Consider the following 119,648-nt stretch of genomic DNA (forward strand, 5'->3'; position numbering starts at 1 on the left):
TTGCCCTTTTTAGTGCTGTATTTTGTAAACGTACAATAGTTAGTAAGAAGTTACACAAAATTTCCATATCCAGTAAAACCGGGCTCTCCAACCCTGTTCCTGGAGAGCAACCGTCCTGTAGGTTTTCACTCCAACCATAATGAAGCGCACCTGATTCTAATAATTAGCTGGTTGATAAGCTGAATCAGGTTAGTTACAACTGGGGTTGGCGCGAACCTACAGGAGGGTAGCTTTCCAGGAACAGGGTTGGAGAGCCCTGCAGTAAAATGAGCGAGGGGCTTTCATTTAAAAAAAACTAACAAAAAAAATCTCTCTGTCTCTCTCTCTCTCTCTCTCTCTCTCTCTCTCTCTCTCTCTCTCTCTCTCTCTCTCTCTCTCTCTCTCTCTCTCTCTCTCTCTCTCTCTCTCTCTCTCTCTCTCTCTCTCTCTCTCTCTCTCTCTCTCTCTCTCTCTCTCTCTCTCTCTCTCTCTCTCTCTCTCTCTCTCTCTCTCTCTCTCTCTCTCACACACACACTCTCACACTCTCTCACACTCTCTCTCACACACACAGACTCAAGCACGTCATCACCAGCTTCGAGGAGGCCAAGGGCCTGAAAAAGTGAACTAGCAATAACTTTCCGTAGTTCGACAAGGAGGAGGAGGGTGGTATAACGCCCCACCCTGGTCGCCACAGGCTGCCACTACCACCCACCACCAGCCACGGTGGAGAGTGCCCCTTCATTGGATGTTGCTGCTGCTGCAGCTGTCCTTGGCGCCCGTGCCATTGGTCTCTGAGGACAGAGCCTTGTTGAGGGAGTTGAGACTGGCGTCGGAGGGGAGGCCGTCCCGCCTTGGGGGCATCCGCTCGTTGATGCGGTCCAGGCCCTTGGCCTCCGCAAAGCTGGTGATTTTGTGCTGGGGCGAGAAGCCCTTGATGGCTGGAGGATGGAGGGATGGAGAGGGGAATGAGGGGAAAATGGAGGGAACAGGTGATTTAGAGGAGAGAAGTAGAGAAGACATGTACAATAATTAATAAGGTTACGTATTTCTGGTTCAGAAGAACAAACACACATCAGTGTGTTTGGGTTGTCTTTGGTTTTGTTCAGAGTCAATAATTAATCGTGACAGGAATCAAGTCATGTGATGTCAAAATAATGAATTCCATACAACGAATAAAAATCAAATTTTCTGAAATGGTTGACTATATAAACCATTGCACTGAATGGAAAAATCATTTGATGATTGTTAGCAGAGCAGAGGCTTAGTAGGCCAGCCCACAGAAAACCACAGCATCTACAGTGGGGAAAAAAAGTATTTAGTCAGCCACCAATTGTGCAAGTTCTCCCACTTAAAAAGATGAGAGAGGCCTGTAATTTTCATCATAGGTACACGTCAACTATGACAGACAAATTGAGAAAAAAATATCCAGAAAATCACATTGTAGGATTTTTAATGAATTTATTTGCAAATTATGGTGGAAAATAAGTATTTGGTCACCTACAAACAAGCAAGATTTCTGGCTCTCACAGACCTGTAACTTCTTCTTTAAGAGGCTCCTCTGTCCTCCACTCGTTACCTGTATTAATGGCACCTGTTTGAACTTGTTATCAGTATAAAAGACACCTGTCCACAACCTCAAACAGTCACACTCCAAACTCCACTATGGCCAAGACCAAAGAGCTGTCAAAGGACACCAGAAACAAAATTGTAGACCTGCACCAGGCTGGGAAGACTGAATCTGCAATAGGTAAGCAGCTTGGTTTGAAGAAATCAACTGTGGGAGCAATTATTAGGAAATGGAAGATATACAAGACCACTGATAATCTCCCTCGATCTGGGGCTCCACGCAAGATCTCACCCCTTGGGGTCAAAATGATCACAAGAACGGTGAGCAAAAATCCCAGAACCACACGGGGGGACCTAGTGAATGACCTGCAGAGAGCTGGGACCAAAGTAACAAAGCCTACCATCAGTAACACACTACGCCGCCAGGGGACTCAAATCCTGCAGTGCCAGACGTGTCCCCCTGCTTAAGCCAGTACATGTCCAGGCCCGTCTGAAGTTTGCTAGAGTGCATTTGGATGATCCAGAAGAGGATTGGGAGAATGTCATATGGTCAGATGAAACCAAAATATAACTTTTTGGTAAAAACTCAACTCGTCGTGTTTGGAGGACAAAGAATGCCGAGTTGCATCCAAAGAACACCATACCTACTGTGAAGCATGGGGGTGGAAACATCATGCTTTGGGACTGTTTTTCTGCAAAGGGACCAGGACGACTGATCCGTGTAAAGGAAATAATGAATGGGGCCATGTATCGTGAGATTTTGAGTGAAAACCTCCTTCCATCAGCAAGGGCATTGAAGATGAAACGTGGCTGGGTCTTTCAGCATGACAATGATCCCAAACACACCGCCCGGGCAACAAAGGAGTGACTTCGTAAGAAGCATTTCAAGGTCCTGGAGTGGCCTAGCCAGTCTCCAGATCTCAACCCCATAGAAAATCTTTGGAGGGAGTTGAAAGTCTGTGTTGCCCAGCGACAGCCCCCAAAACATCACTGCTCTAGAGGAGATCTGCATGGAGGAATGGGCCAAAATACCAGCAACAGTGTGTGAAAACCTTGTGAAGACTTACAGAAAACGTTTGACCTGTGTCATTGCCAACAAAGGGTATATAACAAAGTTTTGAGAAACTTTTGTTATTGACCAAATACTTATTTTCCACCATAATTTGCAAATAAATTCATTAAAAATCCTACAATGTGATTTTCTGGAGAAAAAAAATCTCATTTTGTCTGTCATAGTTGACGTGTACCTATGATGAAAATTACAGGCCTCTCTCATCTTTTTAAGTGGGAGAACTTGCACAATTGGTGGCTGACTAAATACTTTTTTTCCCCCACTGTACATTTTAACAATATAGTTATTTGTGAGAAACATAAATTTCTATACTATGCTTCTCTCAATAGCATTACACCAATGTGCATTTCATTTGCTTAGTGTTTTCATAGAAACAACTACAGTATGAATGCAAGCTGGGTGTGTGTTTATAAGTACACGTAAATTATAAGTTCTATATATTTGTATTCTCATCTTGGAATATCATAGGTATAAACCATCCCATGTAGTGTTCATTCTGCCTTTCGAAGACTGAAGAGAACTATAATACAATCAATATGAACAATTAATCAGAGTAAATGACAACACAATACCAACCTAATTACCATATTATCATAATTATATAACCCGATTGACAAATGGATTACATAATCCTACTGAACATAATCCTACTGAAGAGGGTATGTCTGGTGCTGGAGGTAAATAGGTTCTCATTGTACCAGGACATATTTACAAAAGTAAAAAAAAAACACTGCTGATATGTCACATAATTAACTCACAAGCAGAAAAGTATGTAAGTAAATTATGAGATGAAATTAAGGATTTTGACAATGGGGAAAAGAAATGAGCAAATTATTCAGTGTGAAAGTGAATGCGGAAGTAAATAGTGTAAAAAAAACAAAGAAACTGTAAAAACAACATTTTGCAACTGATGCTCTATCAAAAAATGTACCTGAAGATATTTGCCTGCATACTACATAAAGGCACAATTGAAAACACCTGAGGACCCCCAGGACCAAACCTCCCCACTACGTACTACACAAACAAAACAAAAGGACCAAGGAAATGGAAAAAATAAATGGAAAATAGAGAGTGGGGCCCACATACACCAAAACATACAGTATACCACAGAAAAAGTACTACAACAGTGAGACTACGCTCACATACATAGACACTACTACAAAGGTACTTGTTGCTAACCACTTGTTATGCCTGCTCAGAACATGCAGCACATTATTAAGGGACAAGGGGGCTATAGTGGATGTCAGCAGCTACATTTTCAGGAGATCCTCTTTCTGGATCGGGGGGCACCATTTTGGAGGAATTAGCTATATTATTGAATTATGGTTGTGGAGAGAGGGGGCTTATGGGTCTTGTAGTTGTGTTGCTGCATAGTACAGGTCAGACACAGGTTATTAGCAGCTCAACAAAGAGAACACGACACAGCAAGGCCACAGAGGAACCACATGGAAAAATAAGCTAAAAGAGTCTCGACACTGATGCACGGCATCGGCATCCTCTAGGGGGCACTCAAGAGGAGTCGCTGAACAATTCCAACGTAAATAGCAGCTAGCAAATCGCTATTTAGTGCGTAGTTGAGCTTGTTCTTTGTAGCGTGGCTTTGTTTGCCCATTTGCTTTTGGAGTTGGAGTCCAATTTGTCTTTCAAAGCCTGTGTTGGAAAAGCAAATATTGTTCTGATTTGTTTCTAACTAACATATATTAGTGCAAAGACAAAGCACAACTGTATCAGTTGTTTCAAAGGGGGGAAATCAGATCGGTCTTTCATAGCAAGACTGAGTGGGTGGATGAGTTGGTGTAGGGGCATGGGGTGTTGTATGAAGACACAGGTGTGACATAATATCCTGCTGAGTGCTGTTGTTTTTCAGAGAAATGTATGAGTGGACACTACTTAGCGAAGGGGATACGGCAAAATAATGTACATACAGTCTAAGCTGAAAACCTTGTAGGTGGGAGGGAGGGGAGGGGGGCTTTATCCTAGCAGGTGAAAAGAAAAGTAATGCACTTACTGCTCTCTGCCTGGTATGATCTTTGTTCAACAGTGATATGATCTTTGTTCCCCTTTGAAACAAACGTGGCTTTTATGTACTTTTCCCCCCCTTTTTGGTTTGGTTTGGTTAATTATTATACCACAATTTGTTAGCTCAAACACCCAACACACACTGTAAAAAGCTACGGCAAGATGGATGAAAACGCAGCGGGTGGGGGCCCTGTCTATTGCGGTAAGAAGCAACAGAGAGGGCCGCCGGCCTAGTTACCTTCGTCTGCCTCAATAGCCTCAATAGTAGCTGAAGAGAAGAAGGGGGTTGCAAAACGAATGAGAAGAAGGGTGACCAGCGAGGAATTCATTAGGTTTTTCCCAGGAACCGTTCAATGAGCAGCAAAAAGAGAGAGCCAATGCAAAGACAACAACGTTAAAAAAACTCTCCATGTTTTTTGGACAGAGGACACTCATGGATGTTAGCGAAAAGAGGGGAGGAGGACCAGGGATCAAGCGGGTGTGTTAAGACAGACAAAGAAGGAATGGGGCAGTTAACCAAAAAGGTGACAAACGGAATGGAGCCAGTCAAATACCCATTGTAGACAAATGTGTGGTGCACTGGTATTTTGAGCTTTGTAAAAACGGCATCCGTGTTTGACAAAGGGACAAGAAGCGGTGCTGGACGGCTATAGAAAATGGACATCGGGAAGGGGGATACCGTGACAAGTAGGACTGGAGAGGGTTTACGATAGTGATTATCAAAAGGGAACAGTGGATGTCTGTCTGATGTATCCTCACTCAACAAACTACACACTGGAGCAGGGGTGGGGGGTGATATATGAGAGGTGTTTAACAGGAGTTAGGGCACAATACATGTAGACGTGTGAGTGAAAACAGAAACAACTCTGCCAAAGTCATGAATGTGGCTGCAACTGAACAACCGAGACCAAAAAATCAAGAACTCAAAATGTTCTGGGAAACATAGCTACTAGCTATCTGGAACTGTAGCGCAGCCGGCGAAAGAGCAGATGCACCTTTAAAAAACATATCATGGGAATATTTTTGATGCACTTACCACTTACCGTACAAATCCTTCTGTTTCATAGCAATAGTTATCATCAAACACTTATGACCAGAAATACGGAAATTACTCTGTAATGCACACAGAGACAAATAAATGGGTACGGGTGGGACTGCAAATAAACAAATACTTAGCGGCTACAGCTCTACACTTGAACAGGTCTATGTGGCTATGGAGGTACGATACATAATGCACAAGAGCGACGTACACACACAGGAAAGCTATAAGGTGGTCCAAAATAAACCAAGTGGTTGATGGATTACACAACATTGCGGTAGAAGCACATTGGAGACTGTCTGAACAATAGGAGCCTATGGCGAGCTGTGATTCTACCAATGCTGCGACAGAAAATCTCTTGAACGTCACTCTGCCTCCCAACATGGCTCCTCCTCGCTACTGCATCTCCATTGGATGGCTTTGGCCCATCGTTGCATCACTGGGAACTACTGTACATGGTTGCCCCTATGCAGTCAGAATCAACAATGTGTGGTGTGTGTGGTGTGTGTGTGTGAGTATATGCGTGTGTGTGTTTGAGATAGAGATATAGACTACTGTTTATAGGGCAAACATGTCGAATTTCTGTGGTAGACTTTGGGAAAAGTGAACCCAGGAGAGCTGTAGAGGATAGAAACCATGACTTAAATTCACTGTAGGCCTACATACTAAAATAACTGATAGAGGAGATTTAAACTGACTATGAGAACCAAAGAGAGGAGAATGAAGTTGTTTGGATTTCTGCCTTGTTTGTGGATGACATGTATCCCCTTTTATACACGGTTGTTTATGTCAATTCCAATTCATCCTTTTCATCTTACTTGATTCCTAGCCTTCCCTGACATCTTAAAAATCACTTTTGTAAAATTTGTAAAATCACTGGACATGTTTTTGTTCTATTTAAAATCAATTCAAAATTCTAAATTGGCTGTTGTAGCCTGATTCCGTCGGTAGATTATTCAATTGCACTTGTCATCTTTGGAAGAAATGTCTTCCCTGTGGAAAAGCATATTTTAATGCTAGTCTGTCACGTAAAGGAGATCGATCGATCGTCTGACTGGTTTTGGGAGTGTTTGGAATTCAACATGGGAGGGTGAATTCTACAATATTCTCACATAACACTGCTGACAGAATACTTGCGCAACATATTATACCTGTGGTTTCTAGGGAGAGAGGAGAAAGAAGAACACAGAGACAATATTTGAGATATAAGCAGTAGATTTCAGAGAGAAAGGTGGAGGGGGGGGGGGGGTAAGGAAAGCAAGACAGCATTAAAAGAGAAAATGGCGAAAAAGAAAGTCAACTTTAACATTTTAAGACGGAATTATCGAAAACCAACATTGGAGAAAGGGGCAACACTTTGCAGTACTTCGGTATTAGCTTATTCTAGGGCAATTTTGCTGCAATAACATTTGTATTGAATACAGATAGTTCAATTGTATTTCCCACTGCTGCAACTGTGTTCTAAGACATAAAAGCCATAAAAAATATACAGTTTTTAAGAGAAAATGTCCTGAGAGAAAAAAAAAAGCGAAATAAGTATCAGGTAACTGCTCGTCTTTGAGGTAGATGCGTTGCTAAGAAAATATTATATATAAGTGTGTGTTGAGGGGGGAGGAACACAGTGGCCTGGGGAGTGTGAGGGGTGTTGTGGGCTGGGCATGGAGGTCCAGGGTGTGTGTTGTGGGGCTTACCATTCTGGAGCTTCTCCTTGCCTCCGGACAGCACTCCACTGGGCAGCATGCCGGTGGGGGTCAGCCCCTTTAGTGTCAACACACTCTCACTCTCCTCCCTGCAGGGACAACAAAGAAAGAAATGGAACTGGATTCAACTAACCATCAAGCTGTTGATTAGCTCAATGTTTATGAAAGTTATTGCTCCTATTGCTTCAGCTGTATGAAATGACAATCAAGCCATGAACTTTCTCAACGTTCAGTCTCTTGACCACTATGATTAATGATGTTGTTTTTAAATTGCTTGTTTTTTGCTGTTGTTGTTGCTTTACATCGCTTTAAGATGTATTTATTTAATGAATAGTGCTATAAAAGTTGAATAAATTGTTATTATTATCTATTGGGAGTTGAACCAGGAAGTGAGAGGTTAAACAGACAAAGGAGCACTGAACAGGAAGAGTTGAGACACATGAAGAGCTATTCACTATTTAAAGTAACTGTCCAGTGTTTCCAGATTTCTATGAAATATGACCTATAATTAATAAATATTTGAGTGAAATAGTTTTCCTTACCAAAAATTGTAATTAAGTATGTAAAAAAGCAGATTTCCTGTGTTTGAATGTTGTAGGCATGCCCCAACAACAGAATGGTGTGGGCGTATACCAGTCATTAAAAATATTCATACGAGTAGACCACTGATTGGCCAGCTCAGCCAATGAGCCAACATGACATCATGTTCTATGAGGAAATAGCAAGCATTTTCTGAAACAGTGTTTGAGATACAAGTTTGAGGTGTTTTTTGAAAATAGTTTTTTCTCCAATTTAGGCTTTGACCACAAATACGTGTATAGGATGAGTCAACAACAGAATATAAACTTTTAAAAGTGAGAATTTCACTGGACAGTTAGTTTAAGAGATATGTTAGTGACGAGGTTGGTCGACGCCCCATGCCCCAAAAAAATATTTAATCAAATATAGTATACGTTAACTAGTAATACATAAGATATGTAGGCCTATGGTAAAAGGTTTTCATTGAAGCCTAATTCTAGTTGTGAGTTTGTTATTAAGACACGTGATTTTGAACGTTCAAATACCTATCCTGTAAAGTACAATGTGCTAACTTCTGCCAATGATCATGTAACTGGGCACATATTATAAAATACATAAACATACAGTGCATTCGGAAAGTATTCAGACCCCTTGACTTTTTCCACATTTTGTTACGTTACAGCCTTATTCTAAAATGGATTAAATTGTTTTTTTGCCTCATCAAGCTACACACAATACACCATTATGAAAAAGCAAAAACAGGTTTTTAGACATTTTGGCAAATGTATTTATTTTTAAACCCGGAAATATCACATTTATGTAAGTATTCAGACGTTTACTCAGTACTTTGTTGCGATTACAACCTTGAGTCTTCTTGGGTATGACACTACAAGCTTGGCACACCTGTTTTTGGGGAGTTTCTCCCATTCTTCTCTGCGGATCCTCTCAAGCTCTGTCAGGTTGGATGGGGAGTGTTGCTGCACAGCTATTTTCAGGTCTCTCCAGAGATGTTAGATCGGGCACAAATCCGGGCACTGGCTGGGCCACTCAAGGACATTCAGAGACTTGTCCTGAAGCCACTCCTGCGTTGTCTTGGCTGTGCGCTTAGGGTCATGTCACGTTGGAAGGTGAACCTTTGCCCCTAGTCTGATGTCCTGAGCGCTCTGGAGCAGGTTTTCATGAAGGATCTCTCTGTACTTTGCTCCGTTCATCTTTCCCTCGATCCTGACTAGTCTCTCAGTCCCTGCCGCTGAAAAACATCCCCACAGCATGATGCTGCCCCACCATACATCACCGTAGGGATGGTGCCAGGTTTCCTCCAAACGTGATGCTTGGCATTCAGGCCAAAGTGTTCAATCTTGTTTTTATCAGACCAGAGAATCTTGTTTCTCATGGTCTGAGAGTCTTTCAGGCCTTTTGGCAAACTCCAAGCAGGCTGTCATGTGCCTTTTACTGAGGAGTGGCTTCCCTCTGGCCACTCTACCATAAAGGCCTGATTGGTGGAGTGCTGCAGAGATGGTTGTCCTTCTGGAAGATTCTCCCATCTCCACAGAGGAACTCTGGAGCTCTGTCAGAGTGACCATCTGATTCTTGGTCACCTCCCTGACCAAGGCCATTCTCCATCGATTGTTCAGTTCTGCCGGGCGGCCAGATCTAGGAAGAGTCTTGGTGGTTCCAAACTTCTTCCATTTAAGAATGATGGAGGTCACTGTGTTCTTGGGGACCTTCAATGCTGCAGAAATGTTTTGGTACCCTTCCCTAGATCTGTGCCTCGACACAATCCTGTCTCGGGGCTCTACGGACAATTCCTTCGACCTCATGGCTTGGTTTTTGCTCTGACATGCACGGTCAACTGTGGGACCTTATATAGACAGGTGTGTGCTTTTCCAAATCATGTCCAATCAATTGAATTGAATCATGTTGTAGAAACATCTCAAGGATGATCAATGGAAACAGGATGCACCTGAGCTCAATTTCGAGTCTCATAGCAAAGGGTCTGAATACTTACGTAAATTAGGTTTTCTGTGTTTTATTTGTAATGCATTTGCAAAAATGTCTAAAAACCAGTTTTCGCTTTGTCATAATGGAGTATTGAGTGTAGATTGATGAGGAACATTTTTAATTTAATCCATTTTAGAATAAGGCTGTAACGTAACAACATGTGGAAAAAGTCAAGGGGTCTGAATACTTTCAGAATGCACTGTAGGTAGACAGGAACTGCACACCTAGACATGCATAGATGATTCCCAATAAATACCTGAGGACAGAGAAAACCCTGGCCATCTTGCCAATGGCACGGATCTTGTTGCGGATGACCTCCTTGCGTGCAGAGGCTGTTGCACCTAAAAGACACAAACACACGCACACACAGACATGCGCCCATGCACATGCACACACACAAACACGCACACACAAAGTTGTCAGGGTCAGACAGTCAGGCCGTTTCCAACCATCACTGCTTATCTGGGTGAAGCATTTTCTTTAAGGTGTCTTCATTACCATACATGAGCTGGTAAAACCTAACACTAAGTTGTGTTTTGTGTCTACGCACAGCACCAGTCAAAGGTTTGGACACACCTACTCATTCAAGGGTTTTTCTTTATTTGTACTATTTTCTACATTGTAGAATAATGGTGAAGACATCAAAACTATGAAATAACACATATGGAATCAAAAAGGTGTTAAACAAATCCAAATATATTTTATATTTGAGATTCTTCAAATAGCCACCCTTTGCCTTGATGACAGTTTTGCACACTCTTGGCATTCTCTCAACCAACTTCATGAGGTAGTCACCTGGAATGCATTTCAATTAACAGGTGTGACTTCTTAAAAGTTAATTTGTGGAATTTATTTCCTTCTTAATGCGTTTGAGCCAATCAGTTGTGTTGTGACAAGGTAGGGGTGGTATACAGAAGATAGGCCTATTTGGTAAAATACCAAGTCCATATTATGGCAAGAACAGCTCAAATAAGCAAAGAGAAACAACAGTCAATCATTACTTTAAGACATGAATGTCAGTCAATCCAGAACATTTCAAGAACTTTGAACGTTTCTTCAAGTGCAGTCACAAAAACCATCAACCACTATGATGAAACTGGCTCTCATGAGGACCACCACAGGAAAGGAAGACCCAGAGTTACCTCTGCTGCAGAGGATAAGTTCATTAGAGTTACCAGCCTCAGAAATTGCAGCCCAAATAAATGCTTCACAGAGTTCAAGTAACAGACACATCTCAACATCAACTGTTCAGAGGAGACTGCGTGAATCAGGCCTTCATGGTCGAATTGCAACAAAGAAACCACTACTAAAGGACACCAATAAGAAGAAAAGACTTGCTTGGGCCAAGAAACACGAGCAATGGACATTAGACCGGTGGAAATCCAAATTGGAGATTTTTGTTTCCAACTGCCGTGTCTTTGTGAGACGCAGAGTAGGTGAACGGATGCTCTCCGCATGTGTGGTTCCCACCATGAAGCATGGAGGAGGAGGTGTGATGGTGTGGGGGTGCTTTGCTGGTGACACTGTCAGGGATTTATTTAGAATTCAAGGCACACTTAACCAGCATGGCAACCACATCATTCTGCAGCGATACACCATCCTATTTGGTTTGCGCTTTGTGGGACTATCATTTGTTTTTCAACAGGACAATGACCCAACACACCTCCAGGCTGTGTAAGGGCTATTTGACCAAGAAGGAGAGTCATGGAGTGCTGCATCAGATGACCTGGCCTCCACAATCCCCCGACCTCAACCCAATTGAGATGGTTTGGGATGAGTTGGACCGCAGAGTGAAGGAAAAGCAGCCAACAAGTGCTCAGCATATGTGGGAACTCCTTCAAGACTGTTTGAAAAGCATTCCAGGTGAAGCTGGTTGAGAGAATGCCAAGAGTGTGCAAAGCTGTCATCAAGGCAAAGGGTGGCTACTTTGAAGAATCTCAAATCTCAAATATATTTTGATTTGATTAACACTTTTTTTGGTTACTACATGATTCCATATGTGTTATTTCATTGTTTTGATGTCTTCACTATTATTTTACAATGTAGAAAATAGTAAAAATAAAAGAAAAACCCTTGAATGAGTAGGTGTGTCCAAACTTTTGACTGGTACTGTATGTGTGTGAGTGACTACTATTGATATAATGGAATCCTATCCTAAAAATGTTTATTTAACATTTATTTGACACGAGTCATTGAGCAGATGTTTTTAGCACAGGATTCACTTATAGTAAATGTGTGCCTCACAACAAAATCATACCACATAACAAAATCATACCACATCAAAATACAGGTGGCGTGTGAGAGATGGAAATTAATGCGAGCGCTTGCAAATATATGGAGAGAAAGAGAGCGAGAGCAGTGATAGACTCTAGTGGAGTGTGTTCCTTTGAACAGACCACTAGGGGGAGTATTGAGTATCCCAGCGCATGGGTGATGTCTTCTCTTGTAAAGATATACACTGAACAAAAATATAAAATGCAACATGCAACAATTTCAAAGATTTTACTGAGTTACAGTTCATTGCAGGAAATCATAAAAAATAAATTGATTAGGCCCTAATCTGGATTTCAAATGACTGAGAATACAGATGACTAAAATGTAAAAAATGTAAAATATGCATCTGTTGGTCACAGATACCTTTAACAAAAAGGTAGGGGTGTGGATCAGAAAACCAGTCAGTATCTGGTGTGACCACCATTTACCTCATGTAGAGCGACATATCTCCTTCACATAGAGTTGATCAGGCTGTTGATTGTGGCCTGTGGAATGTTGTCCCACTCCTCTTCAATGGCTGTGCGAAGTTGCTGGATATTGGCGGGAACTGCAACACGTTGTCGTACACGTCGATCCAGAACATCCCAAACATGCTCAATGGGTGACATGTCTGGTGAGTATGCAGGCCATGGAAGAACTGGGACGTTTCAGCTTCCAGGAATTGTGTACAGATCCTTGCGACATGGGGCCGTTCATTATCATGCTGAAACATGGGGATGGTGGCAGATGAATGGCACGACAATGGCCTCAGGATCTCGACACGGTATCTCTGTGCATTCAAATTGCCATCGATAAAATGCAATTTTGTTCGTTGTCTGTAGCTTATGCCTGCCCATACCATAACTCCACCATGGGGCACTCTGTTCACAACGCTGACATCAGCAAACCGCTCGCCCACACAACGTCATACACGCTGTCTGCCATCTGCCCGTTACAGTTGAAACCGGGATTCATCCGTGAAGAGCACACTTCTCCAGCGTGCCAGTAGCCATCGAAGGTGAGCATTTGCCCACTGAAGAAGTCTGTTACGACGCCGAACTGCAGTCAGGTCAACACCCTGGTGAGGACAACAAGCACGCAGATGAGCTTCCCTGAGACGGTTTCTGACAGTTTGTACAGAAATTATTTGGTTGCGCAAACCCATAGTTTCATCAGCTGTCTGGGTGGCTGGTCTCAGACGATGCCGTAGGTGAAGAAGCCGGATGTGGAGGTCCTGAGCTGGCATGGTTACACGTGGTCTGCTGTTGTGAGGCCGGTTGGACGTACTGCCAAATTCTCTAAAATTATGTTGGAGGCGGCTTATGGTAGAGAAATGTAATTAAATGATCTGGCAACAGCTCTGGTGGACATTTCTGCAGTCAGTATACCAATTGCACATTCCCTCAAAACTTGAGACATCTGTGGCATTGTGTTGTGTGAATAAAACTGCACATTTTAGAGTGGCCTTTTATTGTCCCCAGCACAAGGTGCACCTGTGTAATGATCATGCTGTTTAATCAGCTTCTTGATATGCCACAGCTGTCAGGTGGATGGATAATCTTTGCAAACGAAAAATGCTCACTAACAGAGATGTAAACAAATTTGTGTACACAATTTTAGAGAAATACGTTTTTTAATGCGTACGGAACATTTCTGGGATCTTTTATTTCAGCTCATAAAACATTGGTCCAACACTTTACATGTTGCGTTTATATTCTTGTTCAGTATAGCTAGCTAGACGTTTGGGCACAAAGAATGAACTATATCCGTGGTCACCAACCTTTTCTGAGTCAAGATCACTTTCTGAGTCAAAATGCAAGCCGAGATCTACCACTCAGATTTTTTTAAATTTTTTTAACATGACTTAAAAAACATAAGCCTATGCATCATTAACCAATTAAAAACAGGTATGTAGCAATCAGGTTTGTGCAGTAGGCTATAGGCCCAATTCATTATCGTTGCATATTGGCTACGCTTGAATTGCCCTGCCAATGTTGTACTTCTCAGACCATTTTGAAATTATATTTCAAAATGTTAGGTATATGATCACACTGGTAATACATAATTTGTTGTATTACTTGTGAGGCATAGCTGAATGAGCATAATAATTAGCTTTTTTTTACTGGACTGATGTCCTACATCTGATAGTCAGTCTGAGCGGAGGGAGGGAGCAGCGGTGAGGCTGCCTCTCACCCGACTCACCGTCTCTCCTCTCTCCCGCCCTCCACTGAGAAAAGGGGACCCAGTCTTCCAGCTGATGGCGAAACTTAAGTCGCACTGCATTACTTCTGCCTCATGCACCAATTAATGCTGTTACTCCTATGATCAGAGAAAGTTAAATATTCCTTGATATTAAAAAATACACAAGTCGCAAATAATAACAATGCAAGCTTATCGAAATGCGCATTTTATGGCTTATAAAACTGTTGAACAAAGTGTTGACAGTGCTGAATAACAACTTAAACATGAACTTACTCATAAAAACAGCAGCTCTTTGGTGTATTCGTTGAGTCTCTCTCTCTAGTCATGGTTTAAAAGGTTTTGAAATCTCACATGTTCAACTTTGCAGTGCGTTCAGGGCTTCTTTTTACAGTCTATGGCGCAAGGAAACTGTGCACACAGTGATCTGAGCTATCTGATTGGCCAGCGGTAGGCCTATAGGTGCATTTGATTTGCTCTCTGGGCCTGCTGGGTAGGCAGAGTTCTACATTTTACATTTACATTTTAGTCATTTAGCAGACGCTCTTATCCAGAGCGACTTACAGTTAGTGAATACATATTTTTTTATACTGGCCCCCCGTGGGAATCGAACCCACAACCCTGGCGTTGCAAACGCCATGCTCTATCAACTGAGCTACATCCCTGCCGGCCATTCCCTCCCCTACCCTGGACGACGCTGGGCCAATTGTGCGCCGCCCATGAGTCTCCCGGTCGCGGCCGGCTGCGACAGAGCCTGGATTCGAACCAGGATCTCTAGTGGCACAGCTAGCACTGCTATGCAGTGCCTTAGACCACTGCGCCACTCAGGAGACTACCTTCAGACACATGAAATGGTTCAAAATGAGAACACTTTGCCTTCCCAGCGCTAGGGCTGCTAAATCAAGTGCACCTACCGTCAAAAGTGCGATTTAAAAAAAATAAATAAATAGGAACGCAAGGCTTTATTGTTGGGTTTTTTACAGAAATGTTTGGTGATCGACTAGGAATGGCTTGGAGATCGACCAGTCGATCATGATCGACCGGTTGGTGACCACTGGTCTATATGGTGTGTTAGGACTGACAACACTACACTGTTTCTATTGAAGCTATAGGCTAGCTTTAATTCAATCAAGTGCAGATAACATAGCTTTCCTGCAATATGGTTTAAGTTAACCGTATTAAAACCAACACACCATGCAAGCTGTTTAACACGCAAACTATACCTCTCCATTAAAAAACGGTATAGTGTCAACATTCTGAGTGAACCTACAGCGCAGTTCACCTTTATCTGCGATTGATTGAATTGGGGTGTATGTCTATATTTTTTTAGATCAATATATTTTACATTTTTAGTAACCAAACTGAGCATAAATGTTACAACACATTTATGTATTGTGTTAGTCAGTTGGTTCCCAAAGTGCATGTGCCTGAGCAAGCACCACCAGAAAAGGTATATTGGCACACAACAGTAGAGCTAAGGGTTGTACCTTTCTTGGGGGCATATATTAGATGTCCTTCTCAAGAACACCCCCAGAAGAGAAAAGAAAAGATGAGAGATCAGTGGATGGATGGCTGAAGAATGACAGAAAATGCAAATTAGAAGGAAAACGAGGAGGAAGAGGTGGAGAGGAAAGAGAAAAGAGGCAAACCCAAGGAGCATAAAGAAAAGCAATGGATTATTCAAACAAAACTCTGAAAAACAGAAACGAAGAAAGACACATTAGATGAGGTTACCAAAGGTGTGAAATAATCACAGCATCGGAGAGAAAGAGAGAGCGAGAGAGAGAAATGAAAGAGAGAGACAGATGAAGAGAAGATGGATAAATGAGAGAGTGAGAGAATATGAACATCGACACAATGGATATTAAACGATTGAAGAAAGTCAGTGAAGAAAATAAAATGAGGAAATGATGAGATGTTAGCGACTAAGTCTCCAAGGTTGTCAGTGACTAAGGAGTGTCTGTCAACTACCAACATTAGGGTCAAGGGTTAGAATCCATTTTCTATACCATACCACTTCCTGACATACAGGAACAGGATATGACCTAAGCATTCCGTCCCTCTCACTATAGAGTTATGGTGACGTATGTGACTTGGTAAATAAGAGGCACGATGGAGTATCTAAAAGGCTTTTCTGGGAATGGGTGTTCCAAACCATCTCTACCATTTCTACCTAGAGAATGAGTCTGGCCATTATGTTGACAATGGAACCTACTAATGTTAAACGGAACCCAATTGAATGAGCTGTAAGATTAGGAATGAAAGGAATGAGAAATCAGGAGGCATTGAATACCAGGAACGCAGTGTGTTCCACCCATAGATATGCAACCTGAATAGAATTGTGGAAAGTGTTGACTTTCGTAACAAACTGTGATACATATTAGCTAATAGCTATCCTCCAGCATAGGATAAAAACATGGAATAGAGGTAGTGGCCAGATAAGGCAAGTTAATGGACAAAGACATCCTGGTGAGTAATGGTGTGTGTGTGTATGTTTGGTGTGTGTGAATCCATGCGGGCATCTTGCCATGTCATGTTCTATTGTGGATCCAAAGAAAGTAAATGTAAAATGTATGCGTGTTCAGCTGATGAACGTTCCATCCCGCTCAGCCCAGTCAAAACTGTTCGCTGCTCTGGCACCCCAATGGTGGAACAAGCTCCCTCACGACGCCAGGACAGCGGAGTCACTCACCACCTTCCGGAGACATTTGAAACCCCACCTCTTTAAGGAATACCTGGGATAGGATAAAGTAATCCCCACCCCCCCCCCTTTACTCCAAAACACCCCCCCACCACCAAAAAAAAACCAAAAAAACATTGTAAAGTGGTTATCCCACTGGCTATAAGGTGAATGCACCTATTTGTAAGTCGCTCTGGATAAGAGCGTCTGCTAAATGACGTAAATGTAAATGTAAATGTAGAGCCTGCCATCTAGTGGAAGTCTAGTCAAACACAGAGAGAATCAACCTCAATCTTAGTCCTTCCTTGCCCAATTCCCCATTTTCCGTTTCCATACAGTTTCTCCTTCCACTCATTTACTTCCACCATCCCAAGTGTCATTCCAATACTCATATAGGGTGGAGTTAGCAATGTCATGTCATTTTGCATTTTAGTTTTTGCTTACATCACATTTACATAGTTGTCACTGGTTTAGAGTGAAGCTGAGAAAGTGGGTGTGTCTAACTTGTCGTGGCAACGAGAGGAAGTAGTACCAATCGACGGCACACCACCCTGTGAACACAGACTTACCATCGATCTCTTCGTCAGTCGTCAGCTCATCATTGGAGCAGATGCTTAACACGTTGACCAGCATCTCAGTGACTGCAGAGAGAGAGAGAGAGAGTTCTCAGCATACAATATACATTTACATTTTAGTCATTTAGCAGACGCTCTTATCCAGAGTGACTTACAGTTAGTGAGTGCATACATTTTCATACTGGCCCCCCGTGGGAAACGAACCCACAACCCTGGCGTTGCAACCCTGGCGTTGTACTTTGCTCTGTTCATCTTTCCGTTGATGCTGACTAGTCTCCCAGTCCCTGCCGCTGAAAAACATCCCCACAGCATGATACTGCCACCACCATGCTTCACCGTAGGGATTGTGCCAGGTTTCCTCCAGACCTGACGCTTGGCAATCAGGCCAAAGAGTTCAATCTTGGGTTTCATCAGACCAGATAATCTTGTTTCTCATGGTCTGAGAGTCCTTTAGGTGCCTTTTGGCAAACTCCAAGCGGGCTGCCATGTGTATTTTACAGAGGAGTGGCTTCCGTCTGGCCACTCTACCATAAAGGCCTGATTGGTGGAGTGCTGCAGAGATGGTTGTCCTTCTGGAAAGTTCTCCCATCTCCACAGAGGAAATCTAGAGCTCTGTCAGAGTGACCATTGGGTTCTTGGTCACCTCCCTGACCAATACCCTTCTCCCTCGATTGCTCAGTTCTGCCGGGAGGCCAGCTCTAGGAAGAGTCTTGGTGGTTCCAAACTTCTTCCATTTAAGAATGATGGAGGCCACTGTGGTCTTGGGGACCTTCAATGCTGCAGAAATGTTTTGGTACCCTTCCCCAGATCTGTGCCTCATCACAATCCTGTCTCGGAGCTCTACGGACAATTCCTTCAACCTCATGGCTTGGATTTTGCTCTGACATGCACTGTCAACTGTGGAACCTTATATAGACAGGTGTGTGCCTTTCCAAATGATGTCCAATCAATTCAATTTACCACAGGTGGACTCCAATAAAGTTGTAGAAACATCGCAAGGATGATCATTGGAAACAGGATGCACCTGAGCTCAATTTCAAGTCTCATAGCAAAGGGTCTGAATACTTATGTAAATAAGGTATCTGTTTTTTTTATTTTTAATACATTTGCTATAATGTCTAAAAACCTGTTTTCGCTTGTCATTGTGGGGTATTGTGTGTAGACTGATGAAAAAAATAATATTGAATCAATTTTAGAATAAGGCTGTAACGTAACAAAATGTGGAAAAAGTCAAGGGGTCTGAATGCTTTCCGAATGCACTGTATGCCTTCTTTTTTTGCTGTGGTATCGTTTTGGTATCGTTTCGGTATCGAGTATTGTGATATTAAACCTGGTATCAGTATTGAAGTCAAAATTCTGGTATCGTCACAACACTGACACTGAGTAACTAAATCTGTACCAATAAGCAGTAACGCTTGCTATTATTATTAATATTGTTATTATTGTTGTTATTATTGCAGTGATTATTATTCCAAATGGTAGTGGTAGGGGTAGTAGGGGCAATGGTAGTAGTTTAATGGTGGTAGTGGTGGTAGTAGTTGTAGTAATGATGATGGTAGTGGTAGTAGTAATATAGCGGTGATGATAATAGTAGTAATAGTCTTAGTAGGTAGTAGGTAGAAATATTGGTGGTAGTAATGATAGATAGTAGTGGTAATAGTAGGGATAGTTGTGGTATTAGTGTAAATAACAGTGGTGGTGGTAGCATTCATTTTAGTAGTAATAGGGAAAGGGGATACCTAGTCAGTTGCACAACTGAATGCATCCAACCGAAATGTGTCTTCCGCATTTAACCCAACCCCTCTGAATCAGAGAGTTGCGGGGGGGCTGCCTTAATCGACTTCATCGGCGCCCGAGGAGCAGTTGATGTTGGGTGTTAACTGCCTTGCTCAAAGGCATAATGGCAGGTTTTTCCACCTTGCCAGCTTGGGGATTCGAACCAGCGACCTTTCGGTTACTGGCCCAACGCTCTTAACCGCTAGGCTATCTGCCGATATTGTTCATGTTTAGCCTATTATAGTCCTCATTATTTATCCTATTATTTGTATTACTATCCACTGTTGTCATTATATTGTTGTTATTTCTATTATTTTGTTATTATTACTATCTTATTTTATTATTATTTACAATTGTATTTCTTTTTCATTAAAATGTATATTGTATACATTGACGCTTTGACAATATTTATGCAATGTTTCTTATGCCAATAAAGCAATTAGAATTAGAATTTGAGAGATAGAGAGAGAGGGGAGGGGGAGGGACGGATGGGGAGAGAGAGAGAGAAGATGGAAGGGAGGGAGGAAGGGAAGGAGAGCGAGAGGGGGAGGGAGGGATGGAGAGAGGAAGGGAGGGAGAGGGAGGGAGAAAGAAAGAAACAAAGAGAGACAACCCTGCTGCGTTCTGCTGAATGACATTTGATGTGATTATTGGGTCCCGCTTTATTTGAAGTGTATCTTATGAAGGCTTCATAAAGCATTCATATAGGCTTCATAAGCACAACATAGATGCTTCACAAATCATCTATAACCGTATATCATGCAATATAAAGATTCATAATGTGGCATAACTGTGTGACATAACCATCAATTTAGTTGTTCACATTTATTCATCTTTTATAGAGCATGAAATACGGTTATAGATGATTTGTGACCCATTTATGCAGTGCTTATGAAGCCTATATGAATGCTTTATGAAGCCTTCATAAGATACACTTCAAATAAAGCGGGACCGGTTATTGTTATGGACACGTCTCATTTGATATTTTGGTTGATACTGTAGGCATGACTACAGCCACATAGACCACTGGGTGTGATAATTGGTCATCGCAATTGCTATTTCTGGTTGTTGTATTGTTAGGCATGACTATATCCACATAATGCATGTGACTGCATTTAAGTACTAATAACAGCCAGAACAACAGTTCCCTAAATGTATTCTGCCGTCATATGAATGAATTAAATGAACTTGAACTGGAGGCATTGTGTGTGTGTCCCGTTCACCTTTCTCCCCAACAAAGGGCAGGGACCAGGTGAAGACGTCCATGAAGTTGGGCAGCCAGTAGGGGTGAGGGGAGCAGTTGAACTGCCTGATGTTCATCACATTGTTCTCATACTTCAGCACTGCAGCTGTAGGGAACAGACAAAACACAAGTTAGATTCACTTGAATAAATATGCACTGATTACTTCAGCCATTTAAGTATCATTACTCAAAAAAAGATATTTTTTGTAAGTACGTATTCAGAGATATGAAACGCTCTGTATGTTGCAGACAGAAATAGAAGGAATAGAGCTGATATGATTCCCTGTTCTATCTGTCAGACAATCATTTATGTTCTACATTACACATTTCTTTCTGTAAAGTTACATCCTCCTTAATCTCGGTTAACCCAGAACTAAAATCTCTTTGGTCCGATGCTCGATTCAGTTCTGGGGCAGGACGTGTTAGAAGAGATGCTAGAACGAGGAGCGGAACTGGAACGAGGAACTCCACCCTCTCTCTTTGCAATTTACGGGCAAGTCTATGGGCCAAATGTCCCCTCCCCTTCCGAAAGATGCTAAAACCTGCAAAATCGTGATTTGTCCAAATGACCCGTGATAAAATCTGCACACCGGAACAAAATTACTCGTTAGTCTTTGGATCCCACAGTCTGTTGACAGATGCTACGGTACCGTTTATGTTTACGTAGTCTGTCCACGAGAGATGACATCCTCCTGAACAGCCCCATGGAGAGAGGGGGTGTGTTTATGAGACATCTGACAATCAAACGCATCCAGGTATAATGCATTATAACTTACTTTAAGCATGTATGAGCCTTTATAATGTTTTATGACAAGGCTTATAGTATGTTATGTCTCTCTATGCATCGTTTCCAAGGGTCTCAAACTTACTGTTATTTTTGTCCGGATCATTATGAGATTATTCCAAGACATTATAATGGGGTAATACTGTACATGTTCATGACAAGTCTGACAATGCATTATAACTGCATCATAATGAATTATACCTGGATGCGTTAAGTAAAGTGTTACCCCAATATCTACTGTAACACATTGATCAAATCACCGTTGTTCAAAGTACTATGAATGCATTTAGAGTGCCTTCTATTCTAAAACATCCATAGTGTGCATTATAAAACTGTCCATAAAACCGAAAATCCAGCTCATAAAACCCCCCAACACCTGTACGTTTTACACCATGAGGGACGTTCTACCTAGCAATTAAAACAGCTGTATTAAGTGAAAATATCAAGAGTCTGCACCATGCGCCTGTTCTACACAGCTGGCCTTTTAAACCCATCCTCTGCGCTTCCAGAATGTTCTTTCACATTGATTCCAAGCCCCCACCACTACAGTCCCAGCATCATTTACAGGGATTTAAACAGCATATGGGCTTGATGGACTGATCGCCTCCATTCCTTAGTGAGAAAACATACATTTCTGGTGAGGGATGGATGGAGAGGGTGAAATTGAGAGTGAGATAAAGAGACAGGGAGAGAGGCGATTGGAGAGAGAAGAGGGAGACAGAGACAGATTGGAGATCCATATTGGCATGTTGATAGGAAAAGTTGGGGCAGAAAAATTTGGCGAAACACAGCAAATCTACTTTTAAGTTCCACATTAGATAAAACAAAGGGAAATAGTTTATTGGGGAACCAGTAGGAGTGGTTTGGTTGACCACATTATCCACAGTATACAATACCGCTCCAGAGGTCCATAAGAACGTGCATACATAAAGCTTTTTCTGTGCCAACACGCATGACATATTTGAATCAGTGGAAAATGCTGAATTCTCTGGGAGGCAATTGCAACGTACCAGAGATGGAGTCAGAAACTGAGGCTGTATCAAGAACAAGTTGAAACCTTAGACTGTGTATGTGAGAACAACATACAGTATAATCACGGACCAGCAAATCCAATCGTTTTTTGTATCATGAAAAATCTATAGATTCTGATGGACGTTTTAGAATGATGATGAAAAACCATTTCCAAATACATTATGGTATGTATGACTTAACAAACTATATGACACTTTGCTATATTGGCTCACATGGCGGTTCCACTAGGATCTGACCCTGAGCCAATGACCTAGTCCAGGGATCATCAACTAGATTCAGCCACAGGCTTTTTCTCTTGAGCGGATGGTCGGGAGGCCGGAACATAATTAAAAATAATTTGAAGACTGCAAATTGACGGTAACAAGCCCAAACGGAAAGTATTCATTTCCAAAATTTGTTACATTACATCCTTATTCTAAAATTGATTTTTTTTTTTTTATCCTCATCAATCTACACACAATACCTCATAATGACAAAGCTGAAACAGGTTTCGAGAAATGTTTGCAAATTTATAAAAAATTAAAAACAGAAATACCTTATTTACATAAGTATTCAGACCCTTTGTTATGAGACTCAAAATTGAGCTTAGGTGCATCCTGTTTCCATTGATCAACCTTGAGATGTTTCTACAATTTAATTGAAGTCCACCTGTGGTAAATTCAATTGATTGGACATGATTTGGAAAGGCACACACCTGTCTATATAAGGTCCCACAGTTGACAGTGCATGTCAGAGCAAAAACCAAGCCATGAGGTTGAAGGAATTGTCTGTAGAGCTCCGAGACAGGATTGTATCGAGGCACAGACCTGGGGAAGGGTACCAAAACATTTCTGCAGCATTGAAGGTCCCCAAGAACACAGTGGCCTCCATCCTTCTTAAATGGAAGAAGTTTGGAACCACCAAGACTCTTCCTAGAGCCGGCTGCCCGGCCAAACTGAGCAATCGGGGGAGAAGGGCCTTGGTCAGGGAGGTGACCAAGAACCCAAAAGTCACTCTGACAGAGCTCCAGAGTTCCTCTGTGGAGATGGGAGAACCTTCCAGAAGGACAACCATCTCTGTAGCACTCCACCAATTAGGCCTTTATGGTAGAGTGGCCAGACGGAAACCACTCCTCAGAAAAAGGCACATGACAGCCCGCTTGGAGTTTGCCAAAAGGCACCTAAAGACTCTCAGACCATGAGAAACAAGATTCTCTGGTCTGATGAAACCAAGATTGAATTCTTTGGCCTGAATGCCAAGTGTCAGGTCTGGAGGAAACTTGGCATCATCCCTACGGTGAAGCATGGTGGTGGCAGTATCATGCTGTGGGGATGTTTTTCAGCGGCAGGGACTGGGAGACCAGTCAGGATCGAGGGAAAGATTAACGGAGCAAAGTACAGAGAGATCATTGATGAAAACCTGCTCCAGAGCGCTCAGGACCTCAGACTGGGGGCGAAGGTTCACCTTCCAACAGGACAACGACCCTAATCACACAGCCAAGACAACGCAGGAGTGGCTTTGGGACAAGTCTCTGAATGTCCTTGAGTGGCCCAGCCAGAGCCCGGACTTGAACCCGATCGAACATCTCTGGAGAGACCTGAAAATAGCTGTGCAGCGATGCTACCCAAGAGTGTGCAAAGCTGTCATCAAGGCAAAGGGTGGCTCCTTTGAAGAATCTCAAATATAAAATATATTTTGATTTGTTTAACGCTTTTTTGGTTACTACATGATTCCGAAAAGCAGCCAACAAGTGCTCAGCATATGTGGGGAACTCCTTCAAGACTGTTGGAAAAGCATTCCAGGTGAAGCTGTTTGAGAGAATGCCAAGAGTGTGCAAAGCTGTCATCAAGGCAAAGGGTGGCTATTTTAGATCTCAAATATAAAATATATTTGTTTAACACTTTTTTGGTTACTACATGATTCCATATGTGTTATTTCATAGTTTTGATGTCTTCACTATTATTCTACAATGTAGAAAATAGTACAAATATAGAAAAACCCTGGAATGAGTAGGTGTGTCCAAACTTTTGACTGGTACTGTCTATTATTATTTCTTTGCTCTGAAAACTTGGGGGACCAAATAAAACCACCCGCGGGCCACCAGTTGGGGAACCGGGACCTAGTCTGTCTAAATAAGACAAAGTATGTTATCACATTGCAACAGGCCAGGGAACCACACAGACAGACACTGTTGCCTCATCCCCTTTATACAGCCCTCTGCTCTCCCTCCCACCTCCACCCCCAACACCCAGCCAATGTGGCCCTGATTCGGAGGGGGGAAAGCTGACACCGAGGTTGGGTCCCGGTGGGGGACTTTCCTGCCTCAGTGCGTCTCCTGGTTTGAGAATAGCAAGTCATCAAACGCAGCATGCCAGTTATGAGTCTGTACAGCTACAGCCAGACGGAGACTAACATTCACTGGGCTTGATGAGGGGTTGCGTGGTAGTGGTGAGACAAGCGGGCGGGTGGGGGAGCAAGCAAGCGGTGCAGCCTTCAGTATCAACAATTATTGTTATGAGCTACTGTGCCTTCTCTTAGATACACACACAAACTCTGAAAGCACAAATCCACTTGCATTGTAGTACACTACATGACCAAAAGTATGTGGACACCTGCTCGTCGAACAGCTCATTCCAAAATCATGGGCATTAATATGGAGTTGGTCCCCCCTTTGCTGCTATAACAGCCTCCCCCCTTATGGGAAGGCTTTCCATTAGATGTTGGAACATTGCTGCGGGGACTTGCTTCCAGTCAGCCACAAGAGCATTAGTGAGGTCGGGCACTGATGTTGGGCGATTAGGCCTGGCTCGCATTCGCCGTTCCAATTCATACCAAAGGTGTTCGATGGGGTTGAGGTCAGGGCTCTGTGCAGGCCAGTCAAGTTCTTCCACACCGATCTCGACAAACCATTTCTGTATGGACCTCGCTTTGTGCACGGGGGCATTGTCATGCTGAAACAGGAAAGGGCCTTCCCCAAACTGTTGCCACAAAGTTGGAAGCACAGAATTGTCTACATTTTACATTTTAGTAATTTAGCAGACGCTCTTATCCAGAGCGACTTACAGTTAGTGAGTGCATTTATTTTTTATTTTTTTAAATTACTGGCACCCCGTGGGAATCGAACCCACAACCCTGGCGTTGCAGCACTTACAGTTGACCAGGGCAGCTCTAGCAGGGCGGAAATGTGACAAACTGACTTGTTGGAAAGGTGGTATCCTATGACGGTGCCACGTTGAAAGTCACTGAGCTCTTCAGTAAGGCCATTGTCTCTCCCTGGGTGAGGATCAAAGGCCTCATATCAGCTTGGCAAATGGCCGACAACAACCAGACCCTCTTTCCTACAGGGGGGGCTGTGCCGGTCTTGACACCTTAATACTGCCATAAATTAGAGATCGGATAATCTATCTCTGGCCCTCTAGTATGGTGAAAGGAATGTCCTTTGTTTCAGAGACTTTTGCCGCCCAAAAACTTCAACATCCAAACGTTGGGAATGATGAGAAATGGAATATAGAAAATTAACGTCTATTTTGTGATGTTATTAAAAATGGTATAAAGGCGTTATAACGAAAACATTGTGACTTGAAGAGCTTTTACACTGTGTATATCAGGGTTACATCCTTTACCTTGGGTAGAAAATATCAAGGAGGAAGACAATGTTTTCGTGAAGATAGGAATGTGATTTTAGCTTTCTAACAAAATCATAGTGATAATAATACTTTTGCCTCGTAACTAGCCACGCACGAGGGAGCTCAGAGAGCGTGTCAGTATGACGGAAATGCCCCTCTTTACCAGAGTGCATAAAAGACTGAGATAAGAATTATCAGATCAGACTAGACGGACCTCAAGCTGCAGCTGTTGTCCATATTGGTCCCGACCCTGAAAATCAACACGAGGTGAAGACGACAAAGTTGCCTCCACTAACAATCAATGTTACGGCTGAGTAGCTGTTCTAAGTACTGTATCTAAGAAGGTGAATTTAAGTGGGACCATCCTGTTACTCTCTTCAAACCATCGTCTACTACACTGCTTTCATCACCCCATAGGGGATCATCGACACGGCTGATTAGCCGTCCTCAGAAGACCACTTCCAGAACGAGTGAAAGTAAACAGACGACTAAGAAGAAGGACATTGTGACCTCTTGTGGACAATCTGAGCCTTACAGCTGAGCCTTACATCTAAAAGGCCATCCGAAAAGAGAAGGCCCAAATCTACCCTTCCCACGAAGGCCTGGGTATAACGGAGACAATGAAGACAAACACTTAAATACATGCATTACTTCTTACCAAACGGGCGGCAGTTCTGGGCACAATATTAGGGTCCATGTGTATCCAAGTGTTTTCTCTCTCTCTCTTTAACTCGCCATCTTTTGTAACAAGTGTCATATTGTGTTAGTCCGCTAGGGACCCGTTTTCATTGCATTAAGTTTCTAATCCCTACCTATACCGTGTACGTGTTTGTATCTTGTGTTATCATTTTAAATTAATTAGTTAGTAAATAAATAAGTAAATACATTTGTGTGGTACGGAATGATCAGTATGACCCGGGTTCATGCAGACTTAAAGAGCCTACGACTTTCAGAATGAGACTGATATGAGGTAAATTATTAATAAATGACTGTTAAATGATAAGAGATATCTAGATATCTTTAGAGTTAATTCGGGAAACGGTAACTCGTTAAACAACTTTTCCTGTGGTGCCCCAAATTCCTAATGAGTTAATTGTTACATGATTAATTTAATCTAGTAACAATTAAACATAGTAGGTAATTATTCGATAAATAATAGTCATCACAATAATGAATGGCACGTCACGACACCATTCTACTGCCAATGTTTGTCTATGGAGATTGCATGGCGGTGTGCTCGATTTTATACACCTGTCAGCAATGGGTGTGGCTGAAATAGCTGAATCCACTAATTTGAACGGGTGTCCACATACTTTTGTATATATAGTGTATCTATGCAGTTAGTGGCATATAAACATACTTTTCCCTCTTACGTAATTACCAATCAACCAATTGGTTGTTGTTTGCAACACCAGCGTTCTGGGTTTGATTCCTGAAGGGACCACATATTCATAACTTATATGTTAACTAACTTGCTTTTAATAAATTAAATTAAACACTCACAAATTACAATATATATTTTATAACTAATTGAAGTCTTGTTGCAGTTCCTCAGATGACCACCCAGTGTCTCTGTTGCACTAGTAACGCTAACTACTACTGTAGTGCTTCTTGGGGGAAGACCAGACCATCCGTGGGGTTGCTCTAACACGAATACCCACAACTACGGTCATGCCAGGCCGACGCCCGACTGTCTGCCCTCTCATACATTATTCACAGACGAGTGCTGGCTGAGAAGGGTTTTCCTCCCTTCTTAACGAGGACGGCTCTCTGATCCCCTCTGTCTGGAGGGATGAGGTTCCTTCCTACCTCCTCTGGCTTAATGCTTCCTCCACTGTCTGTCTGTCAGGCTGACTGCCCTACTCTACTTTTAACAATCTTCTATCTAACTGTCTCTGTATTCCACTCATATAACAGCTGTAGACAAGGAATAGAGGAGGGAAACAGTTGACGTATATGAATTCATCATCCCACACATATTTGATCCAGTTTCTATATTTTTTTGCCATATCAAATCACTGTTGCAGTGGGACAATACAGTAGGCTACACAGCACAGTCATTGATCAATAATTGAGGTCTTGGTCATAACTGCAGTTCTAAGAAATCAGGTAAATCACAGAAGGACGGTAACTAAATGATAATGACGAACTTGTAATGTTTATTGGTTAACTGGTGCTCTCTTGCCAAGATTCCCATTCAGCTACCCAACCAGAAATCCATAGAGGAAAACAGAACAGAGGTACCGTTCTGCTCAGACTTCCTCTGACTGGAGGGGGGGGGGGGAAATCCCTGGAGAATTACCAGAGAAGGTCCCCACGCTGTCGTCTGTGACGAGGCGGAAAAGTTCCCTTGTTCACTGTAGTCATTCCTGCCCCGGGAATGCCATCCTGCTATTTACTCCACGCTCAGCACCCCTCTTATGATCCCGCGGCCACATGCCAACCCCACAGGAAACCGAGTCTGAACTCTGACCTCTGCCATATCTCTGAGCCAGCCCTCTCTAGAGCAACAGCACATTTCCATCCATCTCCATCTCGATTTTCATTATATCAGTGAATAACAGGAGAGAGGGGGAAATATGTGACTGTCTTGGAGGCAGGTAGGCTAAATGTTTGTGCTGAAGTTTGACCTGGTAATCAACACAGCCAACTTCGCACCACCCATGCCTAAATCCCCAATCTGACACTTTCAAATCGTCCATCTATTTCCATCTGTCTCCCAGTCACATTTCCAACTGTCTAAACTCAAGTAACAACATATGACGGGAAAATCAGGTAAATGTCTGATACTGTATGTGCCATGTTTGGATATGCGTAATTACTGTCCAAGAGGCAGGCCCAGCGAAGGGTCTTGTTGAGCTGGGTGGTTTTAGTTGAGCAGCTAGCCAATATAGCATTCAACAAGATAGATTCATATGAGCCCAGGTCTGATAAACTGTACTATATAAGTATAAATAGCTGCCACAAGCATATCTTACATCACAACAGTATCACACCACAGTAGCTTTAACCCTCTTCTCTTCAAATAAAACCAAACTCCACCTCCCAAATCCCAGACGGGAATGGAGACTAAGTCCCTAGTCACATGCCTTGGGAATTCAAGTGACAAGGGGATTCTGGGGTATGAGGAGCTAGCGTCTCCGAGGGGGAGAACCCCTCAGTTCTCGTTTCACTACGTGACAATCCTCCGTCGCTCCGAAATAGACCTTTGGGGAGCGGTGTCATTCCCCCTCTTCTTGACTGGAGAAACCCAAGCTGTCTGACACCAACGACAAAAATTGCCCCCATATTGTGTTGCAGCAGCCAGTTTTCATGTTTACAGATCAGTGAGAGAGAGGGGGGAAGAGGGACGGAGAACACATTGGCCTGAGTGACCATTCAGCTCCAGCCTATGTGACCAAATACAACATGACCCCTGACAGGAGACCCTGTAGAGTAGCCCCTTGTCTCAGTGATGGAAGCATCTGATTCCACGATTGATCTAATCCTTTAAAAAAATTAGTTATTTGGCCATTACATTATTTGTTGACTTGGCAATGATGGCCTTTGTGTTTTGGTTTTGATTTATTTGCCTGCGAGACCACCGGCTGGGGGTTTCCTGACTTTGTAAATAAGGGTTGCCAGATGGGGGTTACAGTGACCGCAGACTGATTTGGAGGAGGCTGGTTAATCTGATTCTGGCAACCCCCCCTCCCTGCAAAGATTGACGGGCTTAGCTGACGGGCCGCTTTTAGATTTACAGCTGCCATCGATTGGCCATCAATCACGAGACCGCGGCACTTGCAACCGAGATCCCGGTCCAAGACGAGAGAAGTTCAATCTATTACGGTCACTTGCATTTCAATTGGGCGCCCTGCCCCATTCGAATCATATTATATGCCTCATTGGGCGGTTCTTCACAGAAATAACAAATTATATAATGTACTCCTCTTAACTATTTAGTTAGAAAGGACTATAGGGTGAAGCATCCCATGTTGTTTCAAGAGAATAGAAAAGAATCCTAGAAAACTACATCACCTGAGTGCCCTTTTTAACCATTAAAACTCTGAGGAAATATGCAACCGGTGTTAAACGCACAATAAAACTACAGTGGGATGGGGGGGATCTAGTTGTGCTGGAGCTGGGGCTGAGTAATGGCCTGCGTTCCTGAATGTGCTTCACAAGGTCGGCTATTTAAAGCTCTTTACCTTTGAGTTAGCAAAGCTGGGATCAGATATCAAGGTGGGCTGAGATTAGGGAACATCAAAGCAAAAACACAACAACCTGGATGGGGCTGTAAACATCGGCCATTGTAAGGCTCACAAAAAAACTCCAAACCGCTCTCCTTCTGTAGATGTCCTTTCAGTAAATCCTACTTCATAACATCCTGATACACGCCCTCAAGGAAACTCATCACCGGCTTCGACCCAATTCACATCTACGCGAAACATTTCCCCCATGAGTCTGTGTGTCAAAAACAGCCCCATTTCCCTTCTCCCTTTTGCTCCCTTTCTCTCCCCTGTTGTGCACCTATTGGACAAAAAGAGTCGCTCTGGGACTTTTTGTGCTGACTCACTTCATAAAGGTCTGTCTGTGTGTCCAACCTCCTCCAGAGTGTGCTGGGACACTGCATGCCAAATGGACCGCAGCCAGTCCATCCCATCCAAACCAACCCAAGAGACGCGTGAAAAGTTTTGGAACCACGGCACTGTGTGTGCCTGCTCTCTCCCTTTCGCTCTCTCCCTTTCTCTCTCTCTCCTTCGCTCTCTCCCTTTCTCTCTCTCTCCTTCTCTCTCTCTCTCTCTCTCTCTCTCTCTCTCTCTCTTCGCTCTCTCCCTTTCTCTCTCTCTCCTTCGCTCTCTCCCTTTCTCTCTCTCTCTCCTTCGCTCTCTCCCTTTCTCTCTCTCTCCTTCTCTCTCTCTCTCTCCCTTTCTCTCTCTCTCTCTCCCTTTCTCTCTCTCTCTCTCCCTTTCTCTCTCTCTCTCCCTTTCTCGCTCTCCTTCGCTCTCTCCCTTTCTCTTTCTCTCTCTCCCTTTCTCTCTCTCCTTCGCTCTCTCCCTTTCTCTCGCTCTCCCTTTCTCTCTCTCTTTATGTAGAGGGAGCATACGTTTGATCTGATCACACTGTGTGTCAAGTACAGTATGATTCAATTGTGGATTCTCTGTACTGTTTTCTCTTTTATCTCCTTCAATTTTGTTTCACTGTAAAATATGTTGTGATTTAAAATGCACTTTAAATAGAGATTGATGTGATTTGATTTACTGTGGTGATGTATGTATGTCCATGCCTGACAACTTCAACCGTAAACTAGTTCAATAGAGTCGGGTTGTCTCGCGAGGCCATCCTTCCAAATCTTATCTCATTGACTGAGCGAAGCCTGACCGTCCGAGGCTAACTCTAGGGCAGCATACAACAGAGGAGGCTGGTGGGAGAAGCTATAGGAGGACGGGCTCATTGTAATGGCTGGAATGTTATAAACGGAACGGTATTAAACACATCAAACATATGGAAACCACATGTTTGACTCCGTTCCATTGATTCCTTTCCAGCCATTACAATGAGCCCGTCCTCTTATAGTCCCTCCCACCAGCCTCCACTGGCAAGTGGTGCATGATCCATAACAAATAAACGAACGAATGAATGAGGTAATGAGTACGGTTCACTCTGTGCTTGCCTTTGTTGTTGTAGACGTCTAGGTAGTTGGGTGCTGAGAAGATGGTGATGAGAGAAGGAAACCCTGTCGTCTGGCTCTTCCTGTACATGCGGTACCTAGATGGAGAGACAGCATCATCATTAATATCACCATTACAAGAACACTACCTAATACTGTACTTGTGGTCCTCTGCAGCACAGTGTGGTCCTCTGTAGCTCAGTTGGTAGAGCATGGCGCTTGCAATGCCAGGATAGTGGGTTCGATTCCCAGGACCACCTGTATGTAAAATGTAAGCACGCATAACTGTTCGGGATAAAAGCGTCTGCTAGATTATGTACAGTGAATGTAACACATTATTATCGTATGCATGTAAATTAAGTCCACGATGGCCTGAGGAACAATGACATCGATTTGGGCAGGGTTATCTGATCCTAGAGCTGTGCCTAAGGCTGACTAGTACGTCAAGCTGTTTTTGCTCTTTGAGTGGGCCAGACAGTCTGCGTGAATGAGCAGTAACAGGGTGACACGCCTTCTGTCAGTTTGAGGCGGATCCTCTGCCTCATCAGCCGTTTTCTCCAACATTTTGACATGCTTGCTACCAAGGGTGTCATGGTACAAACTCAATAGCGTTGAATTCAACACCATTTCTTTGCAAGCACAGGTTCAAATGTTTCCTGGGTATGCTCGAGCGACATAGTTGTCCAAGGTGAATGGCTGTAGCAGTTAGCCGTGGGCAAAAAGAGGGCACTTACCCAGCGTCCTGTGCTTCATGGGCTCGAATGACCGATAATAAGTTATTGTGTTGTAGAAAGTCGCAGACAGCGGGGTAGCTGTTGAAAGACAAGATGACACATGCTTGATTAACGGGTCTAATTTGATCAAAAGGCAGTGGTTAGATTTCTTTCCCACTGGGCACAGACATCAAATCAACTTCTATTCCACGTTGGTTCAACGTAATGTCATTAAAATGATGTGGAAACAACGTTGATTCAACCAGTGTGTGCCCAGTGGGTTGACACTTAAAACAGATATTCATTCAAATGTATTTTAATAGCAGGTATCTTCATCATGTAACCATCGGAAAGGGCAAACAAAGGATCCAGCCTTGTGGTTTCTATAAGTATTCAGTGTGTGTGTGCGCGTGTAGCTTTTGCATACTCATGCGGCTCTGATCAGTCTGAGATTGAGGTGGCCAAAATAAACTGCCAGCAATTATAGTTTAGTAAAGTTTCAGGATTTTCCATGCCATAACCTTTCATTCCCAAAGAACCCAAAATGTTATTTTGCACTCAGTGAGGTAGGCCCAAGTCACACTAGCTAACCAGCCAACAAACCCCTTAAAGCCAGTTACGTTGAAAACATTCCTAAATCAACTCCTGGAGAAGGAACGTTTAGTAAGTGAGTGCACATGAACTTCCAGACCTTGGGGAAACACAATAGGTCAAAATCCTTTCATAACTCCTGACCACAACAACTTTAGAAGGCTATTCAATGAACCTGATAAAACATGAAAGGACATCCAAGGTTAAATATGCAATATCCTCAGACTGTGTACAAATTGTTCAAAGAACTAAACTCACTGTGGAACCTACTCATGTTTATTTAATTCTAGGTCACAACAAGCAACCATTTTCACATTGTCAAAACGACACTTCAGCTGTCATTTGGAAATAATGTGACGCATGTGGGAGTTTGATAATTAAGTGCAGGGCTGAAGGCTAAACTCAAGTGTTTGTTTCTGGATATTGCTAATTAATCTAACAATGGTTGTGCTCTTTAATCAATGTGGGTCTCCATTGGTGAAAGCTTTTGGAGCTAAAGGGTAGCTCACTGCTTTGTGCGATAGGTAGATGGCCTTGCACTTCGGGACCAACTCGTAACATCCATTGTTCTCCTCCTCCAGTTAATATCCAGAATAGAAAGTAGACAAGAGAACAGGTACAGTATCCTCTCACTTGACTAAAAGTAAACAAATATGTCTCAATTTGCATTTCCTTGTTAGACAGGTAAGAGGATATGCTTTGAGGGGCACAGTTACACTTCAGGCTTCTCAGCTGCGGGGCTTGCTTTGCTTTGTCACTCAAGGTGGACTTACAGCTAGAAATAGGTCTAGGTACAACTGACAGAGGAACATAACCAAAGTGTTTGTGGTTTCTTTATGGTGTAATAGCATTGCTTCGAGGAAAATCAAAAGTATCTAATATCCATCTTTAAATCATTATTATTATTATTTATGTATTTTCATGCACCTGTCACTGTTCAGCAGATGCTGTTGTTACTGTAGGTATTGCTCAGAAGACTAAATACATTTTGTGCTGAAAGCATTTGCCATCTGTTCTGGGATGGAGCACAGATGAGATCCATCCAACAGTTTGTCCCTGACAATAAACAAACAAATGCACATCCCGTCTACTTCAAATCTGACAGCATTCTCTGTGCATCATTTCAACAGCCAAAATCCATTCCAGGGCTATTTTCATAAAGCATCTAAAATACCATGAAATTCCCTGTTTAGGCTACTCAAAAACAGTTGACCACACAGCACAGTGTCTGCTAGGCTTGAAAAGATGGGACCTGTATTCATGTGCAATTTCATGCTTCAGTAGTCTGTAAAACAGTTATGAGGGGGCCTATGGTGCTGGGGTAAGACACAGTTCCCAGAAGCCAGGAAAAGGCACCAAACGGAGTCTTTTCTCTCAGATTGGTGAATTGTTCTCATTTCAGTCTGGAGCTTGAAGCTGGCCCATAAACACAGCATGCCAGTATGCTGCCAATTATAATGAGCCCTGCAGGCAGATCCAACCGACGACACAGGGAAAAACAACAAGGCTATGTCCCAAAGTGGCACTCTATTCCCTACACAGTGCACTACTCCTGACCAAAAGTAGTGCACTATGTAGGGAATAGAGTGCCACTTGGAATGCAGCCCAAAGGCCACAGAGGAATGTAAGCCAAGCCAAGAAGACACAGGGGGCTGTTGGGATAGAGGTTCAGGAGGAAACAGCTAACCTAGAACAGAGTTTTACTGTACCATCCTGTTTGAAATGCTGTTTATACTACAACAGCAATTGACTAGGGCTCTGTTCATATACTCTTAAAATGCATCCTTTATTCCTCGCTTCCCTGAAGTAATCACTGATCTGACATGCCATAACTGTTGAAAGCAATGGCAAGTTTGCTAAAACCAATCTAGCAATGTCTGATTAGTGATTACTTCAAGGAAGAGAGGAACGAAAGATACATTAAGGGTATTCGAACAGGGCCTATCACCGTCAAATCACTGTCTCTCTGTCGATAGTCGATACTGCTCGACGTAGTATACTTGATCCCTGTCACTCAGATATCAGAGATATCTCTGCGATGGTAGGGGCATACCATAGAAATATCACTGGCAGAACCTGAGAGCGTAAACACGGCTCTCTTACCCTCTCTCAAGTGACAGGGGTGACATTTCTCTCCCTGAGAGGGCATGTGTTGTCTAGCAGATAGTCAAGCGAGACCATTTACAGCAAAATGGTTCATCTACAAATCTAAGTACAGCTGACTCAACAGCCCTGACCTAAATAACATTTTGAATGCCCTCAGAACAGCCGCAATTTGTCGGGGCATGAACTCTACAAGGTGTCGAAAGCGTTCCATGTTGACTCCAATGCTTCCCACAGTTGCGTCAAGTTGGCTGGATGTCCTTCAGGTGGTGGACCATTCCTGATACACACAGGAAACTGTTGACCATGAAAAACCCAGCAGCGTTGTAGTTCTTGACACAAACCGGTGCGCCTGGCACCTACTACCATACCCCGTTCAAAGGCACTTAAATCTCGTCTTGCCCATTCACCCTCTGAATGGCACACATCCACAATCCATGTCTCAATCGTCTCAAGACTTAAAAATCCTTCTTTAACCTGTCTCCTCCCCTACATCTACACTGATTGAAGTGGATTTAACAAGTGATATCAATAAGGGATTATATATTTCACCTGGATTCACCTGGTCAGTCAGTCAAATGTTTTGTACACCCAGTGTACATTCTTTATTCTTTATTGAATTACCTTTCTCTGACACCTTAGAGACCACAAGTCTTCCTGGGGTCCAAAGAGCAAATATTGTGCTGGTATACTCCTCAAATAGGAGGACTTTAAAATAGGCCTGTATTATGGGTAAAGTCTCTACCAAAGATGATATGCAGTCTCTTTTCAAATTATATCAATATACAAACTGGAAAATGTCAGTCCAAAAGCTCAAGGTCTATTCTGGATAGTGCTCTTTGGGTGTTAGAATGCACTCATGCACCTTTGAGGCTTTCTTTGGACTTGCTAACTCTAGTCACTTAGTTTAGCATAAGTGTGAAATGAACACAGGACCTTTAAAAATGTGCAAATTCCCTTTGACCATGATACAAAATATAATGCAATAATAAAGAATGTTCAAAAAAACATTTCAGCAACTCAGTGTGTAGCATACTCAAAGAGACACAACATTTGATTGCTTGGGCTGCTTCAGGCAGGCTTTGCCACTAGAATGCCAGGGCCAAAGAGCGTTTATCCACCTGTAATGACTGGACACTAGAGCACTAAAATACACATTTGGAGAAGACTGTGGCCCTGTTCATTACATTCAGGACAGAGTGAGCTCACTCCGTGCTTCCAGCATTTCCTTTGTTTGCTTTGCCTGCGACTGGGGTCTATTTAAGGGGAGTTAATATGTGTGTTACATAAACACTTGCGACAGAGTAATAAGAGATAAGCCAGTTTCTCTGGGATGATGACAAATGCAGGTTATACGGTTACTGTCATATCCACACAAAGTGTGTATTTGTACATACAGACAATAGAAAAAAGACTGAGGGGGTTGGAAGGGGACTGAATGAAAACGAACATTTGGCAGAATAACTTGAATTGGAAGGATTTGGCAAAGGAAGGTTCAGTGATGCTTCAATGATACCAGTATTCTGTTCTATTTGGATGGTTATATTACTGTAGAGCCCAGAGGTGTTGCACTAAGATCACTGTCAAGTCCATTGTATGATACATCCAAGTCGCTCTGGATAAGAGTGTCTGCTAAATGACTTAAATGTAAATGTAAATGTAAATAGTAACAAAGCAGGATATGGCTAAACACACACACACACACTTCCACCAGCATTTCTACACTGACGTGAAAACAACATTCTTAAAGCTGCAATATGTAACTTTTTGGGCGGCCTGAACAAATTCACATAGATCTGTCATTCCCATTGAAAGCAAGTTTAAGAAGCAGTAGATATGTTCTATATGTGCTATTTCTATGCTTCCCGGTCTTAAGTTTCGTTTTTGCGACTTTTACTTTCGGTTTTATACACCAGCGTCAAAACAGCTGAAAATACAATAATTTTGGTTATGGAAAATATATTTCACAGCGTTTCAGATGGTACAATGATTCTCTACACCAGGGTTCTTCAATTCCGGTCCTGGAGGGCCGAAACACCTCTGTTTTTCATCCTCTCCTTCTAATCAGGGGCTAATTCAGACCTGGGACACCAGGTGAGTGCAATTAACTACCAGGTAGAAATAAAGAACAGAAGTGTTTCGGCCCTCCAGGACCGGAATTGAAGAACCCTGCTCTACACTATAGTTGCTTGTTTTGTCACATAAACTGAAATTAGGCGAACTACTAGAATTCTAGCAACCAGGAAATGGTGGAGCGATTTCTACATAGTGCAACCTTAATAATGTGCACTGTAAAGTGCACATGAATAAATGAATACATTCACAGCATTTTTCACACTACGCAGCTTGTGAAGGAGGTGATGCTGTTGATGGCCCACCTGTAGAAGTAGGAGCAGCCTCTCACTGTGTTGTGTGTGAAGTGCTCTTGGCTCTTCTCATTCCCAAAGTCTTCCAGGGGGTCCGACCACAGCAGGTCACACATGGGCCCGTACGCAGGGGGCTCTTTGAATCTGTCTAGCTGCAAAGAGAGAGGTACACAGAGTTAGGATAGACAGGGAAAGACAATGTCAAGCAGTCAGGGAAATGTCTAATCTATGAGGAAACTCAGTCAGTTTAGCTTCCTCAATGGGTTGGTGTTGGTGAAGTGATACCTATGGAAAAGGGTTTGTTTTTGTCATTGTAAAGGACTTGAGACGGATCTTGATTTGACAATTAGTCTTGCTACATTGAACTGTGGATAAAATCAAAACTGTTGGTAGGGTCTCTGTCTTACAACAGTACATCATGTTTGAATGAAAGAGACCCACAACATGTGGACTGGATGACAATTTGTGCCTATTATGAGTAGGAAACATGAATAGGTATTTTCAATCTTGACCATACTAATACTTCCTCATCAGAAATGGGATGAAAAAGTACAAATTGATGTGATCAGCCAAAAGCTAATGACAGTCATTCAGAGAAACCATATCGATTTCTCCAGAGAAAGTATAGACTGTAGCATAATGGACACTTCAATAGTGCAGATTGGATTACAGAGACCCTCTGATTGCAGCCACAAAATCCAATTGTCGTTATTGAATTTGAGAGAAGGCAGGATCCGACTCTTCAACATTTTTAATCAGAGAGGTACAGACTCTGCCCGAATGTAACTATCCTGTTAGCTTGGGGCATCGTTTGAGATCGAATTGAGAGAGAGGTAGTCCATGTTGTAATATCAAGGTCAATATTTCCAAAGGAAATATCTTAAGGGAAATTGTAAAGTCTTAATTTTCTTGAACAGCAAAAAGGAGAAATGAAATGGTTTGCACAAAGCTCGGTGTCACGCCCTGACTCTGGGGACTCGTATTTGTTGAGTCAGGGTGTGTATTTTTCTGTGTGGTATGTTCTATGTTGTATTTTCTAGGTTTAGATCTAGATCGTCTAGATCTATATTGGCCGGTGTGGTTCCCAATCAGAGGCAGCTGTCGCTCGTTGTCTCTGATTGGGGACCATACTTAGGTAGTCTATTGGCACTAGTGGGTTGTGGGATCTTGTTCCGTGTTAAGGTATGTTGTGTTGCGTTGCCTTGGACTTCATGTTTCGTTTGTTGTTTTGTTTAATATTTAATAAACATGTACGCATATCACGCTGCGCCTTGGTCCATCCTGTTCATGAACGAACGTGACACTCTGTGTAAACTTATCTGTATCATAATTTAAGCACCTTTCACATGATACATTCTATTAGAATAAAATCCACCTGAATGTTTGTTACAAGAGAAAATTGATTATCCTACTTATACTGAACACCCATTATACTTTTAATGAAACCTGGACATGACTCGTTAAAACCATACATGTAATATATTCATACAGCACAGAAACAGTACAATATCAATATCCAATGTATCCATGAATTGAATACATTATCAACAGTAAAATAGGAGATAATTCTGAATGATAGTGTAGCGATTATGTCAAATGTACCAAAATGTACCAACGTCAGCTCAAATTACAAGCATATGGCATTGTCATGCAGGGAACGTTGTTTGGGTGGACACGTACTTTCCTGATGTCGTCAAGGTTTGTGATTTCTGGGGACAGTCCTCCGTGTACACACAGGAACTGCTGGTTCATAAGGGCGGCCAGGGGAAGGCAGTCGAAGGCGTCCATACACGCATCGTACACCCGCTCCGAATACTTAATTCTACCTGTTAGGGTGGAAATAGGGCAGGGACTGAGTGTTGCCAAGCCAAACACCCCTAGTTCTTACACACTAGGGCAGTGTTCATGGGTTGGAAAGTCTTTAAAATGTGTCAGAAAACCTCCAAAGGACATGAAAAACTCCAGCATAATTTCACTCTGCCCTTGGTATTTTAGTTAGAACTATTGCTGTTGTATTCGGGCTCAGAGTCTGAGATATGTAAATACATATCAAGGAGAGAGCTATGCCAAGAAGCACTATTATGTGTGTTGGGTTGAATGTAAAATGCTTTTGAAAGAAAAACTCAAACCATACTTACATTCCTGCTTAAATGTGAAATATTCTGTTAAATGTCTACATTCGTGGTTCCCACGAAGCAAAAATAGTGTTTTGGGATATAGGATCTTTAAGGCCCACAAGTACAGCACACACTGGAAGGGAATAACAAAGAGATTGGTAATGAATTAGAATATTTTTAGAGACCAACCAACAGTAGTTTCAGATGTACAAATGCAAAAGCATCAACCACTTCCTTCTTTAACTTAATGTTCTTAGAACAGGCGAAACACTTACTTCGATACTGAAATATCCTCTGTCGACGTAGTCGCCCAAGAAAAGATAGCGTGTGCTAGCTGGTGACCCTCCTACTTCAAACAGCTTCATCAGGTCAAAGAACTGGCCATGGATGTCTCCGCAAACTACAGGAAACGCACATTGAAGGAAATCAGAAACAAACAAAGAAAACTCTTGACTTTAATATGTGACCCATTTCAGGAAGCTAGGCGTATGTCGCACATCACTACTTCACAGGAGATGCATTTGAACATCTTTTTAAAAAAATCTAAAATACGTTTTTTGGCAGAAATGCCTTCTGGAACATGTGAACTTTCATGTGCCTTAATAACAAACTTGTATTCCATCTGTAAATACGAATACAATTGTTAAATTACGAGCCTAGTTGGTTTAGCCACAGAAAAAGCCAGGAACCTTCCCGCTAGCCATGATTGGCAAAGATAATATATGGGATGGACATGCCAGGAGATGAGTTTGGATTGGTCTGCCATGTAGCATACTTCTGTCTATAACGTGAGCTGCTCAGTATGTAATCCTTTCTACAGCGGCTTTTTTGAAAGATAGTTGTGATGGACTACTTTCTGCACACGCCACGATCAGTGTGAACCGGAGTGACTTGACACAACGCTGACCAAACAAGATGTAGCTACAAACAAAATTGAGTTAAATGGTTCCAGTCTGCCGTGAAGCGTTCAACCATGTATACGGGTAAGAGTCTAGCTACATTTTCAGATATTATACGTTTCTAATTTAGTCAGAAAGTCGTTTTCATTGCAAGTTAAAGCGTACCGTTAGCTACTGTAGCTAGCGAACGTTAGCTTGCTGGCTCGCTAGCTAACGTTATGTGTATAATGTGTATAGAAATATTATTTGAATTATTCGTATCTAGCTAGCTAGCTAGATACAGTAGAAGTCGGAAGTTTACATACACTTAGGTTGGAGTCATTAAAACTCGTTTTTCAACCACTCCACAAATTTCTTGTTAAAAAACTATACTTTTGGCAAGACGGTTAGCACATCTACTTTGTGCATGACACACGTACTTTTTCCAATAATTATTAACAGACAGATTATTTCACATATAATTCACTGTATCACAATTCCAGTGGGTCTGAAGTTTACATACACTAAGTTGATTGTGTCCTTAAACAGCTTGGAAAATTCCAGAAAATGATGTCATGGCTTTAGAAGCTTCTGATAGGCTAATTGACATCATTTGAGTCAATTGGAGGTGTACCATTGGATGTATTTCAAGGCCTACCTTCAAACTCAGTGCCTCTTTGCTTGACATCATGGGAAAATCAAAAGAAATCAGCCAAGACCTCAGAAAAAAAACTGTAGACCTCCACAAGTCTGGTTCATCCTTGTGAGCAATTTCCAAATGCCTGAAGGTACCACGTTCATCTGTACAAACAATAGTACGCAAGTATAAACACCATGGGACCACGCAGCCGTCATACCGCTCAGGAAGGAGACGCATTCTGTCTCCTAGAGATGAACGTACTTTGGTGCAAAAAGTGCAAATCAATCCCAGAACAACAGCAAAGAACCTTGTGAAGATGCTGGAGGAAACAGGTACAAAAGTATCTATATCCACAGTAAAACAAGTCCTATATCGACATAACCTGAAAGGCCGCTCAGCAAGGAAGAGCCACTGCTCCAAAACCGCCATAAAAAAGCCAGACTACGGTTTGCAACTGCACATGGGGACAAAGATCGTACTTTTTGGAGAAATGTCCTCTGGTCTGATGAAACAAAAATATAACTATTTGTCCATAATGACCATCGTTATGTTTGGAGGAAAAAGGGGTAAGCTTGCAAGCCAAAGAACACCATCCCAACCGTGAAGCACGGGGGTGGCAACATCATGCTGTGGGGGTGCTTTGCTGCAGGAGGGACTGGTGCACTTCACAAAATAGATGGCATCATGAGGAAGGAAAATGATGTGGATATATTGAAGCAACATTTCAAGACATCAGTCAGGAAGTTAATGTTTGGTAGCAAATGGGTCTTCCAAATGGACAATGACCCCAAGCATACTTCCAAAGTTGTGGAAAAATGGCTTAAGGACAACAAAGTCAAGGTATTGGAGTGGCCATCACAAAGCCCTGACCTCAATCCTATAGAAAATTTGTGGGCAGAACTGAAAAAGCGTGTGCGAGCAAGGAGGCCTACAAACCTGACTCAGTTACACCAGCTCTGTCAGGAGGAATGGGCCAAAATTCACCCAACTTATTGTGGGAAGCTTGTGGAAGATTACCCGAAGCATTTGACCCAAGTTAAACAATTGAAAGGCAATGCTACCAAATACTAATTGAGTGTCTGTAAACTTCTGACCCACTGGGAATGTGATGAAAGAAATAAAAGCTGAAATAAATCATTCTCTCTATTATTATTCTGACATTTCACATTCTTAAAATAAAGTGGTGATCCTAACTGACCTAAGACAGGGAATTTCTACTAAGATTAAATGTCCTTATAAAATATCTGGACACTTTCGGCTTTTGATATTGCTACTATGCAAGTAACCATTTCACTGTACCGTTTACACCTTCTGTATCCTGTGCATGTGACAAACATAGATTTTATTTGATATAGTGTGTGTTTACCAGAGATGTTAATGTGAAGAACAACATGACCTGCACCAAAGTCATATTAGGATATAGGCAAAGGACTAGATCGTGTATTTTTACCTGGAGTAGGCTACTACTTTTACCACTTTCAGTCTAGAAATCGTTGGTTGTTTACTACACTACTTGAGATCCTGAGTGGCGCAGTGGTCTAAGGCACTGCATCGCAGTGCTAACTGTGCCACTAGAGATCCTGGTTCGAATCCAGGCTCTGTCGCAGCCGGCCGCGACCGGGAGACTCATGGGCGGCGCACAATTGGCCCAGCGTCGTCCAGGGTAGGGGAGGGAATGGCCGGCAGGGATGTAGCTCAGTTGATAGAGCATGGTGTTTGCAACGCCAGGGTTGTGGGTTCGATTCCCACGGGGGGCCAGTATAAAAAAATATATATAATAATAAAAAAATTATAATAATAATATGTATTCACTAACTGTAAGTCGCTCTGGATAAGAGCGTCTGCTAAATGACTAAAATGTAAATGTACTCACTCTGTTTAGCAAATGGCCTCGCATGTGAATCCTGTGAACGATGCTGAATGGGTATAGACAAAGAAGAGCTCTCCAGTAGGATTACCAAAACAGTCAAGGGCCATTTTCTCAAAGGTGGGGTTACAAGTTTATCACGCAGAATTCCTTTCCCATTGTTCCCCAACTGTAGTGTATGATATACCATTTTCTAGCTCTGCCTCTACTTTTATCCAATGTAAAAAACACAATTTAAAATGTTGCTACATAGGACCGAATCCAGGTGGTGGGTCACATATTCTAAACATTTGCTTCGTCTTCTTTAAAAGTGCAGTTTTCCTGTGCAGTAAAAATTCATATGCATTTCTAATTACACTTACTTAATTACCCTTTGGGGGAGTTTGTTTGTGGTATCATAATTAATGTACAGTGAGGACAAAAAGTATTTGATCCCCTGCTGATTTTGTACGTTTGCCCACTGACAAAGACATGATCAGTCTATAATTTTAATGGTAGGTTTATTTGAACAGAATAAAAACAAAAAAATCCAGAAAACGTATGTCAAAAATGTTATAAATTGATTTGCATTTTAATGAGGGAAATAAGTATTTGACCCCCTCTCAATCAGAAAGATTTCTGGCTCCCAGGTGTCTTTTATACAGGTAATGAGCTGAGATTAGGAGCACACTCTTAAAGGGAGTGCTCCTAATCTCAGTTTGTTACCTGTATAAAAAGACACCTGTCCACAGAAGCAATCAATCAATCAGATTCCAAACTCTCCACCATGGCCAAGACCAAAGAGCTCTCCAAGGATGTCAGGGACAAGATTGTAGACCTACACAAGGCTGGAATGGGCTACAAGACTATCGCCAAGCAGCTTGGTGAGAAGGTGACAACAGTTGGTGCGATTATTCGCAAATGGAAGAAACACAAAATAACTGTCAATCTCCCTCGGCCTGGGGCTCCATGCAAGATCTCACCTCGTGGAGTTGCAATGATCATGAGAACGGTGAGGAATCAGCCCAGAACTACACGGGAGGATCTTGTCAATGATCTCAAGGCAGCTGGGACCATAGTCACCAAGAAAACAATTGGTAACACACTACGCCATGAAGGACTGAAATCCTACAGCGCCCGCAAGGTCCCCCTGCTCAAGAAAGCACATATACAGGGCCGTCTGAAGTTTGCCAATGAACATCTGAATGATTCAGAGGAGAACTGGGTGAAAGTGTTGTGGTCAGATGAGACCAAAATCGAGCTCTTTGGCATCAACTCAACTCGCCGTGTTTGGAGGAGGAATGCTGCCTATGACCCCAAGAACACCATCCCCACCGTCAAACATGGCGGGGGAAACATTATGTTTTGGGGATGTTTTTCTGGTAAGGGGACAGGACAACTTCACCGCATCAAAGGGACGATGGATGGGGCCATGTACCGTCAAATCTTGGGTGAGAACCTCCCCTCAGCCAGGGCATTGAAAATGGGTCGTGGATGGGTATTCCAGCATGACAATGACCCAAAACATATGGCCAAGGCAACAAAGGAGTGGCTCAAGAAGAAGCACATTAAGGTCCTGGAGTGGCCTAGCCAGTCTACAGACCTTAATCCCATAGAAAATCTGTGGAGGGAGCTGAAGGTTCGAGTTGCCAAACGTCAGGCTCGAAACCTTAATGACTTGGAGAAGATTTGCAAAGAGGAGTGGGACAAAATCCCTCCTGAGATGTGTGCAAACCTGGTGGCGAACTACAAGAAACGTCTGACCTCTGTGATTGCCAACAAGGGTTTTGCCACCAAGTACTAAGTCATGTTTTGCAGAGGGGTCAAATACTTATTTCCCTCATTAAAATGCAAATCAATTTTTAACATTTTTGACATGCGTTTTTCTGGATTTTGTTGTTGTTATTCTGTCTCTCACTGTTCAAATAAACCTACCATTAAAATTATAGACTGATCATGTCTTTGTCAGTGGGCAAACGTACAAAATCAGCAGGGGATCAAATACTTTTTCCCCCTCACTGCACATGTTAAGAAGAATTACATGGACCCAGGACAAAAAGAGCATTTTGGGAAATTGTTCCTCCTAATACATAAACATGAACATCATAATCACATTTATCATTACCATAAACCACCCTCTGACCCCAAGTAGCACAATAGCTTTTATTTACGGGGGCAATTATTAGTTAATATATACCCAGTTCCAATACACGCTGCAACTGCTTCTCTCACCTGACAAACAGAAAGGTTTCAACTCCAAGCATGTTTCCTAGAGAGGATTTGCAAGCGTGAAGTGTCTTCTGTTTCTGTACTGTATGTCGCCAGCCAATTGAACCAATTGTTTTATGCATCGTGCATAAAACATGAAAACCAAGCGACTTAGTGTTGCATCACATAGTGTTCTGCTTTGACTAGCCTGCACCACAAATCAACATGTCCTAACCTACTAACATGACCTAATCTGACATTATTTCTTAGCATTAAAGACATTTGAGTTTGCCAAACCTCTACGTTGTGTCAAGATCATGTTTATTTTTTTAGATAAATGCAACACCTTCACAGAATGTTTGTCACGTTGGACCCTACTCAAACCAAGAAGGACCACTGTAATATGCAGGGGGATATAGCAAGGATGCCTATCAACAAACAAACAAACACAGGTCAAATCAAACACAGGGTAAATAGGGTGCACATGCTTTCTGTTCCAGTGGATTTTAGAGTGCCCTAATGTTTTACATCACAAAAATGCTTTATACTCAGTATATGAGTAGTGTGGGACTTGTTCTTCAATAACCCAATAACCTTTTGAATTGGCCATTTCATTCTTACAAGCATCACTGGAGAGAGGTGTAAATTGATACCCCATTGTTAGTGAGGGGGTATTATGAGATAACATGACAAATGAATCAATAAAGCTGTCATTCAGCCATAGTTCCTATCAACATTTCCATTATGGAAGCGCCAACATTTCCCTCATTCTCAGACTCTGGGTGGCATCTTTAATAGAATAAAATATGTCTGTCTCGCTACGACATGAGTCACTTCCCTGTGCTTTTTATTCATAGAACACTAACTGAAATCTATGAAAGGAACATCACTTGCATAGCCTCCTATTATTATTATTATGAAGGGACAAAATGATGCTATTATTATGCTATTATGGAGGAACAAAATGTATCCCAATGCCTGTTTGGATCTCAACTATAGAGTGTTGTTCTTGTCTGCAATTGTACTGTACACTCCATTCCCTCCCTTCCTTCTTAATAACAGAGGGACGGGGCATTAACTTCCTTTATTCCCGTTGGTCTATTTTACACTAATGTGACAACTTTGACTTTAATCACATCCCCACCTCACCCATCAATCAATCGCTACAGTCAACAACCCAACATGACCCACACTGTGACTGGCCTGACTCAATCTCTCCATGATCACTCCATTCGCCACTCAGTTAAATAGGATTGGTTTTCCATTGCCCTCCTGACTCCGTTCACCACTGCTCCCCGGAGAGCCAAGGAGCCACAGCCCACAGGGCTTCAGGTGTTTGTCACCTGCTGGCCACACACTGACAGCAAGCATGCTGGGACTGTGATGACAGAACCTAGACCAGCCAGGAACAACCCAGTCATTTCTTTGTAGACCCATTGCAGTGCAGTGCTCTGAGTTGAGTGTCATATCCAGCTGCCCGTCAGGACCTTCACGATCAGCCAATTATGGTTTATATTATTATACAAAGAATTCCCTGATTGGTTTTAACAAAAATATATATATATATTCTGAGTGTGTGTGCTATTCACAAACATTGGTCGATAATTCCCTCTCCATTTTTCTAACCTTACATTTCAGTGAGAAAATGCTAAACAACATGAACATTCATGTTAACAATTGACACTGATACACAGTAGCAAAAGACAACGCCAGCAAACTACTCTGCCTGAAACACAGTTGCTATAGAACTGATACTAATTGGGTCCTTGGCAATGAATATCAAAACCATCCTCTGGTTTGTTTGCATGTCTGCCTTTAAGCATGCATTTAAAGACTTAGAGAGTAAGCCCATAGAAAATGTATTGAAGACAGTTCCAATTATCATTTGTTGGAGGAAAGCCATTAGCTCGAGTTGCAATCCCCCTGAGACACGTGGATGAGAGAATCTGTCCTCCGTATACGCATCGTAAACTCCCCACTCTTTGCAAATGGTTTAATTTCTGAATTTAGACTTAAAGGGTTATCATTTCTAATGTGCTCCCTCTCCCTCCCAGAGTCAACTGTATGTTGTTACAAATGACATTCCATTCAAATAGTCCATTCACGCTGTCTGAGAAGCAGCTCACTGTGCAAAAGTGGATGTTCAATCTCACTTACTACAAAAATGTAGATATTTGTAAGGCAGCATCGATCCCCCTAATCATATGTCATTAAATGAAAATCCCTCTCGTTCATAGCTTATTGCTTTCTCAGCCAGCACTGTATGCCAAGGCTGACCACCATCACCATAGAAACCTCTCCTATTGGAATGGAAACAACCCTACAATGACAGTATGTGTTCATATACCGGAGTAACCTTTAAAGGCTTTTCACACCGACTCAACTGTTCAACACAAAGGACTTTTCACATGGCTGCTAACCACAACGTGCTAACACTTTGTGCCATAACAAGTTACGACTATTCCGTTTGTAGTGTGTGATTTAAGATCAATCTCATGACCAGGAATGTATTGCACGTTGTAACCTATGATATAACGCCATTGTGAGCAATGCTAACTGTAAATCAATGCAAGCAAAGTCTATACGATGGACTTTCGATAGCCCATACTAAAGCCTCAAAACTCTGTCTGGTGAATTTCTGGTCAGTGAAGTATGGATGCACACCAGAGCAACAACATTGTTCTATCAAAAAGCTGGGATAAACTCAATTAAAATTCCTTATTCAACATCACACTGTAACGAGACATTAAATGAGAAGAATAATACAATCCAAGAACACAAGATCTCTCTCTCTCTCTCTCTCTCTCTCTCTCTCTCTCTCTCTCTCTCTCTCTCTCTCTCTCTCTCTCTCTCTCTCTCTCTCTCTCTCTCTCTCTCTCTCTCTCTCTCTCTCTCTCTCTCTCCTCTCTCTCTCTCTCTCTCCCCCCCCCCCCCCCCCCCCCTCTCTCTCTCTCTCTCTCTCTCTCTCTCTCTCTCTCTCTCTCTCTCTCTCTCTCTCTCTCTCTCTCTCTCTCTCACCTGTGTCATGTTTCTCTGTGATAACGCCATGGTGACAGAATTGGCCATGGGGTCACACTGGAATAGCCAGAGTGACCTAGAGGTCAAAGTGACGACCTGATGAATGGGCAGCCAGGCCATGGTGAATTGTAGTCCTGTGTAGCTCAGTTGGTAGAGCATGGTGCACTCGCTACTGTAAGTTGCTCTGGATAAGGGCGTCTGCTAAATGAGTCAAATGTAAATGTTGTAGTCAGCTGGACTAAATGGATAGTAGGCAGTATTCCTTTCAGATACAATGGCTTTCCTCTGGCCTTTTTTATAGCACATGCATGAACTAAGGCAATCACGACATAAGATGAGCAGGTGGGAGTACATTATCTCAAGTGAGCTAGAATTTGTTCTCACCATCCATCGCCCGGTGCTGCCGCGCGATCGAGAACGAAAACATATCGTCAGTCAGCAACAGCAGTGTGTGTGTGGGTGGCTGACTTACGCAATCTAGCGCGGCTCTATAACCTACACAGGCCACTCCAGAAGCAAGCTCATTGAGTTGGTGAGATCTGCCGGGGAAGGCAGACGGTGCAAAATCCTCTTTTGATTGAGCAGATCGGTAATACTTCGGAGATCAACGCTGAGTCTCTGGGAAGAGTTCCAGCCTGGAGTGAAGTAGTAGTGTATATGGAATGCAGCTCGCGATCTGTTCAGTATTCATGTTTTATATGTGACAGACCGGGATGTGAAGGTCTGGTAGAGAAAAGGCTATTTTCTCTCGTTGGTTGTATAGTTAAGTCATTACTGCAGTGTTTTTGCAATAGCAGAAAGTAGCTACAGGTTGTTGTACTGAATGGTACAGCAGAGAGCTGTGTCGGGAGCAGTTTGGGCTTGATGGACTAACACTGTGGCCCGGTACCTCCATGAAACCCCAGATGCCATCTGGCACAACCAGGAAGAGAGTGTGTGTTGTGTGTCTTAGGGGGGCCATTCAGCCAAGACACATCACATAGACGGAGGAGATGGGAGAATGAGGTGTAGAAAACGCAGCGTGCTTTGTTTGTATGAGTGAGAAAAAATGATGTATTCGTTCCAACAGAAAATGTGGCCTTGTGAGGCTGTCAGTGTGTCTGTGGATGGGTGTTTGTGTGTGTGTGTGTGTGTGTGTATACGTGTGTATCCTTGCCGTAGAATAGGACTGTTGAGTAGGAGAGGGGCGGGTGGTGGGTGTAGGAGTGGGAGTGGGAGTAGAAGTAGCTAATGTTAACCCCTACCTCTGCCTCCACCATCCCCCAGGCTGATTCACAACCAACACACAACCAAGCCTTTTCTCCCACTCTCCATTACACTTTAGAACCAATCACATACAACTGATTTCTCTGGAAGATAGCAATGATGAATTGCAGGTCCAGACTTTTTTCTTTACTACGGAATGAGAGGTATTGCTTACATAATACAATCTGCAGAGAATGAGATAGGGACCACACAAATAGCATTATGGAGCAACCAAACATATTCTACAAGCATCATTAGAAATAATGCAATTATGCAATACACCCAGCTAGCACATAAAGTTCTGAGAACCATATGTATCTTAAAGCTTGGTGAGAGCGTGTTGTCCTATGGTTATTTTGCATACAACCTTCCCACACATTTCTGGGAATGGTGCTGGATAATTGCTTGGCTTTGGAACATTCTGAGCATATTTAAGGAACTTGACAAAAAAACATTATTTTCTTGTTATTTCATTACTTTATCAGAACGTTTCCTAAAAATTCAAACATGGTTGCATTTAATTTCAATTTTGGTAATGTTCTAGGAACGTTCTCCAACTGGTTTGACGTTGGGAATGTTCTCAAATAGTTCAGAGAACGTTAAGAAACAACATTCTTCTGTGGGAATTTCAGTACTTCAGCATAACTTTTCCTACAGGTTTCCTCAAATTGTTCTAAAAACGTTAAGAAAACTTTCCATAAAAAGCACAAGAAAACTTTAGTAACGTTCAAATAACGTTCTAAGAATGTTATTTAAAAACATATACATTCTGTTCTCAGCATCAACAAAACTCTCTATCCTCTATCTTGTTAAGTATGTTCAGGTGTGTTAGCTGCGCCCACTAATTGGCCACACCTGATCTTAATGAGTGCTTGTTTCCTTTGAAATGGGGTCTGTTTGAATAGACTAAAACTAAAATTTTTTTTTTTTTTACATGGTATGTATGCTACAGTAGCTCCATCTTTGCGGTGCAGTGGACTAATTCCATGGATAGAGATTACAAGATCATAGGTTCGAATCTCACTGATGCCATGCCACAATAAAAAATACATGTGTTTGCATGATTAATGCCTAAGCAAATGGATTTATATGTGTCCTATCTGTGCTGGAGTTCAGTTAACCAAAACTAAGCTAGCAGTGTTATTAAAAGTCTTATTGAAACACTTTCTCAGAATGTTATTTAATTACCTTAAAATAACCTAGTAAATTGGGGGTGGCGGTTAAGAGTGTTGGGACAGTAACCGAAAGGTCGCTGGTTCGAATCCCAAGCTGTTAAAGTAGAACAATCTGCCGTTCTGCCCTTGAGCAAGGCAGTTAACCCCCAAAAACAACTGCTCCCCGGGCGCAGATTATGTGGATGTCAATTAAGGCAGCCCCCCGCACCTCTTTGATTCAGAGGGGTTGGGTTAAAAGCGGAAGACACATTTCGGTTGAATGCATTCAGTTGTGCAACTGACTAGGTATCCCCCTTTCCCTCATTTCCATTCTTAGAATGTTTAAAATACCTTCTGTTTTACCGGTCAGGAAATTTATGGCTTCATTCCTAGAACCAATGGGAAACCAAAAACTTATGTTCCCACAACTTCCAAGGAACCAAATGTGCTAGCTGGGCAGTTTGCCATCTATCCATTAGTTTAAAATATAGTTACTGTTAAAAATGTATGGTAATTGAAACAAAAAAAGCAAAGATGTTTAGACATTTAGAATAAACATTGTTTTTTCAACACCCACATGCTTCAGAGAAATAACAATTATATAATTAATTAAAATAAACAACCACATCGACATGATGACACCAACTTGGGTGGTATGACAAAACTAAAATAGAAACCATTTTGTCATAAAACGTATCCTAACACATAGCAACCACTGCCCTAACGGTCCCTTCTTATATACTGTGAAGACCTCACATGGCGCTATGATTTGTGATCATGGCAGAGGCAGTGGAGACATCATTTACAGCACATTGTGCAGCACTCAGCCACAAATACTCTGCCGTCTTCCATCATCCCCTTAAGGCCATGGATTTGAGTTCCATAATATCATGGGTTTGAGTCTCATGTAAGGACCTGTGTCTACCAGCCAGTCAGTCTTACCCAAGCTAATGCCTAGGCTTTAGCTCAAGGGACTAACACATCTTTGCTGTGCACAGGAGACACGGATTCAAACACAGTCAGGGCCAAACGGCAGAGTAATGACTTGGTTTGTGGTGTAGAGACTTTAGAAAGAAAGAGAATATCAAATTATATATTTCCTTGTAGGCTGCACAACAGAGTCTAAAACAAAACATATAAAAGAGACGGATGCCATTTTTCTTCGAACTCTTCATGGAAGCGATCTATTGCCTTTAATTCCTAAGACTGGCCCCCTGCCTCTCATTAAGCCACCTTCAAAGAAGCTAATTAGGAAGTCTAATTGGGTTTTGACTGAGACACTTGACTTAATGGAGAGACAGAGAGAACAATAAGTTTACGTAGGTTTAAATCGGACTAGCTCTTATGAACGTGTCAGAAATCACACAAAAATGACAGCTCGCGTAAAAATGTACGATTAAACTAAACAAGCAAACTTAAAAATGTACTAAGGTTTAGTGCATCTCCTAACAAATGGTTAGGAAGCATATTACAATGAAATCCATTTCACTGGCTCACACAACATGTTATATGACATGAAGAAAAATGTACTCTATTCACCTCTTCACGAGGGTAAATACGTCTATCATGTGTGTGTCAGAGTAATTTTCCTTTTCAAGTCTGTATGTACCAGAAGGGCATTTGAACAAATAGCGTCACCTTGATTGGTCAGACTATGTGAACCAGTTGAAATGTCCCTCTGCCCTGTGCTTGTTACAGCGTTCTGGTGATGGGCAGCAGAGCCCACGCACGTCCTTGAAAGCCTGACGGTGACTCACATACTCAGGGGAAGTGGGAAAAGTCAGAAGGTTGGATAAGGACGCCCCAGAGAGAGCGAGGGAGGGAGGGCGAAGTTCAAACAAACCCACATTGCAGTATTTAGGCTACAGAATGACTTTGGGTACTGTCAAATGTTGAGACCACACACAACCAGGTAGACTCCCATCATAAGTAAGCGCTTCTAGATTTTGGGAAATAAGAAGTGTGTGTGTGCAGGCATTAGGTGTGTCTGTGTGTGTGTATGTCTATATCCTGTGTGTGTGTGTGTGTGTGTGTGTGTGTGTGTGTGTGTGTTTGACTCAATAACCTGTCACGGGGGCCTCTATGTCCAGCAGGTTCTTCTCAGCCCTCAAAATGGCTGCTCCCTCTCCGATGAGCCTGAGGGCCACACTCTCCTCCACGCGGCCCTCCTTGGTCAGGTGGCCTTTGAGCACGTCCACTTTGGGCTTCCCATCGCTGTCAAACACCTCCTTGGCTGTGAGCCGGTGACTTGGCGGGAACGGGACAGCTGGAGGAGAAGGAAGAGGAGGACAGTTAGTACCTCAAACCCACAGGTACAAATGCCCTCACACAGTAAAGAGTGAGGAGGAGAGCCATGGTGGAGATTATATCCTCCCAAGAGGACTAAGTCAAAGCTACAGTTGAATCACTGAGCAAGTTGAAGTCTTTGGACGAAATATATTTGACACATATCTGGCCTGAGAAAAGGTGTTAAGGGAAATACTGCACCTCTCATTGCATGCAACAAAACACATTTGTGAATATATCTATATAGGATTTATTCAAATAGTAAACAAACTGATGTCAAGAGGAACATTAAGTTTAGATAGCAAAATGCCACCCCTCAAAATAATGTAAAAGCGTGCTTTCAGCAATTATCAAACAGAAAACCAAATGCCAGTTTAGCATACACTAATGATGCCTTTGAAATTACAATAATTATCACAGCTAATATTTGATTGCCTGTAGCTAGCAGAACTGTGTGTTGCTGCTGCCGCCTACACCTAATCCTCTCAAACACTCACTGTCCTGGCCTTGCGGCCACCTTCATTATTGACTAATTGCAGTCACCCACAACAATATCCTTCATTTGAGGAAAGCAGAACAGCAGAAACAAGGCATTCATTTCGGTGGAATTAGTTTAAAATCATGACACAGTCAAGCTTTCTTGTTTCCACACAATGTAATAGCCATCCGATTATATAATACAGATGCACAGTAATAGCCATCATATGATTTACACACAGCTGTACAGTACAAAGAAGGTTCACCTCCCTGATAGTTAATTGCAAATTAGCCACCACGAATTTACGAAAATATGAAATGGATTCACTAACTCAGCATTTTCACACCATCAGAAAAGAGGATACCGTCCTAATTAACATCCCAGAGCAGCATCACTGCTAACGACAGAGTAATGTGCTGTACCATTAGCCATTACAGGAATAGCGTCATTGAGTGGAGAGGGGATCTCACAGACCGGGGCAATGATTTCACTTTGGTGACCTTATCTGTAAATCAGAAATCTAGCACACCTCCATGTCACACTGTAATGAATAAAATAATAGAAAAGCTCAATATAATTATGGGGCTTAATTTGATCTACCATCTGTGCTGCCAAAACTGCACAGATCTCCTGAAGTGTGCACTTGAACACTTCCCGTCATGGTGTAAACTAACTCCAGCCAATGCTTACACCAATCCAATGCTTTAAATCCATGACAAGGAATGTGCAAGTGCACACTTTGGGAGAAGTGTGGAGAATTGGGATACAACCATATACTTCTATTTCACTTTCAATAGTCTCTCTCAACAGACATTCGTATGATACAAGAAAGCAGAGCTAGCTCGAGATTGCAATTATGGCTCGCAAAGTTAACCTTCTCTTTCAGTACCTCACTCAGCTTCAATTCAGACAGCCAACATGGATGGTGACTGAAACAATTGGCAAGTCAGTCAAACTATTCCTACCCAACACCTTCACATAGCCTACATCCCTGTACAGTGAACACTTATCTGTGCTGGTGTGCTTTAAACCCCAGCCAGTGCCCCAGATCGGGTTACCAAAGGTCCCTCTGGCTGGGCCACTTCTCAGCACCTGTTGTGCAACTCTAGCCCCAGGCTTAAAGTGACAGTCTGTCTTCATGCAGCCTCCCGTGTCTCATGTTGAGCTGTTGAACACAGGCTACCCCCCAGCCTTCCACCACGTCTGCTACACAGAGCTACTCTTATCATGGGGGGAATGGACGACTCCGTATACTGCTTCCTGGGAACAGTGTGTGTGTGAGCGCTACATGACAACAAAAATGTGTGTGTGTGTATACTCATCAGTGCAACTACACACAGTGACTGATGGGTTGTCTCCAATCTTACACGCATCTCATTGCTGACACTTACTGTATGTCAGGATATCCCTACATTAATTTGACATCACCAACATGCAGGCGGTGATGACAGTTATGAATTTCAGTGGTATTGAAAATATTCCATTCTTTCAAATTTTACACACACAAAGTGTGAATATGCACACAAAATGTAAGCAGAGCAAAGGCTTCTGGGTGGAGCTTGCACCTAAGGACCAATGGAAGGGTTCCAAACAGGAAAACTCCCGTTGCCTACCTGGCAACGGTGAGTGAGCTAAATCAAGTGCTCCTAGTATTTTATTCCATGCCTGTAGTAAGATGAGGTAAAGAGCATTTAGTATTGTTGGATAATCCTGGCTGCAAGTGATGCTCTCAGGTTGCTGATGTCCAGTTGCTTAGCAGACTGTTGAACAATGTGTTATGCATGTGAGTGAATAAAAGAGAGTTAGCATAGACTACTAGTCGGGATATCTGTGTTGTTAATGTCATTTGAGAAGGTGTAGGGTAGTTGGTTTGTTAATGTTTGCAACGCAAAGATGGCAAAAGTATGTTAGCTTTTTCTGAAATTGCAAAACCACAGCAATTCCAAATACACGTTGGCCACTGTGATTGACATAGACCTTACCCCCTTTGACATACTTTATGATGATTGATATTCAAGTCTTTGTCTTTCATGTATTGCCTTAATTTCTACTTCTCATTGCCCTTCCTTTATCCATTCTAACTAATCGTCAATAATTGATTCGGAAGTTATCCGCAATATATTTCAGTTTAGAAGTCTGCCATTTAGAATGGCACACGCCCATGCTTTCCAGCACTTTAGAACTGTGAGTGTGCAGCAGGATGAGTATTGTTGAGCCTAACAGCCTGCCTGGTTGCCCGCCTGCCTGGTTGCCTTCCTGTCCGCCTGGCTAATTACTCAGGATGACTCAAAGCTGGGCTCCATTAGCTGATAGCTTTCATTAATTTCATCATTTCTCAGCCCCCCGCCATGTAATCAGTCAATTGATGCTCCGCAGGCTACAGTCTAGAAGGAGAGAAATTGGTCTGCATTTATATAGTCTGAACATTACCTTCTCATTTACCACGACTTACAGGGGAATTTCACAGAAACACTGATCATTTTATATTGTGCCTAAAGGTACAGTAATTAATTCATTAATTTGTTCATTCATTCAGTGAAAGACCATCAAGGATCACAGCTCATCTCTCCGACACCAACCACCCCACCCTACCAAACTTATCGCTCCCCTTTTTTCAGCCCGAAATAGACCAACCTCAGGATTCAATCTCCTGTATAAATGAAGTCAGCTATCAAAGACAACCTGGACCATGAGACTACCCACTGGGCACAGACGTCAATTCAACGTCTATTCCACGTTGGTTCAACATAATTTCATTGAAATGACTTGGAAACAACATTGATTCAACTAGTGTGTGCCCAGTGGGTAGCCTGTTGATCTGGAGTGCAATACTGTAGTTGCCGTCAGATCTCATATACCTGATAAGTGCTATGACTCTCTTTTCTCCTGATTTATATTTCTCCCATCACTGTGGGAGTAGAAAATGGCTTTTGGCAATCAGTGAAAAGGTAGATGCTTAATTGGTAAAAAGGCCAATAAGAGTTTCAACTCAGGAAAGCAACAGGCATGGTTAAGAGCCATCGCTCCAATCAGAGCCATTTCCACCATTAGATAGAAACGCTGTCCATGTCCTGTTGCATAGCAAATTAATACTATGCATTATTCAAAACAGCTCCCCCTCATTTATTTTGAATGCATTATCTATCTCCCACTCATGCATTATTTGAGGCACTCAAGGGAACGACAACTAATTCCTTTCCACAGATTAAAAGTATAATTCAAAAGGCTGATTACAGGAAACCATGTTGGTCATACTGGGGGTCGACACTTTTAACATTGTGTAACAATCACTTCAGCTCTAAGGTAGGAGTATAATGACGTTGCCATTATGAATATTCAGAATAAAAAGAAAGTATGGAAGAATGGTGGATTACTGGTGCATAAACTGTGAGATACTGTGTAACCAAGCATGACACTTGGGGTTCATCTCAATGGTCTAAAGTCAGGTGAAAGATACCAGACAGATTTCAGCACATTGAAACAACAATGCCTTATTATATGACATTACCTCTGCTACTTTCACTAAATTACCTTTCTGCTATTTTCACCACATTACCCCTCTGCTATTTTCGCCACATTACCCCTCTGCTACTTTCACTACATTACCCCTCTGCTACTTTCACTACGTTACCTCTCTGTTACTTTCACAACATTACCTCTCTGCTACTTTCACTACATTAACAAACTAAAGTACTAATCTCCAACTGCCTTAAAAGCTCAAATTACAAGATGCTGGATATGTTGTTGTTTCTAGAATATCTCAACATCCCTAGCTGGTCAAATTGCTTTCTTCTCCTGAATCCCTATCCTATACTATATACATTGGTGTATGTAGCCATATAATTACATACAGTACCAGTCAAAAGTTTGGACACACCTACTCATTCAAGGGCACACAGTGAGACGCACAATATACATACACACAACATACAGTACACATCTTGTGGAGCAGAGTCTTAAATCAACATAACATATTGTAGTGGGACTCAATCATAGGAAAGAAAACAGATTTCCCACGGAGCCACATCTCACCTCGATACATTTTCCCAGAAGCATGCAACTCAGCAACAAGAGCCTCATAGGAGAGACCCGTGAGGATTCCTATATAGCATGTCATTCCTATGGGAGGCATACTGTAAGTTTTCTTATCTTTAATAAAATAATGTATGTTGCAAACAAATTATTGGGGCTTAACAGTATGTCTTGTATGTACAAATCATGCTTTTAAGCTTCTGATACGATCAAACTAAGCAGTACATTTTCATTTTCCTATGAAAATCAAGGGGTATACTGTATGTCAGTACTTGAAATGATCAATGAGCAACGTTCAGTACAGGTTTCATGCTCAGTGCTAGACACAGAAAGGAGGGGAAAACAAACATTTTGAAACAGAGTGTAATGGGGAAGAACTATCTGAACTTGTCCAATAAGAACGTTATGCCCTACTGAACATGGTCCAGCTGTCTACACCTCCCTCCCCTCTCACTCCCTTGTTGTTGACATCTGACTGAAAGCTGTATGCAGTAGGCAATATGTTATGCCCTTAGAGATCCTATTAAATTACTAGAGGGGCTACGTCATAAACCCTCAAACTTCAAGAATGGGTGTTAAAATGGCAGCCATATTGGTCAGGGAGAAATCCAAACCAGTCTAATTGGAAAGAATGGCAGTAGAGGCATAATCCTGATTTTACTTATGCAGGAAAATAAAAGTAAGGCATGTGATTTATCAGAAATTGTGTAATGAAATTATTGTAAACCTAAAATATTGTCATATAATTATACAGTTTATACAGGTTTTATACACATTTTCTGTATAAATGCCTCTAAAATACAGTGCCTTGCAAAAGTATTCAGACCCCTTGGATTTCTTCACATTTAATTGTACTATTTTTGTGGAAGATTAAAAGAATATATATTTTTAAGATGAATAGACAATTCATAACTAAAATATAGTCGTTGCATAAGTATTCAGCCCCTTTGTTTAGGCAAGCCTAAATTAGTTCCGGAATAAAATGTGGCTTAACAAATCACATAATAAGTTATGTGAAATAATAGGGGTTGACAAGATTTTTTAATGACTAACCCTTCCTCTGTCTCCCATACATACACCATCTGTCAAGTATTGAATTTCAAGCACAGATTCAACAACAAAGCCTCATAAAGAAGGGCAGTGATTGGTAGATAGGTAACAATAATAAATCAGACATTAAATATATCTTTAAGCATGGTCAAGTTAATAATTATGCTGTGGATTATGTATTAAACCACCTAGACACATTAAAGAGACTGTCGTCCTTCTGAACTGAGCTTCAGGACAGGAATGAAACTGCTCAGGGATGTTACCATGAGGCCATTGGTGATTTTAAAACAGCTACAGAGTTCAATGGCTGTGACGGGAGAAAACTGAGGATGGATCAATAACATTGCAGTGACTCCACAATAATGACCTAAATGACAGAGTGAAAAGAAGAATATTCCAAAAAAGATTCCCCAAAAAGTAAAATATTCGAAAACATGCATCTTGTATGCAACAAGGCACTAAGGTAATACTGCAAAATAACAGAGTAAAGGAATACACTTTTTGGCCTAAATGCAAAGCCTTGTGGTGGATTTGCCCCAAACATAACACATAACTGAGTAACTGCCTCCTTATTTTCAAGCATGGTGGTGGCTGCATCATGGTATGGGTATGTTTTACATTGGTAAATACTGGTGAGTTTTTCCAGGACAAAAATAAATGGGATAGAGCTAAGCACAGGCAAAATCCTAGAGGAAAACCTGCTTCAGTCTGCTTTACACCAGAGACTGGGAGAGGAATTCACCTTCCAGCAGGTCAATAACCTACAACACAAGGCCAAATCTACACGGGAGTTGCTTCCCAATAAGACAGCGAATGTTCCTGAGTGGCCAAGTTACAGTTCTGACTTAAATCTGCTTGAAAATCTATGGCAAGACTTTAAAATTGCTGTCTAGCCATGACACCCAACACCTTGACAGAGCTTGAAGAATTTTGAAAAGAATAAATGGGCAAATATTGCACAACACAGGTGTGCAAAGCTCTTATATAGCCTACTTACTCAAGAAGACTCACAGCTGTAATCAATGCCAAAGGTGTTTCTAACATGCATTGACTCAGGGAGTAAATACTTATGCAACGACGATATTTTAGTTATTTAATTTATCTAATTTTTTTTAAATCACATTTTTACAGAGTATTTGCTGTAGATTGTTGACAAAAAATTTTTTTTAAATAAATGTTTAATTCCACTTAGTAGCACAATAAAACTCCAAGGGGTCTGAATACTTTTGCAAGGTACTGTATATGTAAACAGACCATAAATGTAAAAGATATACAGTGAGGGAAAAAAGTATTTGATCCCCTGCTGATTTTGTACGTTTGCCCACTGACAAAGAAATGATCAGTCTATAATTTTAATGGTAGGTTTATTTGAACAGTGAGAGACAGAATAACAACAAACAAATCCAGAGAAACGCATGTCAAAAATGTTATGAATTGATTTGCATTTTAATGAGGGAAATAAGTATTTGACCCCCTCTCAATCAGAAAGATTTCTGGCTCCCAGGTGTCTTTTATACAGGTAACGAGCTGAGATTAGGAGCACACTCTTAAAGGGAGTGCTTCTAATCTCAGCTTGTTAGCTGTATAAAAGACACCTGTCCACAGAAGCAATCAATCAATCAGATTCCAAAATCTCCACCATGGCCAAGACTAAAGAGCTCTCCAAGGATGTCAGGGACAAGGCTGGAATGAGCTACAAGACCATTCGCAAATGGAAGAAACGCAAAAGAACTGTCAATCTCCCTCAGTCTGGGGCTCCATGCAAGATCTCACCTCGTGGAGTTGCAATGATCATGAGAACGGTGAGGAATCAGCCCAGAACTACACGGGAGGATCTTGTCAATGATCTCAAGGCAGCTGGGACCATAGTCACCAAGAAAACAATTGGTAACACACTACGCCATGGCGCAGTGGTCTAAGGCACTGCATCGCAGTGCTAGCTGTGCCACTAGAGATCCTGGTAGCCGGCCGCGACCGGGAGACCCATGGGGTGGCGCACAATTGGCCCAGCGTCGTCCAGGGTAGGGGAGGGAATGGCCGGCAGGGATGTAGCTCAGTTGGTAGAGCATGGCGTTTGCAACGCCAGGGTTGTGTGTTTGATTCCCACGGGGGGCCAGTATGAAAAATACAAAAAATGATGTATGCACTCACTAACTGTAAGTCGCTCTGGATAAGAGCGTCTGCTAAATGACTAAAATGTAAATGTAAATGTAAGGACTGAAATCCTGCAGCGCCCGCAAGGTCTGCTCAAGAAAGCGCATATACATGCCCGTCTGAAGTTTGCCAATGAACATCTGAATGATTCAGAGGAGAACTGGGTGAAAGTGTTGTGGTCAGATGAGACCAAAATGGAGCTCTTTGGCATCAACTCAACTTGCCGTGTTTGGAGGAGGGGGAATGTTGCCTATGACCCCAAGAACACCATCCCCACCGTCAAACATGGAGGTGGAAACATTATGCTTTGGGGGTGTTTTTCTGCTAAGGGGACAGGACAACTTCACCGCATCAAAGGGATGATGGACGGGGCCATGTACCATCAAATCTTGGGTGAGAACCTCCTTCCCTCAGCCAGGGCATTGAAAATGGGTCGTGGATGGGTATTCCAGCATGACAATGACCCAAAACACACGGCCAAGGCAACAAAGGAGTGGCTCAAGAAGAAGCACATTAAGGTCCTGGAGTGGCCTAGCCAGTCTCCAGACCTTAATCCCATAGACAATCTGTGGAGGGAGCTGAAGGTTTGAGTTGCCAAACGTCAGCCTCGAAACCTTAATGACTTGGAGAAGATCTGCAAAGAGGAGCGGGACAAAATCCCTCCTGAGATGTGTGCAAACCTGGTGGCCAACTACAAGAAACGTCTGACCTCTGTGATTGCCAACAAGGGTTTTGCCACCAAGTACTAAGTCATGTTTTGCAGAGGGGTCAAATACTTATTTCCCTCATTAAAATGCAAATCAATTTATAACATTTTTGACATGCGTTTTTCTGTCTCTCACTGTTCAAATAAACCTACCATTAAAATTATAGACTGATCATTTCTTTGTCAGTGGGCAAAAGTACAAAATCAGCAGGGGATCAAATACTTTTTTCCCTCACTGTTATATATATATATATATATATATATATATATATATATATATATATATATTGGAAAGCTGTGAGTGCTATTATATGATACAATATCAGTACTTGTTGCATTTACAACTTGTCTAACTCTGTCCTATCATCAACTGATTTCAGCCAGTATATGACTGTGGATTGACTGCATTGTTTGAATGGAATGTTGGCATATTGGCAGTTAATTAGAAAAATTGATAGGATCCTTCCTCTAAAACTGTCTGGCTAGATATTTTACACAATATCTTATCACAGCACTGGCAAACCATGGTTGACAAACTCCCTGACTGAAATGGCTGACCTTTATCCCATCATAAAAAGGATCATGACCATTCAATTCTATGGTTATGGCCTTGTCTCAAACTCAAAAGATATAGAATCAACAGAGCACTACGGAAGATCGAGAAGCATAGAAGAGGGAGTCGTGTCGTCACTGCATTGTTCAGCAAGTAGCTCTTTTTGATATGAATGTCCATTGAAACCACTGAACAGTGACCCACTTCTCTCATCCAGCATAACACCTGCTAATGCAGTAGCATACAACCGCATCAAAAATACCACTGATTTTTTTTCCCTTTCGCCTTCTTACTAGTAATGGATAACTATTTTCCTCTTTATGAGCTGCAGGCCTACTTAACGCAGGGGAAAAAAGAATGCTCCCATTGCTATTGACCAGGGAACCCTGACTTTCTGGAAGTGTCAATCACATTACAGCTTACAGCCAGCCTCCAGCCCAGGAAGCAGCTACTTTCTATGGGTCTCAAACCAGGCAACATAACTGTGGCTACATGATCATCTCAAGCCAATCAGCCTTCACCACAGACTGAACAGTGTCTGAGCAGAAAGGCGGAGTTGCAAAGAAAAAGCCATATATCAGACTGGCCAATAAAAAGAAAAGATTAAGATGGCCAGTCTGAGATATGGCTTTTTCTTTGAAACTCTGCCTAGGTCAGCATCCCGGAGTCGCCTCTTCACTGTTGACGTTGAGACTGGTGTTTTGCGGGTACTATTTAATGAAGCTGCCAGTTGAGGACCTGTGAGGCGCCTGTTTCTCAAACTAGACACTCTAATGCATTTGTCCTCTTGCTCAGTTGTGCACTGAGGCCTCCCACTCCTCTTTCTATTCTGGTTAGAGCCAGTTTGCGCTGTTCTGTGAAGGAAGTAGTACACAGCGTTGTACGAGATCTTCAGTTTCTTGGCAATTTCTTGCATGGAATAGCCTTCATTTCTCAGAACAAGAATAGACTGATGAGTATCAGAAGAAAATGATTTGTTTCTGGCCATTTTGAGCCTGTAATCGAACCCACAGTTACTGATGCTCCAGATACTCAACTTGTCTCAAGAAGGCCAGTTGTATTGCTTCTTTAATCAGCACACCAGTTTTCAGCTGTGCTAACATAATTGCAAAAGGGTTTTCTAATGATCAATTAGCCTTTTAAAACGATAAACTTGGATTATTAAACACAACGTGCCATTGGAACACAGGACTGATGGTTGTTGATAATGGGCCTCTGTACGCCTATGTAGATATTCCATTACAAATCAGCCGTTTCCAGCTACAATAGCCATTTACAACATTAACAATGTCTACACTGTATTTCTGATCAATTTGATGTTATTTAAAAATGGACATAATAATTGCTTTTCTTTTGAAAAGAAGGACATTTCTAAGTGACCCCAAACCTTTGAACGATAGGATATATATATCTTCTAAGAGTTTAATTTGGGAGATGGTAACTCGTTAAACAACTTCTTCCGTGGTGCCCCAAAATCCTAATTAGTTAATTGTTACATGATTCATATAATCGAGTGACATTTAAACATAGTTAGTTGATTCGATAAATAACGGTCATCAGATTAATGAAAATCACGTCACGACAGCAAAAAGACGATTAGCTGCACAAAGATAGGATGGATAATAATGAAGGCCACATTATACTGTATAGCTTGGCTGATAGAGCATGTGACTTAGATGAAGAAAATAACTTTCCACAAAATGAAACTCCGTAGGCTAGGCCTTTTATGTAAAGATGAAAAAGTGTTGTTTCTATGAGATCGCCAATGTGAAGTCTCAACCATGCCATTGACATCAAAATTACTATTTCATATACAAACAATCTCAGAAAACAATGTTGATAAAGGCTCATTTTCAAAGCAATACCTTAATTCAAGTGTTTTGGCATCTCAAGGATTTCACAATGAAATCTTGCAGAGCACAGCGCCTTTCAATGGACTATGGGATTTGACCTAGGAAAATGGCTGACAGGGCACCAACTGCTACCCTCAGAGAGTGTGGGTGAGTCTTTGGCTGGCACTTCCCATCTACACCCCGAGAAGTTACCACGCCAGCACTTTCACTGCCGCCAGCCACTGCATGACCACCAGAAAGAGAGAAAAACAAGAGGTAAAAAAAAAAGGAGAGAAAAGAGGAGGGTGTGGGAAAATGATAGAGATAGCGAGATGGACAACTATAACAATGCACCCGATATTATATATCGGCCTTGATGTCGGTATCGCCATATTGTATCGGACGATAATGGCTAAAAACATTGCAATATTGGAATCTTCCAATAGTCTATTTCAAAGCCGATATTTCAAGATTCCAAACAAGAGCCAGTGTGCTGTGGTTTTGGTGACTCACTGAACTCACTCTGTGCTTGTCGCCCCAAGGCATCAGGCATCGGCGGTGAGCTTCGCTTTCTGTCAAAGTGCCAAAAGACACACACAGTGAGTGGACAAATGTCTACAAGCACCCACGGTTGCTGCTCCCCCGCGCTGCACAACACAGTAACCCCCCACACACCACACCAAAGCTTTACAGTGGTCTCTCAGTGAATGTTTAGCTAAAACCATCAAATCATGACTGAACTTTTGTTTGAATGGTTCCTTCCTCCCAGTTTTTGTCAAAGACATAAAAAACAATGGAGGTCATGAACCAAGACATGAATCATCAATAACTGAGAGAAAAACACTGCCTTTCATCAAATAAAATATTGCCTTTCCTGGTTACATTACTATATTCAGTGCTACTCCCTCCAAGGAGGGTAATCAAGGGACAATATGATCCAAATCAGCACCCAAAAAACCCTTTCCATCTCTCAACATATTCCCATAAAACTCTTTCAGCAGAGTTAGGTTTCCAGTTGGGAATCTTTCAGTGAAGAAGCAGCCCTATGATGTATATTTGCCAAGCGTTGAATAGGACACAAAGAGGGTGCATCTCATTCCCCAAACAACCTGCTCAGGGCTTATTAATTAAATTACATAACCACAAAGAGACGGAGAAGAGAGTATGCTACTGGGTAATGGCTAATTGGTAGAGAATATTGAAAGTGTTCAAACGGGTCAGGATATTTGGATGACGGAAGGGATAGAAGAGGCATTGGAAACTTCTAGCACCAACTGGAACCTCTGGTCAATTTTGGACAACGTTGTCTGCCACATCCAAAGACGCTGAATAATAGTATATCCATTCCGACACTTGTGTTGAAACACTTCACCCATTACTCAAGTTTGTAACATCTGTGTGTCGATGGAGATACATTATTGTTTGTCGTGTGCTTTGCTGCACATCTTTAACTACTGGGGTTGCATCTCAAATGGCACCCTATCTCCTATACGGTGCACTCATTTTGAGAGTGTAATGTAGAGAATAGGTTGCCATTTGGGACGCACCTCTGACTCCATTTGCGCTACCTCTCCATACAGCTTTCAGTCTCCCCCCACCCTACCTCTCATTTAAAATGGCTACAAAGCTGCCAATCATATATTCATAAGTCAGCACTCTGCCTAGGAGATGCAATACTGAGATACAATTAAGGCGTAATAAATTCTGGGGTGAACCCTACATATTTAAAACCCGCCTACTGTTCCCCTTGCAGCATGCATGGCGCTGCGTTATTATAATATGAAAAGGCGATTAAAAGAACGTTTAAGTCAGGGTTTATGGCTGCCAATTTCATTTGGGATGATTCAAGAGCAAAGAAAGCCAGAGCCAGAAAGGAATAGTAATCCCACCGAAAACCCACTTACCCCATAAACACTTTTCTAGTATGTGCAAGGCTGAAGCTGGACTAAGCCAGCCTTAGTAACTAACTCCTTTCTCTAGCTACCTCGCTACTGGCCAGCTTTCAATAAAACAATATGCTAATTTCTCTCAGGTGGTTCCCACACTGGGTTTTCTTGAATAGTTATCTGTTCTGGTGTTGAATCAACCACACATCCTTTAAGGAAGTCATATTGAGATCTGCGACTTGCGATCCACAATTTTCTTAGACTGGACAAGCTTTCTAATGAAGCTGCGGACTGACCAATAATACTACATGGTAGCCTACAATATTTTATCTACTCTAAATCCATTCTACACCATCCAACCTTTTAAACCCACTACAGGGAACGAGGAAACAGTTCTGGTTTTCCATATTGTGTAATATGGAGATGAAGCACCAGAATAATGGCGCTCATGGCAACCAAATGTGCTCTTGTCAGCGTTGGAGGAGCCTAGGCTTCTGTTCTATCTACTAAGTAAAGGAGAGGTCCCGGCTTTTCAAAGGGTCATTTAGACGTTTGCGTGTGTCTCTTTAGCATGCATTAGTAGGAGTGAAGCTGGCTCAGGACAAGACGCTTAGCGGAACAGGGCTTTGAAACTAGTGCCTTTTAGTACCGCAGACTCAGACCTTCATTGTGCTGCCTGTATTTGAAAAGCAGTGAGGAAAAGGGAGAGCAAGGGAGAGACGGGGATATACTGGTGGTGTACCCAGGGGCAGGAAGCAAGGCCGAGCCAAACAACACCCACACCCACACACACTTGAACGCAAGCACATACGAATGCACACACACATAGACGCACACACACAGTTGGTGCCCCTGGCACTCTGGTCCAGAGGAAGCAGAGAATGCAAAGTGAGGGGAAAGAGGAGAGCTGCTAGCTGCTAGATGGAAAGTGTCCAAATGGGCACTGTCAAAATCTAACCCCTCTATAAAGGCATCACATAAGGACAAGCATATTTATTAATTAATTACCTAACAAAGTTATCAGTAGTTCATCATGTTCAGGGCACAATTTAAATCGGACTAGAGGTAGTTGGTGAGTGACTTCGACTCCAGTTCATAAAATGTTCAGATAAAACAATTCTGAACAAGCACTGATTAGTCAGGTGGTAATTGTAGTCAATAATAAAATAACAAAATAATAACAAAAATGTAAAATAAATTGGCCCAGTGTTCAAATTAATTGTTCCTGTTTTCAATAACTATTACACATTTTCAGTATTTCATTATCTTAATATATCATTCCTTCCCGTCGCTGGGATATTTCCCTCGTCTGTTTTTATTGGTAATAACACAAAATCATATTTTAATACCCACAGAAAAATTCATGGTATGTACATCTTACACACATCATTACACTTTAAAAATAACAAGCTTTTAAACCATAATATAGATTTTTTAAAACAAAATGGGTAAAGGGGTTGCCACGGAAACTAGAGCAGAATACAGTCTCAGTCTGATCTTTTATCCATCATAGCAAAATATTGGCTTTAAAAGGAGATGCCTACGGCTATAGTGGTTAAAAGCTCACACACACACACACACACACACACACACACACACACACACACACACACACACACACACACACACACACACACACACACACACACACACACACACACACACACACACACACACACACACACACACACACACACACACACAGGGCACCTTCAGGTCCTCCTAACAATAGAGAACTCCTACAGTGCCATGACACATTGTGTGAAATCTATGGTGGTGTGGACTGATGTGCACAAAGATGGGTCTACCTAACGCGGAGGGAAGGAGCCAACAAGTGAGGCATCTATGGTATCTGCATCGGCCATCATAAGGAAATATTGGTTCTATGGTATAGCATTAAAATCAAAGAGATACTTTGAAAGTGCAGTGTGCGGGAGCTTCTTTCCTTCGAATGACAATGACACCATCTATGTGTAGACAGTGACAGTGAGGGACAGAAGCTGGCTCCAAAACAAGCCAAGGGACGTCATCAATCCAGCGCGTCCGTATCGCCAAGGCTGTCAGCACTAAGACAATAGCATTTAAAATGCCGGTTTATGGCCAGTTTGAGGGCTGTAGGAGATTGAGTAATGAGCAAAATGATTGTCCTCGTTCGATAGATTGAAACAACTTAAATGAAAGGTCACACTGGAGCTTTAGCAACATGGCAGTCAAAACACGTGTCAGTTGCTGTGAAAATACAAGTGGGTATCTTCATGTATGTAAAGCGTGTATTAATCAATTCCTGACAAGCACAGGTTAGTCTCTCTCTCCCTCTCCCTCCTTCTCTCGGGGATGTCCCCTTCCTGTGCTGGCTCCCTTGGCTCCTGGCCCACACTGTGCTGCTGGTGGTTGGCGTGTGTCGGCCCATTGATGGCAGTAGGGGAGGATCAATCACATCGACCGAGTGGCCAGTGGGGACCCACCGTTTCACAGCTGCCTGGCGGATGGTGGATGGCTGATGACTGCGGCCGTGCAGGGATGATGACGAGTCAGGGCCAGCAGAGAGGATCAGAGGGACGGTACGATACGTCAATGAGAACATGGAGGGAACTGAATGAGGCTGGGGAAATCAGTATACTGTGGTAGGCCTGTCAATCCGTCAAAGCACCCACTCTCCCTGACTGACTGTCGACTACTGAATGACAGACAGCCTTTGACGCAGACTGCCTTACGCAGACTAAATGCTCGTATGAGAAGCACCATATCGACAAGCACAGATCTTCTCATTAGCATTGTTTATCATACAGTGACTCACCATCTCAATTGATATACCTCAATGGGAGAGTGAAGAACTGTACATAACCATTGGTGTGCTCAAAAAGCCACTTTGAACAATTGCGGTTGATTGAAAAAGTTATTCAATTTCTTAAGTCATAAATTGAAATCATGTTTAAAGCTGCAATATGTAACTTTGTGGGCAACCTGACTAAATGCATGTAGAAATGTGAGTTATAGATCTGTCATTCTCATTAAAAGCAAGTCTAAGAAGCGGTAGATCTGTTCTAAGTGCGCTATTTCAATGTTTCCCATTGTTACGTTTAGTTTTTGCATCTTTTACTTTCAGTTTTGTACACCAGCTTCAAACAATTGTTATTGAAAAGGTATTGCACAGCAGTTTTGATGGTACAATGATTCTCTACACTACACTTGCTTGCTTTGTCACAAACTGAAATTAGGCGAACTATTAGAATTTTAGCAACCAGCGATTTCTGCATACTGCACCTTAAAAACATATGAGCTGAAGGCTGATTTTACCATGGTCGGTTCAGCACTTGCGATCCAGACCAGAGCTGCTCTTTAGCTAAACATGCAGCAGTCACATCCTCTCTCGTACCTTTGCTGTGCTTTTACTCTTAGTGCCCCTGAGCCTCCCCAGGACACCACACACACCGGACACCTTTTCAAGACCCCTACTTTACAAACACTTACCCATGTTTCCTGCCTTGAAATTATGGTGAATGCATTCCACCTCTATCTATTCCGTTGCTACGGGAAAATATTGCACATTTTGCCCTCTGGGACAAATACATCACCAACCAATCCCAGATAGTTAACGTGCATGTCGCAAAGACCCTTCCCATGACTTCAGCAACCCTTTACAGCGCAGTGCCAACCCAAAACACAAAAGTCTCCAGAACTTTCACACCATGACACTAGTTATCGCTCCACAACACGACATAACATTGTGGCCCAGAGGCTAACTAACTTGCTAGTCGCAAACTGTAGCAAGATCTCCTGCACTGTAGCGTCTCCCTAACTGTAGCATCTCCTGCGCTAAAAAGCCTAGCCAGCCGACTGACAGCCGCTGAAGAAGATGTTAGTTCCTTGGTTGTGGTGCCGGGCCTGCCTCCCTCTGTGCCGTGACACAGGATTAGCTGTCATTAGAGCCAGGGAACTATAGTCAGCTTCAGAGCGTAGCCAAGAGGGAAGAAAGCAGGAGTCTGGGAGGACAGGGGAAACAGGGTGTTACTGGAGGAAGCATATTTAACTAAACTGCTGCTAAAGCCTAGATCGGGTGCTTACATTCAGCTGGAAAATATAGCTGCACATGACTTCAACATATTACAACAGGATACACTTACTCTGAACCTAGTATTATCAAATGAGACATGTACATATCCTCCAACCTTCCATTTCAAAGTCTATGTTCAACAGTATGCTATAAAATGTCAACAAAGTCTATGTTCAACAGTATGCTATAAAATGTCAACAAAGTCTAGAAAAAAAGACTACACTAATCATGTATATTGGTGTCAGCGGTCAGTCTGTTCATTTATCTTTATTTATCTACAAGGTCATTTCATTGAGACCACACCCCCCTGAAGGACTATCAAGGCATGTTTTGCTCCTCCCCTCTCCCGCCAGACCAGATAGTGAACATGAAGGTCAGACTGGAGGGAAACTGGAGAGTATGTTTGGATAACGCTCTCGACGCGAACCTGGCCGGGCCCTGCATACAAGAAGCACTTTTGTCTCCCTCCACTGCAACACTCCGTCATCCTGTCAGCTCGACCGGCCTGCGTTTAGGGAAGGCTGACGACACCATTCTGTAGAGGAGAACACGTGTCCGCACTAACCCCACTGGAGAGTTCCGCTGTGGCCAGACGGCCACTTTACAAAACGGGTTGTTCGGAGAGCCGACAGTGACATTCTGAAGGGCGGCAACTCGCCACAGAACAAGGTGCAGCTTGGGTGCTGATGCTTCTGCATGGTGTTGAGTAACAGTTAGAAGAGAAGTTGTCAAGATGAGTTAACTTGACACAGTGGGGTGCCCCGAAATGTGTCTTGTGTTTATTTTGGAGGGGTACCAGATTTATGGACCTTGTTTCATTGACACAGATAAAAAAAAAAATATATATATATATATTAACTCCTGGATTAAATTTTTCTTATATCAAGATTCATGATCAATTGATTTCATCAACCTGGTTTAAAATATCCCTTTTATCATAATTTTAAGAATTCCTGTCAGGCTCTGTAGACGTTTGTAATCTTACATTTCTTTATTTCTAATCCTTGAAATCAGGTCTACTTGATTCATTTAATCAGAGTTTGTGAAACTGGCCCATTGTCTTTGAAGAATGACAACAACATCAGAAAAGTTTGGTGTCAAATAGCTTTATCGATATCCTTTCTCATGGACTTTCTCTGAGCTTGATGCCACTGTGTGCGGATGCTTTGAGCAAAGCTGCAGGCATAACTATGGTTTCAGGCCCAACGGTTGACCAAGCATTCCAGTGAGTGACCCTGAAGTCTACACATCCATATAAAGAAATCTGACATGACATGCTATCATTGTGAAGACTACAAAGTTAATACATCACAACAGAACAACACAGTATTCTCCCTCTATTCTCCCATTTCTCGACATGGTGAGATATTTGATAAAAAGGAATCGATTTCAAATGATTGATGTTGAGTCAGTTGGTCATTTTCCCCATAATTATGAACAATAACAAGCCATAACATGTCTAATTGATCAGAAGAACAGGTATGATCCAATAGTATTAACACTGAAATGAGTAGACCTAATGCCACAATTGCTCAAACAAGTAAAACCCGCTTTCCATGTTTTTTTTTTACTCACTGCTTGCCTTCCGAAAAAAATATGCCTCAACAGGCGCGTTGATCGCACCTCCCGTGGAGAGGAGCACTCAGCTTGCTGGCAGCCCGAGATGTTGGCATTTCTAGAATGCAATTACTAGACAGATACCAAGGGGATGAGTCTGGTCTATATTTGCCCCCCGACCTGTAGATTACATTTACATTTTAGTCATTTAGCAGACGCTCTTATCCAGAGCGACTTACAGGAGCAATTAGGGTTAAGTGCCTTGCTCAAGGGCACATCGACAGATTTTTCACCTAGTCGGCTCGGGGATTAGAACCAGCGACCTTTCAGTTACTGGCACAACACTCTTAACCACTAAGCTACCTGCCGCTCCACTAAGCTACCTGCCGCTCTAATCATTAATTAAAGTTTTGTCCCATACCGGAGTCCTTTGGCTATATTTTAATGGAGCGCTTTGGCTATATTGAAGGCAGGGGTTATGTAGGTTGGGGGAGTTGGGACAAATAAGGCATATCATCTATGCAAGGGTGGTCCTCTGAATTGACATTAGTTGAGGGTATCAATAGGATTGTTACAATATGGTGATAATAGATATCCGTGAGAAGGAGAGAGGGATGAAAAGGGAAAGCCTCTCCCAGACTGCGAGATAATTCTGACTCAGCAGAGACGGGCTCCCCTCTCCCCCCTCCTCCTCATCCTCTATGTCTCCTCTCTTCCCAGACCCAGCCCTTTGAGGGAGGGCCTGGATCTCATATCAGGGCTTGTGACGAAGCTCCTGAGGTATCTGTTATTATATAACCCCTATAACCCCTCTTGAGCTAAAAGTGACCGTCGCTGTAAATCAATCAATCATCGGCCTTTACCGCCAGGCCTGACCTCCATATTGTAAAAATAGCAGTTCGGTTCTGTCCCCCTCTTTAAAAAAAAGAAAGATTGCTTGGTAACACATTATTAAAGCTCACCATCTGTGAGTGTTTACTAGCCGAGGATATTAAACGTGGGAAATGGCATAATTTGGAAATCTGTTTGTACCGAGAGGTCTATCCACATGCCCTATCTTGAGTGGCGGGAGGGGCTGTCTTACCCTGTGAGGGGCAGTGAGGTCCAGGAGACAACAGGTTGACCGGTCAGGCTGTGCCCTCCTTCCCCCTGTGTTATTTAGGTCATTTGGCTGGGTCAGGTCCACTTGAGGCTGAGCCAGACAGCCAACCAGCCAGGGAATTGGTCATGCATCAAGGGACACTGCCATGATGGCCTGAAGGTGTCCAGTAAGGGCCAGAGATTAGCAATATCCAGTAAATGGCATACTCTGTACCTTATTAAGTTGTGCCTGTTGGTGGCCCGGGTTTGCACAAAATGTGTCACTGTATCTTAAATTTGTACCTTGCTTCAGAATATCTTTATTTGATAAAGCATTTTAAAATATGGAATGTTTTGAGGCACAAGGCAAGATAAAAGAGCCATGTGTCTTGAACTATTTTTGTATTTTTATTTTTAGTAATTTAGCAGACGCTCTTATCCAGAGCGACTTACAGTTAGTGAGTGCATACATTATTTTAATTTTTTAATTTTTTCATACTGGCCCCCCGTGGGAATCGAACCCACAACCCTGGCGTTGCAAACACCATGCTCTACCAACTGAGCTACATCCCTGCCGGCCATTCCCTCCCCTACCCTGGACGACGCTGGGCCAATTGTGCGCCGCCCCATGGGTCTCCCGGTTGCGGCCGGCTACAACAGACTAGTGGCACAGCTAGCACTGCGATGCAGTGCCTTAGACCACTGTGCCACTCGGGAGGTAACTACTTCCTGTACTATTGTGATCCAGCAACACTGGGCTTCCTTTGGCATACCCTGCTCCATACGCCATTAGAATGACCACAACTGGGGGTCAACAACATGGCAAAGAGGGCAGAAGAGGGGAGGTGGTAGAGCGCTGCTACCCGACCCGAGCCCGACGGACTCCGACATTATACAACGGGTTAGCGCCGGGTAGGGCCAGTTTTTTCATCAACAACTAAGGTACGGGCAGGGCTCGGGTATCAATAAAGTGTTCACTAACATTTTGAAGGGGAGACATTTGTTCGTGCTCTGCTGCGCAGTACAGTGATATTTGACTAAGATCAGAACATGGCGTCAGAAGTGCTTCTACCTCGTCAAATATAAGACAGGAGAGATTATTTCACAGAAAATAATAATGTTCCTTGAGTCGGAGTTTAGAGTGACGAAAAATTGCTAACAGCTAATTGCTCGCTCATGTCTTGTCATTGAGCAGAGCAGCCCAAGTGGAGCCATTGCTATGGATACTTACAGACACAGAGCCGCCATGAGCAGAGCGCATGCAGAGCGAGAAGTGCACAGGGAACGAGTGACAGACAGAGAGGAGCAGTTCATGATTTACTAACGGAGAAAGTTATTTCTGATTTCGGGTTTCAGGCAGGGCCGGGCCTTAAATTTGTCAGAAGCAATCGGGCCTGGGTAGGGTAGGGTCTGCACGTCGCAGGCATGGGTAGGGCTCGGGCTTAAAGTTCATGCCCGTGCAGGGCTCTAGGAGGCGGTGGAGGATTTGCTCTTCTGCAGACCTACACATATGCCGGCTCAGATGCACTTGAGAGATATACTATCTGCCAAACCGAGTAGCTGATTTGTATCTCGATTTGGCCGCCCCAAAAGGCCCAGCAGCATTCCTCCTGAGGGATCAGGTAACGGTCTATACAGGGAGGCAGCAGGCCTGACCAAGGCATCATGGGAGGTTTTTTCCCTGATGCAATATGGTGGCTACAATAGCGGTCTATATCTATCTATACAGGGAGTCAGGCCTACGGCATGATGGGAGTTTCCCCCTGCAACATGTGGGTTACAATAGTTCAGCGTTCAGTCACAGAGCAAAGAAGTCACTCAATAAAACATAAAACAACAACAGTATGAGAGGCAGATGGTAACCCAGAGGGTAGTATTATTCAGCTCAGCTGTTTGAACAAGGGCATCGCATAATCACAGAATCGCTCCACCAAAAACAAATAGAAAAATAGCAGATAGAGAAACAGACTTAGAACGAAACAGGAAGGCGTAATGAGAGCAAGTCTGACAGAGAGAGATATAAAAGTCTACGTTGCTAGATGTCAGACAGCTTAGTAAAACACTTCAGTTAGTTGACAGAGGGAAGGACACAGACAGTCGGTCGTGTTCACGGTAAATGTGGCAAGTCGCAGTGCCATTCCCTCAACCTTCCCAAAGACTGGGTGGTGGCTGGGGGGAGGTGATAGGCTGCACCATACGGTGGAGCCATACAAGAGCTGCCAAGAAGGACAACAAACAGTGTGCATGTGCGTGTGTAACTAGGGTGTGCCGCAGAATTCAATACAAACAATGAAGCTCATCTTCTCTGCTATAACATCCCACACTTTGATGACTGTTTGACTTCTGTTTGTGTGTGGGTGTAGCGTATAGTTTTTTATTACGCTATTTACATGTCACTCAATATTTCACATTACGTAAGAAAAATAATGCATTATGCATGATAGTTAATTGAGGACCTGTCGAAGACTTATGATGATGATACATTGTGTGTGTGGGGGGCGGTCTGTCAGCCTAGGACTGACAGACCGTTGCTTCTTCAACGGAGGCATTCTTTTGAGTTAAAGTTCCTACAACACATAATCAATGCAAAGCGAAACAGGACCATCCATCGGAGTGGGAGGCCATCTTTGTGGCAGGGAGGGAGGCTGTGCCAAGCTAGACAAACCAAAATGCAGCTAGGGTGGTATTCATTAGGGCACACAACAGAAAACATTTTTGCAACAGAAAACCATAATGAGCATTTGTTATTGCACAAGTCCAGGTAACCGCTCCCTGTTTCAGTCTGTTTTCTTCTGTTTGGTGCCTAATGAACACACCCCATGATTTAGGAGACACTGCCCCTCCTTTTAACAATCTCCTTTAGGGCATTAGGATGATTTAAAGGCTATGCTGATTGGTCAATCAAATATATGGCTCCCCGTCTGTCGCTCTTCTGACAGGCACAAAATCAACTGGGACACAGTCAGACAGACAGACACACTATCCTTTTTAACAGTCTGGCTGGCCTTCCACTATTAGGTAACAGTGGATAGCGCCGGAGCTATTGACATCTGTTTGTGATCTGATAGCACCTGACTATGCATCGTTTTAGCTTGGTCTATTGTATTTGTAGAACAACTTGACTTGCATGCTAAAGTCTTACGTTGCATTGGGACAGCATCTTGAGTAAAATGTTACCGAAATGTTTATGCTGTATCTTTGCTAATGAACCACTGCCAATGCACATGTAACAAGGACTGAAGGCATCCAACTGTGAGATGAGTCGACCTTTTGTTGTTTTTTGACACAGTCTGTGAAAAAAAGAGACGTTCATAGAGTAACACCACTCTACAGAGTAGACACTACAGAGTAGACACTACAGAGTAGACACTTAGAGCCCCTACAGTACCACCAGTAAACAATGGTCAGCTTTCAACAGCTTTTGAACAGACAGGCAGACAAGCGGACAGGCAGACAGACCGACCCAGCCAGACACACAAACAAACAGTACTCAGTCACGACTCTGGCTCCGGTCAGACTCCTCTGCAGTAGGTTTTTTCACAGAGCAGAGCATAGCGGGCTGGACAGCTAGCCTCCCTCCCCCTCCATGTGGGCGTGTGTGACTGAGTGGCCTGCCATGCAGCCACAGCTCTGAGGCCAGCTTCAAACCCCTTTCTGGCTGGCTGGCTCCTCTCTTCCACAGCCAGGCCTGTTCAGTCACTGAACGCTGGTCAGCTCTGTCTCTGTAGAGGTACGCCTGGCTGTGAAGCTGATTCTTTGACATGAATGACAGGTACAATGCATTCGGAAAGTATTTAGACCCCTTGACTTTTTCCACATTTTGTTACGTTACAGCCTTATTCTAAAATGGATTAAATAAATACAAATCCTCAGCAATCTACACACAATATCCCATAATGACAAAGCAAAAACAGGTAATGGAAATTTCACATTTACATAAGTATTCAGACCCTTTACTCAGTACTTTATTGAAGCTCCTTTGGCAGCGATTACAGCCTCGAGTCCTCTTGGGTATGACGCTACAAGCTTGGCACACCTGTATTTGGGGAGTTTCTCCCATTCTTCTCTGCAGATCCTCATAACCTCTATCAGGCTGGATGGGTGCATTGCTGCACAGCTATTTTCAGGTCTCTCCAGAGATGTTTGTTCGGGTTCAAGTCCGGGCTCTGGCTGGGCCACTCAAGGACATTTAGAGACTTGTCCCGAAGCCACTCCTGCGTTGTCTTGGCTGTGTACTTAGGGTCATTGTCCTGTTGGAAGGTGAACCTTCACCCCAATCTGATGTCCTGAGCGATCTGGAGAAGATTTTCATCAAGGATCTCTCTGTACTTTGCTCCGTTCATCATTGCCTCGATCCTGACTAGTTTCCCAGTCCCTGCCGCTGAAAATCATCCTCACAGCATGATGCTGCCAACACCATGCTTCACCGTAGGGATGGTGCCATGTTTCCTACAGACCTGACGCTTGGCATTCAGGCCAAAGAGTTCAATCTTGGGTTTCATCAGACCAGAGATTCTTGTTTCTCATGGTCTGAGAGTCTTTAGGTGACTTTTGACAAACTCCAAGTGGGCTGTCATGTGCCTTTTACAGAGGAGTGGCTTCCGTCTGGCCACTCTACCATAAAGGCCTGATTGGTGGAGTGCTGCAGAGATGGTTGTCCTTCTGGAAGTTTCTCCCATCTCCACAGAGGAACTCTAGAGCTCCGTCAGAGTGACCATCGGGTTCTTGGTCACCTCCCTTGACCAAGGCCCTTCCCCCATGATTGCTCAGTTTGGCCGGGCAGCCAGCTCTAGGAAGAGTCTTGGTGGTTCCAAACTTCTTCCTTTTAAGAATGATGGAGGCCACTGTGTTCTTGGGGACCTTCAATGCTGCAGAACTTTTTTGGTACCCTTCCCCAGATCTGTGCCTCGACACAATCCTGTTTCGGCACTCTAAGGACAATTCCTTCGACCTCATGGCTTGGTTTTTGCTCTGACATGCACTGTGAACTGTGGGACCTTATATAGACAGGTGTGTGCCTTTGCAAATCATGTCCAATCAATTACATTTACCACACGTGGACTCCAATCAAGTTGTAGAAACATCTCAAGGATGATCAATGGAAACAGGATGCACCTGAGCTCAATTTCGAGTCTCATAGCAAAGGGTCTGAAAACTTATGTAAATAAGGTATCTTTTAATATATATATATATATATATATATATATATATATATATATATATATATATATATATAAATTTGCAAACATTTCTAAAAACCTGTTTTTGCTTTGTCATTATGGGATATTGTGTGTAGATTGCTGAGGATTTGTATTTATTTAATCCATTTTAGAATAAGGCTGTAACGTAACAAAATGTGGAAAAAGTCAAGGGGTCTGAATACTTTCCGAAGGCACTGTAAAATGTGATCGATTCAGGTATTTTACAACCCTAAACTGAGAGAATCAAACAGCTCCGAAGGATAAATCTTCCAAAATGCAGACTAAAATCAGACCTTTTATGAAATTACAGAAAAATATCAACAAAAAAATGTTGTGTTAGTTACATGTGGGTCATTTGTATAGACCAGCCGCAGACCTTTTTAAATGAACATGACAAAAAACTATATTTCCAAGGACGATACAGTATAAACATATGAACAGAAAGTACTGCCTACAAATATGCATAGTCAAGCGTGTGGAGTGTAGAGCTCAACACACCTGTGCATGGGGCGGGGGGTTAATTTTCAGCCAGGCGGTCTATAATTAACATGGGTCAATGTGTGTAAATAAACCTAGAGGCCTTGACTCTGTAGTCGCTAGTCTAGTCCACCCACCAGGAACAGTATGAAAACATCTGAGAAATGTCTTCCTGGGTTGTAGTTTCACTGCAGGATCGATAAGTTGGCCAGCTAACTTTGGTAAACTCTCATGTAGCTAGAACTCTTTGTTTTATGGTTTATAGAAAGCTTCTAAAGTTAAATAAGGGTTATTGAGAGTATTGAGTCACATTGCCATGACTACTTTAATACCTCTTTGTATGAGCAAGGAAATGTGAATAGTTGCTGTGTTGATACTATCGATTGCTTTCTACCAGAAAGGTTAACTGAACTGTGATTAAAATGTATGTGGATATTGTGCTATATTTCAGACTCTATCCAAACTCATCCAGCATGTACAGTCGTGGTCAAAAGTTTTGAGAATGACACAAATATTAATTTTCACAAAGTCTGCTGCCTCAGTTGATGATGCCAATTTGCATATACTCCAGAATGTTATGAAGAGTGATCAGATGAATTGCAATTAATTGCAAAGTCCCTCTTTGCCATGAAAATGAACTTAATCCCAAAAAAACATTTCCACTGCATTTCAGCCCTGCCACAAAAGGACCAGCTGACACCATGTCAGTGATTCTCTCGTTAACACAGATGAGAGTGTTGATGAGGAAAAGGCTGGAGATCACTCTGTCATGCTGATTGAGTTAGAATAACAGACTGGAAGCTTTAATTGAAGGGTGGTGCTTGAAATCATTGTTCTTCCTCTGTTAACCATGGTTACCTGCAAGGAAACACGTGCCGTCATCATTGCTTTGCACAAAAAGGGCTTCACAGGCAAGGATATTGCTGCTAGTAAGATTGCACCTAAATCAACCATTTATCGGATCATCAAGAACTTCAAGGAGAGAGGTTTAATTGTTGTGAAGAAGGCTTCAGGGTGCCCAAGAAAGTCCAGCAAGCGCCAGGACCATCTCCTAAAGTTGATTCAGCTGCGAGATCGGGGCACCACCAGTGCAGAGCTTGCTCAGGAATGGCAGCAGGCAGGTGTGAGTGCATCTGCACGCACAGTGAGGCGAAGACTTTTGGAGGATGGCCTGGTGTCAAGAAGGGCAGCGAGGAAGCCACTTCTCTCCAGGAAAAACATCAGGGACAGACTGATATTCTGCAAAAGGTACAGGGATTGGACTGCTGAGGACTGGGGTAAAGTCATTTTCTCTGATGAATCCCCTTTCCAATTGTTTGGGGCATCCGGGAAAAAAGCTTGTCCGGAGAAGACAAGGTGAGCGCTACCATCAGTCCTGTGTCATGCCAACAGTAAAGCATCCTGAGACCATTCATGTGTGGGGTTGCTTCTCAGCCAAGGGAGTGGGCTCACTCACAATTTTGCCTAAGAACACAGCCATGAATAAAGAAAGGTACCAACACATTCTCCGAGAGCAACTTCTCCCAACCATCCAAGAACAGTTTGGTGACGAACAATGCCTTTTCCAGCATGATGGAGCACCTTGCCATAAGGCAAAAGTGATAACTAAGTGGCTCAGGGAACAAAACATCGACATTTTGGGTCCATGGCCAGGAAACTCCCCAGACCTTAATCCCATTGAGAACTTGTGGTCAATCCTCAAGAGGCGGGTGGACAACCAAAAACCCACAAATTCTGACAAACACCAAGCATTGATTATGCAAGAATGAGCTGCCATCTGTCAGGATGTGGCCCAGAAGTTAATTGACAGCATGCCAGGGCGGATTGCAGAGGTCTTGAAAAAGAAGGGTCAACACTACAAATATTGACTCTTTGCATAAACTTAATGTAATTGTCAATAAAAGCCTTTGACACTTATGGAATGCTTGTAATTATATTTCAGTATACCATAGTAACATCTGACAAAAATATCTAAAAACACTGAAGCAGCAAACTTTGTGAAGACCAATACTTGTGTCATTTTCAAAACTTTTGACCACGACTGTACTAAGGCATTTCTGAAGTAAATGACTATGCCCAAAGACAACCAAATCCTAGCAGAGGAATATTCCCCTTTGCCTAAATACCCACAGGGCCTTCGAAGGGTTCCTATTTCATAATGGAAACCTGAACGTGACCGCGGGAGACATAAAACACATAGTAAAACAACATCAAACTCTATCCCAGCTAGAGCCTGAAGACCTGGCACTGCCCAAGAACCGCTGGCAACCCCGGGAGAGTGTAGAGCACGAGCGTGACACCATCTTGAAATGCTTTGGTGCCAAAACCAGGCCTTAACGACGCGCCAAACACAACCCTCTGCTTTACCACTTCCAATTGGGAAGCATACTAACATGGAACCTAAACATCTGCCTCTTTCCACTATGACTTAAAAGGATCAGTTTTAAAAGGAGAGACGCAAGGCAACAAATTCCACTTTGAAATAAGTGGTCTACTATAGCTAGCCTTTCCTGCTGTCAAATCTCCCTCTAGTGGCCTCATGGGTGGAATGTTAATATTTTATAAACTTTTTTTTTAAATTAATGCAGAAAATCCGGTGTTTCTATGTCAAACGGTTTTGTTATATTTCAGTCTTCTGCTGAGTAGATAAAGTGTAATATTGGGATGCAAACTCAAAATGTAATACATTTCAACTCTATAGTCGACATGGTACAGGTGTCTTCTTTTTTTAAGCGTGTACAGGTGTGTGTGAGGTGTATACTTTGGTTTCAACGTAGATTTGTTTAAGACTACCAGGAAACATTCTGTGTAACCATGATTTAGCCCACTGCAGTAAAAGGTTATTCAATGCAACACTTTCCCTCCATTTTGAACTTTCCCTCCCAAGTGTCGGAAGAAAATGGTAAGGGGTTTCCTCCTTACATACTCCTCTAAGCCAAGGGAGTTTTCAATCTCTTCAGGTCATGAAACCTTAGTTACTAGCAGACACATTTTCGTTCCAGCCCAACACTTTCTGCTTCCCTCTACTGGAGGGCTTGATGATTGATATATGGTATGAGAGGTAGAATACTCCCTTCTGGGTCTAACATTCCACAGCCGTGCCGACATGGTGCTGGAAGCCCTGCAACATCCCTCTCTGACATCGAGCTTTCCCTTTCGCCGCTAATCTGCTGTTTACAGGCAGCGTACAGCTGGCTTTTCACATGTCCCTCGCATTTAAATACAAACGGGAATGGCGGCCTTTCAGAGCAGAACCCTGTGTGTGTACAGTGTGCGTGTGTATGAGTGAGTGAGCTAGAGTGTGTGTGTGTGTGTGTGTGTGTGTGTGTGAGACACGCTGAAGCATTCCCGCTTACGCTGCAGGAGCTTGTCCCATCCGTCAGGGTCTAACCTAGTGGTATGTTGTTACCACATAACCCATTCCCTCACTTCAGAAACAGTGAGTATTGCTAACACTGCAGTGTTCGAGTTATCCTAGAGGTAGACCTTGGCTTGCAGCACCAGATGGACTGGAATCCCCCATTCCCCTTGCAACCAAAATATCATTGTTTAGTTTTTTTGGTCTGTGGGTGCTCTTGCTGCCAAAACGCGTGTTTTGCAAACCGACATGACGCCAACTGACGAGTCATGTTCTCCTAGGCCTCAGGGCATATTAGATTTTCCCTGAAAATGAAAAAGGGACATGGTGCCAACACCAGAGACGTGTCTTATGTGTTGAGAGGGAAGTTTATCAAATACCTCAGCTCGTATTGTGTAATGCATTCTCAGGCTCACTCAAACGCATCTCTGGAGGGGGAATGGGTTAACCCTGCCCATCCCACATGTTAATAAATAACACAGGTTAGCTGTCATTAGCTGTCATTGAATAGGCTTGCTGTGTGCATACTGTCCAGTGAGTACAGTCTGAGCCACCCAGATAAGGCAGAGAGGGGATGCATGTTTTCATGTGGACTCGCACAGATACAGTATCTATGTGTGTGTGTGTGTGTGTGTGTGTGTGTGTGTGTGCGCGTGTGTGTGCAAGAGAGAGCGTGTGTGTATTTATGCAGTGTGTTTGTGTGTGGGGTTAAATGTTCTCTCTCGTTATCCCTCAGCCTTCTACGACTGCATGCACGTCCTTATCCTTTCTGCCCTTGCTATATGTGTTGGAGTGTGAAAGGTGGCTCATACAGAAAGCAGCTTTTCTCCTGCCGCATTAGGGGCCTTTGCTTGAAGCCCTTCCGGCTCCAATAAGGCTTCTGTGTGTGTGCGTTCCCACTGTGGATTTACACTTGTAGTAGACATCCTATTGATTGATCTGGGACTCCGCTGCTGCCAGTCCTAGAGGGAAATCTAATGACATGCAACTGTCTCTGCTTCAAACTGACTGCTGCCATTAGCCCTGTGGCAAACAAAGAGAGTGCATGACGCCCTGCCAGCCACAGTAACCGGAGACTTTAAATGCACGTTTAAAAAGAGGACAGTCACTTTACCACATCAAGCATGTTAGAGCTGGGAATTGCCAGGGACCTCATGATACGATATTATCATGATACTTAGGTGCTGATACGATAGGTATTGCGATTGTCACGATTCTCTCGATTCAATATGTATTGTGATTCGATACTGCAATTTTATTGCGATTCGATGTTTCAAACATATTACTTTAGTTTTGATCAGTCATGGAAATAAAAGTGCTGAAAACAAATTGGCTCACTATTTAAAAAGAAGATGGAGAACAAACTATGAAGGGAAAATACTTGGAGTTTGGTGCAGGTACAGCCAACTAGTGCAAAAACAATATTGCGAAAATGTCAAAATAATATAGCGATATGTAACTGTATCGATTTTTCCCCCCATCACTATAGCATAGAGTACAGGGAAAGGGAGATAACTGCTCTTGGGTATGACGAGCAATGCAAGCAACATGAGCTAAAAAACTAATCGATGTGGCCCACATAACAGCAGGGCTTTCCCAATGTCACTGACTCCATGGAGTTTGGTGGTAGAAGAGTTATCAGTAAAAGTAAAATATTATCAGCATGAAAACCTCAGTGTTGCATCTGTCAAGAACACAGTCATATTATCACAGGCGACTGGTTGAGTGGTACAAATTTCAGAGACAACTTTGCAGGGCTCAATTTCTATCTAGATCTACAGTGTTAAAGCAAAATGTGTCAACCCCACTGACCTAAAAAGTTAAGTTGTATAAATGTGTATATTACAATGAATGTAACTCATCTTTTTAAGTTTAAACAAGGAACATTTGTATGGTGTAGCTATGTACAGTGCATTCGGAAAGTATTCAGACCCCTTCCCTTTTCCACATTTTGTTTCGTTACAGCCTTATTCTAAAATTGATTAAATAAAGAATGTTCCTCATCATTCTACACACAGTACCCCATAATGACCAAGTGAAAACAGGTTTTTAGGTCACGGCCGGTTGTGACACAGCCTGGGATCGAACCCGGGTCTGTAGTGACGCCTCAAGCACTGCGATGCAGTGCCTTAGACCGCTGTGCCACTCGGGAGGCCGGCCTCCATTATTCTTAAATGGAAGAAGTTTGGAACCACCAAGACTCTTCCAGGAGCTGGCCGCCCAGCCAAACAGAGCAATCGGGGGAGAAGGGCCTTGGTCAGGGAGGTGACCAAGAACATCATGGTTTTTTATTTTTAATAAATTTGCACACAAAAAAATAATACTGTTTTTTGCTCTGTAGTTATGGGGTATTGTGTGTAGATTGATGAGGGGGGGAAACAATTTTATCAAGGGGTCTGAATACTTTCCGAATGCCCTGTATGTCATTCTTTAATGTGGAGTTTGACGGAGTTTGTCAGCTCAGGAACAAGGAAATGCCTCAGTGAGGTGAGAAGGCACCCATGACCTTTACATTATGAGAACACAGTGGTGCCTTGATTCAAAATGAGAAATGTAATCACACCGCATGAGATGCCAAGTCAGTCAAGATTGAAAGATCCCCTCCCCCTGCCCTATTTGAATAATGACTGAATAATAAATGGCCTCATAGAGAGTTTCTGAAATGCCCCCCACCCCAACAAAAATACAAAATTAAAATAAACATTTAATCTTCCTACTAGCACTGACATTGCTGAGAACTACTTTATTGAGGGAAAATGTACTTGCTACGAATGTGATATGTGGTTGTCTCACCCAGCTATCTTAAGAGGAATGCACTAATTGTTAAGTTGCTCTGGATAAGAGCGTCTGCTGACTAAAATGTAAATATGTCATTTTAAAAATGAATGTGATCAATTGAAATTCAAAAGCCACTGACTTGCACACAAAAAATTATAATACATTGAACTAAACGCTTAGCTAGCGAGAAACGAAAAGGCTCTTCAAGCTAGGTAAACAGTTTTGTTTTGGGTTGCTGTTTCCAGATCTATGCTAGGCTAGCTACATTTGTTAGGTCTGAATTAGCAAGATCACAGGCTAATGCATGGAGTCAGATTACACCCCTTGAGCAGATCTGCCTTTATCTCTCTATAAAAGACTTTGCTGTGTCCAAAATCCATAACAGAGACTAATTCCTCTGTAATCTAATGAGCGACCAAGGTGCAGTAGTCGCTCAGGTTTACAACGGTAGTGAGACTCTGAGTGTGTGTCACAACGTCATGGACATTTGGGACATCCCCTAAAAACCAATGTCACCCGATGCCAGAATGTATATATCAATACAGTACAACATGGAGAGGCTATCATTGCAGTTTCATGACAAGTCATCAAGACAGTCAACAGCTGCATGAGACGTTTTTCAGGTACGAAAGGCAAAGCTCTGATCTCATCTCTGATAATAATATATCCTACAATACCTTCAACACTTCCTGCAATCCCATTTAACCGGAGTCATTAGTCGTACACACCATAAGCATTCTGGGACCTATCCGCATGCCAAAGGGACACTGGAGGACTAAAGCCTTGTTCACATTGGCAGTTTAAAGTCACTCAAATCATGTTTTTTTGCATGTCTGATACGAATCTGTTCTTTTTCCTGCAGTCTGAACAGCCAAAAAGCACATGGAATCTGATATTTCAAGCCACATTTCAAACCACCTTGGTAAGAGGTTTGAAGTCAGATACAAATCTGATTCCTGACCATGCGACTTAGTTGCCCTCAAGTGGTTTTTAAGACTATTATTTGTCATATCTTGTTGCTTGCTAGCTACTCTGTTGACAGTTTGTCAAGAACATGTGGTAGCTAATTAGCATGTTAATTATTTACAAACAAATTAGTGAATGTGCTAGAAAGCTAAACAGCTAGCTAGCTAGCTAAGTGACTGTTGTGGCTAGTCAAAAAGGACTCGTTTTGAAAGTTTGATTATCTTATCCTTTGACGCTTTAAAGGTTTTCTTATACTATGATTGTTAACATTCAAAGCAACTGGGAAACATCCATGGCAGGCAGTGTTGTCACCTTAGCTTGCTACATAACTTCTGAGTGATAGGAAGCAGGAGCACCAGCAATCAGCCTACACCACTGCGCACACACTCACCATTACTATGACAACTAGCACAGCCATGTCAGCAAATGACTTTTGTCTGAACACACACGCATCCGATTTGGTCGCTTGGGGGGGGGGGTCTACTTTCTTAAGATAGATAAATAGTCATACCAAGGAGAATTTATTTAGAATTGTAGGACCCCTTTAGGTATCCCCCACAACATTTAATAACAGATTCATACATGGAAAAACAAATAGTCAAAAAATTAATCAAAAGGAAGTTTGTTTTAAAGTGTCTGTCCTATATCTGAGAGATATAAGAAAGATCAGAATAGATTTTTTTGGGCACTAAACTACTTCCATTCATTTTGTTTTGTGGTACAGGGCTACCGAGTCTTGTGAGGCTTGTGGCCGTCATAGAGCAAAACAACCGACATGTACGTGTTCGTGACAGTCTCACCTTTCTATACAGGGTGTAGCCCAAACTGTTCGGACACTACAGACAGAAGTTGGTACAGACTTCAGACGAGTCCCGTGACCCTTGTGGGGGTCATAGAAATGGAGAACGCCATCGTGTTCGTGCAAGTCTCATCTTTCCATAGAGTGGTCATATTAGTTCGAAGACCGATTTTGGGGATGTCTCAAGGTCTGACAAACACCGCTGTAACTCAGCCACCTTCCACCGACATTGGCGGAGGCTGCCATTAGTGGACGCGGTGAATTGAAACACAGCCCATGCATAAAAACAGATATCTCTAGCTTAGATGGATTTTGATGGGGATTTCTAGGGGGGCTGCAGTGTGAACAAGGCTTAAGAAACAGGAAGGCGCCTTAGACAATTTAAAAGACTTGTTAAGTCGTTATATCGAGAAGCTTAAGTCTCGTGTCGGGCATCCATCCATGAGGAATTGAACAAATTATCAATCAATACTTGAGCTAGAAATCGATTTGATTCTGGGTCTGATTCAAAGGACAAAGTAAAGAGAGAACAGGTTCGCTAGCCAGTTTAATGAATACAATCTGTCAGCATATACCTTCTTCCATCTTTATTTGTTCAGCACGTTCCTCTGTCCTTGTAACCACCCAGTAAATGTTGACACTCTCTCTCTCTCATGTGTTAACCTACTATTTTCTTTGGGGTTACACTTAAAAGAGAGACACTAAAATGCTCCAATCAATGACTGAGGACAATGGAGTACAGCAGCCAACAACAACCAGCCAGGGGGAAATGTGTGTCAGTCATCCAAGAAGCTGTGGCAACAAGCAGCTCTTTGGACCAAAACAGATTTTTAACAACTTATCTATTACATCTTTCTATTCTTTTTCTCTCTGCATTGTTGGGAAGGGCCCGTAAGTCCAATAAGAAACACTCATTTTTTACTGTTTTTACAACGTTTTGTGACAGTGCACTGAATGTAGAGAACACTGACATCTCAGTTTGGTTACCATGGTCTCTATCCAATCCATATATTACATTATCAGCTGACAATCGATGTATGATAATACCATTATGTTCTTTGCTGCTGCCGTTTTCAGTCACAAATGGTGCTCTTCATACCCTCGGTCTGTCCTCGTCTTCTCTCTAGTGCCGCTTTTGTCTGACATAGGAAAAGTCAGGATAAGGAAATCTGGACTTCTCTACAAAACACATTCATATGCTATTTCCCAGCTGAAACCTTCAGACTGTTCTTTGGACAAAAATACAACAATTTGAAAACCAGATATTCCTTAATTTATGGTTCTATCTAGTTATTGACATAGCCTTGTTCTGTTCAATGTTCTCTACCTATATAGTACTCTAAATACCCCAATTCATGTTGTAAAGTTCAAAAGAATACACAATAAAAATCGCTGACACCATTAAAACCAAAGAGGGTTCGGAACTTTAAAGCCAATTATCTCAGAATCATCTTTTTGCAGATAGAACGTTATAGTCCCAAACTCGCGACCTGGTAAATGGTGATTACCCAATTAACCAGATACATTTTTAAAAACCAATTAAAATAGTTTAACCAGATAAATTTTTTTAACCAATTAAAATAGTTTGTGTGTATTGAGAGACACTGTAGGCCAAGGATCATCAACTAGATTCAGCTGCGGGCCGATTCTTTTCATGAGCGGATGGTTGGGGGGGCCAGAACATAAATACAAATCATTTGTAGACTACAATTTGACCGTAAGAATCCCTAACAGATATAATATTTGACAAAAACATGATCATTTCAAATCTTGCTTAAATTTGCATATGATCACGTCTCTATTATGCGTCTGAATACTTTGGAACATATTTCCAAAATAAAAAAAACTGGTGCTTTTACAGTCTTTTATATACAACAATAAAAATAAATTAAAAAAAACACTAAAAACATTTGGGCCAAATAAAACCATCCGCGGGCTGCCAGTTGGGGAACCCTGCTGTAGGGCGTGAGCAAATGCACACACACAGCAACCTGAAAGCAGAGGGAAGCCGCGGCTCTGGGCAGGTGATTACATAAAGCCAGGGTGAGTATGTGGCATTACTTAAGGTTCTAAAAATGACTCAGCTATCCAGCTGGGATCAGTGGCCGTAGTGGTGGTCCCCCACAAGTCTAAACAAGGGGCCCGGGCCTCTCCTCAAAAGTCAAATGTCAGATATTAGCCATCCAAGTCAAGGGAAAGGCCTCTACAAACACATGCTCTGCTATGGAGGCTTTCCTTTCTAGCTGGAGTCAAATAAAATAAACAACAACTGATACTATTCACTTTATATGAACATGGTCGCCAAACTTGCCATGCATGCTATTGAGCAGGAAGCAGCAGTCATGTAGCCATCTAAATCTATAGCTCTTCCACAAACTTAAGTATAATATAGTTACTCTTTTTATAAGACAACCCTGGATATTTACAGAAACATCAGTTTTATACTGGCTTTGTTTTCAAAACAGGTGGAAAGGTGTGATGCATGTTCTATTGAAGATGAGAAACAGCCCATAGGGTGAAATAGGAGGATTTGCAACAGGTTACTACATACATTTTGCCTCCAGATATTTGGAGGGGTGCTTTGTATAGAGTACAGTCATAATATTGACACAAAGCTGAAATAATGACTACTCTAAGTCTGATATCATAGCAGCTGTTTGAGGTCAAAGAAAAAATTATTAATGAAAAATAATGAAAAGTCAATAAACTGTTATTTCTGTTTCATAGACATTAGTATGTGTGTGTGTGTGTGTGTGTGTGTGTGTGTGTGTGTGTGTGTAGCTTTCAACAACCTAACACAGCATCACCACTATCACCCTTTGTTGTTAAATTACAATCATCCTCTTTACGATTTTCAGGACATTAATTGTGATTTTGTCTGATGTGGGTTGTGAGTAGTCGAACAATTCCACAGTAACAGAATGACGCTGAGACTCCGACTTTTCACTTTAAAAGTATGCCAAGCAAAAAACATTGATTGCAAAGTTAAACAAGCCTCTCTATGCACAAGGACTACTTTTAACAATTTGCACTGAACATTTTACAAAAACACATTTACTCGAGGAACAGTGCAGATGTAAAGTTTGGTAACAGAATGACGGTAAAATCTCCCTCAGTTTTTTATGTGACCACGTCTTCCAAAAACTATATATATATATATATATATATATATTTATGTATATCAGCTTAATATTGCAGATAGAATGTAACTTCCATCAATGTAATTGTCTGCATCACTTCTAATCCTGCCGATTTTGCAGATTTTCCTACTTACAAAGCATGTAGAGGTCTGTAATTTTTATCATAGGTACACTTCAACTGTGAGAGACGGAATCTAAAACAAAAATCCAGAAAATCACATTGTATGATTTTTAAGTAATTAATTTGCATTTTATTGCATGACATAAGTATTTGATACATCAGAAAAGCAGAACTTAATATTTGGTACAGAAACCTTTGTTTGCAATTACAGAGATCATACGTTTCCTGTAGGTCTTGACCAGGTTTGCACACACTGCAGCAGGGATTTTGGCCCACTCCTCCATACAGACCTTCTCCAGATCCTTCAGGTTTCGGGGCTGTCGCTGGGCAATACAGACTTTCAGCTCCCTCCAAAGATTTTCTATTGGGTTCAGGTCTGGAGACTGGCTAGGCCACTCCAGGACCTTGAGATGCTTCTTACGGAGCCACTCCTTAGTTGCCCTGGCTGTGTGTTTCGGGTCGTTGTCATGCTGGAAGACCCAGCCACGACCCATTTTCAATGCTCTTACTGATGGAAGGAGGTTGTTGGCCAAGATCTCGCGATACATGGCGCCATCCATCCTCCCCTCAATACGGTGCAGTCGTCCTGTCCCCTTTGCAGAAAAACATCCCCAAAGAATGATGTTTCCACCTCCATGCTTCACAGTTGGGATGGTGTTCTTGGGGTTGTACTCATCCTTCTTCTTCCTCCAAACATGGCAAGTGGAGTTTAGACCAAAAAGCTCTATTTTTGTCTCATCAGACCACATGACCTTCTCCCATTCCTCCTCTGGATCACATCCAGATGGTCATTGGCAAACTTCAGACGGGCCTGGACATGCGCTGGTTTGAGCAGGGGGACCTTGCGTGTGCTGCAGGATTTTAATCCATGACGGCGTAGTGTGTTACTAATGGTTTTCATTCAGACTGTGGTCCCAGCTCTCTTCAGGTCATTGACCAGGTCCTGCCGTGTAGTTCTGGGCTGATCCCTCACCTTCCTCATGATCATTGATGCCCCACGAGGTGAGATCTTGCATGGAGCCCCAGACCGAGGGTGATTGACCGTCATCTTGAACTTCTTCCATTTTCTAATAATTGCGCCAACAGTTGTTGCCTTCTCACCAAGCTGCTTGCCCATTGTCCTGTAGCCCATCCCAGCCTTGTGCAGGTCTACAATTTTATCCCTGATGTCCTTACACAGCTCTCTGGTCTTGGCCATTGTGGAGAGGTTGGAGTCTGTTTGATTGAGTGTGTGAACAGGTGTCTTTTATACAGGTAACGAGTTCAAACAGGTGCAGTTAATACAGGTAATGAGTGGAGAACAGGTGGGCTTCTTAAAGAAAAACTAACAGGTTTGTGAGAGCCGGAAATGTTACTGGTTGGTAGGTGATCAAATACTTATGTTATGCAATAAAATGCAAATTAATTACTTAAAAATCATACAATGTAATTTTCTGGATTTTTGTTTTAGATTCCGTCTCTCACAGTTGAAGTGTACCTATGATAAAAATTACAGACCTCTACATGCTTTGTAAGTAGGAAAACCTGCAAAATCGACAGTGTATCAAATACTTGTTCTCCCCACTGTGTGTGTGTGTGTATATATATATATATATATATATATATATATATATATATATATATATATATATATATTGTGATGTCACGAGAGGCTACACAGCTTTCAGCGGGATTGCTCAAGTAGTGCAAGGAGACCAGGTTCAACCAAAACAAGGATTTTATTAAAGGTCTTGGGAAACTAACGAAAGTATAACACAATTCTGTTCTCTGGTGGCTCTTTAAGGGTTAACAGTTCAGGGATGTCTCTTCCACATCCAAAATCATAACTCTCCCTCGCTCAAATAACTTTTCCCCAGTCTTACTGTATTCCACGTTGCAGCTAGTGGCCAACCCAGCAAAACGTCCTTCCAAATGTCCCACACGTATTTCCACAGGTGCATATATCCAAAGGTGAGTATTTCCCAAAGGTAAGTGTCTCCAAATCCTTATATTCCTCATGGAAGTGGACGTGCAGCACTCTTGTCCTCCAGAGAGCCCAGGTTGGAGACCGTGTCTCTTCCCTTCAACAAACCTTCAGCCCATCAGCTCCTGATTGGTTTGCAGCTGCGTGGGAAGATTGGCCATAGAGGGTTGGAGTTCCCGACCATACCAGCAGATGGAGCCATAGCTGTCTGGGTTTGCAGCCATCTCAGGGGGATGTAACGTCCCTCCAGGACACAGCCTCTCGTGACATCACACATCCCCTCCTCGGGACCGACGTCCTCGTCGGGTAAAGGCAGTGAAGAAGGCATCACGCCGGGAGAGGGCGTCCGCATTGCCGTGGTGCTTGCCAGACTGCTCTCTCTTCAACTCCTCCAACTCTAGGACCAGGGACTCAGCCTCCTGTTGTCTCTCCTTGAGTTTCTTACTGAACGCATCAGCCTTGGTTTTAGCAGAGTTTAGCTTCTGTTGAGCAGCTTTCAGTTCCTTCTCTCTCTCTGCCTCCGCATTCTTCATCTTGTTCTCCAACACCTTGTACTTCTCCTCTGCCTTCTTCTGACCTCCTTACTACTGCGCAGGGTCTCCTCACACTCCTCGATGGTCTTGCGCAGCCCTCCAGCTCCTCCTGTTGCTTATGGAAGGAGCTCTGTTGGAGTTTAGCCTGGAGGATATCTAACTCTTCTGTCTTCATGTCTAACTGTTGCTTTAACAAACAATACCTCTCAGCGGTCCCCTTCAGACCAGACAGTTCTTTGTCCAGATTCTGTAGCTCCGTCTCTGTGTCGGTCTGGGCACCTGCCATCCCTATCAGAGCCCGGGCGGGAGTGAGTAACTCGGAGGATTGCACCGGAGCCTTCCCAGGATGAGTCTTGCCTCTCTCCGTTTCCGAGGTACTCGGGTTATCCTCTCCTGAGACTCTCTCCAGAGTGGGTAAAAGGCTGGGCAGTCTCGGTCCAATTAGGGACAGGGACGGGGAGGGAATCAACCACCCCCGCCTGGCCGGTGTATGGTTCCCCGTGTGCTGGTCATTGTAAGTTCAGTAATGGGGTATTCTCTGGTGTCCCCATGGACACAGGAAACTGGGAGGACTTTCCCCGGGGTCAGACACGTTGGGCCCACCAAATCCTTAACGCACCAGGGTGGCCCGGCTACCAGAATCCAGTAAGGCCTCCACATCATGGTGATTCACAGTTACCGGGCAGGTGGGGGGTCGATCTGGGCCGCCATCTACGACTCCCAAGAGCGAGGCAAAACGGTGTGTGGGTGCTGAGCTGGAGGACTCCGCAGTGGGCATAGGTTCATCGGCTGGTTTCCCACACTGCCAGGAGATATGTCCCATCTCCCCCACACCGGTAACACTGTCAGAAGCCCTCCTGGTGTACTCTTCTTGACCCGCCTGGTTTCTGGCTCCCCCTGGAGCCGGGATAAGTCTTGACGTGGCTGGGTTCGAGACCTTGGGGTCCTTTGGACGGGTTCTTCCCATTTGTGGTGGGGCCGCACTCCTGGGGTCTTTTCCGGGAAGCATTCAGCATCTCCGCTGTGGCCTGGTACTTTTCCACAGCTTCCACGGTCAGATCAGCCGTGGTCAAGGCCTGTTGACTGATGCACCGCTTTGCCTCATAAGGCAGGGCGCGTAAGTAACGATCCACCACAACGGCCTCCACCACCGCCGCTGCTGTATTCCTCTGCGGATCCAGCCATTTCCTTGCGATTCGGACAAGTTCATGCATCTGCGCCCGAGGAGGTTGGTCTGGTTGGAAGGTCCAGCTGTGAAAGCGCTGGGCCATACCAAACTTTGTGAGTCCATATCTGCTGAGGATCTCAGACTTCAGGGCATCATAGTCAGTAACCTGGTCAGGGCCCAGGTCCCGGACAGCATTCAGCGATTCCCGGTTAGAAAAGGGGGCTAACAGACCAACCCACTGTTGCTTGGGCCAGGCTTCCCTAGTGGCCGTGGCCTCAAATGCATGCAGGTATGCCTCAATGTCATCGGTAGCTCCCATCTTAGATATAAAGTCACTTGCCTTTATTGGGCGGGTATTTTGGACAACCCTCTGTCTCTGCAACTGCAATTCCTCTGCCTTCAGAAGGTTGGCTTTCTTTTGCTCCTCCAAGAGAGCCAACGTTTGCTTGCATCTGGGCTTGCTGGCCAGCAACAAGGGGCTTTCAATATGTCCTCCATTTCAGTCGGGAGGGGAGCCTACGGCCAACTTGGAAAACTGGGTGATCAAACCTTCGGTATCCTCCTCTGACATGCACTATTAACGCTGAGCTTGCCGATTCTCCACCATCTGTGATGTCACGAGAGGCTACACAGCTTTCAGCGGGATTGCTCAAGTAGTAAGGAGACCAGGTTCAACCAAAACAAGGATTTTATTAAAGGTCTTGGGAAACTAACGAAAGTATAACACAATTCTGTTCTCTGGTGGCTCTTTGGGTTAACAGTTCAGGGATGTCTCTTCCACATCCAAAATCATAACTCTCCTCGCTCAAATAACTTTTCCCCAGTCTTACTGTATTCCACGTTGCAGCTAGTGGCCAACCCAGCAAAACGTCCCTTCCAAATGTCCCACACGTATTTACAGGGCATATATCCAAAGGTGAGTATTTCCCAAAGGTAAGTGTCTCCAAATCCTTATATTCCTCATGGAAGTGGACGGCAGCACTCTTGTCCTCCAGAGAGCCCAGGTTGGAGACCGTGTCTCTTCCTTCAACAAACCTTCAGCCCATCAGCTCCTGATTGGTTTCAGCTGTGGGAAGATTGGCCAAGATTGGAGTTCCCGACCATACCAGCAGATGGAGCCATAGCTGTCTGGGTTTGCAGCCATCTCATGGGGATGTAACGTCCCTCCAGGACACAGCCTCTCGTGACATCACAATATATATATATATATATATATATACATACATACATATATACATATATACATACACACACACACACACACACATATATATATATATACATACATACATATATATATATATACATACATACATACATACACACACACACACACACACACACATACATATATATATATATATATATATATATATATAAACATACATACATACAAATACATATCCTTAAAAATATATATATTCCCCTTTATTACTTTCCAACCCCACCACCCTTTCCCTACTTGGAGTAAACTAGTGAACAACAATGCTTAGGCCTCTACTTCCAGCTTATACTTACTATCTATATTTTATGGACACAGTCAATTTTACAATAATTATATTGTTTGTTTTTTCTCCTGAACTTCTTCTACTCTCAACCTCTCCGATTATTTTAATGATGTCCATTCGGTTTGCTTCTATATGCATATCTTTCTAACTGTGCTCTTTCACAAAAGCTCCCAACCTACAACCTATATACTTATTATTTATTATGCTTACATTATTAGTTATCTTGTTATTATTTGTTGGTAGTTGTTATTAGTCCCATCCTTCAACTCCATTCAACACCTCCCATCTATCTCTTAACACCATCCATATAGGATTTCTATTTGCCATATATTTTTCAACTGTACTGTGATGTTTTACAAAAATTCTGAACCTTTCTATTCTCATTGTTTCTACAGATTGTGAATTGAAAATAAACATTTTTGCTAAAATTATTATTATATTATTGATCGATTGACTATGACTTGTCAGATCACCCAGTAATGCTATCTGCAAGGTTAGCTCCAGGTAAATATTGCAATCCTTTAGCCATTCCTGGACCTGTGTCCAAAAACAAGCTACAAAATGGACAGTACCAAAACAAATGATCTAATGATTCTGTCACTTCGCAGCAAAATCTGCAGAGCTGGGAAGATTGTATCCCCCTTATAAATAACATTCTATTGGTAGAAATATTCTAAGTTTTGAATCCGGTGTCGTTTTGCGTATCAGTTCATAAACACTATGCCATGGGATTGGTACGTCAAAAATGTCTTCCCAACTATTTTGCAATCTATATGGGACGGCTGTCAATCCTTTGGTCCTTAAATTAAACTGGTATACTTTTTTATTAATCACAGTTTTCCTTAACCAATTATGTTCTTTAATGCAAGGCCGACAGACAAGTCCCTTACTTTCTCCCCCTTCCACTTTCCTCTTCCATTTTTGCGGTAAGGCTGCAATTATTTGGTTGTAATTTTGGGTAGAGCAGACATTTCCATATGTTTTTGTTAGCTGCATGTGTGACATAACTCCACCAGTCCTACCGATGATATCATTTACGAAGATTATACCTTTTTTTAAACATTTTGTCACAAAAAAAAGTTTTTTTGTCAATTAGTATATTTGAGTTTAACCACAATATTTGTTGCATTATTTGTTCTGTTGTTTCTGGAGGATTAAATTGAAAATTGCAACCAACTTTCTATGGCTTGTTTTAGAAATAGTGATATTTGGGAGATGATTTCCTTTTCAAATAACTGAAAGTGAGAGGTTGTAATCTGAATAAAGGGGAAAAGGCCATTATTGAACATTGGTTGAGACAAACTTACTAATTTGCTAGAGAACCAGTTCGGATTAAAGTATAACTTTTGTATGACTGAAGCTTTTAGTGATAGGTCTAATGCTTTAATATTTAATAATTTCTGTCCTCCGAATTCATATTCATTATATAAATATACCAGATTAATTTTGTCTGGCTTGCCGTTCCAAATAAAAATGAATATTTTTTTCTCATATAATTTAAAAAACTGTTTGCTAGGCATAGGCAAGACCATAAGCAAATAGGTAAACTAGGATAATACTAACAAGTTAATCAGGGTCATTTATCGCCCTCCAGGTTCCATTGGAGAGTTCATCAATGAGCTTGACGCCTTGATAAGTTCCTTTCCTGAGGATGGCTCACCCCTCACAGTTCTGGGTGACTTTAACCTCCCTACGTCTACCTTTGACTCATTTCTCTCTGCCTCCTTCTTTCCACTCCTCTCCTCTTTTGACCTCACCCTCTCACCGTTCCCCACTACTCACAAGGCAGGCAATACGCTTGACCTCATCTTTACTAGATGCTGTTCTTCTACTAATCTCACTGCAACTCCCCTCCAAATCTCCGACCACTACTTTGTATCCTTTTCTCTCTCGCTCTCCACCAACACTACTCACTCTGCCCCTACTCAGATGGTAATGCGCCGTCGCAACCTTCGCTCTCTCTCTCCTGCTACTCTCTCCTCTTCCATCCTATCATCTCTTCCCTCTGCTCAATCCTTCTCCCTCCAATCTCCTGATTCTGCCTCCTCAACCCTCCTCTCCTCCCTTTCTGCATCCTTTGACTCTCTATGACCCCTATCCTCCCGGCCGGCTCGGTCCTCCCCTCCTGCTCCGTGGCTTGACGACTCATTGCGAGTTCACAGAACAGGGCTCCGGGCAGCCGAGCGGAAATGGAGGAAAACTAGACTCCATGTGGACCTGGCATCTTTTCACTCCCTCCTCTCTACATTTTCTTCCTCTGTTTCTGCTGCTAAAGCCACTTTCTACCACTCTAAATTCCAAGCATCTGCCTCTAACCCTAGGAAGCTCTTTGCCCCCCCCCCCTCACCTCTCTCTCTGTGGATGACTTCGTCAACCATTTTGAAAAGAAGGTTGACGACATCCGATCCTCGTTTGTTAAGTCAAATGACACCGCTGGTCCTGCTCACACTGCCCTACCCTATGCTTTGACGTCTTTCTCCCCTCTCTCTCCAGATGAAATCTTGCGACTTGTGATGGCCGGCCGCCCAACAACCTGCCCCCTTGACCCTATCCCCTCCTCTCTTCTCCAGACCATTTCCGGAGACCTTCTCCCTTACCTCACCTCGCTCATCAACTCATCTTTGACCGCTGGCTATGTCCCTTCCATCTTCAAGAGAGCGAGAGTTGCACCCCTTCTCAAAAAACCTACACTCGATCCCTCCGATGTCAACAACTACAGACCAGTATCCCTTCTTTCTTTTCTCTCCAAAACTCTTGAGCGTGCCGTCTTTAGCCAACTCTCTTGCTATCTCTCTCAGAATGACCTTCTTGATCCAAACCAGTCAGGTTTCAAGACTGGTCATTCAACTGAGACTGCTCTTCTTTGTGTCACGGAGGCTCTCCACACTGCTAAAGCTAACTCTCTCTCCTCTGCTCTCGTCCTTCTAGACCTATCTGCTGCCTTTGATACTGTGAACCATCAGATCCTCCTCTCCACCCTCTCCGAGTTGGGCATCTCTGGCGCGGCTCACTCTTGGATTGTGTCCTACCTGACAGGTCGCTCCTACCAGGTGGCGTGGCGAGAATCTGTCTCCGCACCACATGCTCTCACCACTGGTGTCCCCCAGGGCTCAGTTCTAGGCCCTCTCCTATTCTCGCTATACACCAAGTCACTTGGCTCTGTCATATCCTCACATGGCCTCTCCTATCATTGCTACGCAGACGACACACAATTAATCTTCTCCTTTCCCCCTTCTGATAACCAGGTGGCGAATCGCATCTCTGCATGTCTGGCAGACATATCAGTGTGGATTTCAGATCACCACCTCAAGCTGAACCTCGGCAAGACGGAGCTGCTCTTCCTCCCCGGGAAGGACTGCCCATTCCATGATCTCGCCATCACGGTTGACAACTCCGTTGTGTCCTCCTCCCAGAGTGCAAAGAGCCTTGGCATAACCCTGTCGTTCTCCGCTAACATCAAGGCGGTCACCCGATCCTGTAGGATCATGTACGACCCTGCCTTACACAGGAAGCAAGTACGACCCTGCCTTACACAGGAAGCGGCACAGGTCCTAATCCAGGCACTTGTCATCTCCCGTCTGGATTACTGCAACTCGCTGTTGACTGGGCTCCCTGCCTGTGCCATTAAACCCCTACAACTCATCCAGAACGCCGCAGCCCGTCTGGTGTTCAACCTTCCCAAGTTCTCTCACGTCACCCCGCTCCTCCGCACACTCCACTGGCTTCCAGTTGAAGCTTGCATCTGCTACAAGACCATGGTGCTTGCCTACGGAGCTGTGAGGGGAACGGCACCTCCGTACTTTCAGGCTCTGATCAGTCCCTACACCAAACGAGGGCATTGCGTTCATCCAGCTCTGGCCTGCTGGCCCCCCTACCTCTGCGGAAGCACAGTTCCCGCTCAGCCCAGTCAAAACTGTTCGCTGCTCTGGCACCCCAATGGTGGAACAAGCTCCCTCATGACGCCAGGACAGCGGAGTCACTCACCACCTTCCGGAGACACTTGAAACCCCACCTCTTTAATGAATACCTGGGATAGGATAAAGTAATCCTTCTACCCACCCTTACCCCACCCTTTTTAAAGAAACAAAATATATAACAAATATTGTAAAGTGGTTGTCCCACTGGCTATCATAAGGTGAATGCACCAATTTGTAAGTCGCTCTGGATAAGAGCGTCTGCTAAATGACGAAAATGTAAAAATTTAAATTTTTCCACAAATTGACAGGTATTTACCTTTCCATCGTAGCAAGATCTTTTCTATTTTTGCTAACTTTCTATTACAATTTATTTAAGTGAGATCATTTATTTCCTTTGGGATATGTATTCCGAGTATATCCACATCACCATCAGACCATTTTATTGGTAAACTACATGGTAATGTAACATTTTAATTTTTTAGTGATCCAATACGTAATATAGTACATTTGTCATAATTTGGTTGTAATCCAGAGGTTAGAACATGTATCTAGATCCTCTATGAGGCTGTGGAAGGATTCTAGATGTGGATTTAAAAGAAAACATGAATCATCAGCGTACAATGACACCTTTGTTTTTAAGCCCTGGATTTCTAATCCCCTGATAATATTGTTCGATCTGATTTTAATAGCTAACATCTCGATGGCCACAATAAATAGATATGCCGATAGTGGACAACCTTGTTTCACTCCTCTTGACAGTTTAAAACTTTCTGAGAAATAGCCATTATTTACTATTTTACACCTAGGGTTACTATACATGATTTTGACCCATTTTATAAAGAGATTCTCCAAAATGGAAATGCTCCAGGCATTTATATATAAACCCGTCGTACTTTATCAAATGCCTTTTCGAAGTCTGCTATGAAAAGCAGGCCTGGTTTCCCAGATTTTCCATAGTGTTCTATTGTTTCCAATACTTGCCTTATATTATCTCCAATGTATCTTCCATGTAAAAAACCTGTCTGATTAGAATGAATAATATCCGACAATACCTTTTTAATTCTATGCGTTATACATTTTGCTAGAATTTTTGCATCACAACACTGAAGTGTAAGGGGCCTCCAATTTTTTAAATGGACTGGATCTTTATATTTTCCACTTGTATCCTGTTTCAGTAATAATGAGATCAGACCTTCTTCTTGAGTGTCAGATAATCTACCATTTACATAGGAGTGGTTAAAACATGCTAATAACGGTCCTCTTACTATATCAAAAAAGGTCCGGTTATTGCCAAACCCGCTGACGGTGTCTTTGATATGACACCTTGAGTTTGAAAAAATCTATTTTGTTTATTAAACTACAGTAAGTGAAGTGGATTAACACCCGGTAACAGAATGATGGTAACAGAATTACATCATGAGTCCCTTATCTGTACTAGACAGAAATGCATAATTATGAATGTTATTCTGTTCATGGTGATGTATCCTGAATAGGTACACAAAGGTAGAAAAATGTAATATCCTCCTTTGCATGTTTTGGTCCTATTCTACACACTGGCTATTATTCTAATGAGCTCCGCCCCCAAACAAGACCAAATTTGGTTGGTCCGGACTGGACCAAATCTGTACCAATCATAGATGTCTATGTTTCAATATTTTGGACAGTAGAGCACTGCACAGCACAGTTAGAGTTCAGTACAGTACAGTGCAAAACATTACAGTAGAGTATAGTTCAGTACAGTACAGCTCAGTACAGTACAGTAAATAGTAAAGCACCCTTTGCTGGCTCTAACAGCCGCCCAATCAGTTTGCTGCCTGTTCTTAGTAAACTGATGGAGAGAATTGTGTTTGACCAAATAAAATACTATTTTTCAGATAACAAGTTAACTAAAGTTAACTACTGACTTTCAGCATGCATATCGAGAAGGGCACTCAACTTGTACTGCACTGACTCAGATGACAGATGATTGGTTGAAAGAAATGAATAATAAGATGATCGTTGGAGCTGTATTGTTAGATTTCAGTGCAGCCTTTGATGCTATTGATCATAAATTGTTATTGAAGAAACTCACTTGCTATTGCTTCACATCACCTGCCATTACATGTTTGAAGAGTTACTTAAACAATAGAACCCAGAGAGTGTTCTTCAATTAATGCTTCTCTAACATCAGATACAGTGGGGAGAACAAGAATTTGATAACCTGCAAAATCGGCAGTGTTTCCTACTTACAAAGCATGTAGAGGTCTGTAATTTGTATCATAGGTACACTTCAACTGTGAGAGACGGAATCTAAAACAAAAATCCAGAAAATCACATTGTATGATTTTTAAGTAATAATTTGCATTTTATTGCATGACATAAGTATTTGATCACCTACCAAACCAGTAAGAATTCCGGCTCCCTACAGACCTGTTAGTTTTTCTTTAAGAAGCCCTCCTGTTCTCCACTCATTACCTGTATTAACTGCACCTGTTTGAACTCATTACCTGTATAAAAGACACCTGTCCACACACTCAATCAAACAGACTCCAACCTCTCCACAATGGCCAAGACCAGAGAGCTGTGTAAGGACATCAGGGATAAAATTGTAGACCTGCACAAGGCTGGGATGGGCTACAGGACAATAGGCAAGCAGCTTGGTGAGAAGGCACCAACTGTTGGCGCAATTATTAGAAAATGGAAGAAGTTCAAGATGACGGTCAATCATCCTCGGTCTGGGGCTCCATGCAAGAGCTCACCTCGTGGGGCATCAATGATCATGAGGAAGGTGAGGGATCAGTCCAGAACTACATGACAGGACATGGTCAATGACCTGAAGAGAGCTGGGATCACATTCTCAAAGAAAACCATTAGTAACACCCTACGCCGTCATGGATTAAAATCCTGCAGCGCACGCAAGGTCCCCCTGCTCAAGCCAGCGCATGTCCAGGCCCGTCTGAAGTTTGCCAATGACCATCTGGATGATCCAGAGGAGGAATGGGAGAAGGTCATGTGGTCTGATGAGACAAAAATAGAGCTTTGTGGTCTAAACTCCACTTGCCGTGTTTGGAGGAAGAAGAAGGATGAGTACAACCCCAAGAACACCATCCCAACCGTGAAGCATGGAGGTGGAAACATCATTCTTTGGGGATGTTTTTCTGCAAAGGGGACAGGACGACTGCACCGTATTGAGGGGAGGATGGATGGGGCCATGTATCGCGAGATCTTGGCCAACAACCTCCTTCCCTCAGTAAGAGCATTGAAGATGGGTCGTGGCTGGGTCTTCCAGCATGACAACGACCCGAAACACACAGCCAGGGCAACTAAGGAGTGGCTCCGTAAGAAGCATCTCAAGGTCCTGGAGTGGCCTAGCCAGTCTCCAGACCTGAACCCAATAGAACATCTTTGGAGGGAGCTGAAAGTCCGTATTGCGCCCAGCAACAGCCCCGAAACCTGAAGGATCTGGAGAAGGTCTGTATGGAGGAGTGGGCCAAAATCCCTGCCGCAGTGTGTGCAAACCTGGTCAAGACCTACAGGAAACGTATGATCTCTGTAATTGCAAACAAAGGTTTCTGTACCAAATATTAAGTTCTGCTTTTCTGATGTATCAAATACTTATGTCATGCAATAAAATGCAAATTAATTACTTCAAAATCATACAATGTGATTTTCTGGATTTTTGTTTTAGATTCCGTCTCTCACAGTTGAAGTGTACCTATGATAGAAATTACAGACCTCTACATGCTTTGTAAGTAGGAAAACCTGCAAAATCGGCAGTGTATCAAATACTTGTTCTCCCCACTGTATGTACAGTGCGGTGTCCCTCAGGGCGGTTGCCTTGGGCCGTTACTCTTTATTTTTTACAAATGATTTACCACTGGTCTTACACAAAGCAAGAATTACTATGCATGCAGATAATTCCACACTCTACATGTCAGCACCCAAAGCCAGTGAGCTCACTGAAATTCTAAGCAGGAGTTACAGTCAGTATCAGCATGGGTGATTAATGATAAACTGGTCTTAAACACATCTAAAACTAAAAGCATTGTATTTGGTTCAAAACATTCTCAAAAGAACTGGTGTTGTGCATAAAGGGTGTGACCATTGAGCAAGTTGAGGACGCTAAACTCCTAGGTATAACATTGGATGGTCAATTATCATGGTCAAGTCATATTGACAAAGTTGTTGTGAAGATGGGGAGGGGTATGTCTGTTATAGAAATATGTTTTTACTAGTTGTTAAGGCCAGTCTTTCCTAGTTGATGGTTGACCAGAGATGAACTGATTCTCTTCTAGTTATGAGAAATATTACTGTAATGAAAATTCAAGATTGTCCGCATAATCTAAATAACATTCAGCTCAGACACCCATACATACCCCACAAGACTTGCCACCGGGGTCTCTTCTAGTGCTGATCGATTAGTGCTTGTTTGTTTTGTTATTGTTGTTGGGTTTTTTTCATCAAATGCATTATGAAATAATGACATTAAAATGATTAGAGCTTTTTAATGGCAATTCCAAAGCCAACATTAAATTGCCAAAACATTGAAAATATTCCATTGTCTCTGTAAGGTCCACATAGAAAAATAGGAAATTACTATGAAATAATAAAATATTTAAGTTGTGTATATTACTTTTTATTTGATGACTATCATTTTTCATTCCTTAATAGTCATAATCTCATCTCTGCTTAGGCAGTAGCAGCCAGCCAGACAGACAACCATCTAACGTTATCTCTGTTCTCCCCATACTGTAGTCTTTAGTCATCATTTAGCTAGGCTAGCCTGGATAAGTATGCTGCAGAGTTGTCTGACAATCATTTCACTCGTTTTTTAAAGTAGATAAGGCATACATTCACGAACAGTCTCTCTCTTCGCTCGTCATTGTGTTGTGTACATTCCTCTCTCATTCGGTGGTGTATGGGATCTGTCTGTATCTAACCGAACATAGCAGGCGTAAAAGTGAAATCCATTTCTGTCCAAGATGGAAAAGAACAGGCACAATGAATTATGATCATTGTAGTTAATTACCACGTTTTTGCGCTGAACTAGGTTGAATGTTTGCTAAATGAAAACTACAACTCCCTTCAGCCCTGCGTCGGAAAGTATTCAGACCCCTTGACTTTTTCCATATTTTGTTACGTTACAGCCTTATTCTAAAATGGATGAAGTAGTTTTTTTCCCTCATCAATCTACACACAATACCCCATAATGACAAAGCAAAAACAGGTTTTTAGAAATGTTTGCAAATGTATTATAAATAAAAAACTGAAATATCACAACCAGTCAAAAGTTTGGACACCTACTCATTCAAGGTTTTTTCTTTGTAGAATAATAGTGAAGACATCAAAACTATTAAATAACACATATGGAATCATGTAGTAACCAAAAAAGTGTTAAACAAATCAACATATATTTTATATTTGAGATTCTTCAAATAGCTACCCTTTGCCTTGATGACAGCTTTGCACACTATTGGCATTCTCTCAACCAGCTTCATGAGGTAGTCACCTGGAATGAATTTCAATTAACAGGTGTGCCTTCTTAATGTGTTTGAGCCAATCCGTTTTGTTGTGACAAGGTAGGGAAGATAGCCCTATTTGGTAAAATACCAAGTCCATATTATGGCAAGAACAGCTCAAATAAGCAAAGAGAAACGACAGTCCATCAATACTTTAAGACATGAAGGCCAGTCAATACGGAACATTTCAAGAACTTTGAACGTTTCTTCAAGTGCAGTCGCAAATACCATCAAGTGCTATGATGAAACTGGCTCTCATGAGGATCGCCACAGGAATGGAAGACCCAGAGTTATCTCTGCTGCAGAGGATAAGTTCATTAGAGTTACCAGCCTCAGAAATTGCAGCCCAAATAAATGCTTCACAGAGTTCAAGTAACAGACACATCTCAACATCAACTGTTCAGAGGGGACTGTGTGAATCAGGCCTTCATGGTCGAATTGCTGCAAAGAAACCAATTACTAAAGGACACCAATAAGAAGAGAAGAATTTGTCCTTTGGTCTGGAGTCCAAATTTGAGATTTTTGGTTCCCACCGCTGTGTCTTTGTGAGAGTGAACGGATGATCTCCAAGTGTAGTTCCCACCGTAAAGCATGGAGGAGGAGGTGTTATGGTGTGGGGGTGCTTTGCTGGTGACACTGTCTGTGATTTATTTAGAATTCAAGGCACACTTAACCAGCATGGCTACCACAGGATTCTGCAGCGATACGCCATCCCATCTGGTTTGGGCTTAGTGGGACTATCATTTGTTTTTCAACAGGACAATGACCCAACACACCTCCAGGCTGTGTAATGGCTATTTTACCAAGAAGGAGAGTGATGGAGTGCTGCATCAGATGACCTGGCCTCCACAATCCCCCGACCTCAACCCAACTGAGATGGTTTGGGATGAGTCGAACGGCAGAGTGAAGGAAAAGCAACCAACAAGTGCTAAGCATATGAGGGAACTCCTTCAAGACTGTTGGAAAAGCCTATTTGTTTTCAACACTTATTTCCATGCCGTTCAAAACTATTTTTCTCATGGCTCTCTCTTGTCTCTCTGCAGCAGTGTGGAACATCGAATCACAAAAAAAATCACAGTATCGAATCACACTACATATAGAATCGTGAGATTTGCAATACATACTGTATCATATCGGCGGCTAAGTATCGTGATAATATTGTATCGTGAGGTCCCTGGCAATTCCCAGCCTTACTCAACTCTAGTGTGCTCTACTGTACTAAACTTTACTCTACTGTACAGTACTTTATTAAAAAAATGTCCAGACGCTCTTGTCCAGAGTGACTTACAGTAGTGAGTGCATCAATTTCTGTGCTTTTTCATACTGGGAATCGAACCCACAACCCTGGCTTTGCAAGTGCCATGATCTACCAACTGGGACCACTTACTATTGTACGGTTTATTGTACTGACTGACCTAAACTCTACACTACTGTACTGTGCAGTGCAATCCAAACTTGTGAAACAGACATCTATGATTGGTTCAGATTTGGACTGACCAAATTTCAACGTCCACGGATGTCCGTGTTCAGTGGGTGAGAGGGCTGGTTACAGTAAATGGAAAGAGAGGGGGCTCATGGGTAGGTGTCAGTAAGAGCCGGGAGAGGTGACATTAACTGGAAAGAGAGGAGAGAGACGGGGAGAGAGAAAGGAAGGGGTTGTCCAGACTGTTTTCACACTCTCACTTTGACCACCACACGACAGAAAGAGAAAGAAAACAGTAATGAGATGAACATAACAGTATGCCAGTGGAAGGGAGGACAGTAGCAGGTGACCCAGCTGTGATTTGTGACTACTATGATTTTCCATTGTAGCCAATTCAATTGAAGTCATTCTATTACAGATCTTTTTTTGTCATTCTGTTACCGATTTGGTGACAGAACGACATGTCTGAATCTCTTAAAAAAAACATAAACCACATTGTTATCAGTAAAAACACTATCACTAATTGGTAGGTCTACCTTTACTTGTTACTTCTGTGAACTTTTATTATTTTCCCTCATGAGGGAGAGAAATGTGAAAATATCATAAAGATATGTGGGTTTTTGGTAATGTTATTACAAGGCAATGCTTCTTAAACTTACAACAGGCAAATAATGTCTCCAAAACTAAATATAAGTGTTGATATTAGTTGGCAGGGTTCTTTACTTCAACATTATTGTGTTTTGATGTATTTCTAATACCCGGTAGATGTTGTCTAAGACCCCTTTTACATCTGTTTGAACAGAAATCAAAGCCTTTGCTTATTCCTAGTTTTTAGGATGGAAAATTGTTGAAAAATGTATATACATTTTTTCCATCCTAAAAACTAGGAATAAGCAAAGGCTTTGATTTATGGCTTAATAAAAAAAAAGAAAATTGACATGCTCCTATGAACTTCACGTTGGTGCTCCTGGGTCCTTTTAGATGGAAATTCCCATGTGCAACTGAGATTATATAATAATGGCGCCGGACGGGATAGCTGCCGTTTTACGGGCTCCTAACTAACCGCGCTATTTTGTTAGTTTTTTCGCATTGTTTGTACTTATTTTGTACATAAAGTTGCTGCTACCGTCTCTTATGACCGAAAAGAGCTTCTGGACATCAGAACAGCAATTACTCACCTCGAACTGAACAAATACTTTTTTCTTTAATGAGTCTGATGTGAAGGATATACTGCTTCCCCGAGATATGGCCCAAATCACCATCATTCGCGTGAAGAAAAGACGGAGATACAGGGGGCGGAGGTCGGGGTGCCTTGTGAGAATTTGTCGGTGAGTGGATAAACCGCCACTACCATCCGTCCTATTGGCCGACGCGTAATCACTGGAAAATAAACTAGATGATCTATGATCAAGACTATCCTACCAACGGGACATTAAAAACTGTAATATCTTATGTTTCACCGAGTCGTGGCTGAACGACGACGCGGTTTTCCGTGCATTGGCACGACAGAGCAGCTACGTCTGGTAAGACGAGGGGCGGGGGTGTGTGTCTATTTGTCAATAACAGCTGGTGAGTGATGTCTAATATTAAAGAAGTCTCTAGGTATTGCTCACCTGAGGTACAGTTGAAGTCGGAAGTTTACATACACTTAGGTTAGAGTTATTAAAACTAGTTTTTCAACCACTCAACAAATGTCTTGTAACAAACTATAGTTTTGGGAAGTAGGTTTGGACATCTACTTTGTGCATGACACAAGTAATTTTTCCAACAATTGTTTACAGACAGATTATTTCAGTTATAATTCACTGTATCACAATTCCAGTGGATCAGAAGTTTACATACACTAAGTTGACTGTGCCTTTCAACAGCTTGGAAAATTCCAGAAAATTATGCCATGGCTTTAGAAGCTTCTGATAGGCTAATTGACATAATTTGAGTTAATTGGAGGTGTACCTGTGGATGTATTTCAAGGCCTACCTTCAAACTCAGTGCCTCTTTGCTTGACATCATGGGAAAATCAAAAGAAATCAGCCAAGACCTCAGAAAAAAATGTGTAGACCTCCACAAGTCTGGTTCATCCTTGGGAGCAATTTCCAAACGCCTGAAGGTACCACATTCATCTGTACAAACAATAGTACGCAAGTATAAACACCATGGGACCACGCAGCCGTCATACCGCTCAGGAAGGAGAAGCGTTCTGCCTCCTAGAGATGAACGTACTTTGGTGCGAAAAGTGCAAAACAATCCCAGAACAACAGCACAGGACCTTGTGAAGATGCTGGAGGAAACGGGTACAAAAGTATCTATATCCACAGTAAAACGACTCCTATATCGACATAACCTGAAAGTCCGCTCAGCAAGGAAGAAGCCACTGCTCCAAAACCACCATAAAAAAGCCAGACTACGATTTGCAACTGCACATGGGGACAAAGATTGTACTTTTTGGAGAAATGTCCTCTGGTCTGATGAAACAAAAATAGTACTGTTTGGCCATAATGACCATCGTTATGTTTGGAGGAAAATGGGGGTGACTTGCAAGCCGAAGAACACCATCCCAACCATGAAGCACAGGGGTGGCAGCATCATGCTGTGGGGGTGCTTTGCTGCAGGAGGGACTGGTGCACTTCACAAAATAGATGGCATCATGAGGAAGGAAAATTATGTGGATATATTGAAGCAACATTTCAAGACATCAGTCAGGAAGTTAAAGCTTGGTCGCAAATGGGTCTTCCAAATGGACAATGACCCCAAGCATACTTCCAAAGTTGTGGAAAAATGGCTTAAGGACAACAAAGTCAAGGTATTGGAGTGGCCATCACAAAGCCCTGACCTCAATCCTATAGAAAATGTGTGGGCAGAACTGAAAAAGCATGTGCGAGCAAGGAGGCCTACAAACCTGACTTAGTTACACCAGCTCTGTCAGGAGGAATGGGCCAAAATTCACCCAACTTATTGTGGGAAACTTGTGGAAGGCTACCCAAAATGTTTGACCCAAGTTAAACACTTTAAAGGCAATGCTACCAAATACTAATTGAGTATGTAAACTTCTGACCCACTGGGAATGTGATGAAATAAATAAAAGCTGAAATAAATCATTGTCTCTACTATTATTCTGACGTTTCACATTCTTAAAATAAAGTGGTGATCCTAACTGACCTAAGACAGGGAATCTTTACTAGGATTAAATGTCAGGAATTGTGAAAATCTGAGTTTAAATGTATTTGGCTAACGTGCATGTAAACTTCCGACTTCAACTGTACCTCATGATAAGCTGTAGACCACACTATCTACCAAGAGAGTTCTCATCTATATTATTCGTAGCCGTCTATTTACCACCACAAACCGACGCCGGCACTAAGACCGCACTCAACAAGCTGTATAAGGACATAAGCAAACAAGAAAATGCTCATCCAGAAGCGGCGCTCCTAGTGGCCAGGGACTTTAATGCAGGCAAACTTAAATCCGTTTTACCTCATTTCTACCAGCATGTCACAGGTGCAACCAGAGGAAAAAAACTCTAGACCAACTTTACTAAACACACACAGTGACGCATACAAAGCTCTCCCTCACCCTCCATTAGGCAAATCTGACCATAATTATATCCTCCTGATTCCTGCTTACAAGCAACAACTGAAGCAGGAAGAACCAGTGACTCTCTCAATACAGAAATGGTCAGATGACGCGGATACTCCACTACAGGACTGTTTTACTAGCACAGACTGGAATATGTTCCGGTATTCATCCAATGGCATTGAGGAGTATACCACCTCAGTCACCGGCTTCATCAATAAGTGCATTGACGACGTCGTCCCCACAGTGACCGTACGTACATTTCCCAACCAGAAGCCATGGATTACAGGCAACATCCGCACCGAGCTAAAGGCTAGAGCTGCCGCTTTCAAGAAGCGGGACACTAATCCAGACGCTTATAAGAAATCCCGCTATGCCCTCAGACGAACCATCAAACAGGCAAAGCGTCAATACAGGACTAAGATTGAATCCTACTACACCGGCTCTGACGCTCGTCGGATTTGGCAGGGCTTGCAAACTATTACGGACTACAAAGGGAAACCCAGCCGCGAGCTGCCCAGTGACGCGAGCCTACCAATCTTAGTTCACTGGAACGCTGTGGTCGGGAGAGGTTGTGTTTTCTCTAGCAGGAGGTAAGCTTGAGCTAAGCTTGGCTTCTTATATGGTGTTGAGTAAAGCTTAAACCATGCATTTGATCGTAGGTAGGTAGTTGTAGTTAGGTATTGTAGGTAGTTTATTTAGGTAGTTATTGTAGGTTTCCGTAGGTAATTATTGTAGGTAAGTATTGTTTACGGCGGAGCCCGGAGAAAGCACGAGGCTAGCTAGCTAGCGGGTAGCTACTGGTAACGTTTAACAACGGTGGAGAGTTGTTTCCAATGTTAATGTGCTAGCTAGCCAACGTTTAATTTTTGCTGTGTTATGAAAGGAACTAGACACGGACACGAATTATCTGTTTAGTGTGTTAACACACTATTGGTAGTTTGTTGTAACCAAGTATTGGTGCTAAACTGTGTGTTATTGGATGCTAGCATGCTAGTTAGCTATGGCGTCATAGTTAGGCATCGTGGGCTGTTGTGGGTAGTTACTGTAGGTTAGCATTGTTTTTCGGCGGTGCCGGGTCTAGCACAGGCTAGCTAGCTAGCCGTTCTTCAAACAAAGTCAACACAGTGGCCATTGCTAGCTAGCCAACACGACCAGCTAACTGTACTGTAGTAGCTAAATACAATATACTTATGCTAGCTAGCCAACGTTTAATTATTGCTGCGTTATGAAAGGAACTAGACACGGACACGAATGATCTGTTTAGTGTGTTAACACACTATTGGTAGTCTGTTGTAACCAAGTATTGGTGCTAAACTGTGTGTTATTGGATGCTAGCATGCTAGTTAGCTATGGTGTCATAGTTAGGCATCGTGGGCTGTTGTGGGTAGTTACTGTAGGTTGGCATTGTCTTCGTGTAGCACGAAGCTAGCTAGCTAGCCGTTTTTCAAACAGAGTCAACACAGTAGCCATTGTGTGCTGTACTGTGGCAGCTAAATACAATATATTTGTGCTAAGCTAGCCAACGTTTAATTATTGCTGCGTTATGAAAGGAACTAGACACGGACACGAATTATCTGCTTAGTGTGTTAACATATTGGTGGTTTGTTGTGACCAAGTGTTGGTGCTAAACTGTGTGTTATTGGATGCTAGCATGCTAGTTAGCTATGGTGTCATAGTTAGCTAAATGAATAAAGTGGGTTGAGTCTACTCCTTTAAACATTGAACCGCTGTGGTTCACAACAATTCTGATTTCTAAAGGTGGAAGTTGGGAGAGTTTTTGTTCGGGTGGTTCAGTGAAACAATTATAGTTTCTGAGGTGGAAGTTTTTGGTGAGGGAGGCCCTGCTCTCTCTTCTTCCAGATGTTTAGTTCATTTCATTCCGATCTCCTCTGCATTATTGTAGCCATTTGCTACAGCCTGTCAACTATGCCTCTGCCTATCCCTGTTCTCTCCTCTCTGCACAGGCTACACAAACGCCTCACACCGCGTGGCTGCTGCCTCTCTAACCTGGTGGTCCCTGCACGCACCCCAAACCTGGAGTTCCAGGTCTCAGGCAGCCTCTGGAACTGCCGTTCTGCTGCCAACAAAGCTGACTTCATCCCAGCCTATGCTAACCTCCAGTCCCTCGACTTCCTGGCGCTGACGGAAACATGGATTACCACTGAAAACACTGCAACTCCTACTGCTCTCTCCTCGTCTGACCATGTGTTCTCGCATACCCCGAGAGCATCTGGTCAGAGGGGTGGTGGCACAGGAATCCTCATCTCTCCCAAGTGGACATTCTCAATTTTTCCCCCTAACCCACCTGTCTATCTCCTCATTTGAATTCCATGCTGTCACAGTCACTAGCCCATTTAAGCTTAATATCCTTGTCATCTATCGCCCTCCAGGTTCCCTTGGAGAGTTCATCAATGAGCTTGACGCCTTGATAAGTTCCTTTCCTGAGGATGGCTCACCCCTCACAGTTTTGGGGGGATTTCAACCTCCCTATGTCCACATTTGACTCATTTCTCTCTGCCTCCTTCTTTCCACTCCTCTCCTCTTTTGACCTCACCCTCTCACCGTCCCCCCTACTCACAAGGCAGGCAATACGCTTGACCTCATCTTTACTAGATGCTGCTCTTCTACTAATCTCACTGCAACTCCCCTCCATGTCTCCGACCACTACTTTGTTTCCTTTTTCTCTCGCTCTCCTCCAACACTACTCACTCTGCCCCTACACAGATGGTAATGCGCAGCCGCAACCTTCGCTCTCTCTCTCCCACTACTCTCTCCTCTTCCATCCTATCATCTCTTCCCTCTGCTCAATCCTTCTCCCTCCAATCTCCTGATTCTGCCTCCTCAACCCTCCTCTCCTCCCTTTCTGCATCCTTTGACTCTCTGTGTCCCCTATCCTCCCGGCCGGCTCGGTCCTCCCCTCCAGCTCCGTGGCTTGATGACTCATTGCGAGCTCACAGAACAGAGCTCCGGGCAGCGGAGCGGAAATGGAAGAAAACTAAACTCCCTGCCGACCTGGCATCTTTTCCTCCCTCCTCTCTACATTTTCTTCATCTGTTTCTGCTGCTAAGGCCACTTTCTACCACTCTAAATTCCAAGCATCTGCCTCTAACCCTAGGAAGCTCTTTGCCACATTTTCCTCCCTCCTGAATCCTCCCCCTCCCCCTTCTCTCTCTGTGGATGACTTCGTCAACCACTTTGAAAAGAAGGTTGACGACATCCGATCCTCGTTTGTTAAGTCTAATGACACTGCTGGTCCTACTCACACTGCCCTACCCTATGCTTTGACTTCTTTCTCCCCTCTCTCTCCAGATAAAATCCTGCGACTTGTGACTGCAGGCCGCCCAACAACCTGCCCGCTTGACCCCATCCCCTCCTCTCTTCTCCAGACCATCTCCGGTGACCTTCTCCCCTACCTCACCTCGCTGATCAACTCATCCTTGACCGCTGGCCATGTCCCTTCCGTCTTCAAGAGAGCGAGAGTTGCTCCCCTTCTCAAAAAACCAACACTCGATCCCACTGATGTCAACAACTACAGACCAGTATCCCTTCTTTCTTTTCTTTCCAAAACTATTGAGCGTGCCGTCTTTAGCCAACTCTCTTGCTATCTCTCTCAGAATGACCTTCTTGATCCAAACCAGTCAGGTTTCAGGACTGGTCATTCAACTGAGACTGCTCTTCTCTGTGTCACGGAGGCTCTCCGCACTGCTAAAGCTAACTCTCTCTCCTCTGCTCTTGTCCTTCTAGACCTGTCTGCTGCCTTTGATACTGTGAACCATCAGATCCTCCTCTCCACCCTCTCCGAGCTGGGCATCTCCGGCGCGGCTCACTCCTGGATTGCGTCCTACCTGACCGGTCGCTCCTACCAAGTGGCGTGGCGAAGCTGTCTCCGCACCACGTGCTCTCACCACTGGTGTCCCCCAGGGCTCAGTTCTAGGCCCTCTCCTTTTCTCCCTATACACCAAGTCACTTGGCTCTGTCATATCCTCACATGGCCTCTCCTATCATTGCTACGCTGACGATACACAACTAATCTTCTCCTTTCCCCCTTCTGATAACCAGGTGGCGAATCGCATCTCTGCATGTCTGGCAGACATATCAGTATGGATGACGGATCACCACCTCAAGCTGAACCCTGGCAAGACGGAGCTGCTCTTCCTCCCGGGAAGGGACTGCCCGTTCCATGATCTCGCCATCACGGTTGACAACTCCGTTGTGTCCTCCTCCCAGAGTGCGAAGAGCCTTGGCGTGACCCTGGACAACACCCTGTCGTTCTCCGCTAACATCAAGGCGGTGACCCGCTCCTGCAGGTTCATGCTCTACAACATTCGGAGAGTACGACCCTGCCTTACACAGGAAGCGGCACAGGTCCTAATCCAGGCACTTGTCATCTCCCGTCTGGATTACTGCAACTCGTTGTTGGCTGGCCTCCCTGCCTGTGCCATTAAACCCCTACAACTCATCCAGAACGCCGCAGCCCGTCTGGTGTTCAACCTTCCCAAGTTCTCTCACGTCACCCCCCTCCTCCGCACACTCCACTGGCTTCCAGTTGAAGCTCGCATCCGTTACAAGACCATGGTGCTTGCCTATGGAGCAGTGAGGGGAACGGCACCTCTGTACCTTCGGGCTCTGATCAGTCCCTACACCCAAACGAGGGCATTGCGTTCATCCACCTCTGGCCTGCTGGCTCCCTTCCTCTGCGGAAGCATAGTTCCCGCTCAGCCCAGTCAAAACTGTTCGCTGCTCTGGCACCCCAATGGTGGAACAAGCTCCCTCACGACGCCAGGACAGCGGAGTCACTCACCACCTTCCGGAGACATTTGAAACCCCACCTCTTTAAGGAATACCTGGGATAGGATAAAGTAATCCTTCTACCCCCCAAAAAAATTGTAAAGTGGTTATCCCACTGGCTATAGGGTGAATGCACCAATTTGTGAGTCGCTCTGGATAAGAGCGTCTGCTAAATGACGTAAATGTGCCCTTGAGCAAGGCACTTAACCCTAATTGCTCCTGTAAGTCGCTCTGGATAAGAGCGTCTGCTAAATGACTAAAATGTAAATGTAAATGTACCAGACGAGCTAAATGCCTTTTTTGCTTGCTTCGAGGCAAGCAACACTGAAGCATGCATGAGAGCACCAGCTGTTCCGGACGACTGTCTGATCACGCTCTCCGTAGCCGATGTGAGCAAGACCTTTAAAAGAGGTCAACATTCACAAGGCCGCGGGGCCAGACGGATTACCAGGACGTGTACTGAGAGCATGCGCCGACCAACTGGCAAGTGTCTTCACTGATATTTTCAACCTCTCCCTGACCGAGTCTGTAATACCTACGTTCCAAGCAGACCACCCTGTGCCCAAGAAAGGGAAGGTAACCTGCTTAAATGACTACTGCCCCGTAGCACTCATGTCGGTAGCCATGAAGTGCTTTGAAAGGCTGGTCATGGCTCACATCAACACCATCATCCTGGAAACCCTAGACCCACTCCAATTCGCATACCGCCCCAACAGATCCACAGATGACTCAATCTCAATCGCACTCCACACTGTCCTTTCCCACCTGGACAAAAGGAACATATACACTACCAATCAAAATTTTGGACACACCTACTCATTCAGGGGTTTTACTTTATTTGTACTATTTTCTACATTGTAGAAAAATAGTGAAGACATCAAAACTATGAAATAACACATATGGAATCTTGTAGTAACCAAAAAAGTGTTAAACAAATCAAAATATATTTTATATTTGAGATTCTTCAAATTGCCACCCTTTGCCTTGATGACAGCATTGCACACTCTTGGCATTACCTCAACCAGCTTCACCTGGAATGCTTTCCCAAAAGTCTTGAAGGAGTTCCCACATATGCTGAGCACTTGTTGGCTGCTTTTCCTTCACTCTGCGGTCCGACTCATTCCAAACCATCTCAATTGTGTTGAGGTTGGGGGATTGTGGAGGCCAGTTCATCTGATGCAGCACTCCATCACTCTCCTTCTTGGTAAAATAGCCCTTACACAGCCTGGAGGTGTGTTGGGTCATTGTCCTGTTGAAAAACAAATGATAGTCCCACTAAGCCCAAACCAGATGGGATGGCGTATTGCTGTAGAATGCTGTGGTATCCATGCTGGTGTGCCTTGAATTCTAAATAAATCACAGATAGTGTCACCAGCAAAGCACCCCCACACCATAACACCTCCTCCTCCATGCTTTACGGTGGGAAATACACATGCGGAGATCATCCGTTCACCCACACTGCGTCTCACAAAGACAGCGGTTAGAACCAAAAATCTCAAATTTTGATCCAGATCAAAGGACAAATTTCCACTGGTCTAATGTCCATTGCTCGTGTTTCTTGGCCCAAGCAGGTCTCTTATTCTTATTGGTGTCCTTTAGTAAGTGGTTTCTTTGCAGCAATTCGACCATGAAGGCCCGATTCACGCAGTCTCCTCTGAACAGTTGATGTTGAGATGTGTCTGTTACTTGAACTCTGTGAAGCATTTATTTGGGCTGCAATTTCTGAGGCTGGTAACTCTAATGAACTTATCCACTGCACCAGAGGTAACTCTGGGTCTTTTATTCCTGTCGCGGTGCTCATGAGAGCCAGTTTCATCATAGCGCTTGATGGTTTTTGCGACTGCACTTTAAGAAACGTTAAAAGTTCTTGAAATGTTCCGTATTGACTAACCTTCATGTCTTAAAGTAATGATGGACTGTCTTTTCTCTTTGCTTATTTGAGCTGTTCTTGCCATAATATGGACTTGGTATTTTACCAAATAGGGCTATCTTCTGTATACCCCCCTACCTTGTCACAACACAACTGATTGGCTCAAACGCATTAAGAAGGATTAACAAATTAACTTTTAAGAAGGCAAACCTGTTTTTTTTTTTTTTTTTTTTTCGGGGGATGGATCAGCTTAATATTGCAGATAGATTGTATCTTCTATCAATGTAATTGTCTGCATCACTTCCAATCCCCCATGTTTTTTTTTATTTTTTATATATATATTCCCCTTTATTACTTTTCAACCCCACCATCCTTTCCCTACTTGGAGTAAATTAGTGAACAACAACGCCCAGGCCTCTACTTCCGGTCTATACTTACTATCTACACCTTATAGACAGAGTTAATTTTACAATAATTCTATATCTATCTATATCTATATCTATATCTATATCTATATCTATATATATATATATATATATATATATATTTATTTTTTTGCTCCTAAACTTCTTCTACTCTCAACCTCTCCGATCATTTTCATGATGTCCATCCGGTTTGCTTCTAAATGCCATATCTTTCTAACTGTGCTCTTTCCCAAAAGCTCCCAACATACAACCTATATACTTATTATGGACACAGTATGCTTACATTATTAGCTATCTTTGTTATTATTTGTTGTTATTTGTTATTAGTCCCATCCTTCAACTCTATTCAATACCTCCCATCTATCTCTTAACACCATCCATATAGGATTTCTATTTGCCATATATATTTCAACCATACTGTGATGTTTTACAAAAGTTCTGAACCTTTCTATTCTCATTGCTTCTACAGATTGTGAATTAAAAATAAACATTTTTGCTAAAAGTATTATTATATTATTGATTGATTGACTATGACTTTTCAGATCACCCAGTAATGCTATCTGCAAGGTTAGTTCCAGGTAAATATTGCAATCCTTTAGCCATTCCTGGACCTGTGTCCAAAAACAAGCTACAAATGGACAGAACCAAAACAAATGATCTAATGATTCTATCTCTTCACAGCAAAATCTGCAGAGCTGGGAAGATTGTATCCCCCATATAAATAACATTCTATTGGTAGCAAGAATTTTATATAATAATTTAAATTGAAAGATTCTAATTTTTGAATCCGGTGTCGTTTTGCGTGTCAGTTCATAAACACTATGCCATGGGATCGGTACGTCAAAGATCTCTTCCCAACTATTTTGCAATCTATATGGGACTGCTGTCAATCCTTTGGTCCTTAAGTGAAACTGATATACTTTTTTATTTATCACAGTTTTCCTTAACCAATTATGTTCTTTAATGCAAGGCCGACAGACAAGTTCCTTACTTTCTCCCCCCTTCAACTTTCCTCTTCCACTTTTTGCGTGTAAGGCTGCAATTATTTGGTTGTAATTTTGGGTAGAGCAGACATTTCCATATGTTTTTGTTAGCTGCATGTGCGACATAACTCCACCAGTCCTACCGATGATATCATTTACGAAGATTATACCTTTTTTAAACATTCTGTCAAAAAATAAAGGTTTTTTGTCAATTAGTATATTTGAATTTAACCACAATATTTGTTGCATTATTTGTTCTGTCGTTTCTGGAGGATTAAATTGAAATTGCAACCAACTTTCTATGGCTTGTTTTAGAAATAGTGACATTTGGGAGATTATTTCCTTTTCAAATAACTGAAAGTGAGAGGTTGTAATCTGAATAAAGGGAAAAAGGCCTTTCTTGAACAGTGGGTGAGACAATCTTACTAATTTGCTTGAGAACCAGTTCGGATTTAAGTATAACTTTTGGATGACTGAAGATTTTAGTGATAGGTCTAATGCTTTAATATTTAATAATTTCTGTCCTCCGAATTCATATTCATTATATAAATATGCTCTTTTAATTTTGTCTGGCTTGCCGTTCCAAATAAAATTGAATATTTTTTTCTCATATAATTTAAAAAACTGTTTGCTAGGCGTAGGCAAGACCATAAGCAAATAGGTAAACTGGGATAATACTAAAGAGTTAATCAGGGTTAATTGAAATGCAAACCTGTTAATTGAAATGCATTCCAGATGACTACCTCATGAAGCTGGTTGAGAGAATGCCAAGAGTGTGCAAAGATGTCATCAAGGCAAAGGGTGGCTATTTGAAGAATCTCAAATATAAAATATTTTTTGATTTGAATAACACTTTTTTGGTTACTACATGATTCCATCTGTGTTATTTCATAATTTTGATGTATTCACTATTATTTTACAATGTAGAAATAGTAAAAATAGAGAAAAACCCTGGAACCAAACTCAGTATTTAAATCAATAGTGATTTCATGTATAATAGATTAGAGGAAATGAGTAATTATCGTCCTAGCCCCCATGTGGTTTCTAGACACCATAGGCTACAGTAGCCTACCATGGGGGCAAACATCAAACATGGGGGCTAGCCAAAAACAGATACATGTGTCACACTTATGTATGGACCCTAATGAAACCAAAATAGGGAGGAAACGTCTAACTTTTAACCATGGAATAATAGTTGTGCAATCACTGGATAGCCTGCCCTACATGCTTCGTACATGTTCGTGTATGTTTCAAAAGAGAATGCAGAAGAGATGTGTGTGGCTACAAGTAATGTATTTTATGGTAATTAAAAATAAGAAAAAAATACATATAATAATATAATAATATAATATAATAATAATAATTTGGTGTATACATATATTGTTGTATGTGTGGATGTTAAAACAATATAGGACCATATCCAACAAGCACGTTGCAAGACATGGACATAAATGCAAACCTTAAATGCCTACAACTCTTGTAATAATACCCTTACTTCCTACTTTTACTGATTGCCTAGCCGGTGTCATATCTCACAGCTAACACCCTTTTTCTCCATAACCAGATTTCCAATTGAGCAGACCATTAGGTTACAATACGACTAGGATTGCAATGTGATGAGACGGAGAGACGTTCGTCTATGGCAGCAGTGTGAGACTTCATGACCAAAAGAAAAAGCAATGCAACAACTGTTTATGATCAACATCAATTAATTGTACACTTACATTTTACCATCCTGTCAGTCGTAGATAACTTCGGATCATCATTCGGCTTGTTTTCGGACATTTCCATGGTGCTATATAATCAAATATATTTGAACTGTGCCTGAAAAAGATCCGATGTTGTCCTTGCCCAACAAATGAACTCTATCCAAATCGGAGATCGCAGTGATCTCACTTGCTCCTTTCACTAGCCAAAAATACTTGCAACAGTATTACAAATTTCAACACTGGTATACTTTAGGTCCGTGTGATTTACTGTTACTCTGTATCAAGTTCTCTCTCCCAGCGCTGTGCGCGCAACCTAGCCTGCAGTTGGTAAGCCACGCCCCCATATATATTTGCTCTTCTATTGGTGGCAGAGACTAGACCTCTGTCTTCATATTCCCTTTTGCCGACAGACGACTTTTTTTTCGGTCTGTGTATGTCTAACATGTTTTTATAGGTTATATTTGCAGTGTTGTAACAAATCAGTTCCCTCCTCTGTATGTTGCAACATTGTAACATCAATCATGGGTAGCGTTGGCCTGCAACTCTAGAGTCGTGCGCTGGATCCTACCATTTCTGCTTAATCTCAGTCTCTAAACTTCACTCAATCTCTCTTGAAGGGTTTAGAGTTGTCATCATGCAAAATGTCATGCAATTTAGGTGGCCAAATATTCACTGTTTTGAGCGAGCACCACGAGGCTAGAAAGTAGTTGAATTCGATTTCACATCCTGGCACACAGGGTGAATCAATAGGCCTATATATTTTCTAGCTTCAAATTGGTGCAAGTATTCAGCATAACCGCTTCACAACACTTTTAGTGGAGTTGTAAAGGCTAGGTTCTAAGTAGTTAATACGGTTCTGCTTTTTGGATTTATAACTAAACTAGTTTAGAGACAGTTCAATTCGATTGTTATACAGCACCACCATGTGGACATTTAGAGACATTCAAATAGAGGAAAAAGTACACTAACCCCAACCAGCCTACAGTTTGGTGACTGTCTGGCTCAATCCCAAATCGACCTATAGGTCCTATCTTTGTCCTATGCACTTGTGGAAATCTGGAAGGATTTAACAGTGTATACCAATTGCTTATACCAGTCAAATGATCTCCACAATTGCATAGCAGTCAATTTGCGGTCAATTTGGGATTGATCTGGTTTTACCATGTTAAAATTGTAGCCACTTTAAAAGGCAAAAAATGTGTAATCCCACT

At 42.6% G+C, this 119,648-nt stretch overlaps 1 protein-coding gene across 6 annotated transcripts; it reads right to left on the minus strand.

The window, feature by feature from the left end:
* Window positions 1-481: 481 nt before the first annotated feature.
* LOC121554748 (serine/threonine-protein phosphatase 2B catalytic subunit alpha isoform) lies at window positions 482-118,750 on the minus strand. 6 transcript variants are annotated; one of them, XM_045211965.1, is made up of 16 exons: window positions 118,453-118,750; window positions 52,637-52,837; window positions 39,858-39,982; window positions 39,604-39,715; window positions 39,146-39,291; window positions 37,478-37,617; window positions 32,427-32,504; window positions 31,696-31,790; window positions 20,602-20,727; window positions 17,597-17,668; window positions 15,835-15,861; window positions 10,152-10,236; window positions 7,367-7,464; window positions 6,827-6,835; window positions 4,875-4,904; window positions 482-917 (listed from the first exon to the last, which is right to left on the minus strand). In XM_045211965.1, exons 1-16 carry the CDS (start codon window positions 118,517-118,519, stop codon window positions 718-720), a joined length of 1,611 nt encoding a protein of 536 aa, XP_045067900.1. In that variant the 5' UTR covers window positions 118,520-118,750; the 3' UTR covers window positions 482-717. The 6 variants fall into 6 exon arrangements, with proteins under 6 accessions (XP_045067900.1, XP_045067902.1, XP_045067901.1 ...); XM_045211967.1 differs by lacking the exon at window positions 15,835-15,861; XM_045211966.1 differs by lacking the exon at window positions 6,827-6,835.
* Window positions 118,751-119,648: the final 898 nt, after the last annotated feature.

This window comes from Coregonus clupeaformis, chromosome 39 (assembly GCF_020615455.1).
Source record: "Coregonus clupeaformis isolate EN_2021a chromosome 39, ASM2061545v1, whole genome shotgun sequence".
NCBI lineage: Eukaryota > Metazoa > Chordata > Actinopteri > Salmoniformes > Salmonidae > Coregonus > Coregonus clupeaformis.

Bases quoted from the DNA above. Each gene is read 5' to 3' on its own strand.
- LOC121554748 (XM_045211965.1), bottom strand. From the start codon at position 118,519: ATGGAAATGTCCGAAAACAAGCCGAATGATGATCCGAAGTTATCTACG. The intron at 20,728-31,695 runs GCAAGCACAGAG...TGTTCCCTACAG, and splicing joins AGACGTCTACAACAACAAAG to CTGCAGTGCTGAAGTATGAG. The intron at 15,862-17,596 runs GTAAGTCTGTGT...GTTCTTGAGAAG, and splicing joins GACTGACGAAGAGATCGATG to GACATCTAATATATGCCCCC.